Source organism: Neoarius graeffei, chromosome 17 (assembly GCF_027579695.1).
Source record: "Neoarius graeffei isolate fNeoGra1 chromosome 17, fNeoGra1.pri, whole genome shotgun sequence".
Lineage (NCBI taxonomy): Eukaryota > Metazoa > Chordata > Actinopteri > Siluriformes > Ariidae > Neoarius > Neoarius graeffei.
Window position 1 is genome coordinate 11,199,789 of NC_083585.1, and position 144,179 is coordinate 11,343,967.

Here is a 144,179-nt window from a genome sequence, read left to right on the forward strand (position 1 = left end):
ATAATGTGGCAATGCACCACTTTAAAAGCGCCTGTGGAGAACACTGCAAGGGAAAGGTGGCGGGCCAGAATTATAATGTGGCGGTGCACCACTTTAAAAGTGCCCATGGACAACACTGTTTCATCTCAGAAATACTGCTAAGATAAGAAATTTAATGTCCCTACATGCCGCAGAAAAACTAGTTCATGCTTTTGTTACCTCCAGGTTGGATTATTGTAATGCCTTACTGTCTGGATGTTCCAATAAGTGCATAAGCAAGCTCCAGTTAGTTCAAAATGCAGCAGCAAGAGTCCTTACTAGAACTAGAAAATATGACCACATCACCCCTGTCATATTCACACTGCATTGGCTCCCAATCAAATTTCGTATTGTTTATAAAATACAACTTTTGATCTTTAAAGCACTGAATGGTCTCGTGCCACAGTACCTGAGCGAACTTCTGGTCCTTTATGACCCACCACGTCTATTTGGATCAAAAGGTGCAGGCTGTCTGCTGGTACATCGTATAGTGACGGTTACATCAGGGGGCAGAGCCTTTTCTTACAAAGCCCCACAGTTATGAAACAGCCTTCCAAGTAGTGTTCGGGAATCAGAGACAGTCTCAGTGTTTAAGTCTAGGATAAAAACATATCTGTTTAGTCAAGCCTTTTGTTAATAGTGTTTATGAGGTAAAGGAGTAGATCTGGAGGGTCCTCAGACATAGTGTTTGGTAAACTGGGATGTATGGATGCTGTCAGTCCCCCACTCACTTGCTCACTTGAGTTTGTTGATGGTGTAGTGGCTGGCTGCTTTATGTCCTGGGGCGCCCTCATGCCTGTGCTACCTTCTGGCTCTCCCCTTTTAGTTATGCTGTCATAGTTAGTTGCTGGAGTCCCTGCTTGTGCTCAGCATAAAATGTATACTGTTCCTACTCATCAGGTGACATTGGGCATACCTAACAACCTGTGTTTTCTCTCTCTTTTTCTCCCACCCCTCTCTCTGTCTGTCCCTCTGAGTTACATGTCAATCCTGAGATCGAGATGCTGACCTCTTCTGCTCTTCAGACCTGCCTGATCCATCCTGGTGCCCTATGTCTGGCTGGAGTCTCATCACATCACTCCTGTGGAGGATGGCCCCATATAGATGGTTGAAAGTCACACCTGGAAGATGCTCTGGACACTTACAGTAATGCTTTTATGGCTGACTGCAGTTGTCATGAACAGTTTTGCACTCAAGTTTCTATCAATGAAGACTTATAACATCAACGAAACAGACTTCATGTTAAAACTGTTAAAAATGTTATAATCATTGTCTGTTATCACCCAAATGAGGATGGGTTCCCTTTTGAGTCTGGTTCCTCTTGAGGTTTTTCCCTTGCCACAGTTCATTGGGGATAGATTAGGGATAAAATTAGCTCATGTTTAAAGTCATTAAAATTCTGTAAAGCTGCTTTGCGACAATGTCTATTGTTAAAAGCGCTATAAAAATAAATTTAGCACATATAAGCCATTAAGCCTTATGTTTCCCTGCCACTGAGGTGCTTCAAATGCCAGAAATATGGACATGTACTGTAGCAGCCATATGCAAAGGAAAACAGAGATGTGGAAGATGTGCAGGAGAACGTGAATATGGAAAGTGTGAAAGTGGAGCCAAGTTAAAGTGCTGTAACTGTGGAGGGGAGCGTAGCTCAGTCTATTGCAGATGTGAGGCCAGTAAGAGAGCATCAGTGGCGAAAAAATTGAAAATCTCACAAGGGATAATGTCTGCAGAAGCAGTAAGGAGAGTGTCTGGTCAGACAGAGAAGCCAAAACAAAGTAACACAGAAAGCTACAAAACCATATGAAGGCTGTGATAAAATAAAGGATACACTGATTGTAAGGAGAAATGATTGTGTTATTCATGGTGGAGGTGATAAACTGTTCGGCACAGACAAGAAAACTGAGAAAATCAAAATAATAGTGAAGTCAGCAGAAAAATATCTTGGGGTTTAGGGTTTGTGTTGGGAAGCAGTTGAGGAAATGCTAAGTGGAGAAGGCCCCCCTAGTTCACAGGCACTTAGGCTTGGTGATTCATGGCACTGATCATTCTGCAGTGGAATGCAAGAAGTCTCATTGCTAATGGTCAGGAGTTTAAACATTTCTTAATAAATTTACAAGATAAACCACACATAATCTGCATACAGGAAACATGGCTGAAACCAAAATGGGATTTTATTCTACATGGATAAACTGCTATTAGAAATGACAGAAATATGGTAAAGGTGGAGGGGTGGTAACATTTGTGCAGAATGGGATGAGGTACAATGTAGTCAATAAAGGGAAAGAAGATAAATTAATAACGGTTAAAGTGCCATTCCACCATTGGATGTATTCTTTGGCATAAAATACGACAACATATATAAACGGTATCACTAGATAGAGAAATCTTTTAGCTTCAAAATGATATATCAAACATAATTTTTTGACAACGACAAGTATATTAATTTTGCGACCAAAGTCACCTACCCTTTTAATTTCCGCGCGGTAGTGAAACGTGATGTCATTGGCAGGTTCCCCTTCTTGTGTACCACGTGTCGGTGTTCTGTAAAGTTATCCCACCTCTTGGATTTGTCCTACCAAGCCTACTGCGCATGCGTGAAGCCTACTGCGCATGCGCAGAACACATGACGCCATTACAATTAGCAAGTTCTCATGCAGACCGTTTTATTATTCACAACAAGTCATTACAAATTATTTGACTCGGCCAAAGGCTCGACCAATACACACAAAACATAAAAATCGGCAAATGCGTGAAATACTCACCGATTTTCTATCAGCCCAGCTGATCGGTAGGACAAAACTACTGTTTAGTGATGTGTCGGTTGCGAATGATCCGGTTCAAAGAGCCGGCTCTTTGAAGTGAACGACGGGAGCCGACTCTTCGGTGGGAGCCGAATTAGTTTTTTGTCCTTAGGTGCCTCAGAGAGAGAGAGAGAGAGAGAGAGAGAAAGAGACTTTCACAAAAAAAGTTGCTGTCCGATTGCGTCTTTGTGTTGTCTATTACCATTCAAAGGAGCCCCTGTTACAGCGAAACGCAGACCCACTAAGCTGGTGGGAGACCAAGGCTGCACTCTATCCACGGCTTACACACGTGATGGCACGGAGGATGTGTATAGTGGCAACATCTGTCCCCTCAGAGAGGATCTTTTCAAAAGCAGGACAGATTATAACTGAGAGGAGAAATAGAATCAGCCCTTCCAAGCTGAGACACTTGGTTTTCCTCAATGCCAATCTCCACTAAAGACTTATTCTGGGAGTTTGTGCAGCCTTAATGTAAATAGTTTTTTGTTATTGACACTTCTTTGTAATTTTTACTTCTTTGTTCATTGTACTTTATACTTTTTATACTTATTTTATATACTTATTTAATATTTTATTTAATAAAATATTTTGTTGCACATTGTTCTGTGTTTGTTAAAATAATTTCCAACTTTGCTTCATAGTTTCTTAGGCCTGATTTATACTTCATAATTTATTTTGTGGCATTTTGTTCAAGGTCGAGTGTGAAATAAAGCCATAAAGGATAAACAGTTGATGTCTTCTGTGTATTTTATATTGGTAATATAACACAGTTTTGCATTATGTTTGTGAGAAAATAATTTATTAATTGGTAATTAAGTTTTATTTCTATAGCTAGAACATTGTTACACTGCTATACTTTACAAAGCTTTACAATGGCTACAAAAACTAAAAAATAAAATGGAAAACATCCTATTGATAAAATATAAATAATAATGTAATTAATTAACTAGTTAATTGCAGCAATTAAATCAAAAATAAAATCTCAGGAGCCGTTTGGGAGCCGAAAGAGCCAGCTCCTTATAGTAAGAAGAGCCAAAACAGCCGGCTCCCGAAAAAGAGCCGAAATTCCCATCACTACTACTGTTGAATTTTCCTACCCTCCTGGATTTCGCGCATGCGCAGTAGGTGATTTCGCGCATGCGCAGTAGGCTTGGTAGGACAAATCCAAGAGGTAGGATACGTCACGTGGTACACAAGAAAGGGAACCTGCCGATGACATCACGTTTCACTACCGCGCGGAAATTAAAAGGGTAGGTGACTTTGGTCGCAAAATTAATATACTTGTCGTTGTCAAAAAATTATGTTTGATATATCATTTTGAAGCTAAAAGATTTCTCTATCTAGTGATACTGTTTATATATGTTGTCGTATTTTATGCCAAAGAATACATCCAATGGTGGAATGGCACTTTAAGATCTGGACAGGACGAGGAGATTTCAATAATTAATTATTATAACCCTTGTAAAAGTTTGACTAAAGACATGTTAAGTATTATTGGTGGAAGGCTGCAGGGTAAAGTAATATGGTGTGGGGACCTTAATGCTCACAGTACACTGTGGGGTAGTAGGGATACAGAGGCTAATGGTTAAAATATAGAAGATTTTATTGATGAGAAATAATTAGTGTATGTTAATGATAAAGGCACAAGATATAACTGTATACAAAACACAAAGTTCAATCGACCTCACACTAACACTGCAGGAAATAGCAGGTATCACAACATGGGAAGTGATTAATAAAACAACTGTCGGAAGTGATCATTATCCTATAGTGATCAAAGTTGGTACAGAAGTATGTCAGGAAATATCAGTGGGGATACCAAGGTGGAATTTCAAAAAAGCCAACTGGGACAAATTTCAAATATTAAATAAAATAAGATATGAAGAACTGGTTAGGGAGGATATTACTAGATGAGTTTACAGATGAGTCTACAGATGAGTTTAACAATAAGTTGTTGACAGCAATCATACAGACAGCAGAGGAAACAATTCCAAAGGCAGTAGGAAGCAGAGCGAAAAAGATGGTTCCCTGGTGGGATGAAAATTGTAGAAAAGCTGTCAAAAGAAGAAATGGAGTTTTCAGACAATTGAAGAAACATCATTCATTAGAAACATTAATTCAGTATAAAAGAGCATAAGCAATAGTTCGAAGAACTATTAGAGTAACAAAACGTACACATTGGAGACACTACTGCAATAGCATAAGCAGGGAAACGCAGTTGTCAGATGTCTGGGGAATGGTCAGACAAATGAGTCGTATAAGAAGGCGGTATGAAATACCAGTGTTAAACCAAAATAATAAAATAGCAGTTACAAATATAGACAAAGCAGAGCTATTGGCACAAATGTTTGTTAAAATTCATAGCCTCGAGAATCTATCAAATACAGCTAGTCAATCTAGGGATAATACACTGGCATTAAATCCAGGTGTTGAGGTGAGGAAAACTATATTAGGTGATAGTCTAGACTTCAGTCTATTTGAGTTAAATAGAGCTATCATGAAGGTAAAGCAAACTTCCCCAGGGAAAGATGGTATTAGCATGCTGGAACATATCGATAATAGTTCACTTCATGTAGTTTTGAGACTATTTAACATGGTTTGGGAAGCAGGAATAATTCCAACAACTTGGAAGCAGTCTATCATTGTGCCAATTTTAAAGCCTGGAAAAGACACTTCTGACCCTTCAAACTACAGACCAATAGCATTAACACTGCAGTTAGGTAAAACAATGGAGTGGATGATAACTGAGAGGCCTAATTATTTCATAGAAAGTAAACACCTGTTTGCACCTTATCAAAGCAGATTCCGTAAAGGAAGAAGCACATTGGACTCTGTCTTATGCTTGGAATCAGAAATCAGGAAAGCCCAGACAAATAAAGAAATACAGTGGTACTTGAAAGTTTGTGAACCCTTTAGAATTTTCTATATTTCTACATAAATATGACCTAAAACATAATCAGATTTTCACACAAGTCCTAAAAGTAGATAAAGAGAACCCAGTTAAATAAATACATGACCAAGTATAATATTTTTGTCTCATTTGTTTAACTGGGTTCTCTTTATCTACTTTTAGGACTTGTGTGAAAATCTAATGTTGTTTTAGGTCATAGTTATGCAGAAATATAGAAAATTCAAAAGGGTTCACAAACTTTCAAGCACCACTGTCATTGTAGCTGTCCTGTTTGATGTAGAAAAAGCATATGGTACATTGTGGAAAGAAGGACTTTTTATTAAATTGAATAAATTAGGTATAGGTGGTAGGTTATATAACTAGGTGTTAGACTTTCTATTTGGCAGAACAATAGAAGTAGTAGGCACAGAGTATTCTAACTTGTAGAAAATAGAAATCCACGAGGCAGTGTGTGTAGTCCGATGTTATTTAACATAATGATCAATGACATTTTCGAGCAGGTGGAATATGGTATTAGGAAAGCACTGTATGCAGACAACAGGGCCCTCTGGATTAGGGGTAGAACTTTAGGATACATTCAGAAGAAAATGCAGACAGCAATAAAAACAGTCAAGGAATGGTCAAAGAAATGGGGGTTTAAGCTATCAATATCAAAGTCCCAGGTAATACGTTTTGCTAAGCAGCAAAAATCACTTTCGCTGAAACTATATGGTCAAACACTTAAGCAAGTCAGAGTGATTAGGTTTCTTGGGGTTATTTTTGATGAGAAACTCACGTGGAGACAGCATATCGAACAAACGAAAGGAAAATGTAAGAAAATCAACAATTTTCTGTGTTGCTTGTCAGGACGGGAGTGGGGGGCAGCAAGGTCATCATTACTAAACATTTACAGAGCACTCATGAGAGCAACATTAGATTATGGTTGTGTAGCCTTTATGCCAGTGGCAAAAAGCAACCTTAAAAAAATAGATGTAGAGTAAGTACGGGCCCCAAGAATATGCTGCAGGGCATTCAAAACCACTCCAGTAGCTGCCATGCAGGTAGAAATGGGAGAAATGCCATTGCATATTAGGAGAGTTAAGCTTATGTTGGCATACTGGGTTAACTTACAGGGGCACAGTGAATTGCACCCAACAAAGGCCATCCTGCAGGAGTGCTGGGAACACAACAAATTAAACTCTTACAGTTTTGGATGGATTGGTAATGTCAAGGCAGGTGAAGCAGGTCTACACAGTCACCAGTACAGCAAAATAGTTCCAATTTCAGCTATCCGTCCCTGGTTGTTTGTGATGCCATTTGTTGATCTGAACTTACAAAAAGAAAAGAAAGAAAAGTCCAAGCTAGTGCCTGCTTATTACATTGTCCAAAGCTACATACAACAACACTTTGCAGATAAGACAGTGTTATTTACAGATGGTTCAAAGAACCCTGAATCTGGACACATTGGTGCTGCAGTATATACAGTGGGGCAAAAAAGTATTTAGTCAGTCACCAATTGTGCAAGTTCTCCCACTTAAAAAGACGAGAGAGGCCTGTAATTTTCATCATAGGTATACCTCAACTATGAGAGACAAAATGAGAAAAAAAAATCCAGAAAATCACATTGTCTGATTTTTAAAGAATTTATTTGCAAATTATGGTGGAAAATAAGTATTTGGTCAATAACAAAAGTTCATCTCAATACTTTGTTATATACCCTTTGTTGGCAATGACAGAGGTCAAACGTTTCCTGTAAGTCTTCACAAGGTTTTCACACACTGTTGCTGGTATTTTGGCCCATTCCTCCATGCAGATCTCCTCTAGAGCAGTGATGTTTTGGGGCTGTCGCTGGGCAACACGGACTTTCAACTCCCTCCAAAGATTTTCTATGGGGTTGAGATCTGGAGACTGGCTAGGCCACTCCAGGACCTTGAAATGCTTCTTACGAAGCCACTCCTTCGTTGCCCGGGCGGTGTGTTTGGGATCATTGTCATGCTGAAAGACCCAGCCACGTTTCATCTTCAATGCCCTTGCTGATGGAAGGAGGTTTTCACTCAAAATCTCACGATACATGGCCCCATTCATTCTTTCCTTTACATGGATCAGTTGTCCTGGTCCCTTTGCAGAAAAACAGCCCTGAAGCATGATGTTTCCACCCCCATGCTTCACAGTAGGTATGGTGTTCTTTGGATGCAACTCAGCATTCTTTCTCCTCCAAACACGACAAGTTGAGTTTTTACCAAAAAGTTCTATTTTGGTTTCATATGACATTCTCCCAATCCTCTTCTGGATCATCCAAATGCTCTCTAGCAAACTTCAGACGGGCCTGGACATGTACTAGCTTAAGCAGGGGGACACGTCTGGCACTGCAGGATTTGAGTCCCTGGCAGCGTAGTGTGTTACTGATGGTAGCCTTTGTTACTTTGGTCCCAGCTCTCTGCAGGTCATTCACTAGGTCCCCCCGTGTGGTTCTGGGATTTTTGCTCACCATTCTTGTGATCATTTTGACCCCACGGGGTGAGATCTTGCGTGGAGCCCCAGATCGAGGGAGATTATCAGTGGTCTTGTATGTCTTCCATTTTCTAATAATTGCTCCCACAGTTGATTTCTTCACACCAAGCTGCTTACCTATTGCAGATTCAGTCTTCACAGCCTGGTGCAGGTCTACAATTTTGTTTCTGGTGTCCTTTGACAGCTCTTTGGTCTTGGCCATAGTGGAGTTTGGAGTGTGACTGTTTGAGGTTGTGGACAGGTGTCTTTTATACTGATAACGAGTTAAAACAGGTGCCATTAATACAGGTAACGAGTGGAGGACAGAGGAGCCTCTTAAAGAAGTTACAGGTCTGTGAGAGCCAGAAATCTTGCTTATTTGTAGGTGACCAAATACTTATTTTACCGAGGAATTTACCAATTAATTAATTAAAAATCCTACAATGTGATTTCCTGGATTCTTCCCCCCCATTCTGTCTCTTATAGTTGAGGTGTACCTATGATGAAAATTACAGGCCTCTCTCATCTTTTTAAGTGGGAGAACTTGCACAATTGGTGGCTGACTAAATACTTTTTTGCCCCACTGTGTCCCACAATATGGCACAGCTATAAAAAGGAGAACAGCAGACCATCTTTCGGTATACACAGTAGAGCTTGTGGCCATAATACTTTGGGTAGAGGAAAACAACCAAAACAATAGCAACAGATAGTTTATCAGCAGTCATGAGCATCAGATTAGGGAAATCATGCAGGCAAGATATCATAAATGAAATATGATGGTGGTCCGTTGGATCCAACAATGATGTCTATGTGCGGGTGTGGACTCGCAGATGGCTTTGGAGTCCAATACAGGATCTGTATGTCTGCAATAAGGGCAGGAAAACTGTTCTGAGTCACTGAGTGCCTTGTCTGCCACCTTTCTCCTAGCACGTGCCACAGTGGTGTTGTCTCACCAGTTGTCTTCAAAGTTTTCCTGGGCAAGGTGTGTCAGGGCACACCGGTTGGATCGATCTTGCGCACACTCCTCCAGCTGCTTTGGGGCTTTCCCACAGGGACAAAAATAAGTTTTGGGCATTTCAAACCGTAAACTTTCAGAGCAAAATTTATCCTAACACCCATATCTGAAATACAACAAAGTGCTACTAGCAGAACAGTACCAGCTTATCACCTTCGTTAGACACAAACAGGAGGAGTTAGGTAAACACTAACTTTTCCATGCTAGTGCAGTAATATTTAACGAGTGCAGTTCCAGAATTGCTTAGCAGTCATTTGTATTTTTCATTTTTAAATTTAAAACCTAAAGAAAAGATCCATGGGAGACTGAGCCTTTAGGCAGCTCATCAGCTTCTAAAGGAAAAGCTTGCTCATCATAAGGATGAATCTGAGGTACATGCGTTTTATATATGCCTAAATGTATGTAAAAAGAAAGAGGCAAACACGTGTTTCTACCATTTTAAAGTCTTGGACAGAAGGTAAAATATTGCTGGCAAAATTTGTGGAACCTTTTCAAAGCATTCAGAAGTTCTACCATGCTGACCTGGTTCAGTTGGAGAAAATGCAGGATGTCCACATGCAAACAAACAGAAACTGGAAAAAGAAAGAACTTATTCCAAGTGACCAAAATCATCCAATGTAATGAATACAGTGGTGCTTGAAAGTTTGTGAACCCTTTAGAATTTTCTATATTTCTGCATAAATATGACCTAAAATATCATCAGATTTTCACACAAGTCCTAAAAGTAGATAAAGAGAACCCAGTTAAACAAATGAGACAAAAATATTATACTTGGTCATTTATTTATTGGGGAAAATTATCCAATATTACATATCTGTGAGTGGCAAAAGTATGTGAAACTTTGCTTTCAGTATCTGGTGTGACCCCCTTGTGCAGCAATAACTGCAACTAAACATTTCTGGTAACTGTTGATCAGTCCTGCACACCGGCTTGGAGGAATTTGAGCCCATTCCTCCGTACAGAACAGCTTCAACTCTGGGATGTTGGTGGGTTTCTTCACATGAACTGCTCGCTTCAGGTCCTTCCACAACATTTCGATTGGATTAAGGTCAGGACTTTGATTTGGCCATTCCAAAACATTAACTTTATTCTTCTTTAACCATTATTTGGTAGAATGACTTGTGTACTTAGGGTCATTGTCTTGCTGCATGACCCACCTTCGCTTGAGATTCAGTTCATGGACAAATGTCCTGACATTTTCCTTTAGAATTCGCTGGTATAATTCAAAATTCATTGTTCCATCAATGATGGCAAGCTATCCTGGCCCAGATGCAGCAAAACAGGCCCAAACCATGATACTACTACCACCATGTTTCACAGATGGGATAAGGTTCTTATGCTGGAATGCAGTGTTTTCCTTTCTCCAAACATAACGCTTCTCATTTAAATCAAAAAGTTCTATTTTGGTCTCATCCATCCACAAAACATTTTCCCGATAGCCTTCTGGGCTTGTCCACGTGATCTTTAGCAAACTACAGACAAGCAGCAATGTTCTTTTTGGAGAGCAGTGGCTTTCTCCTTGCAACCCTGCCATGCACACCATTGTTGTTCAGTGTTTTCCTGATGGTGGACTTATGAACAGTAGCCAATGTGAGAGAGGCCTTCAGTTGCTTAGAAGTTACCCTGGGGTCCTTTGTGACCTCGACGACTATTACATGCCTTTTTCTTGGAGTGATCTTTGTTGGCCGACCACTCCTGGCGAGGGTAACAATGGTCTTGAATTTCCTCAATTTGTACACAATCTGTCTGACTGTGGATTGGTGGAGTCCAAACTCTTCAGAAATGGTTTTGTAACCTTTTCCAGCCTGATGAGCATCAACAACACTTTTTCTGAGGTCCTCAGAAATCTCCTTTGTTCGTGCCATGATACACTTCCCATGGATTAAAGTTTTCCGTCGCTACGACGGATTTCTGTCAACTGGGAGTGCTAAAGGTCAATAATGAGATTGATGCAGATCCGAAGAAAAAAAAGGGGGGGGTAGGCCCATAGGTCTGACACCGATGTGATTTAGAACTTCACCAAGCTGCTGTGATTGCCTGTTGTTGAACCCTTTCTTGTGCTATGTTTGAGTATATGTAAAGGAATAAGTTGTTGCGCTAGATAGGCCTAAATAAATAAATACAGCCTACGCTACTGTCTAGTCCCGGGGAGGCTCGGCGTAGGCAGCGAACCGCGGTGCTCGGCTTGAGTTTCGTTTCTATCAGCGGCTCCAGCCCGACTTTGCACGCTCGTAACTCGGCCAGGGGAGGTCCCAGGCTCTCCAAACTTGGGAGCCAGCGACCTCTGCCCTCTCCCTGGCGGACCAGCCCCATGCCTCGGGACGTGATTCACCCCGAGGCGAGCTGCGGCGCACCGCATCAGTTTCCTTTTAACGGCGGCTCCACTGATGAAACAATCTGGCTGTCCTACTACTAGGCAACTACTTGCCTACTACTAATACTAGGCCTATTGTAGTAGTAGTAATAATAATAATAATAATAATATTTGCCTATTGAAAGGCGATCAGGTGAAAAATCTAAACAGCCCTGTTGAAGCCGCAGCAAGATCTATGCTATTAAGCCTTTTGTAGGTTAATGGTGACTGACCCCTTGAAAATGGTTCCTCCAGGAACCATTAAACGTTTTTAAACATTTCAGTTGTCAAGACAACGGAAAAACTAAAATACAAGAGCATTTTGTTTTGTGCACAAGAGCATTGTGACGTATCTTTCTGTTTTTGTATTTTAGTTTTTCCGTTGTCTTGACAACTGAAACGTCATCGTTCCTGGAGGAACCATTTTCAAGGGGTCAGTCACCAAAGGGTTAAACAGGCTTCGGCACACAATGTTCTGGAAAGGCTGTGTTTTTCTTTGGTTTGATTAGCCTACGATTTAATCTTTAAACATTATGGTTTCAGCAGTTCGCTTAAACATTGGAGGCTGTAGAGTCGGGTTGCAAGATTTCCCAACACTTGTTTAAGATGCCAAACTTCATAGTAAGGAGAAAATAATTCCACAGTATTTAGTGCCTCATCAGTCTCAAAAATTAATAGTGAAGGACCAACGCGAATTAAGTGCCAAAAAAACATCTCGTAGGCCTATATTTTACATTTTCAAAAAAGTCCGGAATTGGAAGTCGGTCAGTGGAGTGTAATGAAGTCTCATTCACTCAGCACAAAAGGTCGGAAAACAGTGGAGAAAACAGATATTGCTTAAATAGGCTACTAATGTTTTACATTAGTAATTTAATGTATGTGACAAATTCATTGATTAAATAGATAAAGAAGCGAATACTCCAAAGCTCAAAATTCAGGAAAGTGGCTCCGGTGTCGCAAGTGCACAAGAACAGTTATTTGAAAGTTAACCTCATGAATTTGTGCGTGCGCGTGCGATTTCATGAAGAACCGGGACAATTGGCATTCGGTGAAAGATTCACACCTATGACTCATTATATTCGCGCGCGCCCTCTCGTCCATTGTTGCTTCGTTTTCCCGATTTACATGAGTGTCTGAAGATGGAGTTTTCAGAAATCTCCACTCTGCCCAGAGTTTGCAAAAGTAGCTGTTTTCAGTGACTGAAACCTCCGTATAGGTGTGAATGAGAGGTGCAACCGAATAAATAAATATGCGTCTTTTTTATCCAGTTACATGTAGGCTATCACTGCGCAAAGCCTCTAATGTTGAAATGGCAGTACTATTTGTTAAAATAATAGTAGGCTAATTTCCACACTAATTGGTAAAATGGCACAAGGGATGTGATGGGGGGATGGCCGTTTTATAAGGGGGATGATTTGAGATTTTTATTTCAGAAGGGGGATGCCATCCCCCCACATCCCCCCTCAACTGAAGTACTGTGTATAAGGCCATATTTCACCTGACATAGGCCCTTCGATTTCCATCACTAGAGCGCGTCAAATTACTTTCGGTTTTGGCAGCATGGACACGCTTCTTTTAAATGAAGGCACAGATGTGTCAGACATCGACAAAACGGTAAAGAATAAGTGGAGATGGGCTTGGCGAAATGAAATGGGCGATAATGGCAAGCTCCCGCTGCTGTGCCAAGGAAAAAGAAACAAAAACAGGCATCAGGTGTTGCCAAACTAGATGCCTTTGGCTTCACTGCGAAGAAGCAGAAAAAGTGAACTTTCACTTTACTTTTCTTGTTTCCTGGCTTTATTTCAACAGATTTTCTTATTTTTCTTTCTGTTCCACCCTTTTGAAAGCATGGTTCAAGTTTGACTGCACTTGCACTTTTCTCTTAACCACTGCTGTGCATTACTAAAGTATTGTTGAAATAAATTTGCACTTTGTGCTGAAAACTTGATGTTTCATCATGAATAGCCAGTAATGACAATGCTCAAGTCTTGCCTTAGCTTTAGTCATTGTTAAAATTATGTAAATGTACTATAAGTAGGGGCTGAGGGGATAATGGACAACACGGCGTTTAAAATTTGACGCATCGCTGACGTGGTAGGGGCCAACGACATGGAGCTTTTTTTTTTCAGATGATTTTTTTTGCTTTAATCCATGACTTCCACAAACGTGTTATGAAGATCAGACTTTGATAGATCCATGTTCTTTAAATAAAACAGGGTGCTCACTCACACCTGATTGTCATCCCATTGATTGAAAACACCTGACTCTAATTTCACCTTCAAATTAACTGCTAATCCTAGAGGTTCACATACTTTTGCCACTCACTGATATGTAATATTGGATCATTTTCCTCAATAAATAAATGACCGAGTATAATATTTTTGTCTCATTTGTTAACTGGGTTTTCCTTATCCACTTTTAGGACTTGTGTGAAAATCTGATGTTGTTTTAGGTCATTTATGCATAAATATAGAAAATTCTAAAAGGTTCACAAACTTTCAAGTACCACTGTATGTTCTATTAGCATCTCTCCAGCTATCATATTCCCTAGTTCCATACTTCCCTTAATGCGCCATTTCATTAAACCACCGTAATACCTTGTCTTAACCCCTATGAAGGTGCAAAGTTATAGATGCCTTTAATGCACAAAATAATGCAGGGCATTTCGAAAAATTTAAGAGTGCATGGCCACAAGCCCGTTTACAACATTACAAGAAAACTAGAGGCAATGCACCACAAAGTTTTATTTCTGCATAATTATATTAATATTTAAAATGTGGATATTAAGATAGTATATAACCTCAGAAAAGGATGGGTTCTCTTTTGTTGCTGGTACCAAGTCATATCTGTGGTTGGTGGCTGTTACATTAATCAAGTCCATTTTCATTTAGCAGATCGGCTTTCTAAATGAAACTTAAAAGGTCATAGGCAAAGGTTTTCAATTTATGCACATTTGAAACTTTATATGTTTAAAAAACCCTCTGTAATTTTCTTCTGGTCCCAAGAAGTATTGTTAATAAGTAATAATTAAAATAAGTTAGAATAAGTTAGCGCAGATCACGACGAATTTCTGCTCGGCGATTTTCATGACCACTCGGCACGTGATATTCATGGCAAACAAATCGCTTGAGTTGAGTCCACTTCAGTTTATTTGCATTGCCCGTCGGCTTGACTGCAGACGTGCGTTCGGGAATTTCCAAAGGAAAAACATGCATTATTGTTGTGCAGTGAACTGTAACAACGCGACCGATTCAGGAAGAAGTTTTTACCTTTTTCCGAGAGAGGAGAAGAGGCAGAGAGTGTGGATTGTGCGCGTGAAGTGAGAAGGTTGGCAGCCGGGTAAATATGCCACTCCGTGCTCCGATCACTTTTTGAAGAAGCCCCATCTGTTGGAGAGTTTAGGTGTCAGTGTTGGACAAAGAAGGCTCAAACCTGACGCTGTTCCGACAAAATTCGAACACAAAATCAAGCAGTCAAAGAAGAAACGGACCAGCAACGCTCAAGCAAAAAGGAGAAGATTGGAAGTAAACATTTTTACCTTTGCTTGCAATTGACAAGTCAAGAATCCTGAGAGATCCTGTACAATCATTGTGGAAATGAGACAAAGGGATATTTCCTCGCTTAGAGTAGGCTATAAATAGTATAATGCTTGTATTACTATTAGCAATATAAACAAATCCACATTATATGTGCCAGCCCTGTGATGACCTGGCGAATTGTCCAGGGTGTACCCCGCCTTTCGCCCATAGTCAGCTGGGATAGGCTCCAGCTTGCCTGCGACCCTGTAGAACAGGATAAAGCAGCTAGAGATAATGAGATGAGATTATAGGGATTGTGTGTGTGCCCGTGTGGTTTAATTATTCTTCAAAAGGGCTCTTATTTAGTATTACGACGAAAGTAAGAATTTATCATAACTACCAGGATAAATCGTTTGGGTGCGAGTCTTGTTGAGGTCCAGGGTCACCGCGATAAGAGTCGGCAGAGTCGCTGTTTGATTCCGAGGCTGCACGGTCAAACCAGTGAGCCACATTCACCGATTGCTTCGCAACGGCCGTAGGTTCGATATTCAATTTGGAGAGTTCCTAATTCAAAATCGCCATCACTTTCAGACATTTTACACAACCTCTCACGACCAAAGTCCGTATACGTGTGCTCGGTTTGCAAGTAAACACAGAACTGCTCCCAGTCTGTTTGCCTTGAATGACGTCATGACGACTGCCCCCTGGCGGTAAAAGTGTGCATAAGTGAGATGTAAACAAACCTTCGAAACTTGTGCAAACCAGTATATTTTAACCGTTTTATTCAATTATAGGGTGCAAATCAGACACCAGGAAGATTGAATTCGCTTTTTGGGTCGTTCTTCTAGAAAATAAAGTTGATATTCTACGTTCCACCTCTGACCCTTGCCTATGACCTTTAATGTCATACAGACACAGAAGAGGGGACAGTGGAAGCATTGTTTGCCCTTTTGATAAGGTTTCAGTTATATCGCTGTCCGTGACAGTCACTGTTCCCTGAACTAAAATTGGTAAATTTTCTCATCTGTCATCCAAATGATTAGTGGCATTTGGCTCTTTGCTACACTCTGTCTATCCGTTTGCTGCAGTGTCAGGAAAGCATTCATTATGTATACACCTGGAATATGGCCAACATTAATTATCTTAATTATGTATGTAATTGTTCAAACAAACATACTTGAAAAAACAATTGCCTTTATTTAGAAAAAAAATTAATACTTCCACAGCAAAATGTATTTTATTCCTCACATTATTCAATCTCTCATTCTCATGAAGATCATATAAATAAAGCCATTCAGTTATTATACACAGGGCTGCACCACACAATAGTATAAAAAGTCAACAAAAATCTACAAAACCAAAAATTTCACTGTGTAAAATGTGAAGCGAAGATTTTTGCAATTCGTTTTGTTTCTTCGGTCTTCGCTGATGGTGGAGGAACACTGGGCCTTGGGTGAGTCACTCTACGAAGTGTAAACTCAGATTTTCCAGGAGCCTAAAACAGATCAATTTTTTTTTGGAAAAACTTGAGAACTTTGGCACCAAAACAAAATAAACCCATAACACTTACAAGAACTGCAAAAATTAAAAACACAAATAATTAAAAAAAAAAAGTTTTTGAATTGATCTGTGATTGCCTGTTTGCCCTTGGCTTATCACAGATATACAAGTTTGTATGTCAGTATTCCTCACATACTGCAGTGAAAATTTGTAATTTACTATTGAACATCACACTTTAACAGTTCAAAGCACAGAGGTGTTTGTCATTTCTGGTTTCTCTCCAGGACAAGCAGCAGTTTTTTGTCTCATTAACTTTGAGAGGGAAAATGATAGGCTGATGAGGGAACGAGCTGCTTATAATGTAAATGTTAGGAAATGTACTGACTTTTACAAAACTATGGTATAATTATTGCAAACACCACAGAATCTCTGTTAAAAGAAAAATTATTTGACTATCATTCGGGTGTGACATCGTAGCTCATGCCACTATGCTGCTTAAAATTCCAGCACTCTCAGTGTAAAGGGCCTTCCTGCATCCCTGCGGTCATCCTTGAAATCTATATAATTTGAAGATACGCATCACATTTGCTATAGTGTCCAAAAGAAAAGAAATATTAATACTTACAGGATCAGGGGAGGCTGACGGAAAAACAGGAGCTAAACGCAGCATTCTCATAGATGCCTCCAAGTGGTGAGATGGAAGAAAGAAGTTTGGAATCTTTATAGCATCACAGCTAGAGGAAAGTGGGTTAAGGTATAAGCAGAAGCCAAATGACGGCTCTATGATGTTACAGGGTTCTGGTTTAGGAATCAGAAATTAAGACAGTCATTATAGTGATTTCATACGCTAAACCTTAGCAGCATATCTTTACCAGTCATGTTGGAGATCTGTATTAATCAAACCTGCAGACATCAGGTTTATTTATTTATTTGTTTATATATTTATTATGTAAAACAGTATGCACAGATTTACATTTGGCCATTAAGGTCCCCATTACAGATGATGTGACCTATAAAAAAATACATAAGTATATCTACAGTATGCTGGAATTTTCATTTTGTATCACATCTTAATGAATATAAAACATTCCCAGTCAACCTGATCCGTACTGCACTGTCCTGGATAACCAAAAAAATTCACAGATAATATTGCAGGTAAAAAGGATACAGTTTTGCTTTACTTTCATCCTTTTCACTTTCACTGTTTGCTTTTGTGGTAAATCCAGAGCAAGAAGATAATAGTGAGTCGTCATCTGTATCTGTTGTGCTGTTACGATGTGTCATCTGTCTGGTGTCTTGTGTCGAATCCTTGCTAAAAAACACCTCATCTCCCCCCTGTTCCACACAAACAATATGCACATCTCCTGCATCTCCTTCTGAATTTTCACATGATTCGGTCCCAGGTGAAAGATCTAAATCAGTAGACGTTCTCTGTGGTTTAGATGTAGTAACTGGTGGAGACATTGTAGTTTCTCTCCCCTTTTGGTGTATGAGATCAACAGCCTGCTCTGTTACCTCAAGACTCTCTAAAGAGCCAAGTTCAGGATCAGACATCACTGTAGTCCAGGGGCTTGTCCTGTCCGTGGGTGAAGTTACATCATTGAGTGGTCGCGGTTCTATCAATGTCTCCTCAACCTCCTCCTCATCATCATCCACCTCATCCTCTTCTCTAGTCTCATCCTCATTGGAGAAACTGTCCTGGTGGAGTTCCTCATTCCCAGGATCAGGTTCCTCTGAAGTAAGAGACATGAGGGATGAGATGTCCTCCATCTTTGCTTCTGGGCCTTTTTTAATAAAGTTATCTATCTTGCAGTTCTTGAATTCTGTTAGTGTTGAATGTTCCACACTTGAAAAAACACACACTTCAGATTCAGTTGGAATGGAATTATTCCTGTGTGTGTTTGAGGACGATTCTTTGGTTTGATGTTCACTTAGATCTGTAAAAGCATGAATTTATATTTTCATAATGTATAATTTTAACAAAAATATTTGGGAAAACAGCAGCTTCGAGGCTTACTTTTAATGATGTCAGTGACCTCTCCCACCAGCTGGCTGGACTTGAGCAGTAGCTGTTGTGTATCTATATCTGAATCCCCATGCACTTCCTTGTTCGCAGAGTTTTGACTCTGCTCTCCAAGTACAGAGAACACGGGTGTAGACAACTTGCGGCTGAAGTACTTTTGGATATCATCTAGCTCACTGAGGTTTTTCCTGAAAGACCATAAAACCTGACTCACAAACTATTTTTCATCACAATGCATCGCTCCAATCTTCTTAAGCAAAAAGTTAACCACAGAAAAATGTTTATCACAATTCACAACTTAATTCATAACGGAACAGAAAGCTAATTGATACCTGAGGGCTGAGAACAGTGCTGAGGTAGAGGGATGCATGTTTCCAGCACAGTTACTCAGCATGACACTTTCCTTCTCTCGCAGAGTCTTATGGAACTGGCAAACTTTGTCCATGTGCTCATCATGATCAACCAGACTAGACCTGAAAAAAAGCAATGATAATAAGATTATCTAAATGTATGGGATTGCTAATGTATCCCATCATTGCAAATAAGCTTCTCATCTAATCTTAAGGCTATTTAGATTGGTTTAGTTTAATCCTCTTTAAAATCTCTCTCTTTTTTTTTTTTAATATTAAAAAGTGGTGATGCACCTAACAGTAAACAAAATCCGGTGCTACCATTTGTCAACTAGCAACATTCATCTCATCTTTGGCAGCACGGTGATGTAGTGGTTAGCAATGTCGCCTCACAGCAAGAAGGTTCTGGGTTTGAGCCCAGCAACCGATGGGGGCCTTTCTGTGTGGAGTTTGCATGCGTCTGCGTGGGTTTCCCCCACAATTCAAAGACATGCGGGTAAGTTAACATGGGGTATAGTGACTTTATATCCTAAATGTAACCATGCACACATGCCTTGATGTCATCATATTAACAAAAATTTGGTTTATGATGATTTTATTTTGATTCATATGTAACCACACATACTTTGATATAGTCACACAAGCAATAATGTGGTTTATCTCATTATCTGTAGCCATTATATATTAATTCAAAGCCAAGTATGCTGATCTTCAGTAAAGAGTAAATGAAGTTGAATCGATTAAAAATAATAAATTGATTTATAAATGATCATAATTACAGTGAAATACAGTAAAGACACAGATTGCTTACACTGAAAGGTTGTTTTCTGCTAAATCACAGGCCTATTCAAAAAGTGTATTATTCTAATTCCAGTGCCTGCAGCGTTATCATATGTTGTAATGAGTGAGCCAAGGCCATGTTGAATTAAGCAATTGTTCATTCTGGAGTGTTTTGCATGTTAGTCTAATACGTTTTATCAAGTTATTCTGAATTGGTTATTGTTACAATACAAGCTTTACAGCTCCAATGTGCATCATTTTTTTAAATCCTATGTTGTGGTAGACTGGCCAAGGCCACAACTGTACCCTGTTGAGTATTGTGTTCGTTTGCACCTGCAGCCTGTATCAATCTTTAAGCTCAGTTGACTCCAGTCATTTTGAATCATGTATTGTACATGCTCTGAATGCTGCGTTGTTCACGACATATCACTTCTTATCATATGTTTTGATTCTTCCTGAATTGACCATTCATACTGGAAAATTTGGCTCGGTTGATACAAAATATGAGAAGCGTGAGATGTACTGCCCAACAGAAAATGTTGAAGTGGTATGACGTGACATGTTAACCAATGAAATTATTTGTATATACTGTTTTGAGACAGTGTAAAATGAGAACTTTGTGATTTTGATTCGGTTCACTCTGCAGACCGCACACGGCTTTTATTAAGTAATTTAATAGAAGTCTAAACTTTTCTGCAACCTCTTTCACTTTGAATCATTTTTGCTTGGGAGAGTTTCCATCACAGGGGTGGCCTTGGGCTGAAGTGCTCTTGAGCAAGGAACCTAACCCAAAACAGCTCCCCGGACGCTGTAGCAATGGCTGCCCACTGCACTGGGTGTGTGTGTGCTCATTGCTCACATTTGTGTGTACATGTGTGTGTTCACTGCTTCAGATGGGTTAAATGCAGAGATGAATTTCACTGTGCTGAAGTGTATGTGTGATAAAATAAACTTGTTGTCGTTATCATTAGTCATTTTAGAATATTTCTCATAGAACTATCCCCTTAAAGTAACAGTTTGTAATTTTCAGATATCTGAGGCCAAGTGAAATTGCAATAAAAAAATGCAATAAAACACCACCACCCATTGGAAACCACATATGCCTTATGAGTTGCCTTTTAAGGAAACATAGCAGAGATGAGAAGCGAGATATTTTATGCCAGAAAAACCTTAACAGATGCCTTAAGATGCCCTTTGAAATGAAATGATGTGCATTCTCTAAGCCAGAAGACCCTTAAGAAGCAAATGAAAAAATTTAAATTAAAGCCAGTTAGGCCCGTTAAAATCAAGACTTGAAAATAATTCTTTATGGCAACACGAGCAAGATCCACTGCAAAAAATTCAAAAAAAAAAAAAAAAAAATTAGCAGCAGCAGCTTTATTAATGACTCCCACGGCAATTTTCATTTTATTCATATGGTGGTAACTATTTATAGTGACTATGAATACACTATTTGTATAATCTTATATAAGCCATTTTAGAAAATACACCATTTTTAAGGTTCATACCTTGTAGTAAGGATTCGGTCCCCCTGTTCAGGAGTGCTGATCCTTTGCTCAGAGAAGCGGCTAATGTGACAGGGGAAGCTGCTGTACACAGCTGCGGTTTGATAACACAGCGGCAGGGCAGTAAACAGAAGCTGAAATAGGGACAGGAATATTTATCTATATAAACTGGTTGCACCAAATATAAAACATGCCTTTTAATTTTACATTATGTATGGTACACTTATTTATTATGACCTGAAGAAAAAAAATGCTTTCGTTGATTTCATTTTCACTCAACTTGTTGAAATCTATGTTATGCTAGTAATCAGAAGGTTTTGAGTTTAAATCCCAGAACACCCTGACTCCTCTGAACTGTTTGAGAGACACTTTACAATAAGGCACTCCTTCCAAAAGTTTCTTCCAGTTTGGGGCACTGAGGATATATGAGAGCACTGAGGATAAGTACATAAAAATAAATGAAGGCTGTAACATACGTTAGAAGATTCTGCAGCAATCTTCTCGCACATGGCCTGTCTCTGGGCACGGAACTCCTGCACACCCTTTAGAGGAGACACAGACACTTTGATCTGGCCCTGACACTGCCCACTTAAGTCTGTAATGTTGTACCAGCCACACACAGACTGAAAGCCAGACAGAAGTGGGGACAGATCCACTGAAGCAAAGCCTATCACACGCTCTATTTCTGTTCAACAGAAAAACAGAGGAAAAGGAACCATAACTGTAAAGGGTGAAATTCATATTGATGATCACCAATTACTCAATTTGATAACACAAAAGAAAAGCAAATAAGAACAGAATTTAAATGAGACTACAGGTGCACAGACCTCCTTTGTGCCAGACTTTGAATACCAGAGACTGCTGGGGATCTAAAAGCAGCTCCTTTGAAAGACTGAGAAAAAGGTAAGTTGATTAACCATACACCATGTAGTTAGTTGACTCCTTGTGGGCACGTGTGTGTGTGTGCATGAGAGAGAATATAGTTTACCTGCATTCCTGCTGATGGTTCCACACTGGGCACTCACTGTCCTGCATTACAGCTGTGCTCACGGTAGCAGGTTCATCAGCTGTTACATAAGACACCCAGCAGCTGGGGAGGCTGTTATTCCACTCAGCTAAAGGGAAACCTGTGAATAAAGAGACACCATATGTACAGTCAGGTCCATAAGTATTTGGACAGTGATGGAATTTTCATAATGTTGCCTCTGTATACCACCGCAAGCTGGCCTAGTGGTTAGCGTGTCCACCACTCGACTGGGAGATCACGAGTTCTATTTGCGGTTGGGTCATACCAAAGACCATCATAATAAAAATGTTACCTACTGCCATCTGGCAAGGTACACTGCAATACAAATGCGAGTAGGGAAGTCAAACTCTCGCGGTTACCAGAGGACATTGCATTTCTTTTCCTTATGAAGCTCTTGGGTTGCTTTCGTGGTATGTTTTCTGTCAATATCCATCAGTACTGTAAAGCACCATCCTATTAGTTTTACAGCATTTGACTGAATCTGAGCAAAAAGTATAGTTCTAGACACTTCAGAATTCATCCCACTATTTCTATTAGCAGTCATGTCATCAATAGACATCAGTGACCTAGGTCCACTAGCAGCCATACATGCTCATGTCCACCATGTTTGACAGATGTCGTCGTATGCTTTGGATCATGCACCCTTCCTTTTCTTCTCCATACCCTCCTCTTCCCATAAGTCTGATACAACTTAGCCACGGTTTCATCTGTCCAAAGAATCTTGGTCCAGAACTGGGCAGGCTTTCTAGAAAAGTCTAATCTGGGCTTTGTGTTCCTGTTACCAGTGGTTTGCATCTTGAGGCAAATTCACATTTACCTCATTAAGGTATTTAAACTAATTAAGGCATCTCTTGATTGTCAACTTTGACAATGATACGCCTACCTCCTTAAGAGTGTTCTTGATTTGGCTGGATGTTGTGAATGGGTTTTTCTTCAAGGAATGAATTTTATGATCATCCACTTTAATGGTCTTCCAGGCCTTTTGGTGTGGCTGAGCTCACCAGTTTATTCCTTCTTTTTAAGAATATACCAAAATTGTTAATTTGGCCATTCCTAAAGTTTCTACTACTGTATCTCTCTGATTGGTCCGTTTTGTTTTTTCAGCCTCATAATGGCCTCTTTCACTTGCGTCACTTTGGCCTGCATATTGAGAGTTCCTATTAAAAGCTGCCAAATGCAAATTCAACACTTGGAATCAACTCCATACCTTTTATCTCCTTAATTCTAGGTAATTTTGAGACGCGAGACAGAATTAATTGCCTTTACAAAGGATGTTTACAAATGTCAAGCACAATGAAACGGACACACAATTTTTCTAATAACAGAAGAAATTTTAATATCCTCATATTCCTATTTCCTCCATGTAAGAAGTACACTGTGTAAGACATTTGTATTTCACTAGTATAGCTTACCTTTCAAACTAAGGTGCATAGCTCGCTCTACGCTGACAGTTGCAGTGAAGGTGTTGTCATTAGTGATGACACTTGAGCTTAGCAGTGATTTAGTGTGTTGTCTATTAGACACACAACACTGTCTGGACTGACTGACTGGAGTGGGTGATTGTATAGACGAGGGTCCTCTATCCTCCTCTTTCACTCCTGAACTGCTCAGCTGCATCTCTTCCTCCATGAGTGGTGGGGCTTGGGGTGTCTGTGGAATGGATCCCGCTGTCACAGTGATGTGGGCTCTCAGAGCAGCTCCACCCAGATCAGCAGTAGAAGGCTTAAATAGAGGATACACACCTACAGAGGCATCAGAAACATCACACATATCCTTTGTTGATGTCCACAGAATTTTCCCTTTGTCACCCATCTGTACATAAAAATACAGTAAAAGTACCATTTGGATTTTTTTCTAGATACAGAAGTACTAAAATTTAATTCAAATTTTAATTAGCCAAAATATTTATTATTTTAATGAATTTGAATATTAATAAGCCTGTAACTATGTATTCCCACAGACAAGTCTAACTTCAGCAGTAGTTATTGTAACCACAGAATGTGACGTGTGTGGCACATTTATAAAATTATAGTGTACTGGATTTATTAAAAAACAAAAACAAACAAGATTACTGAGTCAGGGATGAGGGAAAAAAACAAAAAAACACTATTATGTGTAAAGTCCACAAGCGGAGGCCATCTGATCTGCTTTAATATCAACAGATCTTCATTTAAGGTATGTGAATCTTTTCATCATGGCACACCTTCAGCCTGTTCAGTGTGCTGAGTGCAGGATGTTAAGTCATTCTTCCTCCGTCACTAGCGATAGCTTTATTAGCTTTACGTGTGATAAGTGCAGATTAGTTAGCTCTCTGACAGAGAAGATTACAGTGCTAGAAGCGCGTGTCCAGGCTTTAGAGCAGGTTAGTGAGCGTGAGAACAGTGTAGTTTCTGTTAGGGAAAGTCTGGACGCCCTAGGTGGAGTTAGCAATCCCCCAACTCCGGCATTAGAGCCCTTACAGCGGGGCGAATGGGTGACGGCTCGGCGGCATAAGCGTAGAGCCAAAGCTACTGCTGAGGCTCGCCCACGGGAGCACCACTCCTCTCCGCGTCACGTGTCGAACAGGTTTGCTCTCCTTAGTGATGCACCCACTGAGAAACCTGAAAGAGCTCTGGTTATAGGGGACTCTATCATACGGCACGTGAAATTAGCTCAGCCTTTAGGGGCACCAGCAGCTTTAGTCAGGTGTATACCGGGAGCCAGGGCGCCGGACATAGCAGGTAATCTTAGGGTCCTAGGCAAGCACAGGTTCTCAAAGATAGTTATCCATGCAGGAGCTGATATATGCCTTCGTCAGTCTGAGGTTACTAAGAGTAACTTTGTAGAGGTGTTTAAATTAGTGAAGGCGATGTCCGATGCTGTAGTATGCTCTGGCCCCATCCCAATGCGGCGTGGCGATGTAGCTTACAGCAGGTTATGGTCGCTGAACTGCTGGCTGTCCAGGTGGTGCTCTGAAAACAGTGTGGGCTTTATAGATAATTGGGCTAATTTTGAGGGCACTGCTGGCCTGTTAGGGCGGGACGGTATCCATCCCACTCGGGAAGGTGCTGCTCTCATTTCCTGCAGCATAGGTCATAGTCTCAGAACAGGCCTAGTTAATTTCTGACAATCCAGAGCCAAGGCCAGGGAGCAGACGAACAGGCTAAACCGACTGTCTGCTAGCTGCACAGAGTCGTCACTCAGGGCCCACTACATCGAGACTGTGTCTGTTCCCCGAGCTCAACAAAAAGGTAGAAATTTTCAGAGAGTTTGTTCCAGTAACCTAATCAATATAAAATTAGATCATACTGACTGTACAGCTGCTGCCAGCACCTTTGATCTAAAGGTGGGGCTATTAAATATTAGATCTCTTACATCTAAAGCGCTAATGGTTAATGAACTCATTACTGATCAGGAGTTTAATGTACTGTGTTTAACAGAAACATGGATTAAGCCAAATGAATATATAGCATTAAATGAAGCGAGTCCTCCTGGATACAGTTATATACACCAGCCTCGTCTAACTGGCAGAGGAGGCGTCGCGGTTATTTATAACGATTATCTAGGTGTAACACACAAACCTGGTTATAAATTTAATACATTTGAAGTTCTTCATACTCATATAATGTATGTAGCCTCGAAAAATAAGTCTACCCAGTTAATTCCATTGCTTATTATTTACAGGCCCCCGGGGACATATTCTGAGTTTCTTTCTGAATTTGCAGATTTTATCTCAGATCTGGTTATTTCCTTAGACAAAGCTTTAGTTGTCGGAGAGTTTAATATTCACTTCGATAACCCAGAAGACCCTTTAAAAACAGCATTTGTGTCCATCTTAGATTCAGTCGGGATTAAGCAGAATGTCATAGGACCGACCCATAATGGTGGTCACACCCTTGATCTAATACTAACATTCAGATTAAACGTAGACAATATAGTCATACTTCCACAGTCTGAAGTTATCTCAGATCATTGTCTCATCTCATTCAAAATATGTCTGAGTAATAATATATGCACCTCACCACACTACTGTATTAAACGTACTTTCACATCAACTACTGCACAGAGCTTTATAAATGATCTCCCAGAGCTGTCAACTTTGATTGGGTCACTGTCAGCCCCTGCAGAACTTGATCAGGCAACTGAATGCTTAGACTCAACATTCCGCCATACTTTAGATCATGTAGCTCCTCTAAAAAGGAAAATGGTCAGAGACAAAAAATTAGCACCCTGGTATAATGATGACACTCGCACATTAAAACAGACCACTCGAAAATTGGAACGTAAATGGCGTCAAACAAAATTGGTAGTGTTCAAATTAGCTTGGAAGGAGAGCTTCCTGAAGTATAGAAAAGCTCTTAGTGCTGCGAGATCAACATATTTCTCCTCCCTAATAGAAGATAACAAAAATAATCCTAGATTCCTATTTAATACTGTAGCAAAATTAACCAGGAATAAGTCCACTATCAACACATGCACACCTGCAGTATGTAGTAGCAACGACTTCATGAATACAAAATTGAGAATATCCGACAAAAAATTCAAACTACTAATTTAAGGTTAGACAATGAAAGTGACCTTGTAGTTAACAATATAACTGTATCAGATCATCAGTTAGAATGTTTTACTCCCCTAAAAGAAACTGAATTACTTTCATTAACCTCTACATCAAAAGCCTCAACTTGCGTACTAGATCCCTTACCGACACATCTATTCAAACAGATAATGCCTGGAGTAACTGAACCGCTTCTAAAAATAACAAATTCTTCTCTTATGATTGGCTATGTACCCAAATCCTTTAAACTAGCAGTTATCAAACCCCTGATTAAAAAACCTGACCTTGATCCCTGTCAGCTGTCCAATTATCGGCCAATATCAAACCTCCCCTTTATCTCCAAGATCCTTGAAAAAGCTGTGGCACAGCAGTTATGCTCATATTTACATAGGAATAACATCCATGAAATGTATCAGTCAGGATTTAGACCTCATCATAGCACAGAGACAGCACTGGTTAAAGTAGTAAACGACCTACTGTTGGCGTCTGATCAGGGCTGTGTCTCGCTACTTGTGTTGCTTGACCTTAGTGCAGCATTTGATACCATTGATCATTCCATTCTTCTGGATAGACGAGAAAATGTTGTGGGAGTTAAGGGAATGGCCCTCTCCTGGCTCAGGTCTTATCTAACTGATCGTTATCAGTATGCTGATATAAATGGTGATATTTCTAGACGTACCGAGGTAAAGTTTGATGTTCCACAAGGTTCTGTCTTGGGTCCACTGCTTTTTTCTCTATATATGTTACCTCTGGGCGATATTATTCGTAAACATTGTATTAGCTTCCACTGTTATGCTGATGACACACAGTTGTATGTCTCTGCAAAACCTGATGAGAGACACCAGGTTAATAGAATTGAGGAATGTGTTAAGGACATTAGACACTGGATGCTTATTAATTTCCTTCTGCTCAACTCTGACAAGACTGAAGTACTTGTGCTAGGACCACATACAGCTAGAAGTAAGTTTTCTGATTACACAGTAACTCTGGATGGCCTTTCTGTTTCTTCACGTGCAGCAGTAAAAGACCTCGGAGTGATTATTGACCCCAGTCTTTCATTCGAAACTCACATTGATAACATCACCCGGATAGCTTTCTTTCATCTCAGAAATATTGCAAAGATAAGAAATTTAATGTCATTGCATGATGCAGAAAAACTAGTCCATGCTTTCGTTACCTCCAGGTTGGATTATTGTAATGCCTTACTGTCTGGATGTTCCAATAAGTGCATAAACAAGCTCCAGTTAGTTCAAAATGCAGCAGCAAGAGTCCTTACTAGAACTAGAAAACATGACCACATCACGCCCGTCTTATCCACACTGCATTGGCTCCCAATCAAATTTCGTATTGATTATAAAATACTACTATTGACCTTTAAAGCACTAAATGGTCTCGCACCACAGTACCTGAGTGAACTTCTGCTCCTCTATAACCCGCCACGCCTACTTAGATCAAAAGGTGCAGGCTATCTGCTGGTACCTCGTATAGTGAAGGCTACATCAGGGGGCAGAGCCTTTTCTTACAAAGCCCCACTGTTATGGAACAGCCTTCCAAGTAATGTTCGGGAATCAGACACAGTCTCAGCATTTAAGTCTAGGCTGAAAACATATCTGTTTAATCAAGCTTTTTGTTAATGGTGTTTATGAGGTAAAGGAGTAGATCTGGAGGGTCCTCAGACATAGAGTGTTTTGGTAAACTGGGATGTATGGATGCTGTCAGTCCCCACTCGCTTGCTCACTCGAGTTTGTTGACGGTGTAGTGGCTGGCTGCTTTATGTCCCGGGGCTCCCTCATGCCTGTGTTACCTTCTGGCTCTCTCCTTTTAGTTATGCTGTCATAGTTAGTTGCCGGAGTCCCTGCTTGTATTCGGTGCAATATGTATACTGTTCCTACTTATTCAGGTGACATTGGGCATACCTAACCACCTGTGTTTTCTTTCCCTCCCCCCCACCCCAAATCTGTCCCTCTGAGTTACATGGAGTCAACAGGAAATCTTTTGGTGGAGACGGTGGGGACCTCGACTGGCTATCGTAGCCTGCAGGGAATCGGCCGTCAGACATTCTGTCGCATGTCCCAGACCCGGTGAAATGTAGCTGAATTGTCTTGGCCAGGCCTAATGGTCCCATCTGCATCTCATCATTGCTGAGGAGTGTGCTCCCATCACCCAATCAAGCATCCAGCCAGAGCAGGTCATGATATATTTTTTACCATATTAACATGCCATTGTGCGTCATGCCTGATGTAAAGACTCTCGTCTCTGCGAGCCTACCACACAGATTTAATACTTGTCATTTTTAGGGCATACCTAACAACGTGTTTTCTTTCTCCCCCCCCCCCCCCCCCCCATCTGTCCCTCTGAGTTACATGTTGATCCTGGGATTGAGATGCTGGCCTCTTCTGCCCCTCGGACCTGCTTGATCCATCCTGGTGCCCTGTGTCTGGTCGGAGTTTTATCGCCCCACTCCTGTGAAGGACGGCCCCATGAGGACAGTTGAGGGTTATACCTGTTAAAACTGTTAATATTATAGTCAGGCTGTCTGTTGTTGCCCAAATGAGGATGGGTTCCCTTTTGAGTCTGGTTCCTCTCGAGGTTTCTTCCTCATGTCGTCTGAGGGAGTTTTTCCTTGCCACCGTCGCCACAGGCTTGCTCATTGGGGATAGATTAGGGATAAAATTAGCTCATGTTTTAAGTCGTTCAAATTCTGTAAAGCTGCTTTGCGACAATGTTTATTGTTAAAAGCGCTGTACAAATAAACTTGATTTGATTTGATCCATCCTGGTGCCCTGTGTCTGGTTGGAGTTTTATCGCACCGCTCCTGTGAAGGACGGCCCCATGAGGACAGTTGAGGGTTATACCTGTTAAAACTGTTAATATTATAGTCAGGCTGTCTGTTGTTGCCCAAATGAGGATGGGTTCCCTTTTGAGTCTGGTTCCTCTCGAGGTTTCTTCCTCATGTCGTCTGAGGGAGTTTTTCCTTGCCACCGTCGCCACAGGCTTGCTCATTGGGGATAGATTAGGGATAAAATTAGCTCATGTTTTAAGTCGCTCAAATTCTGTAAAGCTGCTTTGCGACAATGTTTATTGTTAAAAGCGCTATACAAATAAACTTGATTTGATTTGATATTATGTTCTTGAGCTGCTATGAGTCACCCTGACAATCCTGTAACAGAAATGCATAGTCTTTGCTGTATCAGGTGCATTGGGGCAAAATTGGGAAGTAATTTATACATACAGTTGCAGTCAGAAGTTTACATACACAGACATTAATGCCATCATGGACATAATGTCATGGCAATATTGCACTTTCAATAATTTCTTTGAACTGTTCTTTTTCTGTGGGACAATTATTGTACAACAGACATCTTTAACAGAAAACAAAAATGTGGTGCACAAGATTCAATTTATTTTGGGTTTTCTGAAATCAACACAGGGCCAAAATATACATACAGCACACCTAATATGTGGTTAAATGTCCCTTAGCAGGTTTCACGTTAATCAGGCACTTAAGGTAGTCATCAACAAGCTTCTGGCAGAATCTGGTTGGATATTTGACCAGTCTTCTTGGCAGAATTGGTCAAGTTCAATTAAATGGTGTTTTTCCTGGCATAGACCCAACTTTTAAGCACAGTACACATTTTTGAAAGGGTTGAGGTCAGGACTTGTTTGAAGCTTAATGTAAGCCTGATCTATTCATTCTACAACCAGCTCTGATGTGTATTTGGGGTCACTGTCCTGTTGGAACACTCAGTTGTGTTGAAGTTTCTGATGGTTTGAGGTCCTCCTTCATTATTCCATCCACTTTGTTCAATGTACCAGTTCCACTGGCAGCAAAACAGCCCCAGAACACGATGCTACCACCAACATGCTTAACAGCTGGTATAATGTTCCTCTGTAACTCTGGTCTTTGTAGCCAAACAACTCAATCTTTCATCTGTCCATAAACCTTTTCTATGGAGCACTTGCATGTGACGTCACAGCCGATCCAGATTGTGACAGACGCCATCTTGTCAGTCAAACGCCATATTTCCGCCTTCTACTTCTGGTTCTACTTCTACCTTTTCTTCTGGAAAAGCCTACTATATACAATTCTACTACAACGGCTGCGGCTACAAGCTCTCCCTACCTGTGCACGTTTATGTTTTTTGTGTGTATTTTTGCGTGTTGTTCGTCTGTACCGGACTTCAATATCCACTACAACCGTATGGACTTACTGGACATTGGTTTCCAGCAGAAAATGACGGTTTGTAGCGATTTCCATCGCATGCACAACATTCCGGACGAGATAGCGAGACCAGCGGGGTCTCCCTGGATTGTTATTGGAAGCAAAGCGAAGGAGGCGGCGTCTGGAGCGAAAGCAAAGGAGGCGGCGTCTGGAGCGGAAGCAAAAGTGAGGCTGCAGGCAGAGCCGGCCTGATGACTAAGCAGAAAATAGCTACTCAAATCTCCACTGCTAAGCCTCTACCTCTCCAATGCCAGATCCATGGTAAACAAGACGGACGATTTGGAATTACAGCTGGAATTACCTTATTCTATTCTATAATCGGCTGGTCAGTGCTATACTCAATACTTAAGTGACTTACCCGTCCAATGAGGATTATTTTCTTGTTTACAAGATGCCACATCTGAGTCGCTGACAAATCCTGAATTTCTGTAAAGATAACTGTCCAGAGATTTATAAGCACGCAGTGCTTCACCACTGAACAGCGAGGGAAAGTTGATGAGGTAATTATACACGTCTGGGTATTCCGCTGGCAGTTCAATATCCACTGACACGGTCGTGAAAACTACGTCCGGTAAGCCATAAGGGTCACTAATCTGTAGATCGTTTATTTTAGACATATATCTAGTTATCTGTTCATTAGAAAAATGAGCCGTGTAGTCCGTCGGTTGAAATTGATCCATTCTGTACACGAGTGCAGCAGTATTCAGCGGTGTTTTTTACCGACAAGATGGCGGCTGTGTACTTTCCGGTCACGTGGCTGCAAGATCTCTATAGAAGGTTTTTTTCTATGTGGTCAGCTGAAAACTTTTCTTCTTCTTCTTCTTCTTCAGGATGAGCTAGCTCGGTTTGTCATGACACAGCCGCCTTCTCCAGGACTCCCGGTCGCTCATGGCAAAAGGCAGGTCGTCCGGCCGACAGCACAGGTCCTCGGTTAGCTGGTCGATGTAGGTTTTAGGTGGCCGACCACGCGGTCGTTTGCCATGGGTTGGGTCCCATAGCACCAGATCGGCCGCCAGCTCTCTCTTGTTACGCCAGCAGTGGCCAGCAAAGCATAGTCTTTGTTGGCGGATCGTGCTTGTGACAGGAGGAATGCTTCCATATAGCTCTTTGTTAGTTTTATGGTCTTTCCAGGATACATTTAAAGCAGCTCGGAGCATTCGTGTAAATGAGCCATCAATCCTTTTCTGGAGTTTAGATGTAAGAGTCCATGATATTGAACCATATAAAAGGACAGACTCGACAGTGGCTCTGAAGAAATTCCTTTTGAGCTTGTCAGGAAGGTTGGATTTCCATATTTGACTCATTCCGTTGAGAGCACCCCATGCCTTGCCAATTCTGGTGTTAACAGCATCCTTTTCGGTAGAAGCTATATGGCTGCCCAGGTAAACAAAATCATCCACTTGTTCCACTGAATCACCGCTTAGGCTTTTCACACCAGTCGATCCGCCTTGATTTAAACACATGAACTTTGTCTTATCGGCGTTGACATAAAGGCCGATTTCTTGGGCTAGATTCTCGATGTGATGTAGAAGAGAAACAGCGTTTTCCAGGTAGTCAGACAATACTGCTAAATCATCAGCGTAGTCTGCGTCTGTAATCTTCTGTGCAGGGTAACGTCTGCTTCTCTGTTCTTTTAGAGTAAAACCGAGCTCTAGGTTTATATTGAGGGCCTTTCTCAGAACATAGTCAAGGCAGATGATGAATAAGAAAGGAGCCAGGGTATCTCCTTGCAGGACTCCAGCCGTGATATCAAAGAAAGCTGTGTCTCCATCGGGAGAGCAAACCATCGACTGAGTATTCCTATACAGCATCATAATGGCATCGACTGTTTCACTTGGTATCCCATATGCGATCAAAATTTCCCTCATTTTTCCACGATGAATTGAATCAAAGGCTTTAGAAAAGTCAACAAATATGAGAGTTAGTGGTAGGTTTTTTGCATTTACGCCTTCCAAGATACGTCTGATGGTAAGGATCTGGCCTGATGTCGATCTGATCGACATCAGGACAGAAAACTTTAGTCAAGCGTAAAGGTGTCAATTTTGGTGCAAAGGCCTCTTTCTTGGATGGTAGCCTCTCAGTCCATGGCAACGTAAAACTCACTTGACTGTCAACAATGACACTGTTGTTCCAGCAGCTTCCAGTTCATGGCACGCCTGTGCTTTGATGGTTTCTGGGTTGTTCCTGACCATCTGAACCAATTTCCTCTCAGCAGAGGGTGACAGTTTGGGTTTTATTCCAGCAAAGTGGCTTCACCTCCCAATAACTTGTGCTTACATACAATTGTTTGAACCGATGACATTGGAATTCTTCAGTTGTTTAGAAGTAGATCCAAGAGACATGCCCGAGTTACGTAAATCTATGATCCTCTTTCTCAGTTCTGAACTCCTTGGACTTTCTCCATTGTTGGTCAATCCAGAAACCGGAAGTTAGGAGGTCTTGGTCTTGGCAAGTTTAAAGGCATTTTGGAACTTTCAGCACCACTGAATTAATAATCTAAGTGGTCATGTGTAAATTTTGACCCTGTCTTGATTTCAGTAAATCCAAAATAAATTCAAAACCTTGTGTACCAAATTCTAGTTTCTTTTTTTTTTATTAAAGATGTATGTTGCACAATAATTCTGCCACAGAAAAAGAACTGTTCAAAGAAATCACTGAAAGCCTAATATTGCCATGACATTCCTGTCCATGTATGTAAACTTCTGACCACAACTGTATATCATCATATGCTTATTCAGATACATCGAACATCACCATGCCCTAACTTAGGCAAGAAAAGGACTTCCTACACTATTACAGATGGGAACCATCTGCTGAACAAGCAAGACATTTATTTTGTTCTCTACTTGGGTAGCACACTAGGCACCATTGGCATAGCTTTTGAGAACCTATGTAGTCAGGGTGTGATGATTTAAAAAAAAAAAGGAAAAAAATTACACAGGCGGCACGGTGGTGTAGTGGTTAGCGCTGTTGCCTCACAGCAAGAAGGTCCGGGTTCGAGCCCCGTGGCCGGCGAGCGCCTTTCTGTGTGGAGTTTGCATGTTCTCCCCATGTCCGCGTGGGTTTCCTCCGGGTGCTCCGGTTTCCCCCGCAGTCCAAAGACATGCCGGTTAGGTTAACTGGTGACTCTAAATTGACCGTAGGTGTGAATGTGAGTGTGAATGGTTGTCTGTGTCTATGTGTCAGCCCTGTGATGACCTGGCGACTTGTCCAGGGTGTACCCCGCCTTTCACCCGTAGTCAGCTGGGATAGGCTCCAGCTTGCCTGCGACCCTGTAGAACAGGATAAAGTGGCTAGAGATAATGAGATGAGATGAATTACACACACACACACACACAGGGATTGTTCTTCATTAAGCCATACACAACATTATGAAATGTTACGAGTTGACTATTGTTTAAAAAAAAAAGGCAGCACTGGAATGCACAGATCCACCATGAGCTGTATTTCATGGTTTTGACCACCAGATACCACTAGCATGTACAGTGTTTTTAAAAAAACAAACAATCAAAAAAAACTTCAAAGTAATGAAGTCTTTTTGATACATTTGGGAGGAAAGTGTAATTGATTCAGTTTAATTTGCTGTCATTATCCAATGCCTAATGACTGGAGAAGACCGTAAAGGGCCATTCCCATTACAACTAGACAAGGCTGCCATCTTTCATTGCTGTTTTTTGCTCGAGCAATGGCACTGATTGCACAAGCAGTGAAAACATTAAAGTTAAACTATCCTATTAGCACTATCCGATTAGCACAAGCACTGTAGGTCTCTCTATGCTGACAATATTTTTGTTATATGTCTCTAAAGTGGAAGTTTTCTTTAAAAACATACTCAACCTTTTACAAAAGTAGAATGGCCTCACTGGATATAAAATTAATTGGCTAAAATCAACATGAATGCCTCATAAAATGGCTGCTAAAAATATTCAATACTTATCCAAACTAACAGTCTATAATTCACTTGCTTATCTTGGTATTAGAATCCACCCCCCACCGTACCTAAAATTAAAGTCATATATATCACACGCGCACACACACACACACATATATATATATATATATATATATATATATATATATATATATTAGGGGTGGCGAAAACTAAAAAAAATCATGACCGACCACCGAGCCTCATTAGCCGGTTAAAGTCGGTTAACCTACGAGTTTAAACAGGGATTCAAACGGCGCGCCTTTTGGCGGATGCCGCCTTTTTCACAGCTGAATCGTGCAGATCCGATTTTTTTTTTTTTAGGGGGGCATTGGAGTGTCTGAATAATTTCATCAGAGTAAATTCTGTATTAAAATTACTAAATAAGCAAATGCCGTTACAGTCCATGAAACACAGGAAGTATGAGAAGAAAACAGTTAATCAGAAAGCTGCGCACGTTTTCGCGGAAGCTGCGCAAATGTGCGCAGCTTTCTGATTTACTGTTTTCTTCTCATACGTCCTGTGTTTCATGGACTGTAACGGCATTTGCTTATTTAGTAATTTTAATACAGAATTTACTCTGATGAAATTATTCAGACACTCCAACGCCCCCCTAAAAAAAAAAAAAAATCGGATCTGCACGATTCAGCCGTGAAAAAGGCGGCATCCGCCAAAAGGCACGCCGTTTGCATCCCTGTTTAAAATTCTAGAATTGGAATTATTAGAATCTATTCTAAATCTAACCGCGAGCATCCGCACATTCAGTCCCAGTCGCTGCCCTCCACTCACATTACCTTTTCTACAGCGCGAAACATTTAGTCAAATGCGGCACTGATGTCGAGGGGTTTGTATTGGAGCGGAGGACAAATGGCTCCAGCTTAGAGACAGTTTCAGTTGGCCATGATGGCGTTGAAAATAAAGTCAAGTGCTAGAAGAAGTACATAACATTCAGTGATGGGAATAACGGTGTTAAAATAAAGGCTGTTATAACGCCGGGTAATCTAATTAATTAGCTACAATCGTTATAATGCCGTTACCAATATCAACACGCCATTACTGCATGGTATTGAAGCTGCTCTGAAGCCGTCACCGACTTGGCTCACAGACATAAAAGCTGCGTTTGTCACTCCCCCTCCAGAGTGACACCACTGTCATTTCATTCTCTCCCCTTCCCTCCAAAAGTTGGCATCTGCGCCTTTAGTTTGTGTGGAGAGATATGATCTGCAATAACATGCATTGTTGGCTACAGACCGAAACATACTTTCAGAATGCACTGGCCAATGCAGGACTAAACTCGATGTGCCTTCTAACAATAATAATTAAAAAAAAAAACAGAATAGTAATTTGTAAGCTAAAAAGCCTGTGTCTACACTTTTCTTTCGCCGAGCGTCAGCTGTCTTCAACTGGGGTGGGAGGGCGGGACATGACTGAATGGGTGTTTCTGATTTGTCAGCTGTCTTCAACTGGGGCGGGAGGGCGGGACATGACTGAATGGGGGTTGTTTCTGATTTGTCAGCTGTCGTCTTTACACCACATGGCATGCCCCAAGCGTTTACAACACAGAATTCCAGGTTCTCCGCTCCAAAATGATTGATTTTTTTTTTAACCGACAACCAAAAAAAAATTAACCGGTTGACGTTGATTCGGTCAACCATCGGTCAAACGTTCATTGGTTTGACTGATGGTCACACACACACAGATATATATATATATATATATATATATATATATATATATATCATCTCATTATCTCTAGCCGCTTTATCCTGTTCTACAGGGTCGCAGGCAAGCTGGAGCCTATCCCAGCTGACTACGGGCGAAAGGTGGGGTACACTCTGGACAAGTCGCCAGGTCATCACAGGGCTGACACATAGACACAGACAACCATTCGCACTCACATTCACACCTACAGTCAATTTAGAGTCACCAGTTAACCTAACCTGCATGTCTTTGGACTGTGGGGGAAACCGCACCCGGAGAAAACCCACGCGGACATGGGGAGAACATGCAAAGTCCGCACAGAAAGGCCCTTGCCAGCCACGGGACTCGAACCCGGACCTTCTTGCTGTGAGGCGACAGTGCTAACCACTACACCACTGTGCTGCCCCTGGGTGTACCTAATAAACATAAATATTACTATACCATTTATTGTCTTCTTGTGCTTTGAAGTTGTTGCAAGGGCTGAAAGAGCCACAAAGGCAGACCCAACCAAGCAATCCAACTTGTGAGGTCGCATCCTCTTCTCCTTAGTGAAAGATACCCACAGCTGCACTTCTAGCTTCTCCTCCCTCAGGTACCAGAGCAGTGGCTGGGCCACGCTCAGTTCTATAGCCTGGGTACCTGTGAATGCCACTGTAGCCATGCCCTCACCCTCTTCCAGAGCTGGATGTCTCAGCTCAGAGCAGAAGGCCTCCTGATCATAGAGTTTGTATCTATAGTAACAATAGGTCGATCTCTGGAGCTCTGTGTGACCTGGGAGCAGCAGGAACTGGATGGGTAGCCAGGCTCTGGGGATAATGATAGAAAATGTTATTGTGCACATTCTTTCTGAAGGAATGTCCCCTTTCTCTTCATCCTCCTGATCTTCCTCACTGTGCCTCTCGATTTCCCATCCCAGGATCTGTGCTGAATTGAGGACATGCTCCCGGTCTGTGTGATGGCTGAATTTTATGGAGAGCTCGAGTCCTCCGACTGAGATTAGGTTGTGATGTAAAGATGCACTTGGAGGGAGGGATAGACTATACCAGCCAGATATACCTAAAAAACAAAACAAAACAGGTTTTACTACTGTTATGGTTAAAGTTTAAAGTTCAGTACTCGGTACACTTCTCACCTGTTCTTTTATAAAGTAGGTCAGCAAGCCGAATTTTCACTGAGCCTAGAATGCTATCTTCAGATCTTGATGTGTTCATCACTGAATGAGAAGATTTGTTTAAAAATCAACGATGGGCATGAAAAATGTTTACTCAGTTTCTCGGTCATGAGCTGAAAGAAATAGTTTCAACAGGAGAGAAAGACTGGATTGGGATAAGGGGGAGTCTTTTCAAATGTTTTTATGGCAGGTTACAGAAGGCTCTAAAATTTACCAGCTCCTCCTTTAATCCATCAAAACATTCTGCATTCACCAAAATCTTTTTTTTATGGTCAGGATTATTAAGATGCTTAATTAAGCACTGTGGCTTTCAATATTATGAATACTGCAGGGTGATATAATACTGTAATATTACAATTATTATTCACAAATGACAGCTAGATCAATTTATATGATTAACCAATAGTTCTTGCTGTCATCAGATTGCTCACCTTTGAGTCTATCTCTGTTATAAACTGTGAAAATGGCCATAGCATCCTGTAGCACCTCAGCTAGACTCACACACTCTCCGCTTTCCCTCTGCACCAACAGCTGACAGCAAAACTCAGTGTGGTACTCAAACTCTGGGCAAAAGCTCCTGGCTGCTACACGTGTCCTCCTGCTCTCCTTCTCAGGCAGGAATGAGAGCTGCAAAGTGACGAATGCATTAACTCCCACCTCTGCGTAGTTCTGCAATCCTATGGCCCTGTGTGTAGACACAAGTCTGTTGGACTGTGGAGAATGCAGGCTCGAATTTTATCAAGGTCAATATGAACAGGTAATTATTAAAAAATGAACAAACAAATAAATAAACCCACAGGACAGTTAGTATATCGTAAAACAATGATAACATCCTTTCTACTTGTCATTAACTTTTAACCACATTCATAATTCTGACCAACATATAGTCTTTTCATTTTGAGTTCTAATACATTGGTTAAGGTGCTAGGTGGAAAGAGAAAACTCATAGGAAATGGGCAAATAACTCACCGTGTTGTGGCCTGCAGGCCAGTGGCTCTGTGCACCTGCACGACCAGATTCACCACGTGGGAGGGCAAAATACCACCCTGTAAATCAGTTCTCCTCACCAGCCGGGTCTTGTACTGAACACTCACTTCAAGTAGACCTAGGTGCAAGTGCAACTGATGAGATAAGCTGATACATTTAGCAACCCCAGTCATTAGAATGGTGCTTGACAGAAGTATGCATACATTTATGCATCTCATAAAGGCTTTTAATAAATGGAATAAATAATTATGAACAAATTGAATAAAAAAATTAAATTGCTTTCATTTGTATATTAAAATGCTATTAGGTTCAAACTTATACATCACAACTGAAGTCACGTCTACACATCAGACACATTAGAGTGCCTGAATTTTCTCCATTTACTAAAACAATCCTGCAGAACTTTAAGACCCATGGGAGGGGAAAAGATTTAATTAGGGTAGAAGTCTGGCCAGTTTTGCTATTATGGCTGAGGACTACAATAGCCATAACAACTTTAGGACTGCAGTGATCATGTACAGTCTTACACTCAAGTCTCCATCAATGAACAGTCGATAACGTCAACAAAATATATTTCATGCTGAAACTATAATGAATTTCCTGGTTACACAGTTGTACTTCGTGACGATATAGGACACAGTGATGGAAGCAAATTATTTATAATCACACTATCTGTTATCACCCAGATGAGGATGGGTTCCCTTTTGAGTCTGGTTCCTCTCAAGGTTTCTTCCTCATGTTGTCTGAGGGTGTTTTTCCTTGCCACCATGGCCACAGTCTTGCTCATCAGGCATAAAATTAAATTAACTCATGTTTAAAGTCTTTATTTTTCTGTAAAGCTGCTTTGCGACAATGTCTGTTGTTAAAAGCGCTATACAAATAAACTTGAATTGACTAGAAGTCCTCACTGGCAGCCCTCTACCTACATATCAGATAGTTCATGAACAGAGAACATATGCCCTACGTAAAGTGCGTGTAGACATAAAAGACCCAAGAGACGTACTGCGTGCACACCACCTAAGCCGCCTGCCATCTAAGTGAAATATTTCAAGTAAGTCAGATGATAACGTTAACTGTCCTAAACAAAGAACATGGCCTGCACAAAAAAGTGCAAAGTGGATCAGGAAAACCATCAGTTAAAATCTGACTGGACTGATCAGTTTTGTTTTATTTTACCGGACCTGCACTCATGTTATTGATATGCAATGATATGCAAAATATATGTAGATATGTAGGAACATTGACACAGTTATCTTTGCCTTTTCCTGCTGTGTGCCACTTGTGGTAGTGTGGTTAATAAATGTTTTTTGCTATTGGCCATATCAGAATATAGTGGGGCAAAAAAGTATTTAGTCAGTCACCAATTGTGCAAGTTCTCCCACTTAAAAAGATGAGAGAGGCCTGTAATTTTCATCATAGGTATACCTCAACTATGAGAGACAAAATGAGAAAAAAAATCCAGAAAATCACATTGTCTGAGTTTTAAAGAATTTATTTGCAAATTTTGGTGGAAAATAAGTATTTGGTCAATAACAAAAGTTCATCTCAATACTTTGTTATATACCCTTTGTTGGCAATGACAGAGGTCAAACGTTTTCTGTAAGTCTTCACAAGGTTTTCACACACTGTTGCTGGTATTTTGGCCCATTCCTCCATGCAGATCTCCTCTAGAGCAGTGATGTTTTGGGGCTGTCGCTGGGCAACACGGACTTTCAACTCCCTCCAAAGATTCTCTATGGGGTTGAGATCTGGAGGCTGGCTAGGCCACTCCAGGACCTTGAAATGCTTCTTACGAAGCCACTCCTTCGTTGCCCGGGCGGTGTGTTTGGGATCATTGTCATGCTGAAAGACCCAGCCACGTTTCATCTTCAATGCCCTTGCTGATGGAAGGAGGTTTTCACTCAAAATCTCACGATACATGACCCCATTCATTCTTTCCTTTACACGGATCAGTCGTCCTGGTCCCTTTGCAGAAAAACAGCCCCAAAGCATGATGTTTCCACCCCCATGCTTCACAGTAGGTATGGTGTTCTCTGGATGCAACTCAGCATTCTTTCTCCTCCAAACATGACAAGTTGAGTTTTTACCAAAAAGTTCTATTTTGGTTTCATCTGACCATATGACATTCTCCCAATCCTCTTCTGGATCATCCAAATGCTCTCTAGCAAACTTCAGACGGGCCTGGACATGTACTGGCTCAAGCAGGGGGGCACGTCTGGCACTGCAGGATTTGAGTCCCTGGCGGTGTAGTGTGTTACTGATGGTAGCCTTTGTTACTTTGGTCCCAGCTCTCTGCAGGTCATTCACTAGGTCCCCCCGTGTGGTTCTGGGATTTTTGCTCACCGTTCTTGTGATCATTTTGACCCCACGGGATGAGATCTTGCGTGGAGCCCCAGATCGAGGGAGATTATCAGTGGTCTTGTATGTCTTCCATTTTCTAATAATTGCTCCCACAGTTGATTTCTTCACACCAAGCTGCTTACCTATTGCAGATTCAGTCTTCCCAGCCTAGTGCAGGTCTACAATTTTGTTTCTGGTGTCCTTTGACAGCTCTTTGGTCTTGGCCATAGTGGAGTTTGGAGTGTGACTGTTTGAGGTTGTGGACAGGTGTCTTTTATACTGATAACGAGTTCAAACAGGTGCCATTAATACAGGTAACGAGTGGAGGACAGAAGAGCCTCTTAAAGAAGTTACAGGTCTGTGAGAGCCAGAAATCTTGCTTGTTTGTAGGTGACCAAATACTTATTTTATTGAGGAATTTACCAATTAATTCATTAAAAATCCTACAATGTGATTTCCTGGATTCTTTCCCCCCATTCTGTCTCTCATAGTTGAAGTGTACCTATGATGAAAATTACAGGCCTCTCTCATCTTTTTAAGTGGGAGAACTTGCACAATTGGTGGCTGACTAAATACTTTTTTGCCCCACTGTAGGTAACTATTGGGTCTGTGGTGCTATTGCATAACCTAATGTCCCAACCAATTACTCCTGGTCTGGATATTGCTAACCTGGCATAGCTTTACACCTTTACGACCCTGGATTCATCAGTGTCTTTATTAAAAAAATAAAACAAATAAAAAACATGTCCCTGTTCATTTTAATGGTTATGTTCTCCTCAACCCATGAACAACCCCAGGCACTAATGTGGATTGGTCCTAACATTTTTAGGAGGAGGAACCACAGTCACAGTTAACAAAATTAATGCCTCGGCCTATGTGCTGCTAAAATTGGCTAATGATACTGTGGCAGCGGGGGCGTGGTCAAGCGCCGGTCTGTGACAGGAGGGCGGAGTTGGGGAAGGTAAGTGGCAGAATCGCTTCACCTGAGTGTGATTAATCTATGTTTTGTGTGTGTTCTCCCCAGTAAACCGGGCTATTTAAGGAGGGAGAGCGAGAGCAGAGGAGCTCTCTCCATAACCCGAGGACCGGAATGTTTGTGCGTGCGTGTGTGGCTGAGAGAGAAACGTTTCCACTGAAAAGTGTAAATTAAAGAGTTTTTGCGAACTCAGTCTCTGTCCTGCCGTCCTCTGTGCTCCACCCACATCTAGTGAACCTTACAGTGGTGCCGAAACCCAGGAATCATGGAGCACCTGTCCTGCAGCCCCATGGAATCCTCCCCGTTCGCGGACTTGATCTACGCCCTCGCCACGGCTCAGCAGAGCCAGCACCAGGCACTCGTCACGCTCCAGAAGGAGCAGGAGCAGCGCTTCGAAGCCCTGGTGCTGGCTCAATAGGAAGACCGAGAGGCGTTCCGGCACCTCCTCGCGTCGGCGGGGTCCACCAGCGCCCCAGCCGCGGGCCCATCTCCCATCACCTTGACTAAGATGGGCCCGCAGGACGACCCCGAGGCATTCATCGCGTTGTTCAAACAGGTCGCCGAAGCCTCGGGGTGGCCGATGGAGCAGCGCGTGGCGCGCCTCCTCCCCCTCCTGACGGGAGAGGCGCAGTTAGCCGCACTACAGCTCCCCGCCGACCACCGGCTGGCCTACGCCGACCTTCGCCGGGCTGTCCTCCAGCGCGTGGGGCGCACGCCGGAGCAGCAGCGCCAGCGCTTTCGCGCGCTGCGAATGGAGGAAGTCGGCAGCCCCTTCGCGTTCGGGCAGCAGCTCCGGGACACCTGCTGGCGGTGGCTGAGGGCCGAAGATCGCGACGCCGAGGGGATCATCGACCAGGTGGCGCTGGAACAGTTCATCGCCCGCCTACCCGCCGGAACCGCGGAGTGGGTCCAGTGCCACCGCCCGGCGTCGCTGGATCAGGCCGTAGGACTGGCGGAGGATCATCTGGCGGCTGTCCCGGCGGCAGGACAAAGGCTGTCATCATCTTCTCTCTCCTCTCTCTCTTCCCCCTCCTCCCGTGTCCCGTCCTCGCCCCATTCCCCCACCACGGAGGCGGGGGCCGGCGCCACCCCAGCCGGCCCGCCGCACCCGTGGTGCCCTCCCGTTTCTCCCTTCTGTGTCTGTCTCTCCCCCCCCTCAGGTGAGTGACCCTCAAACCACAGCTGCAGAGGGGAGGCCCGGGCCGGTTTGCTGGCGCTGCGGGGAACCGGGCCACCTGCAGCAACAGTGTGTCGCGATGGAGGTGGGGGCGGTGGTGCGGATCCCCGATGCGCCAGAGGCTGCCCTCGATCAGGCCGGAGCGTATCGCATACCGGTAAGTGTACAAGGGGCGACATATCAGGCGTTGGTGGATTCGGGTTGCAACCAGACCTCGATCCGCCAAAGCCTGGTGCAAGACGAGGCATTGGGGGGAGCACAAGGGGTGAAGGTGTTGTGTGTGCACGGGGATGTTCACTGCTACCCATTGGTGTCGGTCCACATACATTTCAGAGGGGACAAATCCATAGTAAAGGCGGCGGTTAATCCTCGCCTTACCCACTCTTTGATCTTGGGGACTGATTGGCCGGGATTCCGGGGGTTGATGGCACACCTAGTAAAGAGTGGGTCCTGCCGGTTAGCGGGGGGGGGGGGGGTCCCGGTGTCGTTTTGGCTGGAGCTGCGGTCGCAGAGCCGTCCACGTCATCTCCGCGACAGAGTGAGGAGCCCCCGGCCCCTCCTCTTTCTATTGGGGAATCCCTCGCGGATTTCCCACTGGAACAATCGCGAGACGAAACTCTGCGACACGCGTAAGTGAGAGTAATCGATGGTCAAACGCTCCAGCCGAACGCCACCCCGACCTTCCCCTATTTTTCCATTTTAAAGGATAGGTTGTACCGAGTGACGCAAGACACTCAGACGAAGGAGCGTGTCACCAAGTTGTTAATTCCAAAGAGCCGCCGGGAATTGGTATTCCAGGCGGCTCACTTTAATCCCATGGCGGGACACCTCGGGCAGGATAAAACACTCGCCCAGATAATGGCCCGCATCTATTGGCCGGGGATTTGCGGCGACGTCCGTAAGTGGTGTACGGCGTGCCGCGAATGCCAGTTAGTAAATCCAGCGGCCATTCCAAAAGCGCCTCTGCGCCCCCTACCATTAATCGAGACCCTGTTTGAAAGAATTGGGATGGATCTCGTCGGGCCATTAGATCGGTCAACACGAGGGTACCGCTTTATATTGGTTCTGGTGGACTATGCAACGCGATACCCGGAGGCGGTGCCTCTTTGCAATATCTCCGCAGAGTATTGCAGAGGCCCTCTTCCACGTCATCTCCCGGGTCGGAATCCCGAAAGAGATTCTGACTGACCAAGGCACCTCGTTTATGTCACGAACACTGGCCGAACTGTATGGGCTACTGGGTATTAAGCCGATCCGCACCAGCGTGTATCACCTACAGACGGACGGTTTAGTCGAACGGTTCAACCGCACCCTCAAGAATATTATCAAAAAATTCGTAAGTGAGGACGCACGTAACTGGGATAAGTGGCTCGAACCCTTGTTGTTTGCAGTGCGAGAGGTCCCCCAAGCCTCCACGGGGTTCTCCCCGTTTGAATTATTGTATGGGCGTAAGCCGCGCGGCATCTTAGATGTACTGCGGGAAAATTGGGAGGAGGGACCTTCGCAGAGCAAAAATGAAATTCAATACGTAATGGATCTGCACACAAAACTCCACACGCTCACCCACTTAACTCAGGAGAATTTGCGGCAGGCCCAGGAACGGCAAACCCGCCTGTACAACAAGGGCACGCGCCTTAGAGAGTTCACTCCGGGAGATAAGGTACTCGTCCTGCTGCCCACGTCGAGCTCCAAATTAATCGCCAAGTGGCAAGGGCCCTTCGAGGTCACACGGTGAGTCGGGGACGTCGACTATGAGGTTAGGCAAACGGACAGGGAGGGGGCGCTACAGATCTACCACCTCAATCTGCTGAAGCTCTGGAACGAGGAGGTCCCCGTGGCGTTGGTGTCGGTAGTTCCAGAGAAGGCGGAGCTGGGGCCGGAGGTCCAAAAAGGGTCATTGGCATCTCGCACCTCTCCGGTCCCCTGTGGAGACCACCTCTCCCTGACCCAACGCACGGAGGTCGCCCAGTTGCAGGCCGAGTTTTCGGATGTGTTCTCGCCCCTGCCCGGTCGCACTAACCTCATAGAACACCACATAGAGACGCCCCCGGGGGTGGTAGTGCGTAGCCGTCCTTATAGATTACCCGAACACAAAAAAAAGGTGGCTCGGGAAGAACTTCAGGCCATGCTCGAAATGGGCATCGTCGAGGGGTCCCACAGTGACTGGAGCAGCCCGGTGGTCTTGGTTCCCAAGGCCGACGGCTCGGTCCGGTTCTGTGTGGACTATAGAAAAGTCAACGCGGTGTCTAAATTCGACGCGTACCCAATGCCTCGTATTGATGAGCTGCTCGATCGACTAGGCACGGCTCGCTTTTACTCGACACTGGATTTGACGAAGGGATATTGGCAGATCCCCTTGACTCCATTATCCCGGGAAAAAACGGCCTTTTCCACACCGTTCGGCTTACACCAGTTCGTCACACTTCCGTTTGGGTTGTTTGGGGCGCCCGCTACGTTTCAGCGGCTGATGGACCGGATCCTCCGGCCCCACGCCACCTATGCGGCCGCTTACTTGGATGACATCATCATTTATAGTAATGACTGGCAGCGGCACCTGCAACACCTGAGGGCCGTCCTTAGGTCGCTGAGGCGGGCGGGGCTCACTGCCAACCCGAAGAAGTGTGCGATTGGGCGGGTGGAAGTACGGTATCTGGGCTTCCACTTGGGTAACGGGCAGGTGCGTCCCCAAATTAATAAGACAGCAGTGATTGCGGCCTCCCCGAGGCCCAAGACCAAAAAGGGGGTGAGACAGTTCCTGGGGCTGGCTGGCTAATATCGTAGGTTTATACCTAACTATTCGGACGTCACCAGCCCGCTGACTGACCTCACTAAAAAGGGGGCGCCAGATCTGGTCCAGTGGACGGAGCAGTGCCAGCGGGCTTTCTCTGAGGTAAAGGCTGCACTGTGTGGGGGGCCACTTTTACACTCCCCTGACTTCTCTCTCCCTTTTTTGTTACAGACGGATGCGTCGGACAGAGGGCTGGGGGCCATTTTGTCCCAGCAGGTGGGGGGAGAGGATCGCCCAGTATTATACATCAGCTGGAAGCTGTTGGTGCGTGAGGGGCGCTACAGCACTATCGAGAAAGAGTGTCTGGCGATCAAGTGGGCGGTCCTCGCCCTCCGTTACTACCTGCTGGGGCGCTCTTTCACCCTCTGTTCGGACCACGCGCCCCTCCAGTGGCTCCACCGCATGAAGGATGCCAACGCGTGGATCACCCGTTGGTATCTAGCGCTCCAACCTTTCAACTTCAAGGTGGTCCACAGGCCGGGGGCGCAGATGGTCATTGCGGACTTCCTCTCCCGTCAAGGGGGGGGGGGGAGTCGGCTGCGGGCCGGACGGGCGCCTGGCCTGAGTCGGGCGGTGGGGGTATGTGGCAGCGGGGGCGTGGTCAAGCGCCGGTCTGTGACAGGAGGGCGGAGTTGGGGAAGGTAAGTGGCAGAATCGCTTCACCTGAGTGTGATTAATCTATGTTTTGTGTGTGTTCTCCACAGTAAACCGGGCTATTTAAGGAGGGAGAGCGAGAGCAGAGGAGCTCTCTCCACAACCCGAGGACCAGAATGTGTGTGCGTGCGTGTGTGGCTGAGAGAGAAACGTTTCCACTGAAAAGTGTAAATTAAAGAGTTTTTGCGAACTCAGTCTCTGTCCTGCCGTCCTCTGTGCTCCACCCACATCTAGTGAACCTTACAGATACTTCCAAGACATTAGCCCTGCTAAATGATGAAGTGAAAGAAATACATGAGGTGGTAAGTCCAAATAGCTTGGCCTTAGATATTTTAATGGCAGAGAAGGGGGAACAGCTCTTGTTGTTTCTATATTCCCAATAACTATCAATTTTACTGATCTCACAACAGAGAAGAAAAAAAAAGCTCTCTGTACACCACCCCATGGAGAACTTATGGTTCGCCTGATTTTTGAGCATATGAGGGGTTGGGGTCACTGATTCTTCGCTGCTGTTTTGCCCACTGTTGTCCTTATTTTTGACAGCACTGATTCTTCTGTCTTGCTTGACCTGCAGAACGCTGCCTGAAGAGCATAGAAGACCTGCCTACTGGTCATGATTATGCTGGCTTTCAGTTCCATCATTAATCCAAGTTACTTGGCTTTGGGTACTGATCTAAAGTGACAGGTGTGACGGCAGCCCGAGGAAACCACCTCCCAAGCAGTGCATCGCTCCTCACTCCACTGCTCCTGTGGTGCTGAAAAGACAGTGACATTTCAGCACCAATGTTTTACACGGCCAAAAGCAGCATGGCCACAGGGCAGGGTCCACTGCTGGAACGGCTTAAACTGTACCTCATGAATGAGGATGAAGAGTTGGCAGTGGGAGGGGTATTCACTCTTCTCATTGAATGGAATGGAAATTTTTTACCCTCCTCATTGAATACCCCTCCCACTGCCAACCCTTTCTCCCAAAACAATAGGACATACATTTTTTGATGGCCAGTTAATTGTCCAAATCATTGGAGCAAAATTAAGTTGTGATTGATACATTCCTAAGACTGAACAGAATCACCTAAAGTGATCAAAACAGTTAATCACAATGGGTAAGGTAATGCTTTTTCACACGTTCCAACACAGTTCTAAAACTGCTTTTTACAACATCTACGTGTTTTTTTTAGTACAATCATGACATATATACTACATAGATATTATTGTAGCTGAACTTGTGCTGAATACAAAAAGTCATATGACTTTGAAAATACTGCTTAGATTTGTTGAAATTGACAAACTCAGAGCATGCCAAAATCATTAGAGTGCCAGAAAATACCCTCAGACCCCAGAGGGTTAATTATCTTGGGTTTGAGAGACCCTTGAATATAATGGTCGGGGAACACTATATGAAGTATCAAGAAATGCAAACATTCACACTGGCTGTTAAAATATTAACAAAAAAAGTGTTTTGTAGGTTTGTTTGGGGTTTGTTTAGTTGACTCATTATTTTATAGCAATTGAGGTATTAACTAGTTAATTTATTTTTAGATTTGGTTTGTCTGGTGGGTGGAGTGAGCCTCTCACAAGAGCATGTAGAGATGCTGACTTTCCTCTATTTCAATACGGAACTGTGACTAGCGTAATTTATTTGCAACAGAGTGTAGACATCAGAAAGCACAGCACAGAATACATGATCCTCACTGTTTAAATTTAGACGGGTTGTTTGATTTGCTTGATTAAGGGAAAACTGATGTAGTTTTGTTATACTTTATTGCTGCTATTTTGCTTAACCTTGGTTTTATATTTTGACAGGAAAAATGGACATTGGAATTTTTATTCATCTTTTGTATCAGCAGGAAAGTTCATTAAAAGATTGAATTTAGTTTTATTCATCTTTATCATCTTCATTGTTAGTTAGCACATGCATAAAACAACCTTAAGCTAAATTTAAAAGCTGATAGCTAAATAGGAGTTATTTGGTAATTGGGTGATACATAATAGATTATTTGACTATCAAATTAGTCAATTGTTGCAGCCCTATTGTAGTGCTTTGCAAAGGTTTGCTGAAGTGATCTTATGTGGTTATATCAGTTATAGATGAATGACAGTTCTTCATGCAGTACAGTCTAAGGGATTGGAGATTGCGGGTGTTCAGCTTAGGCTTGTGCCCTTGCCCTTTATGCACCGATATTCCTCAAAATTCCTTGAATCGTTTAATGACATGCAGCACAGAAGACAAAATATCCACATCCCTCCCTGTCTTTCTTTGAGGAACATTGTTTTTAAACATTTAAATAATTTTCTCATGCATTTGTTGACAAACTGGAGAATCTTTGGCCTATCTTTGCTCCTCAAAGCAAAGATACTTTCCTGGATACTGATTTTGTACCAAATCATAATTACAATCACCTGCTGACATCGCCTGTTTCAAATCACATCATTATTTCATTGTTTTACCTCATTCTTTATATGCCACAATGTCATACAACTTTTAGTTAGCTATAGACAAATGAAAAAGCAGTTGTATCACTAAGTTAATAATGCATCATCAGAGGTTAGCAAATAAATAAATAAATAAATAAATATACTCAAATGATTCAATAATATCCTCTATATAATAGCAGCTAATGCACAAGACATAACAACCAAAAAAAAAAATCCAGAATTTATTTCCCATGAAAGAATGTGGCAAAATCACCACCATGTCAATTTTAACACTTTAACAAGTTGACTCATTTAAGGTCATTTTAACAAAGACATTATCCTGAAGCTCACAATTTGAACAAGCTGCTTAAATGTCTTCACAGGACTGTATATTAATGAATGTGTTGATGAGTACCTGAGGGTTGTGTCTGGACATCAGTTGGCTTGTCAGACCTTAGCACAAGTGGGAGACAGAAGAGCTGTGCTTCCATTTGGCCATGCCTCTGCATTGTCACCATGGCACAGAGCTTGGTCATGGGCAGCAATCCTCTGGCTACAAGTTGCTCACGCACATTTGGGTAATAATACCTGCAAATGTTTCACAAGGATAGCACCACCATGTTTTTGTTCAGTAAATAGACTTATCAAAAGAATCTGGTGTGTGTAACTGTACAAAAGCCTTCCAACATCAGAAGCAATGGTTTGTGCAGCACACCACAACTGTATGCGGTGCAGGACTTAAGGAGAGTTTATGTCCATTCTTGCACTGGCTTAGTACACATAGTGTGCAAATACCTTGACTGTCAGATCATTATACACATGCATTACCATGAAAAAAATGTTCTCACCCTTTATGAAAATGAACAAAATACAATATATAACAAGAATAAAACATCAGGTTTTATTGAGTGGGTGATCAGTGCCTGGAACAGAACCCAAAAAACAAAAAAACAAAACAAACAACAACAACAAAAAAAACCCTCATATTTTTTGTGGGGTTTTCTTATGATTGCAGCAGTGATTATTGAAATTCTGGATTTTCATACATTTTTCCATATACTTTAGAATAACTCAAAGCTAATCAAGCAGACACCATTGGATACAAACAAAATGACCAATCATACACAATTTTTTTTCTTAGTCAGCAAATCACCATTACTATCACAAATCCCAGAAGTAAACAGAGCATTGTGTTAGCATGCATAATTTCCACTGCTTCTGCACAGGCAACATAATTTAAACAGCATGCTTTCCAAATTGATTCATTATAAGTTTATTACCTCCGGCAACTTTGTTGGAGGTGGTTATGTTTTCACCTCTGTTTCTTTGCCTTTTCCCAACATAACTCAAAAAGCAGTGGATGGATTTTGATGAAATTTTGAGGAAATGCCAAGGAACAATTGATTAGATTTGGATGCAAATTTGGATATGTATGTAGATCCAGATCCAGGATTTTTTATTTTTGCCTGTTCCCAATGTAACTCAAAAAGGAGTGAATGGATTTTGATGAATTTTGGTGAACAGCTTTAGGATTATCCTAGGTTCAAGTGATTTCAGTTTGATGTTGAGAACTTGTGGCTCAGTGGAGGTATGTACTCTACTGTGTGCCTTTTTAGTTCTTCGTATACCCTCACTGTCCACTTTATTAGAAACACCTGTACATTCATGCAGTTATCTAGTGTCATTATGTGGAAGTAGCGCGATGCTAAAATCAAGCAGCTACAGGTCATGAGATTCAGTTAAATCTTCACATCAAACATCAGCATAAAGAAAAAGTGTGATCTCTGCGATTCTGATTGTGGCATGGTTATTGGTTTGAGTATTTCATAAACTGCTGATGATCTGGGATTTTTTTCTCCCCTATCTCTCTCTCTCTCTCTCACACACAAACACCTGTTGAGTCGACGCAGAACAGTGCAAAAAAACAAACAAACGTTGAATGAGCGATAGTTCTGCAGGTGGAAGTGCCTTGTTGATAAGAGAGATCAGAAGAAGAAGAAGAAAAGAAGAAACCTTTATTTGTCACATGCACAGTGAAATTCATCCTCTGCATTTAACCCATCTGAAGCAGTGAACACACGCGCGCACACACTCAGAGCAGTGGGCAGCCACACCAGAGCACCCAGGGAGCAGTCAGGGGTCAGGTACCTTGCTCAAGGGCACCTTAGCCCAAGGCCGCCCCACATCAACCTAACTGCATGTCTTTGGATTGTGGGGGAAACCGGAGCACCTGGAGAAAACCCATGCAGACACGGGGAGAACATGCAAACTCCACACAGAAAGGCCCTCGCCGGCCGCTGGGTTCGAACCCGGAACCTTCTTGCTGTGAGGCACCACTTACACCACCGTGCCGCTATAGTAACCAAAATAATCACTTTACATCTCAGCATGCACAAAACATAGAACCTTGAGGTGAATGGGCTCCAACAGCAGAAGACCACACTGGGTTCCATTCCTGTCAGCCAAGAGCAGGAATCTGAGGCTATCATGGGTACAGGCTCACTGAAACTGAAGCAAGACGGTGGCAGCATCACACTGTGGGGATATTTTTCATCTGCAGGGACAGGAAAGCTGGTCAGAACTGAAAGAAAGATGGATGGCACTAAATACAGGACAATCCTGGAGGAAAACCTGTTTGAGTCGGCCAGAAGTTTGAGACTGGGATGAAGGTTCACATTCCAGCAGGACAATGACCATAAACATACTGCTAAAGCTATACTGGAATGGTTTAAAGGGAAACATTTCAATGTCTTGGAATGGCCCAATCAAAGCCCAGACTTCAATCCAAGTGCGAACCTGTGGCATAACTTGAAGACTGCTGTACACCAACGCAAACCATCTAACTTGAAGTTGGAGCAGTTTTGCCTTGAGGAATGGGCAGAAATCCCAGTGGCTAGATATGCTAAGCTAATAGAGACATACTCCAGGAGACCTGCAGCTGTAATTGCAGCAAAAAAGTGGCTCTACAAAAGTATTGACTTTGGGGGGTGAATACCTATGGACACATCAGAGTTCTTTTTTTTTTTAAATCTTAATGATTTTTTTTTATTGTGATAAACAATTTGCACCTTTAAAGTGGTGGGCATGTTGTGTAAATCAAATGGTGCTAACCCCCCCCCCCCCAAAAAAAAAAAAAAAAAATCAATTTTAATTCCAGCTTATAATGCAACAAAACAGGACAAACACCAAGGAGGATGAATACTTTTGCAAGACACTGTACACAGATGTGTTTGCAGCAGAACCAGGTCAGACCCACCTGATCCACGACCTCAAACACCCCCACGGTTGTGATTTGCCAACACCCCATCACATTCCAGAGGCCTGCTGTCATGTGATTGAGCCTCCTGTGTTGTGAATATTGCAGAAAGGGATCATCAAGACCCATGGTCCAGCCCCATAGTAGTGGTGCCCAAGCCTGATGGAAGTCTGAGACTCTGCAACAACTTCAGGAAGCTCAACACAGTCTCAGACTTCATTAGCTGCCCTCTGCCCAGAGTGGACAATCTGATTGACAGGCTTGGGAGGGCCTGATTTATCTCCACCTTGGACTTCAATAAAGGCTACTGGCAAGTGGCACTGACGCCCCGTCTCATCCAAAAACTGCCTTCACCACCGTGTTAGGCCACTGGCAGTATAGATTCCTCCCCTTTGGCCTCCATGGGGCGCAAGCAACCATCTAAAGGCTCATGGACATCGTGCTGTGCCCTGTCACATGTTCACTGCTGCATACTTGAATGATTTCATCATCCATTCATCAACTTGGGTCAATCACGAGCTACACCTAAAATCCGTTGTAGGGGAGCCAAGAGAGCCCGGGCTCACCGCTGACCCTCAGAAATGCCATCTTGGGCTGACCAAAGCAAAGTACCTAGAGGCTACCACATTGACCGGGGCTGCTAAAATCACAGAAGAAAACTGAGGCTGTGCAGAAGTACCCTTAGCCCACCACCAAGTGCCAGGTACATGCTTTCTTAGGGTTGGCTGGGTGTTTCCACAGATTCATGCCTAACTTCTCTCTAGCCTCTCCCCTCTCAGATCTCACCAGGAAGAGTGAGCCTGACAAAGTATGATGGACCAACGAGGCAAAGTAAGTATTCAAGGCCCTGAAGAAGGCCCTCACCACTGCCCCGGTCCTCTGAAACCCAGACTTTGACCTCTCCTCATCCTCTAAATGGATGCTTTAAAGACAGGCCTGGGTGCTTTGCTCTCACAGGTCATAGAGGGTGAAGAGCATCTTGTGCTGTAGATCAGCCGCAAATCGCTACCAGCAGAGAAGAAATTGAAAGAGAAGCGGCTATGGAAAGAGAAGCCCTGGCCATCAAATGGGCACTAACTGAGCTCAGATATGACCTAACTGGTCGTGATTTCACCCTAGTCACTGACCATGTCCAGCTCTGGTGGATGGCAGCAGCCAAAGATACCAATGCTCATGCTACTCGCTGATTCTGGGTGGGGGGTGGGTGGGTGGGGGAGTGTGATGGCAGCCAGACAAAAACTGCCGCAAAAGCAGCGCCTCACTCCTCACACTACCACTCCCTTTATGCTGAAAAGATGACAGTGCTTCAGCACCACTGTAGTAGTCACTGCCAAAAGTAGCGTGACTACGAGGCAGGGCTTGGTGATCATACATGGCTGGAATGGTATAATCAGCACCTCAATCCTCCTCAAGCAGCTAAGGGAATATAAAAGAGGTACTGCTCATTTCAGAGGTTAGTGAAGCTCACTCTGTACACATGAACTCAGTCTCACTCTCTCTTTGCTCAGGGCTCCTCACCGACACCGAGGACGACGTGGAAGAAAGCCGAGAGCCACCTCACTCTCCACCAGCAGACAGTGGCCAGCAATTGAGTCGACTGTGAAACGGCCACGGGACAGGTGCAACCATGATCCGGACTCCCTGCCGTGGGTCGAACGACGACAGTGAGGAGGAGGACCTGGAGAACCAAGCTTGACGAGGCGGCTGAGTGGGTACCACTAGGTCAGCAAGTGGGTCTCCCCTGAGGCACCTCAACCAGCCAACAACCCTCGCGGTACGCAAAGTCCAGTACCGCAAGCGTTGTTGGCTGGTCGAGCGTAGCCGGTATACAACCCAATTCCAAAAAAGTTGGGCCACTGTGTAAACTGTAAATAAGAACAGAATGTGATGATTTGCAAATTATGGAAACCCTATATTTCATTGAAAATAGTACAAAGACAACATATCAGATGTTGAAACTGAGAAATTTTACTGTTTTTTGAAAAATATATACTCATTTTGAATTTGATGTCACCAACATTTTTCAAAAAAGTTGGGACAGGGGCATGTTTGCCACTGTGTTGCATCACCTCTACTTTTTTTTTTTTTTAAGATTTTTTTTGGGCTTTTTTCACCTTTATTGGATAGGACAGTGTAGAGACAGAAAATGAACGGGAGAGAGAGACGGGGAGGGATCGGGAAATGACCTCGGGTCGGAATCGAACCCAGGTCCCCAGATTTATAGTATGGCACCTTATCCACCTGAGCCACGACGCCCCCGCATCACCTCTACTTTTACCAACACTAAACGTTTGGGAACTGAGGAGACCAACTGCTGTTGCTTTTTTTTTTATCAAGGTCTTTTTTTATTTTTCAAATATAACAAACAAACAAACAAACAAAAATACAATTCACACATGAGACAATCAAATCTACAGTGGTGCTTGAAAGTTTGTGAACCCTTTAGAATTTTCTATATTTCTGCATAAATATGACCTAAAACATCATCGGATTTTCACACAAGTCCTAAAGGTAGATAAAGAGAACCCAGTTAAACAAATGAGACAAAAATATTATACTTGGTCATTTATTTATTGAGGAAAATGATCCAATATTACATATCTGTGAGTGGCAAAAGTATGTGAACCTCTAGGATTAGCAGTTAATTTGAAGGTGAAATTAGAGTCAGGTGTTTTCAATCAATGGGATGACAATCAGGTGTGAGTGGGCACCCTGTTTTATTGAAAGAACAAGGATCTATCAAAGTCTGATCTTCACAACACATGTTTGTGGAAGTGTATCATGGCACGAACAAAGGAGATTTCTGAGGACCTCAGAAAAAGTGTTGCTGATGCTCATCAGGCTGGAAAACATTACAAAACCATCTCTAAAGAGTTTGGACTCCACCAATCCACAGACAGACAGACTGTGTACAAATGGAGGAAACTCAAGACCATTGTTACCCTCCCCAGGAGTGGGCGACCAACAAAGATCACTCCAAGAGCAAGGCGTGTAATAGTCGGCGAGGTCACAAAGGACCCCAGGGTAACTTCTAAGCAACTGAAGGCCTCTCTCACATTGGCTAATGCTAATGTTCATGAGTCCACCATCAGGAGAACACTGAACAACAATGGTGTGCATGGCAGGGCTGCAAGGAGAAAGCCACTGCTCTCCAAAAAGAACATTGCTGCTTGTCTACAGTCTGCTAAAGATCATGTGGACAAGCCAGAAGGCTATTGGACAAATGTTTTGTGGATGGATGAGACCAAAATAGAACTTTTGGTTTAAATGAGAAGCGTTATGTTTGGAGAAAGGAAAACACTGCATTCCAGCATAAGAACCTTATCCCATCTGTGAAACATGGTGGTGGTAGTATCATGGTTTGGGCCTGTTTTGCTGCATCTGGGCCAGGATGGCTTGCCATCATTGATGGAACAATGAATTGTGAATTATACCAGCGAATTCTAAAGGAAAATGTCAGGACATCTGTCCATGAACTGAATCTCAAGAGAAGGTGGGCCATGCAGCAAGACAACGGCCCTAAGCACACAAGTCGTTCTACCAAAGAATGGTTAAAGAAGAATAAAGTTAATGTTTTGGAATGGCCAAGTCAAAGTCCTGACTTTAATCCAATCAAAATGTTGTGGAAGGACCTGAAGTGAGCAGTTCATTTGAGGAAACCCACCAACATCCCAGAGTTGAAGCTGTTCTGTATGGAGGAATGGGCTAAAATTCGTCCAAGCCGGTGTGCAGGACTGATCAACAGTTACCACAAACATTTAGTTGCAGTTATCGCTGCACAAGGGGGTCACACCAGATACTGAAAGCAAAGGTTCACATACTTTTGCCACTCACAGATACGTAATATTGGATCATTTTCTTCAATAAATAAATGAGCAAGTATAATATTTCTGTCTCATTTGTTTAAGTGGGTTCTCTTTCTCTACTTTTAGGACTTGTGTGAAAATCCGATGATGTTTTCGGTCATATTTATGCAGAAATATAGAAAATTCTAAAGGGTTCACAAACTTTCAAGCACCACTGTAGTTCCTGTCCATACAAACAAAACCTCCCAATGCCCCCCACCCACATGTACTGGACCCCAAGCAAATTTCAATACATCCAGACATCGACACATACACAAAATAGATAAATTAAAAAAAAAAAAAAAAAGACGACCATAACGGAGAGAGTGGAGTAAAAAACAAAACAAAACAAAAAAACGGGTACAAATATACATTTGGGTTACATAGATATGTTAACAGCTGCCATGCCTTCAACAAAGGAAATAAATGGCTGCCAAATGACATAGAATTTCCTGGTGGTCCCTCTTACAGTATAGAGGGCTTTCGCATGACGTCACCGCACCGCGAGATTTTGTTAGGGCGCCATATTGGAAGACCAAGTACACATCTATGCAAGTACATACATACACAAAACAAACTACACCTGAAATGTAGCAGCATTTTTCTTTTATTAACATGTTAACAGTGTTTTCTTTACTACATTAACAGTTGTTCCATTCTATGAAAGACCTGTTCAGAATTTGTTCATTTATATTTCATATAATAATCAACGCAGATTAAATGAAATTCTCCACTATCATGTTAAAAAAATTATAGCACTTGACCACTATTGCAATCTGTATTCATGCTGTTATGGATTTTTTTATTTCATAATTTATTTTTAATTTACGACTTATCTCTTTTTATTTATATATATTTGAATTATTTGGACATGGGGAAAAACTATATTTAAAATCCAAAGAGGGATGGAGGGAGGAAAATTAAAACAAAAGAAAGAAATGAAATACATAACATAAATGTGATAAAATTAAGGATGTTTTTATTCAGTAAACATTTAAAAAAATGTTCTACAACACTCTAGCCTAGTGACTTACCAGTAACAAAATGGTCTGAACATATTCTGTACTGTTGTAGACGAGAAGTATTCAGATCCGCTCTGCATAAAGCAGCTAAATACTCTCGCTGTCTCCTGGCAGAAAGCTCCTTGGTTTGCTTGTGTCTCAATCACAGCTGGTATTCTGTAGAAAGACTTCTTTTCACCTTTCCCATCAGCTTTGTTAGAACACCCTAACACAGCACAAAAGTTTACCATTGTAGGTTTTTGATGAAACAAGTGCCTCGTGGGTTCAAATACCGCGCGCTGCCGTTATTTCCCCCTAATCACGAGTTTGTTGGTCTTCCAATATGGCGCAGGGTTTGTTTACTTCCGGTTTCGGGTGACGTCAGTGAAAGGGGTCTATAGATAGTTTTCACATGACGTCACAGAGTCGGGGATTCCCTAGTGGCAGCCATCTTGGGGGTCCAGCTTACTGTACAGGTGACTGAGCACACATTGTAATGCGCGAATACAAAGTCTTCAAAAGAACCCAAGCAGGCTATTTAAAGCTAGCAATGGTGCATACCTGTTGTATTCACAGCTGTCGTAATAGGTCAGATGATGAAGTCAAGCGGAGCTTTTATGGAATTCCCACTGTACGGGAGCACGAAGGCGAGCAAACAAACTCAGCATACAAAGGAGAAATCTATGGCTTGCGAGAATCAACCGCAAGGATTATCAGCCTTCCAAACACAGCAAAGTCTGCTCCGATCATTTTATAAGTGGTAAGTTGTTTAAATAAACAATCAATTGTGTTTAAGTTTGTTTTTGGAAACCAAAACATCATGTGAACAATCTCTGGAGAATGCCTAACTGGAACTGCTGAGTGTACGTTTACATTGTAATCAGTGTTGCCAGATTGGGCGGTTTTAAGTGCATTTTGGCGGATTTGAACATGTTTTGGGCTGGAAAATGTCAGCAGTATCTGGCAACACTGATTGTAACGTACACTTAATATCGCTCGTTTGTCACGTTTCTACAGTATTTGAAACTTGTCACTTCACTCACGCAAGGGTCATTTTTGAAAAACATTTTAGGTCTATTCTGTATGATTTGATTTGTGTTTGGGATGCAAACAGCGCGCCTTTTGGCGGATGCCGCCTGAATCGCGCAGATCCAATTTTTTTTTTAGTGGGGGGCGTTGGAGTGTCTGATTATAATTTCAAAGTAAATTCTGTATTAAAATTACTAAATAAGCAAATCCGTTACAGTCCATGAAACAGGAAGTATAAGGATGAGAAAAAAAACCCAGTTTAAATCGGAAAGCTGCGCACATTTGCGCAGCCCGAGCGGTGTGCAGGACTGCGCAAATGTGCGCAGCTTTCCGATTTAAACTTTTTTTCTCATCCTTATACTTCCTGTTTCATGGACTGTAATGGATTTGCTTATTTAGTAATTTTAATACAGAATTTACCGTACTTTGAAATTATAATCAGACACTCCAACGCCCCCCCCCCCCCAAAAAAATTGGATCTGCGTGATTCAGGCGGCATCCGCCAAAAGGCGCACTGTGAATATATAAAGTTGTATATATCAGACAGCCTTTAAAGTTTGATGAAGTCAGTTTCAGGCTTTGGAGCAGGCTTTGGCAGTTTCAGGCTTTGGCAGCCCTGCATAGTCACTTGAAAATGCATCTTTGTCCACTTCATAGGGGTCAATTCCCCCAATCAAGGCCAGTTTGGCTGCATACTGTTGTCGTGAGATGTCGTCTAATGTATCTATATACTTCTGTTTGCTTGATTTTGCTGACATTGATCTTTATTTTAGAAAACTGACTATATAACTTCATAAATTCGTCCGAGATAATGTAGCCGGTAGCAGCGATGGTCCGTTTTATTTGCCCCCCAAGATGGCGGCTGGGGGGCGTTCCCCGGAATGCCGTGACGTCAGTGAAAACTATCTATATCTAATTTTTTCTAAATGAACATGACTCATGACCTCCCTAATCCACTGGCCATATGTTGGGGGGAAAGCATCTTTCCATTTAAACAGGATAAGTCTCCTGGCCAACAAAGAGCAGAAGGCCATCATGGCTAGGTGGTTCCCAGAAAAAGAGGCACCCACTGGGGCCACACCAAATAGTGAAATCAGAGGGGATAGATACACAGTTTTCCCACATATTCTGGAGAATGCCTCAAAGATAGAATGCCAAAAACTGTATAGCATAGGGCACGACCAAAACATGTGCAGTAATGTGGCAGGAGCCTGTCTGGATCGATCACATGTAGGGTCGATATCCGTCTTAATCCTAGACAATCTCTCTTTGGTCCAATGAAGACGGTGGACTATCTTGAATTGAACCACAGTGTGTCTGAGGCATATAGAGGAAGAATAAATTCACTGAATAATTTTTTGCCATGCTTCCTCTGAAATCGTTTCATCTAGGTCAGATTCCCACTTTATCCTAAGGCTATCCAGATTGTTCATGTTATGTGTATTGAGTAATGTATAAATTCTGCTTATTATTTTTTTCATGTCAACTTTACATTTTAAAATTGTTTCAAGCAGAGATTCAGGAGGGCTCAGTGGGAAACAGTCGGAGTTGGAAGCCACAAAACCTCTAAGCTGCAAATACCTGTAGAAGTGAGATTTGTGAAGACCATATTTCTGTTGTAACTGTACAAAAGAGGCAAACTTATTTTCAATGTAGAGGTCAGATAGTGTACCCATTCCACTTCCCGTCCAGACATTAAAAACTTCATCCATCATTGATGGAACAAACATATGATTCTTTATCAATGGTGTAACAAGTGAAAGATCAGTAAGATTAAAGGTCCTTCTAAACTGGTTCCAGGTTTTAATTGAATGGATAACAACTGGATTAGTAGTGAAGGCTGAGATAGGCTGTTCCAAAGGTAATTTGGAACATAATAGAGCTGCCGGGGAGGAAGATCCGATGGATGCTCTCTCCAACCCTGTCCATTCAGTACTATTAACATCTGAGCCATCATCTCTCAACCAATACAGCAAAGCTCTTATATTGGCAGCCCAGTGGTAATACATAAAATTTGGACGTGCCATACCACCCATCATGCAAGGCCTCTGTAATATAGTCTTATTAATTCTGGGCTGCTTTTTATGCCAAATAAATGATGAAATCTGACTATTTAAATTGGTGAAAAAAGATTTTGTTAGAAAAATCGGGAGGCATTGAAATAAATATAAAAACTTAGGGAGAATGTTCATCTTAATCGTATTAATCCTCCCCCCTAAGGAGAGAGGGAGAGGGTCCCAACGCTCCAGGTCTTGTTTAAGATTAATTAAGGGGGATGATAATTAGCCTTATAGAGATCTTTGTGATTACGTGTGACCCAAATACCTAAATATTTTATTTTGTTAGGACTAAATTTAAAAGGGGTCATCCCAAAGTATGATCTATCTACAGAAGAGATAGGCATAAGTTCGCTTTTCTCAAAGTTGACTTTATAGCCAGATAATCTTCCGAACTTTGTGAGTAAAGTCGATAATTCAGGAAGGCTTGAGAGGGGGTCCGATATAAATAATAACATGTCATCAGCATAGAGTGAAACTTTATGCTCCAAACCTGCCCGGTGTATCCCCTTGATGGTGGAGCACTGCCTCAGGGCTAATGCAAATAGCTCAAGTGCAACAGCAAACAAAAGTGGTGACAGGACACAACTGCTGTCGTTTTGAAAGAGAAATGCTGTCCCATTCTTGCTGGACATAAAATTTCAGTTGCTCAACAGTTCGGGGTCTCTTTTATCATATTTTGCACTTCATAATGCACCAAATGTTTTAAATGGGAGATAGGTCTGGACTGCAGGCAGGCCAGTTTAGACTCTTTTACTGTGGAACCATGCAGTTTTAATATGTGCAGAAAGTGAAAGAAGGAAGGCCTTCCTTGAAAAAGATTTTGTCTGGATGGTAGCATATTGCTCTAAAACGTGTATACATCATTCAGCATTAATGATGCCTTCCCAGATGTACAAAGTACCCATGTCATGTACACTAATGTACCGTCATAACATCACAGATGTTGGCTTTTGAACTGTGCACTGATGATAAACCGGATGGTCCCTCTCCTCTTTAACCGGGAGGACATGGTATCAATGATTTCTAAAAATAATTTCTCCTTTTGATTCATCAGACCTTGGGACACTTTTCCACTTCGCCTCAATCTATTGTAAAAGAGCTTGGGCCCAGAGAAGATGGCAGTGTTTATGGATATTGTTTTAACTTGCATTTATGGATGCAGTAATTAATTGTTTTCACAGACAATGGTTTTCTGAAGTGTTCCTGAGCTCATACAGTGATTTCCACTACAGACATGTATCTGCTTTGAATGTGGCATCACCTGAGGGCCTGAAGATGACAGGCATCCAGTGCCAGTTTTCAGCCTGGTCTCTTGCATACAGAGATTTCTCCAGATTCTCTGAATCTTTTAATGGTATTATATGTACCACAGATGATGTGATCCCCAAATTGTTTGCAATTTTACATTGAGGAACATTAAACTGTTGCACTGTTTGCCCACGTAGCCTTTCACAGAGCGGTAAACTACTCCCTATCTTTAATTCAGAGAGGCTCAGCCCCTCTGGGATGCTCTATTAAAACCCAATCGTGTTACTGACCTGTTGCCAATTAAAAAAATTCGTTTTTTTAAGCATTACACAAGTTTTTCAGTCTTTTGCTGAAAAGACCGTCCCAACTTTGTTGAAACCTACTGCTGACATCAAATTCAAAATGAGCATATATTTTTCAAAAAACTAAATTTCTGTTTCAACATTTGATACGTTGTCTTTGTACTATTTTCAATGCAATATAGGGTTTCCATGATTTGCAAAATATTCATATTGTTTTTATGTTTTACAGTGTCCCAACTTTTTTGGAAATCGCATTGTAATTACTTTCAACAAAACCACATGTGCCACTATGATTTGGCACACACTTTTTGTAGATCATGTAAAAAAAGATTTTGCACTGCGAAGTCTCATGTCTGTTCCAGTTTCTGTTAGTGACCCTCTGCCACAGCTGAGCAAGCACACTTTGCATTTTCTCTGCAGAAATGCAGTCTAGTTCTAGCTTCTGCTTTTTTTTTAGCATCATTGTGGCATGTATATGCTATATAATGAGGCATACTTGTTTAAAAACTGGTAAATTTGGTAAAATACTTGTAAAACTATGATGTGAATACAGAATATAAACAGCTCAGTTGTGCCAAGCAACCACTACCTGACATCATCGCATATGTCACTACCACAGGAAGCCCATCTGGCATTTTAAAGAAAATTCATTTTTCTCGAATGCTATTTGGTCCGAAAATGAAAGTTTGCTTTTTGAAATCTGCAACGACTTTTATTTAAAATAAGTTTGAGAATAAATCTGTTGGAGGATCCCTGAGAACCCGCTGGATGATCCCTAAGAATAAATCCGCTGCAGGATCCCTTTAAAGAGGAATGGTCTCGGATGCCCCGATCTGTATTCTACAACCTTATGAAAGGCTTTAGGAAAAGACTCAGTGCTGTTTTACAAAGGCCAGGTTGTACAAAGTATTAAATTGAGGGGTATACCAGCATTTATAAGAATTACCAGTTATCACTCCCCATAGTGTCTAATGTCTTGCTGCACCCTACAGTGCCCACCACGATTATTGGCACCCCTTGCAAAGATTAGTAAAAAGGATTAGAAAAAAAATCCACTTTTTGGTGAAGTAGCTTCATCTCATACTGAAAAAAATGAGAAAAATCTAACCTTTAACTGAAATAAATATATTCAGAGAAAAACAAATCCCTCATCAAGAAATAATTATTTCTTAGGCTAGCTCATATGGTCCAATTCCACATATGGAATAGAAGGATGAAGGAAGGACAACCAGTGATCCAGGGACAGGGTCATGGGTGTTGAAGGCCCATTGAATCACATGGGGCACAAAGGCTAACCCATATGGTCCAATCCCACAGAAGAGCTACTGTAGCACAAACTGCTGAAAAAGTTCATGCTGGCTAAAACAGAAAAGTGTTAGCATTTACTTTTTCAGCAGTTTGTGCTACAGTAATTCTTCTGTGGGATTGGACCATATGGGCTAGCCTTCATGCCCCATGTAAATCACCCATGACCCTGTAACCAGTTCACTAGTTGTCCATCCTTGGACCACTTTTGGTAGGTAAAAACCACTGCATACCAGGAACACCCCATAAGATGTGTCATTTTGGAGATGCTCAGACCGAGTCATCTAATCATCACAATTTGGCCCTTGTCAAAGTTGCTCAGATCCTTACACTTGCCCATTTTTCCTGCTTCCAACACACTGACTTCAAGAACTGACTATTCTCTTGCTGCCTAATATATCCCACCCCTTGACAAGTGCAGTGTAATGAGATAATCCATGTTATTCACTTCACTTGCCAGTGTTCATAATGCTATGGGTGTGTGTGTGTGTGTATATATATATATATATATATATATATATATATATATATATATATATATACACATACATACACAAGTGTGTGTATGTAATTTCTTTTTTTTGTGGCAGCGGGGGTGTGGACAAGCACCAGTTTGTGAATGGAGGGCGGGGCCAGGGAAGGTGAGTGGCAAAGTCAGTACACCTGTTGTTGATTGATGTGTTTGTATATGTTTTGCAGTGAGGATGGAAGGTCGAAGTGGAGGGAGGGAGCGATGAGAGACAATCTCTCCTGACCAGAACACATGTGCCACATGAGATTAGTAAAACTGAAAAGCAAGGCATGAAAACAAAAATAAAGGCTGTGTAACATCATTTCCCGCCTGCCACACCTTCAGTATTCGACCCACATCAGGGATTTGCTACAATATTCTCTCTTTATTCATATGAGAGAGAGAGAGAGAATGAGAGAGAGACACACACACGTGTGTGCTTTATTTTTGCAGAGGGCTTGCTCCCTGTTATGTGAGATTCAAATACATGAAATGAAGTCAAATGAAATAATACCAAAAGCAATAACAAATTGGTTTAAAACATTTCAATGTGGAATTATTCCATTTAAAACTTGTTTTAAATGTGTTCTTTTCCCACAGCCATTCTATGAACAGAGGGAAAATGCTCAGCTCCTTACCTGCACCACACTTCAAACTGGATTCCTCCTCCATTGCTGAAACCCTGACTTGCCAGAGAGCTGAGCAACAGTCTCTGCACTGGAACACCAGGAGGTGCCACTAGCACGTGTGTCTCACAGTGGCTAAAAACGGGATTGGGCATGCACAATGTTGTAGCAGTACGATACGACTTCAGATGTACATCTGAGTAAGAAGAAATAAAATTATTTTGCAAAAAACAAAGCTGTAAAAATAAATGAACTTTCCCCTTTTATCTCTGGGTACAGTGCTAATACATTTTTTTTCATTAAGAAATGCTCACATGATAAAGCCAGTGGGTCTTGCTTACTAAGATGCTAAGAAAATGCTACAAGCTGGCACTGATAATTAGACCACATTAGAACGTTTGGTTAAAGCACTCTTTGCAACTGAAAATCTACAGATGCTTACAGCTTTCCACAATATGTGGGTCGATGTCTTGCCAGGCCTCCTCCTGAGTGGGAAATGAGTACTGGATATAACAATCTGCTTCTCCCCAGATAGTAGACTGCAGTGGAGTTAATCCCTTTACGCTCTGAATCCGCACCAAAAACACATGCTCATTCTTAGCCTGTGCAGAGGAAGGAGCATTCACATGCATAAAGAAAAACTGGAAAATGCATTAGTATCATGGTTCACAAAGTAAAGTCTATGGACCCCATTGGTCCCTGATGTATGCTAGGAGGTCTGTGATTTTGTTTCAATTAGGCTACCTGTCAAATATTTGGAAACAATCATAGAAGGGTTTTCTTCCTTTTACTATTTTAAACAGACCTTTGTGTGTTCCACGTCTCTGTGGTCTAACAAGTGGACTGGTCTGGACAGCTGAGAGACAGAGCTCAGTTCCTCATCTCTCATGCGCTGTAGAGCGGTTATCTGCTGGGATGTGCCCATAGCCAAAAAAACCCTCAGACTCCCACGTTTTCCACCACTGAAAAGGTCCACTACAGGCATGTAGCTGTCCACTGCCACCACCGGATACTGCGACTGCAGGAGCAGCTGGCAAATTTTGGGGTCCCTGTTAGGAAAGAAAAAACTAACATCAGGATGCATTATTAACCACTACAGACTGTGTATTTAAAAACTGTATTTCAAAAACAATACTCAAGAAAAACGTAATACTATAAAAGTATTACTATGTATAAAGTATGTACTATAAAGTACCAACAGTAAACAGGAAGAGATAAGTAAGGACCAAAAACGAAGGCCATTAAAGAAAATTAGTTTTTTTTTCCAACATAAATACTATTCAATCAAAGTCCTTCCCATGCCACAAGGCACATCTGGCAGCGCTGATCTCTGTTTCAGTAGCCCTCGGCCTCTGGCCTATTACATAACTAGGGTTACAGTGGGGGGATAAGTCCTCTGGCAACCACAAGAGCTTGACTCCCTACTCGCATCTGTATGTGCATGCCTCACCAGATGGCAGTAGTTACCATTTTTATGATGGTCTTTGGTATGACCCGACCGAAAGTAGAACTCACCGTCTCCCCGTTGAGAGGCGGACATGCTAACCACTGGACCAACTTGCAGTCAATACTATTAGGAGTGGACAAATCACTTTCCTGGTCACCAAGAGCAAGCAGATTGTGTGTCTGGGATTTTTTTTTTTAATTAATAGTTGTCAAAGAGAAAAGTCAGTTCAATAACCAGAAAATGATTTTGAAAAAAGGATTGACTTTTGCTAAAATTTTTCATTTGGTCTGGAATTATGAATTATGGTTGATTACTTTCACAAGAAGTTCAACATGTCCTGTACTCAAACCTCACCCATCACTTATTATGCATTTATATTGGATGCCTAAGTGCAGTTTTTAGGGTAATCAATAAATGTTTATGTGAAACAAAAAACATTTTTATAGAACATTCATGAATTCTTTAATCAATAAATTGTAAATTAAGCTTCAAATTTGTATAATTTGTCTTTTTAGAAATGGAACAATTTTTTCAGAATTTACAATCGTGATCCGCATACAGTAGTTCATATTTTAAAAACAGGACTACAGAAAGAAAAACTTTGATATGACTTCATCTTATTCTATAGTGGCCATACCAGGTTTTCATCTTATGAATTTCAAGGTGAACAGGGTGGAGCAAAATCAAACAATTATGAGTTGTCCTGGTGTGATGTCCTTCTAGAGGAAAAGTACTGGTTCATTAAACAGCTAAGCAGCTAGTTTGTTGCTTAAGTGAAATTATGTTGAGGAACAGAAAACTGTTTTTGCCAGAACAAAACAGTAATGCGAGTTTTCAATAAAGCTGTAAACCCAGGTCTGCACTCATTTTCTGTTAGCCTACGCATCTCAGATTGTTGGATACATCTAGATAAATACAAATAGAAAGGCCTCCCATTTTTTGTGTCCTGTGTTCACTGGCTTTTTCACAAAGCAGATTTTACTCACATCTGATATGACTGCTGCTAAAGAGCTTGAGTGTTGGGATGTAATGGTATGTATCAATTTGTGAAACCTGGATTGACACATAGTGGCAAAAGTTCAGCAAAGAGAATCTTAGAAGAATGGGCCAATGAAAATGAGATCAAGGCCTGAGGTCATATCTTTATGGAAGACCAGCTTATTATTACAGTTTCACTATGACAAGACGGTTTTCTTGCTCATCAATCAACAGAATTGCTCTTATAATGTTCAGTGTAGCTGAATAATAAGGGTTTGACAAATGGGATGATTTTTAATTTGCCAAGCCAAAGCAAATCCATCCTCATAGGAGGAAAAAAAAAGTTATTGTTGCATATCTGAATTTGTCAGAATTCAAATACCCTAAGAGTTCCACAATAAAGTAGTTTACAGTAAATAGGTTTTCTAGTCATTCAAGGGATGCAGTAATTGCCCATATGCTACAGAGACACAATGCATATTCTGGAGAAACCTTTTGAGTTAACTGCCTTAATAAATTTGAGGCCAACCTGAATGACATATAAAATTGGTGAAGAGGTAGTTTGACCAGTCCGAGGAGTTTATCATTATGCACAGAGCTTGCTCTGAGCCAAACCTCTATGACCATCACATTATTCCTCATCCTCTCCAATAGCTTGGAAGTGAGAGGAACTGGTGCCACCTGCAGAACACACACACACACATACATGCAGACATGCACATTAGCAAACTGGTGCACCATCTACATTTGAAAATTATTTTCCAAATTTATGTCCAAAATAAAGACTCTACCTCAGTGTACTTACTTGAACCAAGTTGAATGTTGGGTGTATCTGACCCCAGCTGACCACAGAATGAGTCATCTCTTCAGATCCAAAGAGCTTACAGTTTAAGTAGACATTGGGCTGCAAAGGTGTGCAACTGAAATCTTTTCCATCTGGCACCATGAGCAGGGTGTGGAACAAAATATCTCTATCTTCTTCCTCTGCGAGTTGAGCAGGTTTATGGGGAAAGTTTTTGGCTCTCTGTGGTGAAACAGACCTGGCCTCAGGCATCAGGATGTTTGGGGATGAGTAAACTACCATGGGTGAGGCGTCTCTCGTGTGAGCACTGTTATTAACTTGTGGAAAATCAGTAGCATCCCCATCATCTGGCTGTCCAATAGAGAGGTCTGCTTTCAGTGGAGATGTTCCTGCACTTGCTGCAATCTTCCCTAAACTGTTTTTGGAAGTGAAGTCTTTCTTGTTTGCAGCTAGTTCAAACAAGACCTTCGGGGCATAAAAATGACTTCACTGTTATATTATTCATGCATGCACATGTACAGTGGTGCTTGAAAGTTTGTGAACCCTTTAGAATGTTCTATATTTCTGCATAAATATGACTTAGAACATCATCAGATTTTCACACAAGTCCTAAAAGTAGATAAAGAGAACCAAGTTAAACAAATGAGAAAAAAAATATTATACTTGGTCATTTATTTATTGAGGAAAATGATCCAATATTACATATCTGTGAGTAGCAAAAGTATGTGAACCTCTAGAATTAGCAGTTTATTTGAAGGTGAAATTAGAGTCAGATGTTTTCAATCAATGGGATGACAATCAGGTGTGAGTGGGCACCCTGTTTTATTTAAAGAATGGGGATCTTTCAAAGTCTGATCTTCACAACACATGTTTGTAGAAGTGTATCATGGCATGAACAAAGGAAATTTCTGAGGACCTCAGAAAAAGCATGGTTGATGCTCATCAGGCTGGAAAAGGTTACAAAACCATCTCTAGAGTTTGGACTCCACCAATCCACAGTCAGACAGATTGTGTACAAATGGAGGAAGTTCAAGGCCATTGTTACCCTCGTCAGGAGTGGTCGACCAACAAAGAACAAGGCGTGTAATAGTTGGCGAGGTCACAAAGGAACCCATAGTAACTTCTAAGCAACTGAAGGCCTCTCTCACATTGGCTAATGTTAATGTTCATGAGTCTACCATCAGGAGAACACTGAACAACAATGGTGTGCATGGCAGGGTTGCAAGGAGAAAGCCACTGCTCTCCAAAAAGAACATTGCTGCTCGTCTGCAGTTTGCTAAAGATCATGTGGACAAGCCAGAAGACTACTGGAAAAATATTTTGTGGACGGATGAGACCAAAATAGAAATTTTTGGTTTAAATGAGAAGCATTATTTTTGGACAAAGGAAAACACTGCATTCCAGCAGAAGAACCTTATCCCATCTGTGAAACATGGTGGTGGTAGTATCATGGTTTGGGCCTGTTTTGCTGCATCTGAGCCAGGACAGCTTGCCATCATTAATGGAACAATGAATTCTGAATTATACCAGCGAATTCTAAAGGAAAATGTCAGGACATCTGTCCATGAACTGAATCTCAAGAGAAGGTGGGCCATGCAGCAAGACAACGACCCTAAGCACACAAGTCGTTCTACCAAAGAATGGTTAAAGAAGAATAAAGTTAATGTTTTGGAATGGCCAAGTTAAAGTCCTGACCTTAATCCAATCAAAATGTTGTGGAATTAGCTGAAGTGAGCAGTTCATGTGAGGAAACCCACCAACATCCCAGAGTTGAAGCTGTTCTGTATGGAGGAATGGGCTAAAATTCCTCCAAGCCGGTGTGCAGGACTGAGCAGCAGTTAGCGGAAACGTTTAGTTGCAGTTATTGCTGCACAAGGGGGTCCCACCAGATACTGAAAGCAAAGGTTCACATACTTTTGCCACTCACAGATATGTAATATTGGATCATTTTCCTCAATAAATAAATGAACAAGTATAATATTTTTGTCTTATTTGTTTAACTGGGTTCTCTTTATCTACTTTTAGGACTTGTGTGAAAATCTGATGTTTTAGATTATATTTATGCAGAAATATAGAAAATTCTAAAGGCTTCACAAACTTTCAAGCACCACTGTATACAGTATGAAATAATACATTCAGGACAGCAGTTCTGCATAGTAGGACCACAAAGTGAAAACAGTTTAATAAGTATATATATATACTTATATAATAAGTATATATATGCTCACTGACTACGACGCGGGGCAAAACATCATCCAGTAAGGGTCCTTAGGCAAGACCCCTCATGATATATCAGCCTACCTCAGGAATGAGTGAAGACATAACTGATAGAGTCATACCGGCTCAGACGTCGCCCGGGTCAACAAGGTCTGCGTCAGTTGTTAGGGAACCAGGGCAAACTGATGAGGAAATGGGCTACTGGAACAAGACATCGATGGACAAGGACAGAAAATACGGATTTGCTGGAATGCTACTATACAAGCAATCCCAGAGAGAGGGGATACATGCAGCGAATGTGGGACCATTGGATACTTCGAAACCCACAATCAAGGCTAACAAAGAAGCAGCTATTAGCCCAGTGTTCCAACATCCGTAATCGAAATCTACTATCACAACTAGAGATTAATAAAATACAACAACGATGCTACGGCAAGGGGGAGCCAGGAAGACAGGTCAGCGAGGAGATGTCATCATCATCCCCACAACCAGAGACTGGGTACCAAGCCCCAACAGCTAACAGCCTCAACACAAGAGCTGCTGACCTGAGAAGGAAGATCGTGACCCAACTGGAAACCTGGAGCCCCCGACGAATACCGAAGCTGAGTTGCCAAGTACCTTCAGAAGATCTACTAGTAGATGTGAATGCTGCTCTGAAGACAATCTCCACAAGAACCATCACTGAGACCAACAAGCTGATACACAGTACAGCAACAGTAATCATGGAGATGCTTGGACACAAGGTGGGCTCGGGACATAAACAGTATCCACCATGGAAGAGACGATTAGAGGCCAAGATAAAGGCAGCACGGACAGAAGTTAGCCAGCTAGCTGAACTACAGAAAGGGAACATGGTGAATAAAGGGGCACCCAGGAAGTACAACTCACTCTCCATACCAGAGGCACTCGAAACTGCCAAACAGCGACTAACAGCTCTGGCCACCCGGTTGAAGAGATACACCAAGGAGGGAGAGGCCAGGAGAATAAACAAACTGTTCTCCACTGAACCAGCCAAGGTGTACTCTCAGTGGCAGGGGAACAACAACCGGTCAGACCCACCAAGAGCTGAGGTGGAAAAATACTGGAAAGATATATGGGAAAGAAAGGCATCACACAACACTGATGCCCAATGGTTAGTGGACCTAAGAGCTGACCACAGCAACCTCCCAGAACAAGAACCAGTAACCATCTCAATGGCAGACATCCAAGAAAGAGTGTCAAAGATGAAGAGCTGGACAGCACCAGGCCCCGATATGATCCATACGTACTGGCTGAAGAAGCTAACTGCACTCCATGAACGCCTAGCAGCACAGATGAACCAGCTGCTGAGGGATGGGACCCACCCAGAATGGCTAACCCAAGGCAGGACAGTCCTAATCATGAAGGACCCCCAGAAGGGACCCATCCCATCCAACTACCGGCCAATTACCTGTCTCTGCACAACATGGAAGGCCCTGTCAGGCATCATTGCGGCAAAAATGAGTAAGCATGTGGCTCAATACATGAGCGAGGCACAGAAAGGAATTGGCAGTAACACCAGAGGAGCCAAACACCAGCTACTGGTCGATAGAACAGTCGCCCGAGACTGTAAGAAGAGACAGACCAACCTGTGCACTGCCTGGATTGACTACAAGAAAGCCTACGACTCAATGCCACACACATGGATACTGGAATGTCTGGAACTGTATAAGATCAACAGGAACCTAAGGACCTTCATCCAGAACTCAATGGAAATGTGGAAGACAACCCTAGAGGCCAACTCAAAACCCATTGCCCAAGTCAACATCAAGTGCGGCATATACCAAGGAGATGCGCTCTCACCACTGCTGTTCTGCATAGGCCTGAACCCCCTCAGTCAGATCATCACGAAGAGCGGCTACCGATTCCGTAGTGGGGCAACAATCAGCCACCTGCTCTACATGGATGACATCAAGCTGTATGCCAGGAACGAACGAGAAATAGACTCGCTGATCCACACCACCCGGATCTACAGCGATGACATAGGGATGTCATTCGGATTGGACAAGTGTGGCCGGATGGTCTCAAAGACAGGCAAGATGATCCGGACTGAGGGGATTGACCTACCAGAGGGCAACATAGGTGATATCCAAGACAGCTACAAGTACCTTGGCATCCCACAGGCTAATGGAAACTATGAAGAGGCCACAAGGAAGTCAACCACAGCCAAATACCTCCAGAGAGTAAGGCAGGTCCTGAAAAGTCAGCTGAATGGTAAGAACAAGGTCCGAGCCATCAACATGTACGCACTACCAGTCATCAGATACCCCGCTGGTATCATAAACTGGCCAAAGGAGGAGATAGAAGCCACAGATATCAAGACTAGAAAGCTCCTCACCATGCATGGAGGGTTCCACCCCAAGTCCAGCACCCTGAGACTATACAGTAAGCGGAAAGAGGGAGGCCGAGGGCTAGTGAGCGTCAAGACCACGGTCCAGGATGAAACATTGAAAATCCGAAAATACATCAGAAAGATGGCCCCAAAGGATGAACTGCTAAGTGAATGTCTCAGGCAGCAGAACCCTGATGAGAGTGCAGAGGAGGAGGAGGAACAGACAACCTGGAGGGACAAACCCCTACATGGCATGTACCACCGTCAGATAGAGGAAGTGGCTGATATCAAGAAATCCTACCAGTGGCTGGATAATGCAGGACTGACAGACAGTACAGAGGCACTAATCATGGCAGCACAAGAACAGGCCATAAGCACAAGAGCCATAGAGGCCAGGATCTACCAGAGTAGATCAGACCCAAGATGCAGACTGTGCAAAGAAGCCCCTGAAACAATCCAGCACATAGTAGCAGGGTATAAGATGCTAACTGGATCAGCGTACATGGAGAGGCACAACCAAGTGGCTGGGATAGTATACAGGAACACCTGCAACCAGTATGGAATAGAAGTACCCAAGTCCCAATGGGCCATACCACAGAAGGTGGCTGAGAACAACAGGGCCAAGGTTCTGTGGGACTTCAGCTTCCAGACTGACAAACAGATCCTGGCTAACCAACCGGACATAGTGGTGGTGAACAAAGAACAGAAGAGGGTGGTGGTGATAGATGTGGCGATCCCAGCTGATGCCAACATCAGGAAGAAGGAACATGAGAAACTTGAGAAGTATCAAGGGTTGAAAGAGCAGCTGGAACGGATGTGGAAGGTCAAGGGTTGCGTGGTCCCCGTGGTAGTGGGGGCACTTGGGGCAGTAACCCCCAAACTGGGAGAGTGGCTCCAGCAAATCCCAGGAACAACATCTGAAGCCTCAGTCCAGAAGAGCGCAGTCCTAGGAACATCGAAGATACTGCACAGAACCCTCAAACTCCCAGGCCTCTGGTAGAGGACCCGAGCTTGAGGATGACATGGATACCACCCCCCCGCCGGGGGTGAGAAGGAGATTTTTTTTTTTATATATATATATATATATATATATTTTCAGGGTTCTCCACGAGGGGTTTTAGAGGTGCGGGCCGCCCCCCTTTCTGTGATTCCCGCCCCCATTTAATTTCTGCCGCCCCTTTACAAAAGGAAGAGACGTCTCTTTGTTTTCTTTGTGACAGATAGCCTTTCTCTGTTGGAGTACCGACAACGCGACAACACCCGAGTGTGAAACTAATTGTGTGTGTGTGTGTGTGTGTGTGTGTGTGTGTGTGTGAGAGAGAGCGAGCAGCCCCTCCCCCACCCGCGCGCTGCGCTTAGAGACACAGAAAAGCACACAGAAAGGGCAGTATTTGCTCAGAGTGCACCCTCCAAACAACGGGGAATTACACGAAATCGGCAGGAGATATTCACAAAATTCTTTCACAGTGAGTGCCACAAGGCTCTCCTGAACAAGTTGATGTAATTTTTTGTCTGTAGTGTAAAAAATGAGGACGCTAGAGCGAGTTAAAAACGAGTGACTTTTCTGATTTTGCAGTACAAGCGCTGCCACGTTTATAATGGGAGTCTATGGGGTAGCGCGCCTGTCCTCTACTTACTTTCAGTCTTCTCATTCAAAAACTGTAGGGGTAATCGATAAGGGTCACTATCTGTAGGTCATTTATTTTAGACATATATCTAGTTATCTGTTCATTAGAAGAATGAGCCGTGTAGTCCGTTGGTTGAAATTGATCCATTTTGTATACGAGTGCAACAATATTCAGCTGTGTTGTTGACTGACAAGATGGCGGCTGTTTACATTCCAGCCGGGATTCGGTCACGACTGCAAGAGGTCTATAAAACCGTATTAACTATATGCTGATTGGAAAAATAATTTTTTTTAGAGAGTAAATTACATTGAAAAGATGTTGTTTTAACTATATTATATAGTTAAAACAACATCTTTTCAATGTACTTTACTCTCTAAAAAAAATTATTTTTTCCAGTGGTGCCTGCAATTACATTTCCATTTCAAACAATGTCAGCTTTTGTGGAGCAGTGTGAATATAGTTAATACAAAAACTTTTCTGTACTTTTCTGTTCTTTTTTTGTAGTTTGCTAAATAAAAAATTATTTTTTCCAGTTCCATTTCAAACAATGTGTCTGAATATGATGTGTACGTGTGTAATGTTTGATGTATGATGTGTTTTGTACCAGTCCAATTGATTCCTCTATTCTAAATTATTACTATTTGAGAGTATTTTATGCAAATGTCATATGTAAATTTATGCAAATTTGTTTCAAGGTCATCCAATCGACCCCCACCCCCTATATTTTCAATCCGTGGAGAACCCTGATTTTATATATATATATATATATATATATATATATATATATTAGTGCTGTCAAAAATGTCGCGTTATTAACGCGTTAACTTGACTCAATTTTAACGGCGATAATTTTTTTATCGCAAGATTAACGCTCTGTGACATGATGCCACGCCCCGCACAGCCAGAGTCCTCTGCCCTCCCCCGAAGAGCCACGGTGCTCGGCTTTTTCCCATCGGCGGCTCCAGCCCCACTTTGCAGTGGCTGTGACAAGACGTGTTATGCTCTGCAATAAAAAAAAAAAACATGGGTACAACCAGTGTTCGAACTATGCCGATATTTTCGGGGGGGTCCCTTATTTTCCCTGGGGGGGGGGGGCGCTTGCGCTTGTCTCAGAGCGCGGATCTCCATCGCGCGCTCACTTCGGATATGCAAATGCTTCCCGTTACACACGATTGCTATGTCAATAAACATCATTTTGCCAATATTTTAGAGACCCCCCAACATTTCCCAAATCATGTTTTCAAGGGATCTCATGTCTGTTTCAGGGGATCTCGGATCCCCCGTGTACCCCCGTAGTTCGAACGGTGAGCAAGCCCATTCACTTTTTTATGCTGATAAGAGGATTACAATGGTTTTTCATGTGACAAAAATGTGCGATTAAATTGCGATTAATCGCGAGTTAACTATGACAGTCGCGACATTAATCGCGATTAAATATTTTAATCGCTTGACAGCACTAATATATATATATATATATATATATATATATATAAAAACAACTAAACTGTTATGAAGCTACAGAGGCAGCTTCAAAATATGCTTGATTAATTGTGCAAAGCTGAGCAGATTGTGTAAACTGTGTAAACAAATGAAAATACCAATGAAAATGTTTTTAAAAAAATTTACAACTCTGGGAACAGATCCTTCAAATGTCCTCCAAAAGTCATAACAGTTGAATGGTTTTCTGACCTTGAGAGGTCCAACGTCCTGACTGGTGAAAGCTCCGTCATGTCTTTGGACAGGAAGTGAAGCGGTGATACACAGCCGATCACTCTGAAGCAAAGTGCGCAAGGGGAATATAGCTGTCCCTAATGGAACAGGCTAAAGCAGAAAGAAGGTTTAAAGGAGACTCTTTATATTTCACCAATTTATACAATTTATTTTATAAATACTGAAAGATTACAGATATCCATACTTACTTTCTTTTGATGACTCTTCAAGTAGACTGTAAAGCTAAGGTTTGTGTCCCACCAGTGTTTAAGAGTGGGACCACTGAAGCCCACTGAAAAGACACTTCGATGCTGAAATTTCACCACTAAACCCCCCCCCCCCCCCCCCCCAAAAAAAAAAAAAAAAAAAAAAAACAATAAAAATAATACATTATTTGTACCATTTTATTATTGACACTACACTGTGGTAATACCTCATTAATACAAAACACACTCACCGCCACCCACAACTTTATTGGAGACAACTCGTGTGACCTCTACAGGAACTTCTTTCCCAGTATCATTATTAGCAGATGGTAATGGAAAGAGGTATTCAACAAAATATGAGCTGGAAAAGAGATAAAATAAACCACCGGTGAATGTATACAAAGGTAATAATTTCTATCACTACACAGGATATGCAATATTAAAAAAATAAATCAATAAATTTGGGCCATACCATTTCTTAGTCGTGAGAGGTAGAGGTGGTCTTCCTTTCCCTGAGTGCTTTCTTGGTATACTAGAGATATTGTTTGTGGGGACTGATAACTGTATGACTATAACTCTAGCAAAACTGATGCTTCTAAGAAGTGAAATCCTATCCACACTTAGCCCATGGAATGAATTGTGTCCTGCATGTTGCATGACATCCAAATCTAGCCTTTAAAGATGAACAGGAAAAAGGAACAAGCTGCAATTAATAATGACTGGAGCAGAATTCCTCTGACTGTCACTATGTAAAGTTAACAAAAAAAGTCTTTGTTAACCACACAGAATTTGTCAATTGTCTAACTGATGCTGTTAATGAATGCTAATCTAAATGTTTACCTAGCATTTTTGTCCAAGCTCTTTTGCTGCTCAGGCTCATCATCTCCTGCACCCAAACAGCCATCAGTCATCTGAAATCAGAAAACCCACATAAAACAAAGTAGTCCTGAATAAAAACAGAGCTTGTAATATGCAGATAGTGTATAACTGCACAAGCATATCTATAAAACTGCAACAAAACAAAATACTTATATTTATCTCCTTTCCATTTACAACCCGTTTCCAAAAAAGTTAGGACGCTGTGTAAAACGTAAGTAAAAACAATGCTACAATTTGCAAGTCATGGAAACTCTATTTCACTGAAAATAGTACAAACACAACATATCTAATGTTGGAACTAAGAATTTTTTTTTTAAATATACAACCCCGATTCCAAAAAACTTGGGACAAAAGTACAAATTGTAAATAAAAATGGAATGCCATAATTTACAAATCTCAAAAACTGATATTCACAATAGAACATAGACAACATATTTTGATATTTCGAAAGTGAGACATTTTGAAATTTCATGCCAAATATTGGCTCATTTGAAATTTCATGACAGCAACATATCTCAAAAAAGTTGGGACAGGGACAATAAGAGGCTGGAAAAGTTAAAGGTACAAAAAAGGAACAGCTGGAGGACCAAATTGCAACTCATTAGGTCAATTGGCAATAGGTCATTAACATGACTGGGTATAAAAAGAGCATCGTGGAGTGGCAGTGGCTCTCAGAAGTAAAGATGGGAAGAGGATCACCAATCCCCCTAATTCTGCGCCGACAAATAGTGGAGTAATATCAGAAAGGAGTTTGACAGTGTAAAATTGCAAAGAGTTTGAACATATCATCTACAGTGCATAATATCATCAAAAGATTCAGAGAATCTGGAAGAATCTCTGTGCGTAAGGGTCAAGGCCGGAAAACCATACTGGGTGCCTGTGATCTTCGGGCCCTTAGACGGCACTGCATCACATACAGGCATGCTTCTGTATTGGAAATCACAAAATGGGCTCAGGAATATTTCCAGAGAACATTATCTGTGAACACAATTCACCGTCCCATCCACCGTTGCCAGCTAAAACTCTATAGTTCAAAGAAGAAGCCGTATCTAAACATGATCCAGAAGCGCAGACGACATCTCTGGGCCAAGGCTCATTTAAAATGGACTGTGGCAAAGTGGAAAACTGTTCTGTGGTCAGACGAATCAAAATTTGAAGTTCTTTATGGAAATCAGGGACGCCATGTCATTCGGACTAAAGAGGAGAAGAACGACCCAAGTTGTTATCAGCGCTCAGTTCAGAAGCCTGCATCTCTGATGGTATGGGGTTGCATTAGTGCGTGTGGCATGGGCAGCTTACACATCTGGAAAGACACCATCAATGCTGAAAAGTATATTCAGGTTCTAGAGCAACATATGCTCCCATCCAGACGACATCTCTTTAAGGGAAGACCTTGCATTTTCCAACATGACAATGCCAAACCACATACTGCATCAATTACAGCATCACGGCTGCGTAGAAGAAGGGTCCGGATACTGAACTGGCCAGCCTGCAGTCCAGATCTTTCACCCATAGAAAACATTTGTCGCATCATAAAATGGAAGATACGACAAAAAAGACCTAAGACAGTTGAGCAACTAGAATCCTACATTAGACAAGAATGGGTTAACATACATACTGTATACACCCCCCCCCCCCAAGGATTGGTGCGCTCACAGAATAATCATAACCGTAATAAATCATGATGCAAAATATTTGATCATCGCTGTAACTCCATTTTCCGCATACCCAAAACCAATACGATCGTGTGTTTTGATCTAAACGGAAAGCCTCAGGGTCAAGGTCACTACCTCACCAAAAGTAGTAACTTAAAATCACTACACCATATAAAAATTGAGTTATAAATCTGTGATTTTGTTTTTTAAAACGAAAGCTGAAAGTTAGGTATAGAATATGTTTCTTACAGAATATGTTACAATGGTAGCTGGTCTTGTATGAATTTCTGAGCTATAAAATAAAGTTGTGGTCTATTTTTTACCGTTACGTGTTATTTGTGTGCGGGGAGGGACACACATTAACAATTTGCATGTGTAGAATGGAATTTTCAACTCCAAGAGTTAGAAGTTGATCATGCTTCCATTTGTGGTCTTTCTGTTACGCGGGTGATCTGTTCGGACGTTATCACTGAAAAGGTGAGTTTTGACAGTTTTATTTTGTTTTAGTCTTGCAGTATAAGGCAATAGAATGTTTCTTTTTCATCTTACTTTCATATTTTGTAGTGTTTGTGTATTTTTGGCCAATATTTTGCAAGCATGCTCAATTTAGATCAAACTTTTGATAGAATCCACGGCCAGTCATTTTGCCCCGCCCTCGCCTCGCACTCCATCCGTAGTGATGTCCCGTTGCTCGCGCGCTGCAGCAGAGACCTGCGCAACCTTCAGCCGGTACAGTTGCTGTTCTTTTACCACTGTCGTTATTCTCATCTTTCCGGTGTGTTCTTGATTTTTCCCTTGTGTCCTATTTCGCTGTATCAAATACCCAAAATGTATCATATTATTCATATTTAAGTGAATAATCAATTCAGTCATCATAACTTGGCATTTTTAACGCAAGCAATAAAAAAAGAGGAAATGTATTCAATATTTTCACTCATCTGTGAAGGAGGGGCTTTAATTCTTCATGATGCAGTTATTTTATATGTAAATCAATTTTACAAAAGCATTTGAATTGTAACCAAAAAAAATTTTCACAGAGGAGGCCAGATAAAGCAAGATGCTATCTTTATTCTTATTAAACATGACAAAATTAACATTGAGTGTTAGGTAAATGCAAAAAAAAAATAGTCAAATTAGAAAATTTATTTTTTGACCATAATGTCCCAAATAAGAGACCAGTTTCTGAGACGGACACACACAGTATTAGTTTTTGTTTGTTTTACACACCATCCCAACTTTTTTTGGAATTGGGGTTGTAGGGTTGTATTTGGCTGATGCGTTTATCCTAAGCAACTAACAATTCAGATAAGATATAACTGAGTAGTTAAAGGTTAAGGGCCTCGTTTAAAGCAGCTTGATGGTGCTGGGATTTGAACTTGTACCCTTTTGGTCACTAGCCCCAGTGTCTTAACCACTGAGCTATCACTGCCCACACAGAACTTACCGAAGCCTTATAGAACACGTTCTCCAATAGGCTCTGGTCACATAGGGGATCACTGAGCTCACTGTCCATAAGTACGCTGCTGCAGCCAGAGAGAGAGCCAAGAAGAGAACCTTCTCCTTCCCATACGGCAAGCTCAGATCCATTAACACTGAAAACAAAGAATGTACAACGTACCTAACGTTTGTACAGTGTAAACAGCATACGATTTATACATATCAAATTACATGACTTGAACATGTCTTACCACAAACCCATCTCCAAAATTGTGAAAAAGTAGGCATCTTCATGCAAGTATGACAAATTATACCTTAAGTTTAACTCAAGTATTTTTCAATCCTATCACCTTTCTGTGATTATATAGTCACTCAACCAAGTTTCCCTGTAGTGATCAAAGAAGGGTAAGAACACTGACTCATAACACCATTAAAACAAGTCGATGGGCACTTGTTAGAGAAGTCAAAATGTTTATGTAATAGGCATCTTTGAAAAGTATTTCATTAATTGTTCTAACAAACAAAACATATAAACTATTAGTCTGTAAATTTTGGTGGGGCTGGGACCTTTGCTGGCTGAGTTATAAATTTTTAAATCCCTTCGCACGCGAGCGGCTGGAGCCAGGGCTCATGCTAAAGCTTTTTGCGAGCTGCACTCACTCCTGACGTCAGATCGGGCCATACCTGGGCTCATTCCAAAGGTCTCAGGGAGAGGTATATGCCTGTAAAGTTTGGCAGGGTGGAGTTTGTGTGGCCAAGTTGTGAATTTTTAAATGCTGGCTTGAGCCAGGACTCATATTAAAGTTTTCGGCAAGTAGCGCTTGCACAGGGGATTTGGGGGCGAATAATGGGCTGAGGAAGGGTTGTACCAGGCCATGCCTGGGGAGATTTGAAAAGGCTCGGGGAATGAGAGGGGCCTGTAAATGTTGATGGGGCTTGGACCTTTGGTGGCCGATTTATGTGAATTTTTAAATCCACGAGCACGCGAACGGCTGGAGCCAGGGCTCATGCTAAAGCTTTCCACGATCCATGCTTGCTGCTGATGTCGGTTCGGGCTGAGCCTGGGCTCATTCGAAAGGTCTCGGAGCGAGGGATGTGCCTGTACAGTTTGGCAGGGCTAAGACTTTGGGTAGCTGAGTTATGAATTATTAAATTCAGGCCCACATTTCATAGGCTGTGTTACAACAATGCATTCACCCAGTATAACATTTGGAAGAAAATTAGAAGTAGATTAGACCAATATCTTTACAATTTTTCATGGGCCATCCAGTTTGATGCTTTTGAAATACAGACAAACAAATGCAAAATCACTGGCATAGGTGTTATTTAGAGACCCATCGACCCATCTTTTCAACGGCCAATACTAGACGTCGACTGGTAATTTTCTGCAGCAACGGGCTTTAAAATTCCCATTTGGGAATCCTTCGGAGTGTGTTGTACGTGTGCTTGGAACCCAGCCATTACAGGAAACACCTGATGCTGATTTGAGCACAATCAGCACGCTGTTTTCACAGAGACTTTGTGAATTATTCCGTCAGGTATGCAACAGTAAACGGGTCTTTTACTTTTAAGTGCAGGAAGAGTGTATTAGCAGGCATGATATTTACAAAAATGAAACTGAAAGCATTGTCATAAACATGGCTACACATAAACGTGACAGTAATGATACTTCACAAAGCCTCGGTCTCTTTATATGCGTGCGCTGATTGCGCTCAAATCAGTATGAGGTGTTTCCCATAATGACTGGGTCCCAAGCACGCACACAAAGTGCTCCAAAGGATCCCCGAATGTAAATGCACTTTTTAAGTCTCAGTGAAGGACCCCAAACAACACAATAAATCTGCACCACACGTGCATGTTTCTCTGGTACTATGTTTGCTCTCCCTTATTTTTGAAGCACGATGTGATTTGCTGCTCAGAACCAATAGCGTACTCCCATTGGCCAGCATGCGGCACAGCAACCATCCATCATCCTTGTTTCATGCTACAGCCATGTTCAGCTGCCAGCCCAGGCTGCCTGCCATGTTGTTGCTGAGGACGTGATGGCGATGTACATGTAAAGGTTAGCTTCTGTGGTTGGGACGGCCCTTACCAATTTACCACACCAAACTGGTAAGGGCCGTCCGACATTATCAGGACTCAGCATTGCAAAATTAGGCACAAAGGCTACATGTGCTGTCAAATGGCATAAAATAAAGAATTTTCATGAAATTATTTGAGCTGACTGATTCCTTTTTCAGAAATTTACTACATAAAAACACCTTATTTTAAGAGCTTCTCATTCCACGATTGCACCAGAGGGCCCCAAATTTGCTTCAATATTTCAAATTTTCCCAGGGCAGCATGCCCCTGAACTACCCTAGCAGGTGCCCCTGCTGACATCATCCATTACCTGATCCATCCATCCATCCATCCATCCATTATCCTGTTCTACAGGGTCGCAGACAAGCTGGAGCCTATCCCAGCTGACTATGGGCGAGAGGCGGGGTACACCCTGGACAAGTCGCCAGGTCATCGCAGGGCTCCCTGCCAACACCCGTTTCTCAATTTCTAGATAATACCCTGATTACCAGTGAATGTCCGCAGGTCCAGCTTCATTTCCCCACTATGAGATATTTTATATATATATATATATATATATATATATATATATATATATATATATATATATCTCACAGGTGGCTTCTCCAGTGAGGAGAGGGAGGAAGATCCTCCTTAAAAATTCTAAGAATAAAAAGTTGAAATTGTCTTGACCAATTTAATGAATTGCTGTCCTTGAATATTACTATTTTACTGCCAAATACGACATATACATTATATTCGTTTCTCTGGGTGAAATTACATTAGCACCCCCTATCGCTCGCTATTAGAAATTACTGCACGGAGGATCTTCCTCCCTTCGGCTCCCATTCACTCCGATTCAAACAGTCTCCGGCACTGGCGGCTCGTGGTTAACATAGACTTCAATGAGAGAGAGGAGGAAAATCCTCCTCTAAGAGGGTGGGACTAGCTAAGAGATCTGACAAGTGCTACAAAATATCAACCAATAGGCTGCAGCCCTAGTTGCGCAATGAACCAATAAGTAGAGGCCTTAGCTGCCTGGGGGGAGGGGTTATCTTATCAAACTTAACTTCTAGATCCGGTGACTCGGGCACTTCGGCAGTCAGAGCGAGAACGGCGAGGTGGAAGTGGATTGACTATGTTATAGATATTCTACGAATAAAGTAATGGAAACAGAGGACGTGGTGAATGTTTTGCTTGCAAAACCCTTCCATGGGCTGAGCTACAGTGAAAAATTAGCCATCAAAGCAGCAGGTAGACCAACCCCTAAAATCGAAATCACAAAACCCAATGGCAAAGGCAGTACAGTGAATGCTACATGGTTTGCTAGGTACACATGGCTCACTGGTAGCGTTACCACCCATCGATTATATTGCTGGCCCTGTTTGCTAATGAACAATGCCAAATCACAAGCGTGGAGTGTTCATGGTTTCAATGATTTAAAAAATCTAGATAGGGCAACCAAACGCCATGAGAAGTGTCAAGACCACGTTGGTGCTGCTATCCGACTGTCCTTACTAGGCACCATGCCAATAGATAGGGTGGTAGACGAGGGTGTGCGGCTGCAAATCCAGCAGCACAATGCTAAAGTGAGTCGCAATAGAGAGGTATTAAAACGTCTGATAGATGCAACAGCCTACCTAGGCATGCAAGAGTGGTCACTGAGGGGACATGAAGAAGGGGGGAATTCGGACAATAAGGGCAATTACAGGGAGCTAGCGGAGGTTATTGCTCGCTATGATCGTGTTCTGGCAGAGCATCTGGAAAGTTCGACTGTCTTCACAGGCATGTCAAAAACAATCCAGAATGATCTAATATCCGCTATAGCTGGTTCAATTAATTCAGAAATCCAAAAGCAACTTAACACGGCACCCTTCTTCTCGTGGCAAATCGACGAGACCACAGACATAAGCTGTCATTCACAGCTGTCTGTCATCTTGCGCTATGTCGATAATCAAGGTACAATTCAGGAACGCTTTCTAGGATTTTTTGATGTGTCCAGTGGTCGCAGTGCACAATCCTTGTTCGATTTCGTGCAGACTGAGTTGTCAGGTTTCAATTTCAAGGATAAACTTGTCGCTCAGACTTACGATGGTGCTGCGGTCATGGCCTCGGACTTGAATGGCCTTCAGGCTAAAGTGAGAGAATTGGCTCCCTGTGCAACATTTGTCCACTGCTATGCACATCGCTTAAACCTAGTTTTAAGTCAGGGTGTTAAGACCATTCCCCAAGCAAAATACTTCTTTGCTCACTTGGGTGGCTTCACGTCTTTTTTCTCCAAGTCCAGCAAGAGGGTTTCTTTACTCGAGGAGTTCAGTTGCGCCCACATTCCCCGGAGCGCTCCCACTCGCTGGAACTTTTCCTCTAGGGTCGTGAACACGGTTGCTTCAAATTATGACGAACTACTTCAGATTTTCGAGAACATTACTGAGCGCCCAATGATGGATGATGAGACAATATGTTTAGCTGATGGTTTGAGGTCGAAAATGCAAGAGTTTGAATTTGCGTTTTTACTCTTCACTTCTGAGCAGTTGTTTTCGCACACTGACGTGGTGTTTGACATCTTGCAGCACAAATCCATGGATGTCGCCTTTTGCAAACGGCGAATAGAGAATCTCCTGCAAATATTGGATGAGCTAAAAGTACAGAGCGCCTTTGACAAAATCTACTCCAGGGCTGCCTCTCTAACAGAAGACCCTGACTTGTCTCACAGGGTCAAAAGAAGGCTGCTTAATCCCCGTCAGTCCTACAGAGCACTTTATGATTCCATCCACGACAACTTGCGCACTCAAATAACTCAGCGCTTTCAACACCTCGACCGCTTGCGCTTCATGGAGCTTTTGGATGCGGCGAAATTCGACTCGTTCAAAATATCATTTCCTACGCAGCTACTGTCAAATTTGATGGAGACATATGGCCACCTTTTTGATCAAGAAAAGCTGAGAATCGAACTGCAGCATTTTTATCACAATGCAGAAATAAATTCATCAAGAAAACTTTGCGATGCCCTTGGCTTCATGAAGTCCAGCGGTCTTGATGGGGCGATGCCACAGTTGTACAGGCTCATGTCCCTGATTGGAACAATTGGCGCAACCTCTGCAGGGGTTGAAAGGAGTTTTTCGTGCCTCAAGAGAATTAAAACGTACACACGCAACGCAATGGGGCAGGAGAGATTAAAACATCTGGCCATTATTTCAATTGAAAAAAAGATTCTCAAGACACTCCAAAAAGATCCAGCGTGGTACGATCAGGTCACAGATAGATTTGCAAATCAGACAGCACGGAGAATTGACTTGATATATAAATAGGGAGCCTCAATCAGTTGGCCTGAATCATTCCTTAACATCAATGTTTGTCTTAAACACGGCTATATCCCATGTAAATAGTTGTGAAATAATGTTATTGTTGTTCTTTTACTTGTTGACTGTTGCCAGTTGTTTGACACCGTGGAAAGGATGTTAATGAATTATTCAGGAAAAACTATTATCAACTCGACCCGTGCGTGTAACTATAGCCGGTCCAGCAGGTGCGGTCGCATTGGGGCCCGTGACCTTCAACCAAGCATTCCTTCCTCCCTCACTTTTACAAAAGCCAGCCGCCACTGATATATATACACAGTGGTGCTTGAAAGTTTGTGAACCCTTTAGAATTTTCTATATTTCTGTATAAATAAGACCTAAAACATCATCAGATTTTCACACAAGTCCTAAAAGTAGATAAAGAGAACCCAGTTAAACAAATGAGACAAAAATATTATACTTGGTCATTTATTTATTGAGGAAAATGATCCAATATTACATATCTGTGAGTGGCAAAAGTATGTGAACCTTTGCTTTCAGTATCTGGTGTGACCCCCTTGTGCAGCAATAACTGCAACTAAACGTTTGCGGTAACTGTTGATCAGTCCTGCACACCGGCTTGGAGGAATTTTAGCCCATTCCTCTGTACAGAACAGCTTCAACTCGGGGATGTTGGTGGGTTTCCTCACATGAACTGCTCGCTTCAGGTCCTTCCACAACATTACGATTGGATTAAGGTCAGGACTTTGACTTGGCCATTCCAAAACATTAACTTTATTCTTCTTTAACCATTCTTTGGTAGAACGACTTGTGTGCTTAGGGTCGTTGTCTTGCTGCATGACCCACCTTCTCTTCAGATTCAGTTCATGGACAGATGTCCTGACATTTTCCTTTAGAATTTGCTGATATAATTCAGAATTCATTGTTCCATCAATGATGGCAAGCCATCCTGGACCAGATGCAGCAAAACAGGCCCAAACCATGATACTACCACCACCATATTTCACAGATGGGATAAGGTTCTTATGCTGGAATGCAGCATTTTCCTTTCTCCAAACATAATGCTTCTCATTTAAACCAAAAAGTTCTATTTTGGTCTCATCCGTCCACAAAACATTTTTCCAATAGCCTTCTGGCTTGTCCACGTGATCTTTAGCAAACTGCATATGAGCAGCAATGTTCTTTTTGGAGAGCAGTGGCTTTCTCCTTGCAACCCTGCCATGCACACCATCATTGTTCAGTGTTCTCCTGATGGTGGACTCATGAACATTAACATTAGCCAATGTGAGAGAGGCCTTCAGTTGCTTAGAAGTTAGCCTGGCGTCCTTTGTGACCTCGCTGACTATTACACGCCTTGCTCTTGGAGTGATCTTTGTTGGTCGACCACTCCTGGGGAGGGTAACAATGGTCTTGAATTTCCTCCATTTGTACACAATCTGTCTGACTGTGGATTGGTGGAGTCCAAACTCTTTAGAGATGGTTTTGTAACCTTTTCCAGCCTGATGAGCATCAACAACGCTTTTTCTGAGGTCCTCAGAAATCTCCTTTGTTCGTGCCATGATACACTTCCACAAACATGTGTTGTGAAGATCAGACTTTGATAGATCCCTGTTCTTTAAATAAAACAGGGTGCCCACTCACACCTGATTGTCATCCCATTGATTGAAAACACCTGACTCTAATTTCACCTTCAAATTAACTGCTAATCCTAGAGGTTCACATACTTTTGCCACTCACAGATATGTAATATTGGATCATTTTCCTCAATAAATAAATGACCAAGTATAATATTTTTGTCTCATTTGTTTAACTGGGTTCTCTTTATCTACTTTTAGGACTTGTGTGAAAATCTGATGATGTTTTAGGTCATATTTATGCAGAAATATAGAAAATTCTAAAGGGTTCACAAACTTTCAAGCACCACTGTATATATAGATATATATACACACACACACACACACACACACACACACACACACACACACACACACACAGTGGGGCAAAAAAGTATTTAGTCAGTCACCAATTGTGCAAGTTCTCCCACTTAAAAAGATGAGAGAGGCCTGTAATTTTCATCATGGGTATACTGCAACTATGAGAGACAAAATGAGAAAAAAAAATCCAGAAAAATCACATTGTCTGATTTTTTAAGAATTTATTTGCAAATTTTGGTGGAAAATAAGTATTTGGTCAATAACAAAAGTTCATCTCAATACTTTGTTATATACCCTTTGTTGGCAATGACAGAGGTCAAACGTTTTCTCTAAGTCTTCACAAGGCTTTCACACATTGTTGCTGGTATTTTGGCCCATTCCTCCATGCAGATCTCCTCTAGAGCAGTGATGTTTTGGGGCTGTCACTGGGCAACACGGACTTTCAACTCCCTCCAAAGATTTTCTATGGGGTTGAGATCTGGAGACTGGATAGGCCACTCCAGGACCTTGAAATGCTTCTTACGAAGCCACTCCTTTGTTGCCCGGGCAGTGTGTTTGGGATCATTGTCATGCTGAAAGACCCAGCCATGTTTCATCTTCAATGCCCTTGCTGATGGAGGGAGGTTTTCACTCAAAATCTCACGATACATGGCCCCATTCATTCTTTCCTTGACATGGATCAGTCGTCCTGGTCCCTTTGCATAAAAACAGCCCAAAAGCATGATGTTTCCACCCCCATGCTTCACAGTAGGTATGGTGTTCTTTGGATGCAACTCAGCATTCTTTCTCCTCCAAACACGACAAGTTGAGTTTTTACCAAAAAGTTATATTTTGGTTTCATCTGACCATAAGACATTCTCCCAATCCTCTTCTGGATCATCCAAATGCTCTCTAGCAAACTTCAGACAGGCCTGGACATGTACTGTCTTAACCAGGGGAACACGTCTGGCACTGCAGGATTTGAGTCCCTGGCGGCGTAGTGTGTTACTGATGGTAGCCTTTGTTACTTTGGTCCCAGCTCTCTGCAGGTCATTCACTAGGTCCCCCCGTGTGGTTCTGGGATTTTTGCTCACCGTTCTTGTGATCATTTTGACCCCATGGGGTGAGATCTTGCATGGAGCCCCAGATTGAGGGAGATCATCAGTGGTCTTGTATGTCTTCCATTTTCTAATAATTGCTCCCACAGTTGATTTCTTCACACCAAGCTGCTTATCTATTGCAGATTCAGTCTTCCCAGCCTGGTGCAGGTCTACAATTTTGTTTCTGGTGTCCTTTGACAGCTCTTTGGTCTTGGCCATAATGGAGTTTGGAGTGTGATTGTTTGAGGTTGTGGACAGGTGTCTTTTTATACTGATAATGAGTTCAAACAGGTGCCATTAAAACAGGTAATGAGTGGAGGACAGAGGAGCCTCTTAAAGAAGTTGTTACAGGTCTGTGAGAGCCAGAAATCTTGCTTGTTTGTAGGTGACCAAACACTTATTTTACCGAGGAATTTACCAATTAATTCATTAAAAATCCTACAATGTGATTTCCTGGATTCTTTCCCCCCATTTTGTCTCTCATAGTTGAGGTATACCTATCATGAAAATTACAGGCCTCTCTCATCTTTTTAAGTGGGAGAACTTGCACAATTGGTGGCTGACTAAATACTTTTTTGCCCCACTGTATATATACACACACACACACACAGTTAGGTCCATATATATTTGGACACTGACAATTTTTTTTTTTACCTGTTTACTGAAACATATTCAAGTTATAGTTATATAATGGACATGCACATAAAGTCCAGACTTTCAGCTTTCATTTGAGGGTATCCACATTAAAGATGCATAAGTGGGGTCCAAACGGACCCCAGTGGTAGTTTTGTTGCAAAATCTTTGTCATTTTACATTTATATTGTCTAACCTTCCATGTATTCCTCAAATAGGGTGTTTTTGATATGGTCTCATTTGGATTTGTATGTATAGTTTTTTTTCTTTTAAGTTATTTTATATTTTGTATCAATACCCAACTTTTCCATAAGTGGGGTCAAAACGGACCCCAAGCATTTTATATGGAGTTTCGGTTGATATCCCTAGGAACTTTTTATTTTTGTCACCTCTGGTTGTCAGGAATACATTTGTTGCCGCTCAACACATCTACTGCTTACATTCTCACCACCCTGAAGAGCATTTTTACTCAGCAACACACATGTAAGTATTATCATCAGTTTTATTCGCCATACAATAGTCCTAAAATGTTAACTTATTTTCAACATCAATGAATCTTGTGTGATTGTGTTGTTACTGCATACTTATGTTGTTCTATACTTATTTTTATTACACTAGCTTACTGTGCTAACAGTAAAGTACGGCTTCCAAACTGCAACCTCAATGATGAGAAAACCTTGAAGAAAAAGGGAAGAGGGACATTTGACGTCAGAGTGGAGAAGAACCACAACATTTGTGCTGTGACATGGTACGACACCCGTCAGGTGACACTTGTGTCATCCTTTACTGGCCCAGAACCAGTGGAAAAGGTTAAACGTTGGGACAAAACTGCCAAAACATTTGTGGAAGTTCAGAGGCCTAACATCGTGGCGACCTACAACAAAAACATGGGGGGAGTGGATTTGCTGGACTCATTTGCGGCCAAGTACAAGTTTCCTCTCAAGTCCCATCGTTGGTACATCTACATCTTCTGGCACACAATTATTCTAGCTGTGATCAACGCTTGGCTCCTGTACAAACGGGACTGCAAGGCCTGGGCTATTCCAAAGAAAGAGATCCTGATCAGGAGACGGTTTCAGGCCCAGTTGGCATCCTCCCTTATCCTGACTGGCACATCTGTCCCAGTGCCAAAGCGAGGGCGGCCATCCTCAAGCCCTATGAGTTCTCCAGCTGCTAGGCCCTCTAAGAGGAGAAATGCACACCCACCAAGTGATGTCTGCAAAGACATGACTGGGCATTTCCCCCATCAAAGCTGACGGGGGAAGGAGCAGACAGTGTGCTAAAGGCTACACTAACACTGTTTGTATGAAGTGTGATGTCCGCCTTTGTTTTTCAGAACAAAGAAACTGCTTTTTGGACTACCATAGGTAAAGAAGGGAGATGTAAAAATGCATCTTAAGTTTGTTTTCAGATTTGTACATACAGCATTCATCCAGTGTTTTTAAAGAGTGGAAATTACTTTTTTTGAATAAATTACTTGTCATAAAACAATATAACATGTCTGACTATTATTGTTGTTGTTTGTTGTGAAGATACAATCACTTCTGTGACCCTTTATCAGCAGGAAAGTGAAGACAAACACACCCAGATCATTTACAGTGTGTGAATGATGCCATTGAAATTCTGCTACCTACCCTTGAGAGCCAACGTTGTAATTTTACAACATTTCCCCAAAAAGTTGCTAAAATGTCAAAATTAAAAAAGAAACAATTTTTGCATCAGAGCCTTCCTAGAACAACATATATTAGGTTGAAAAATTTTTTTTACACTTTTTTTCTATATTTGGGTGTTAAGGGAATAAGTAAGCATGTAAATAAAGTGCATGAGAACATCATACAACATCATACTGTTGTCACTGCGTCATTACTGTTTCTCTCATCATTCTCTCCACTGGAGAATATGTTATCCTCTGAGATACCGCTGTACGGATGAGCACACACACACACACACACAAAAATTCAACTGTACATGTACAGACATACAAAAATAAACAAACAACAAACAAATTCACACAAAACAAACACAAACAAACATACAAAGTGGTGAATGAACATGCAAATATCAAAATATGGCATTAACAATCAACTCTGAACAACATAAAATCAGTTTCCACTCAAAAATGCCCTAATTCCAATTGGGGTCATTTTTGACCCCACTCATGGAAGAGTGTAGGTCTGGTTGTCCATGCATCTAAGGGTTAAAATTGGATGAAGGGTTTAGGAGTTTCAGCTCCTTAACATGTGCCACCCTGTTTTTAAAGGGACGAAAAGTAATTGGACAATTGACTCAAAGGCTATTTCATGGGCAGGTGTGGGCAATTCCTTCGTTATGTCATTCTCAATTAAGCAGATAAAAGGCCTGGAGTTGATTTGAGGTGTGGTGCTTGCATTTGGAAGATTTTGCTGTGAAGAAAACATGCGGTCAAAGGAGCTCTCCATGCAGGTGAAACAAGCCATCCTTAAGCTGCAAAAACAGAAAAATCCCATCCGAGAAATTGCTACAATATTAGGAGTGGCAAAATCTACAGTTTGGTATATCCTGAGAAAGAAAGCAAGCACTGGTGAACTCATCACTGCAAAAAGACCTGGACACTCACAGAAGACAACAGTAGTGGATGATTGCAGAATAATTTCCATGGTGAAGAGAAACCCCTTCACAACAGCCAACCAAGTGAACAACACTCTCCAGGAGGTAGGCGCATCAATATCCAAATCTACCATAAAGAGAAGACTGCATGAAAGTAAATACAGAGGGTTCACTGCACAGTGCAAGCCACTCATAAGCCTCAAGAATAAAAAGGCTAGACTGGACTTTGCTAAAAAACATCTAAAAAAGCCAGCACAGTTCTGGAAGAACATTCTTTGGACAGTTGAAACCAAGATCAACCTCTACCAGAATGATGGAAAGAAAAAAGTATGGCGAAGGCATGGTACAGCTCATGATCCAAAGCATACCACATCATCTGTAAAACATGGCCGAGGCAGTGTGATGGCTTGGGCATGCATGGCTGCCAGTGGCACTGGGTCACTAGTGTTTATTGATGATATGACACAGGACAGAAGCAGCCGGGTGAATTCTGAGGTATTCAGAGACATACTGTGTGCTCAAATGCAGCCAAACTGATTGGTCGGCATTTCATAATACATCTGTATTATGACCCAAAACATAAAGCCAAAGCAACCCAGGAGTTTATTAAAACAAAGAAGTGGAATATTCTTGAATGGCCAAGTCAGTCACCTGATCTCAACCCAATTGAGCATGCATTTCACTTGTTAAAGGCTAAACTTCAGACAGAAAGGCCCACAAACAAACAGCAACTGAAAACTGCTGCAGTAAAGGCCTGGCAGAGCATTAAAAAGGAGGAAACACAGCGTCTGGTGATGTCCATGAGTTCAAGACTTCAGGCAGTCATTGCCAACAAAGGGTTTTCAACCAAGTATTACAAATGAACATTTTATTTACAATTATTTAATTTGTCCAATTACTTTTGAGCCCCTGAAATGAAGGGATTGTGTTTTAAAAAATGCTTTAGTTCCTCACATTTTTATGCAATTATTTTGTTCAACCCACTGAATTAAAGCTGAAAGTCTGAACTTCAGCTGCATCTGAATTGTTTTGTTCACAATTCATTGTGGTAATGTACAGAACCAAAATTAGAAAAATGTTGCCTCTGTCCAAATATTTATGGACCTAACTCTGTGTGTGTGTGTGTGTGTGTGTGTGTGTGTGTGTGTGTGTGTATATATATATATATATATATATATATATATATATATATATATATATATATATAAAAATAAACCCCGGGCGGCACAGTGGTGTAGTGGTTAGCGCTGTCGCCTCACAGCAGGAAGGTCCTGGGTTCGAGCCTGTGTGGAGTTTGCATGTTCTCCCCGTGTCCGCGTGGGTTTCCTCCGGGTGCTCCGGTTTCCCCCACAGTCCAAAGACATGCAGGTTAGGTTGACTGGTGACTCTAAATTGACCGTAGGTGTGAATGCGAGTGTGAATGGTTGTCTGTGTCTATGTGTCAGCCCTGTGATGACCTGGCGACTTGTCCAGGGTGTACCCCGCCTTTCACCCGTAGTCAGCTGGGATAGGCTCCAGCTTGCCTGCGACCCTGTAGAAGGATAAAGCGGCTAGAGATAATGAGATGAGATGAGATGAAAATAAACCCCGATTCTAAAAAAGTTGGGACAAAGTACAAATTGTAAATAAAAACGAAATGCAATGATGTGGACGTATCAAAATTCCATATTTTATTCAGAATAGAACATAGATGACATATCAGATGTTTCAACTGAGAAAATTTATCATTTAAAGAGAAAAATTAGGTGATTTTAAATTTCATGACAACACCACATCTCAAAAAAGTTGGGACAAGGCCATGTTTACCACTGTGAGACATCCCCTTTTCTCTTTACAACAGTCTGTAAATGTCTGGGGACTGAGGAGACAAGTTGCTCAAGTTTAGGGATAGGAATGTTAACCCATTCTTGTCTAATGTAGGATTCTAGTTGCTCAACTGTCTTAGGTCTTTTTTGTCGTATCTTTTGTTTTATGATGCACCAAATGTTTTCTATGGGTGAAAGATCTGGACTGCAGGCTGGCCAGTTCAGTGCCTGGACCTATCTTCTGCACAGCCATGATGCTGTAATTCTTGCAGTATGTGGTTTGGCATTGTCATGTTGGAAAATGCAAGGTCTTCCCTGAAAGAGACGTCGTCTGGATGGGAGCATATGTTGCTCTAGAACCTGGATATACCTTTCAGCACTGATGGTGTCTTTCCAGATATGTAAGCTGCCCATGCCACACGCACTAATGCAACCCCATACCATCAGAGATGCAGGCTTCTGAACTGAGCACTGATAACTTGCGTTGTCCTTCTCCTCTTTAGTCAGAATGACATGGCGTCCCTGATTTCCATAAAGAACTTCAAATTTTGATTAATCTGACCACAGAACAGTTTTCCACTTTGCCACAGTCCATTTTAAATGAGCCTTGGCCCAGAGAAGACATCTGCACTTCTGGATCATGTTTAGTATGGCTTCTTCTTTGAACTATAGAGTTTTAGCTGGCAACGGTGGATGGCACGGTGAATTGTGTTCACAGATAATGTTCTCTGGAAATATTCCTGAGCCCATTTTGTGATTTCCAATCCAGAAGCATGCCTGTATGTGATGCAGTGCCGTCTAAGGGCCTGAAGATCACGGGCACCCAATATGGTTTTCTGGCCTGGACCCTTATGCACAGAGATTCTTCCAGATTCTCTGAATCTTTTGATATTATGCACTGTAGATGATATGTTCAAACTCTTTGCAATTTTACACTGTCGAACTCCTTTCTGATACTGCTCCACTATTTGTCGGCGCAGAATTAGGGGGATTGGTGATCCTCTTCCTATCTTTACTTCTGAGAGCCGCTGCCACTCCAAGATGCTCTTTTTATACCCAGTCATGTTAATGACCTATTGCCAATTGACCTAATGAGTTGCAATTTGGTCCTCTAGCTGTTCCTTTTTTGTACCTTTAACTTTTCCAGCTTTTTATTACCCCTGTCCTAACTTTTTTGAGATGTGTTGCTGTCATGAAATTTCAAATGAGCCAAAATTTGGCATGAAATTTCAAATGTCTCACTTTCGACATTTGATATGTTGTCTATGTTCTATTGTGAATACAATATCAGTTTTTGAGATTTGTAAATTATTGCATTCCATTTTTTTATTTACAATTTGTACTTTGTCCCAACTTTTTTTGGAATCGGGGTTCTATATATGTGTGTGTATATATAAATAAACAAGTCACTCACACACACGCACAGTCAATTGGGTAAAATATTGAATTGCGATCAATAATCACATTACTGTTAATAGTTAACTTGCAAATAATCACAAATTAATCACGTTTATCTGTTCTAAACGTACCTTAAACGGATACTTTTCAAGTTTTTGGGGAGTAGGAGCAGACAAATATGCTTGCTTTATGCAAATGTGGCCATGTCAGGTCAGGAAGGATAAAGCAAGACGCAGCAAAAATTGTGTTAAAATTGGGTTAATTCCTCCACTGCATTAAAAAAAAAAACAAAGCAGCATTAACTTTATAACTGAGGGTTTAGCACAATTCAGTGTGTGTGTGTGGGGGGGGGGGAGTAGTATTTTCCTCTAGTTCTATACTTAACTTGACAAAAAAAAAAAGTGTGTGTGCCAACAGTCAGAATGCAAGAATTTAAAGTTGATTCTGTACATAAATGCACTTTATCACAACCTTATGCTGACCAGCTACTCGCCACATTGCTCGCTCACACTAAATCACTTCCTGATTTCCCAAACTATGGGGGGCGGCACAGAATATGCATGCATCAAATCGGACGACAAAAAAAAAAAAAATTAGTGGTGTTAAAAGGAATTAATGTTAAGGCGTTATTATTGTGTTTTCTTTGACAGCCCATGTGTTTTTCTCTATATATGTTACCTCTGGGCGATATTATTCGTAAACATTGTATTAGTTTCCACTGTTATGCTGATGACACACAGTTGTATGTCTCTGCAAAACCTGATGAGAAACACCAGCTTAATAGAATTGAGGAATGTGTTAAGGACATTAGACACTGGATGCTTATTAATTTCCTTCTGCTTAACTCTGACAAGACTGAAGTACTTGTACTAGGACCACATACAGCTAGAAGTAAGTTTTCTGATTACACAGTAACTCTGGATGGCCTTTCTGTTTCTTCACGTGCAGCAGTAAAAGACCTTGGAGTGATTACCCCAGTCTTTCATTTGAAACTCACATTGATAACATCACCCAGATAGCTTTTTTTCATCTCAGAAATACTGCAAAGATAAGAAATTTAATGTCATTGCATGATGCAGAAAAAACTAGTCCATGCTTTTGTTACCTCCAGGTTGGATTATTGTAATGCCTTACTGTCTGGATGTTCCAATAAGTGCATAAACAAGCTCCAGTTAGTTCAAAATGCAGCAGCAAGAGTCCTTACTAGAACTAGAAAATATGACCACATCACGCCTGTCTTATCCACACTGCATTGGCTCCCAATCAAATTTCGTATTGATTATAAAATACTACTATTGACCTTTAAAGCACTAAATGGTCTCGCACCACAGTACCTGAGTGAACTTCTGCTCCTCTATGACCCGCCACGCCTACTTAGATCAAAAGGTGCAGGCTATCTGCTGGTACCTCGTATAGTGAAGGCTACATCAGGGGGCAGAGCCTTTTCTTACAAAACCCCACTGTTATAGAACAGCCTTCCAAGTAATGTTCGGGAATCAGACACAGTCTCAGCATTTAAGTCTAGGCTGAAAACATATCTGTTTAGTCAAGCCTTTTGTTAATGGTGTTTATGAGGTAAAGGAGTAGATCTGGAGGGTCCTCAGACATAGAGTGTTTTGGTAAACTGGGATGTATGGATGCTGTCAGTCCCCACTCGCTTGCTCACTCGAATTTGTTGACGGTGTAGTGGCTGGCTGCTTTATGTCCCGGGGCTCCCTCATGCCTGTGTTACCTTCTGGCTCTCTCCTTTTAGTTATGCTGTCATAGTTCGTTGCCGGAGTCCCTGCTTGTACTCGGTGCAATATGTATACTGTTCCTACTTATTCAGGTGACATTGGGCATACCTAACCACCTGTGTTTTCTTTCCCTCCCCCCCCCCAAATCTGTCCCTCTGAGTTACATGGAGTCAACAGGAAATCTTTAGGTGGAGAGGGTGGAGACCTCGACTGGCTATCGTAGCCTGCAGGGAATCGGCTGTCAGACATTCTGTCGCATGTCCCAGACCTGGTGAAATGTAACTGAATTGTCTTGGCCAGCCCTAAGGGTCCCATCTGCATCTCATCATTGCTGAGGAGTGTGCTCCCATCACCCAATCAAGCATCCAGCCAGAGCAGGTCATGATATATTTTACCATATTAACATGCCATTGTTGTGTGTTATGCCTGATGTAAAGACTCTTGTCTCTGCGAGCCTACCACACAGATTTAATACTTGTCATTTTTAGGGCATACCTAACAACGTGTTTTCTTTCTCTCTCTCTTCCCCCCCCCAATCTGTCCCTCTGAGTTACATGTTGATCCTGGGATTGAGATGCTGGCCTCTTCTGCCCCTCGGACCTGCTTGATCCATCCTGGTGCCCTGTGTCTGGTCGGAGTTTTATCGCACCGCTCCTGTGAAGGACGGCCCCATGAGGACAGTTGAGGGTTATACCTGTTAAAACTGTTAATATTATAGTCAGGCTGTCTGTTGTTGCCCAAATGAGGATGGGTTCCCTTTTGAGTCTGGTTCCTCTCGAGGTTTCTTCCTCATGTCGTCTGAGGGAGTTTTTCCTTGCCACTGTCGCCACAGGCTTGCTCATTGGGGATAGATTAGGGATAAAATTAGCTCATGTTTTAAGTCGTTCAAATTCTGTAAAGCTGCTTTGCGACAATGTTTATTGTTAAAAGCGCTATACAAATAAACTTGATTTGATGTGTATGTATGTATGTATGTATGTATGTATGTATCTATATCATGGTTTTCCCCAAAGCATTTTAGTGTATTGGGCCCGATACGCTTAGTCGCTTTAGTTAAAATCCGATACGCTTATGCTAGCTGCATACTATGCCGATCCATGGGGTACCGAACCGACCCATTTCAGAGCCGACTCCCGACAGGGCACGCACATATCCCCGACTAACTCACGACTGTTGACGAGTGCAGTCGCGATTGAAGCGACACCAAACGAGATTATGCAAACTAAGCATCATAAACATTCCGCTAAATATCACATGACAACTTAATAGCTTTGTGAGTGGCTTTATAATATGCACGCAGCGCGGCTCCTGCCGCTGATCTTTCAGGATCTCGAGGTCCTCGGGCCGAACTTTCTCTGTTCCTTCAGTGCGAGCCGTCAGAGCTGACAGTTCTCATGTTTATTTCATTGTGTGTATGTGTGTGTGTGTGTTTGTGTCTAGGCCATCTCGTTTTCCCTCCAGCCCGCAATGTCATTAATGGCAGGAGAGAGGAGCCTGCAGTGGCGTGCCTAATGAATTCCACTGCGGCTTTCTCTCTCCCCACCTCGTTACCCTGGCTCAGGGTGTCAAATTAAAACGGCTGGAGAAAAGAAGGAGGGATGGAGGTTGAGGAGAGCGCGCGCACTTGGTAGGGGGTAGTGGTGAGAGAGGATGTTATAATGGTTATGAGCTTTCAGTCTTGTGGTCAAAAATGAAATCTGATAGTCAATAATTAATGCTCAGCCGTTATTTATTATTTACGCCTATTCATGTAGGTTGTAATTGGGCATGTGATGAAAGTGTTTATATTGTTTTATACAACACAACACGTTATTGTTAAAAACGTGTCTCTGTGTTAGTTTGGACTTATCATTCACAGACAGCTGAACCAAAAAAAAGAGCAGACTGTAACTCAGTACGACAATATTTTGAAATGTGTACAATCACATGATCACGAAATATCACGTGTTATATGCGAAAGATATGATTGGCTATTGCTAGCGACTCTCGCCGATCAGTCTGGCTCCCGATTAGTTTTTCGAATTGGCTGTGAGATGAGTCGGTCCCATCGAAAACTAGTCTTTACGCCTGACTTGCGACTTCAGTTGGCTCGGTACGCTGAAAATCGGCGTAGTGTGCGGCTAGCTTTAGATTTATACTGATACGTTAAATTTCCTACCCACAAGTAACTAGATACATAGGAGAGCAAATAACAGATCCATTTACATACTGATTGATATTTGTGTTAAACAAGCGGTCTTTTTTTTTTCCAATGTTTGTGTTGATTCTGTCAAAGTAATATGTCCGCGTGATATGATGTAAGCAAACTAATCTGTTGGCTATGTCAAGATCACGTGCTCAAACCGTCCAATAAAAACATCGAAAGAAAACGTCAGACATCCCGGAAGTTTCCAATTCATTATAAGCGATCTCATTGGCTGCCGATGTTGTCCCGCACCAGACGGACAAAGCCGACTGACTTTAATAAGCTAGGAGAAGACTCACTGGACAATTTGATCCACATCAGCATGGATGACAGCGAGATGGACTATGAGAGGGCTGCCCAACATTGGGCCAAAAGCCAAGGAGAATTAATCTGCTTTAAAGGAGTAGAAAACTTCATTCATTAGTTTGGGTTTGCAGAAAGATTATGTACTTATAAACACTCTCACGAAGTGAAGTTGTCCAAATGTGTCAAATACAGCATTATTTGAAATTATCATCATAAGCATTTTTGGCAGTGTGATGTCACTGGGATCCATTTAACAAAAGAAGGCTCCGGATTATTCTTTTGTTAAAGGATCACAGCAACATCACACTGCCAAATATGCTTATCATTATTATTCGCAATTATGCTACATTTGACACTTAACAAATTCCCTTCATGAAATGTGTTTAAAAGTACATAATCTTTCTGCAAACTTAATTTCTACAGTTTTTCTTTTCCTTTAAATATATGTTTTAATCTTAATCTAGTCCATTTAATAAAGTGCCAAAATTTAAACTTTATAATATGCAGTTGCCTTACTTTTCTTTTCAGTGTATCTTAGTTATACATATATTATGGTAATTGCATCCGAAACATTCTAAATCATTACAGTTATAGTAATACAGCAACTTATTTTAAGTTGGCAGGTCTTAGGTTCAGATCCCTTTGTGATCAACAGGAGGTCACGAAGATCAATTCTCTTCATTGGATTGCATAAGATGGAGCAAACCACTGTTCGTATTTTCATGCACATTTTTGTTACAACACTACTTGATCATAGATAATTAAGGGATCCCCGTAGATTTTCAATCTATCATATACCTCAGTAATCTATAACAAAATAGTTTAACTTGCATGTTGAACTTTAAGGTGAAATTTCAAATGTGTATACATTAATACTATTTAGGTCAGAAATCATTGAAACACTGGTAAAATCTATCCTATAATCATGTATCTAAAACCTCTCAGAGACCCTGAAAATGCACCTGAGAGCATCTATTTTCAAAGAATTTTCTGGGGGAGCATGCCCCCGGACCCCCCAAGTTTTGCTTCGCACCTTTGGCGCTTGCTTTCACACCATTAGCACTCAATTGTCTGTGTATTATCATGCCAGAATTTAGGGCTTTAATTTTTTTCTGGGGAAAACATTGAATATATATATATTTATTTTGTGTCTAAGTTTATATATTTCACTTTCTCTCAGGGTTTCTCTTAAAGCGTCATAGCGTAGCAGCCCCCCATGCTTAATTTACTGACAGATACATTTAGTGACATACCGCTACGCATTAAACCGCTGCTGCAACACTTACAATTTAGGTCTACCAGGGATCGCATTCACGCAGAAATCATGCATTTTTACGCACAAAAATGCCAAAAAAGATGCAGGTTCAGAATTTTAATGTGTCCCAGGACGCATGGCTCCTAATTCAATTTTGCCAATTGCCTTGGCAAATCTGTTAGATTATGTTGTTTAAACAAACGAAGCAAAAGTGAACAGAACGAAAAGGTCACAGAATCGTGGTCACGTTTACGTGACATCACCGCAACTGAGGAGATCTGGATGTGGGCTTTGAACACAATACATTTTATTAGACCTGATGCTTGAAGAAGAAGAAGCCTTTATTTGGTGAGATGAGCAGCATGTTTGTTATGTACTGATAATGTGGATAAGGCTAAACACCATAAAATATGCGAGTTCTAGGCTCTGGCTTGTTTATTGCTGTTAAAAGTCCACGTCTGAGTTTACCTTTGTCATAATAAGGTATGTTTCCTTTCTTGGGAATTTCTCATAATATTCCAGCACAAAACCTGCCTTGGGATATCAGTAGGCATCTGTACTTTTTTAAGCCTTTAGCATCTCTGGTGTATTCAGAAGTGTGAGTGTTAAGTATTTAGTTATCCACACCACTGCCAAAATTTTATGATCAGTATTTTGAACATCTTGTGCCATGTTGCATCACCATTCACTTGGATTTGAAATCAACTGCAGTCTCCTTTGGAACAGTACACTGCTTGTGAGATGCAAGTGGGTATTATATTGACTTTCGGGGTTTTTTTCTGTTTTTAGGATGGGAATTCAGTAAAATTACAAGAAAAATATAGCCTTTTCTCCCCCAATATGTTGAACTGGTAAAAATCAGCTCTGGATGTCACTAGAAGCCACAAAATGAACCCTTATATTTCAAAATTTTCCAGGGGCGCATGTCCCTGAAGCCCCCAGCTTACACATCGCTCTTTGCAACTTGCTGCACTCGGGGGGACACTACTCTCTCCAGTTTTTCGAGGGGGAACCCTGAGATTATATATCACGGCCCAAATCCTGCGCTCTGATTGGCTGGCGAGCGTGTCCGTATCCTATGGTACGGACCCCGGTTATGGACCTCTGGCAACTCGCTCATTCACAATAACAAACATAGTAGCATTTTTTGTCAACATTTATCTTTTTTTTTAAATAAGATTTATTTATAAGATTATCAAAAATCTTATAAATTTTTGCCAGCATTTCTCAGGAGAACAGCATTAATTTTACAGCATGGATAGTGATAACGACAGTGTTCACAGCGAAAGCAAGTTTTACTACCCTGAGGAAGAAGAAATAAAAGAAAACATTTCAGGACAAAGCTAAAACCTGTAATTTGCTAACACCGAGCAAAAACATGGCTGAATCCTGAATGACTCCTATTTTGTCATATTTGACGCCTATAGGGGACTACATAGGCGGCAAAATGTAGTTTTTTTTTTCCTGCTAGGGAAGTGCACTTGTGCACCAAGGAGGAAGCAATTTGCATTACAGCCGTGAATGAGGATTCAAAATGGCGGCTCGGCTCAGTTTTCCCTTTCATGCGCTCTCGTTTTCTGTTAGAATTTGGTAAAGAAAAAAACAAATATATTATTTACCAGCTTAAGGTCGGTCCGTATGGTGAAATACTGTGACCTTGGCCTTGAATACTGACCTCGGCCCAGAGGGCCTCGGTCAGTACTTTCAAGACCTCGGTCATGGTATTTCACGATGCAGACCTCCCAGCTGGTAAATAACATTTATTTATCTATCCATCCATCCATACATACACACAGATCAACCATAACATTATGACCACTAACAGATGAAGTGAATAACATTGATTATCTCATTACAATGGTACCTATCAAGGGGTGGGATGTATTTGGCAGCAAGAGATCAGTTATGGGTGTCAAAGGCTAATTGATTCGCATGGGGCACAAAGGCTAGCCCATATGGTCCAATCCCAAAGAACAGCTATTGTAGCAAACTGTCAATTAGCACACAAGATTTTTTTGCACAAATCTAACGTCATGATGGCGAAAAACAATGGGATATATGGCGATGATTTTCACTTTTGCAATCCTATTGTTCCTTTTAATTGAGCATGTGCAAGAAACAAGTGGTGTTGTGACATAAAACATCAAAGTTTCATGTGCCAAATTTAAAAGATTTAATGACAATTTATGTCCACCCCTTGACAGGTACCATTGTAATGAGATAATCAAATGTTGTTCACTTCACTCGTCAGTGGTCATAACGCTATGGCTGGTGTGTGTACACACAATAATATATATATTATTGTGTGTGTGTGTATATATATATATATATATATATAAAAAAATAATGTGTGTGTGTACACATACACTAATATATATATATATATATATATATATATATATATATATATATATTAGTGTGTGTGTACACACACATTATTTATATATATATATATATATATATATATATATATATATATATAAAAATAACAAATAACAATAAAACGTTATCGAATAACAAAATAAAACATCATTAAACACAAGTGTCGTTGACTGCAATAGGACATAAACTACTGTAAAATATGAAATTATTTATTTATATATATATATATATATAAATAATTTCATATTTTACAGTAGTTTATGAACTACTGTAAAATATGAAATTATATATATATATATATATATATATATATATATATAAATAATTTCATATTTTACAGTAGTTTATGTCCTATTGCAGTCAACGACACTTGTGTTTAATGATGTTTTATTTTGTTATTTGAGACTGACAAATACTGCTGGAACACAATGCAGTTCAGAGAAAAAATTATGTCTCCTTACCCCATTCCTCTGTCCTGACCGATATACCATCCTATTTACTCCCAAAACCGAGATGAGCTATTCCTACCCAATTACTTCACAAACAGTGACAAAGTTTTGAAATGTCACTGTACATTTCTTGTATATTTTACACATTTTTAAATGTTTACAAAGGAGATTCAAGTGCTCTTAGGCTTCCATTTAAGCAAGTTTTCCATTATTTGTTCAGCACAACAGTAAAATGTTGATATTGTCTGTGCTACAGATGCAGTACATGAGAACTAGGCCAAAAAATTATATTCCTTAAATAGAATAAAAATGTTATCTTCAGTACCTCCCCAGAAGCTGCTCCACAGCTATGTCATGTATGTCTGGCCAGAAAAGTTCCCAGCCCTGAGTCGAATCCTGAATATCTGAGTGGAGGATGTCCGGCATCAACTGTACCGATGATGGAATTGGAGGCCTTGAAAACAAACAAAAAAATCAATTAAAAAAAAAAAGCCATTCATCTGGCAGACAATAGTTTGTTTGCACTCCAGCTTTATTGGCACCCATAAAAAAGGCAAAAATTATTGTGCAAAATAAACATTAAATCCAGTAATTTAAATTCTCTGTTCAAACATCTTAAGAACAGTAAAATGTTATTAATAAATCAATCATTGTTTAAAATATCAATATTTTCCACAAATGGAAATGAACTATAATCCTCAGAAAACCTGTTTTTAAATTTGCTCTCAGTCACAAATGTTATAAATATGAGGTTCCACATATGTAAAATCCATTTGTCATCAAAGCAGGTAACGGATATTAAAAAACATTACCAGTTACAAATATCATTAAGCACAATTAGATTCATAATAAAAAGTTTCACATGAAACAATTAGAAAATTCCCAGAAATTAAATGCATGAGCACACTGTCCAAGGGGAGTGATGAAGAGGAAATTACAGTAAGAGCCCAAAGATTACAGTTTTATAATTGTACAGTTTAACTAATTGTGGCTGTGAAGCATCAAAATTAACTATTAAATTCTATTTTCGTAGCAACAAGCTATTTGAAAGCCCTACAAGAAAGTATCTCTCAAAATGCAAAGCCTGAATTTTACCAAGTAGCATTGGCATCATGTGTTGTGCTCAGATGAGACCAAATTCAAATTTCTTGGTCATGCACACCATTGTGGTTGAGCTCCAGTTTGTGAATGGAGGGTCAGGCCGGGGAAGGTGAGTGGCAAAACAATCACATCTGTATCAAATTAATGGTGTGTGTGTCTCTTGCAGTGACAGCCAAGGGAGGGAGGGAGGAAGCAGAGAGGGAGGGAGAGCTTCCCTACGTGCCATATTTGCATGTGTGCACGTGTATGTATGACAAAAGTGAGTCACTGAAAGCTGAAAAGCATACAGTGGTGCTTGAAAAGTTTGTGAATCCTTTAGAATTTTCTACATTTCTGCATAAATATGACCTACGACTCCTAAAAGTAGATAAAGAGAACCCAGTTAAACAAATGAGAGAAATATTATACTTGGTCATTTATTTATTGGGAAAAATGATCTAATATTACATATCTGTGAGTGGCAAAAGTATGTGAACCTCTAGGATTAGCAGTTAATGTGAAGGTGAAATTAGAGTCAGGTGTTTTCAATCAATGGGATGACAATCAGGTGTGAGTGGGCACCCTGTTTTATTTAAAGAACAGGGATCTATCAAAGTCTGATTTTCCACAAACATGTGTTGTGAAGTGTATCATGGCAAGCACAAAGGAGATTTCTGAGAACCTCAGAAAAAGCGTTGTTGATGCTCATCAGGCTGGAAAAGGTTACAAAACCATCTCTAACAGCCCAGGAGTAATAGGGTTATACCCGGAACAAATTAGTAACAAGCTGAAAATTTCAGAATATGTTCAGAATACCTTTAGGAATAACATACTAAAAGTCCCCGGAAATCCCCCTTGTGCCCTCTGAGAAATTCAAGATGGCGTCCAAAATGGCCGCCAACTGGAGATCTGCCCATATCTCAGGCCCAAAACAAAATATTAATGCAATTAAAAGGTCAGAATATATGTTTTGTAGGGTAGGAGAGTAAATTCCAACATGTGTGTATTAATTACATTGTGTATTAACATTATATAATAACAATGTACACATTATTATAACAGTATATTTGTGTATAGTGTGGATCCATTGGTTACTCGTTCACTCCGTATCATCCTATTCTGTTCACAAAACAACAAACACAATTACTAGGGGTTGGAGCACTTATTTTCATTAATATTAATTAAAGTAAATTGTTGGTGTAAAATGAAAAATGGCATGTTAAAAGGTCATGCTGAGTTCAGTCATTTTTAAAAGGTCATGCTGAGTTCAGTCATTTTTAAAAGGTCATGCTGAGTTTAGTCATTTTTTTGTCCGAGCACACTGGCATTGCTAGTAGTAAAGACTGGTGCTAGAAACTCAAAGATTAACTTTTTTCCACCCTTAAACAAGCTTGAATAAATTCCCTACTTCATTGATGGTACAACAAAGGTCCAAGCATTACAACTGAGGCACTGAGAAGTGTTTAAGTCTACTCATTGTTTATAAGCAAGAGCTTTTATTGAGACAGACCTTTTTGTCATGAAAGTCGCCGGAATGTTGAAGTGTACTGAAACAGCTTGCCATTGTAGTTTTAGAAGATAGAGTTCTCAAATTTAATTTCCCTTTAATATTTTATCAAAGCTTAAAGATGCACTAAATATTAAGGAAATTGATGTCTGATTGTTGTCTTACATTATGTTCATGTATGTAGGTAGCCTACTAAGCTAATCTGTCAATCATGTCAACCATCAAATTCCATGTAATTTCCACATTAATGACCTTGTAATCTTGGTTAATTTAATTTTAACAGTGTGACAATGGTGAATTTGCATTGCTTGTATGAGAGAACATATAATTTAACATTTTAATTGCATTTATATTATGTTTAATCCCTGAGATATTGAAAAATCTCCAATCGGTGGCCATTTTGGACGCCATCTTGAATTTCTCAGAAAGCACAAGGTGGATTCCTGGGGACTTTTAGTATGTTATTCCTAAGGGTATTCTGAACATATTCTGAAAAATTCAGCTTGTTACTAATTTGTTCCGGGTTGGACTCAATTTTGAGCTCTTGGGCTATAGAGAGTTTGGACTCCACCAATCCACAGTCAGACAGATTGTGTACAAATGGAGGAAATTCAAGACCACTGTTACCCTCCCCAGGAGTGGTCGACCAACAAAGATTGCTCCAAGAGCAAGGCGTGTAATAGTCGGCAAGGTCACAAAGGACCCCAGGGTAACTTCTAAGCAACTGAAGGCCTCTCTCACATTGGCTAATGTTCATGTTCATGAGTCCAATCAGGAGAACACTGAACAAAAATGGTGTGCATAGCAGGGTTGCAAGGAGAAAGCCACTGCTCTCCAAAAAGAACATTGCTGCTCATCTGCAGTTTGCTAAAGATCACGTGGACAAGTCAGAAGGCTGTTGGAAAAATGTTTTGTGGAGGGATGAGACCAAAATAGAACTTTTTGGCTTAAATAAGAAGCATTATGTTTGGAGAAAGGAAAACACTGCATTCCATCATAAGAACCTTATTCCATCTGTGAAACATGGTGGTGGTAGTATCATGGTTTGGGCCTGTTTTACTGCATCTGGGCCAGGATGGCTTGCCCAATTCTGAATTATACTAGCAAATTCTAAGGGAAAATATCAGGACATCTGTCCATGAACTGAATTCTCAAGAGAAGGCGGGTCACACAGCAAGACAACGACCCTAAGCACACAAGTCATTATACTAAAGAATGGCTAAATAAAAATAAAAGTTAAATGTTTTGGAATGGCCAAGTCAAAGTCCTGACCTTAATCCAATTGAAATGTTGTCGAAGGACCTGAAGCGAGCAATTCATGTAAGGAAGCCCACAAATGTTTAGTTGCAGTTATTGCTGCACAAGAGGGTCACACACCAGATACTGAAAGCAAAAGGTTCACATATTCTTGCCACTCACAGATATGTAATATTGGATCATTTTCCTCAATAAATAAATGACCAAGTATAATATTTTTGTCTCATTTGTTTAACTGGGTTCTCTTTATTTACTTTTAGGACTTGTGTGAAAATCTGATGTTTTAGGTTACATTTATGCAGAAATATAGACAATTCTAAAGGGTTCATAAACTTTCAAGCACCACTGGAGAAGTTGCCATGGTAACAAACCCACCTGTCCCAGTGTTTCAGTGTCCCACCACTCCCAATGAAAGCGTTACAAAATCACAAAACTACATTCAGGACCCCTTATTAGACATTGCAAAATAAGACTTGATACTAATTCTCTCCAAAGTAGGCATCACAAAATATTTAATTGTATGGATACCAATGACTTTTGAAACATATTAAACCTTTTGTGGTTTGCATTTTATGAGCATAAGATATCAGTTACTGCTTTATTTACTTAATTCTTGCATTTTCCTGAAGAGTGCCAATAATTCTAGAGGACACAACTTAAAACTTGTAAACAAGACATGCAGGCATACACCAAAGGACAGACTCCAGTGTTCTCTATTGGTAGGTGCAGGGGCGTGTCCTTTAGACCCATGTCAGAATCAGTATTGGACTGCAATGCAGAAACCACCATGGCATTTCTAAGTTTGCTACCACGCTCAAGAAGAACTAGGAGAGAACAAGACAGAAGTCATTAATTTAATTTAATTAGAAAAGCACTTTTTGTGATTTTATCCAGATGAAAAAGATCATAATGAAAGAAATATCTTGCTTTTGAACGCTACCAGAAAGTAGGTCCACCGATGCCGAGGGAATGTGGACATCTGGTTTATCATTCTTCTCATGCAAATTTCTATTTACTGAAGCTCCTACTTCAGCATTAGATCTAATAGAATGTGATTTCCCCCTCTCTTGAAAGTACATGTGGTCTTTTCCGCTAATAAAAAATATAACAAGTATAACAATTTAATTTAAGGAAGGCAAGGTTATTTATTTAATTTCAATGAGAAAACAAGAGAGATTGATGGAGATTTAAGTGCAAACGATTATTCAAAAAGAATGTAAACATACATTGGCATGCTCTTCGAACTGCCTCCAGGATCCGACTCATTTCCACTGATTTTTGAACCAAACTGGGATGAAGATGGCATGTTTTGGTCAGACGTGTGTCCCAGAGCAGAAACTGCTGTATCAATGCTCATGTTGACAGTTGGTATTGAGCTGCTGCTGTCATAAGTTTCTGTCAGTGGCTCTAAAGCCAATGTGGTCTATTGTGGTGGGGGGAGTACAAAAATTAAAAGTTTATAATGCAAGCATTATAATCTGCAGATTTAGGACAAAAACTCTCAAGTCTTATGACTTGCATTGCAAATTAAAGGATTATAATAATACATTATATATGGCCAAAAGTATGTGGATAACTGACCATCTCAAGGTGAAGCACTGGGTACGGCATGTTTGGTAAAGGTTGTGTGTATACATGGGGATGTTCAATAATGCCCACTGGTGCCGGTTCGCATCCACTTTTGGGGGATAACCCATAGTGGAGAGGCAGTGGTGAACCCACACCTCACCCACCCACTAATTCTGGGAACCTATTAGCCAGGGTTTGAGAATTTAATGGAGCACATAGCAGTGGGTGGGTCCTGCAGTAGCGCATCACGGGGGAATCCCAGTGTAGCAGTGGCTGGGGAAGCCATCTCGGAGCCGTTCATGTCAGTCCCATGCCACAGTGACATGGAGAGGTGGGCACTCTCTGGCCCATCTCATGGCTCAATTCTACTGGCCAGGGATTCGTGGAGATGTCCGTAGGTGGTCTACAACATGCTGTGAATGCCAGTTGGTGAATCTGGCTGCCACACCAAAGGCACCCTTGCACCCTCTTCCCCTAATTGAGACCCCCTTTGAAAGAATTGGGATGGATCTCATCAGGCCATTAGACCAGTCTGAATGAGGGTATCATTTTATTTCAGTCCTGGTGGACTATGCAACGTGATATCTGAAAGCAGTGCCACTGCGTAACATTTCTGTATGCAGGGCCATAGAGGCACTGTTTAAAATTACCTCCCAAGTCAGGATTCCGAAAGAAATCCTGACTAATCAGGGCACTATGTTTATGTCACGCACCCTTTGTGCAAACTACAAGTTATTGGGGATTAAATCCATCTGCACAAGTGTTTATCACCCACAGACAGATGGTTTGGTTGAACGGTTTAACAAAACCCTTAAGAAATTAATTCATACGTTTGTGAGCAGTCATACATAACCAGGATAAATGACTCAAGCCCCTGCTGTTTGCAGTATGACAGGTTCCACAAGCCTCCACAGGGTTTTCCCCATTCAAATTATTATATGGGCATAAGCCTCACGGCATCCTAGACGTGATGCACGAAAATTGGGAAGAGGGAACTTCTAACAGTAGAAGTGAAATTCAATACATTCTCAGCCTGTGTGCAAAACTCCACACACTCAGTCACCTAACCTAGGAGAATTTAGAGCAGGCACAAGAACGACAGGCCCAGCTGCACACCTCTGATAATTCACTCTGGGAGATAAAGTGCTTGTATTATTACCCACGTCGAGCTCAAAATTACTTGTTAAAGTGGCAAGGGCCCTTTGAGGTCACATGGCAAGTTGGGGACGTAGACTATGAGGTAAAGCAAATGGGCAGATGGCGGGACGTGGCAGGTATACCACCTCAACCTGCTTCTATTATAGGAAGAGGCGTAGCTTTGGTGTCAGTAGTTCCGGAGAGGGTGGAGCTGGGGTCAGAAGTAAATACAGAAGTATTCACTTGACCTTACCCTGATCCCCTGTGAAGACCACCTCTTGGCAACCTCTCAGCTGGGCCAGCAAGTTGCAAACGGAGTTTCCCAACATGTTCTCGGCCCTTCCTGCCTGCACTCATCTCATAGAACATCACATCGAGATGCCCCCAGGGGTGGTGGTATGAAGCCAACCCTACCGTTTACCCAAGCACAATTGTGGTTCGGGACAAACTCAATGCTATGCTCGTAATGAGAATAATCAAGGAGTCGCACAGCGACTGGAGCAGCCCAGTGGTCTTGGTCCCCAAGACTGATGGGCTGGGCCAGTTGTGTGTGGACTACCGAAAGGTCAACGCAGTGTCTAAATTTGATATGTACCCAATGCCTAGCATTGATGAGTTGCTCAATCAGGTAGGCGCCGCTCATTTTTACTTGACACTGGATTTGACAAAGGGATACTGGCAGATCCCCTTGACTCCTTTATCCCAAGAGGAAATAGCTTTTTCAACCCCGTTCAGCTCACACCAGTTCATCACCCTTCCATTCAGATTATTTGGGGCTCCTGCAATGGTCCAGCAGCTCATGGACAAAATCCTCTGTCTGCATACCGCCTATCCCACACCAAGAACACCTCAGGGCTGTCCTGGAGTCACTGAGACATGCGGGGCTCATGGCTAACCTGAAAAAGTGTGCAATTGGACATGTGGAAGTACAGTATCTGGGCTTCCACTTGGGTCATGGGCAGATGAGTCCCCAAATTGACAAGACAACAGCCATTGCGACCTGCCCATGGCCCAAGACTAAAAAAAGGGATGAGAGAGTTCCTGGGGCTGGCTGGCTACTATCGAAGGTTTGCGCCTATTTATTTGGATGTCACCAGCCCGCTGATTGAGCTCACTAAAAAAAGGGGCGCCAGTAGACAAAGCAGTGCCAACAGACGTTCACTAAGGTAAAGGCTGCACTGTGCGGGGGCCACTTTTACACTCCCCTGACTTCTCTTTCCCTTTCATTTTGCAGATGGACATGTCAGACAAAGGGTTGGAGGCTGTTCTGTCCCAGATGTGGGAGGGGGAGGAGCACCCGGTGCTGTACATAAGTCACAAGCTCTCTGTGCGGGAGATGAAGTTCAGCACCATTAAGAAGGAGTGTCTGACAATCAAGTGGTGGTCCTCACCCTCCGATACTACCTGCCTTCGCCCTTTGCTCAGATTACGTTCTGCTCCAGTGACTAAATTGCATGAAGGATGCGGATCATCCATTGGTATCTGGTCCTCCAGCCTTTCAAGTTTGAAGTGGTCCACAGGCCGGGGGCAGAGATGATGGTGGCAGACTTCCACAGGCAGACTTCCTCTCCTGTGGGGGGGGCACGTGCATGCGTGTCAGATTGCACACCAGACAGCTCCCTGGCCTGAATTGGGCAGCATGGTCAAGCGCCGGTTTGTGAATGGAGAGTGAGGCCAGGGAAGGGGAGTAGCAAAACGATCACACCTGTGCAATCAATGGTGCATGTGTGTCTTGCAGTGACAGCAGAGGGCTTATATGGAGGGAGGAAGCAGAGAGGAGGAGATAGCTTCCCTGTGCACCGTGTTTGTGTGCATGTGTGAAAAAGCAAGTGTTGAAAGTTGAAAAGCGTAAATAAAATTTGCCCTGCAATTAACCCGCCTGCCACCGTGCTTCAGTGCTCTGCCCCACCCCACAGACCGTTACATGGACAATAACAAAACAAACAAACAAAAACCCACACCTCCAGGCTATTTAACCAAAAAGGAACATGAGGGACTGCTGCATCAGATGACCTAGGTTCCACAATCACCCGACCTAAACCCAACGGAGATCGTTTAGGATTAATTGGACTGCAGAGAGAAAGAAAAGCAGCCAACTAGTGCTCAATATATGGGAACTCCTTCAAGACCTTGCTGGAAAACCATTCCAGGTGACAAAGCAGTCACCAAAAACAAAAGGTGGCTGCTTTGAAGAATTGAAAATATAAAACATTTTGTTTACACCTTTTTTGCTGATACATAATTCCATACATATTTCACAGTTTTGATGCCTTCAGCATCGTTCTACAACGTAGAAAAAAATAAAGACAAACCATTGAAATATAAGGTGTGTCTAAATGTTTGACTGGTACTGTACTTTTGGCCATTTGTGTATGTGGTAGGGATCACCAGAAATTGGATCTTATATATTACCCACCTGTACCTCGCCAAGCTTTTCAGACACTGGTGACACAAGTGTAAAAGATCCATTAATAGAATGAGAAAGGGACAACTTAGCAATCCCAGGTATTTGAACTCGTGCTATGGGTAAGTGATCAGGCTTTGCAAGAACATCCAACACCAGTGAGCCCATATCTGTGAAGAACATAAAGCATAAAAAGGATGCACAACAAAATGGTGAACTAAATCATAAAAATCAGAAAGGCACTATCGGCTAAGGTTGCTCCAGTTAACGGTAAATTAGACATTTTAAATGGTATGGTATCATTTTGCAAATTTCAGTAGTTAGCTTTCCTGCATTTTGCTGGGGGTTTTTTCCACTATACTTTGAAATGTGCCTTTAAGAGTTTGCTCTTTTACCCGCCCTTAAAGCCAGCAGCTCATTGGCATGATGCAAATCTAACACTAATAGTGGAAGACCTCTCCCTCTGACTAGTGACTTTCCAAACCATTTCAAGTCATCTAGCTCAGTTTAGGGAGACACTAAGGATTCAGCAACTGCTGAACAAACTAGTAACATTAGATTGCTGAAACTTGTTGAAAAACAAGGCTCTCTGAGCAAGATATGGCAATATTTTGCTTTTAGGACAAGTGACTGTGGAGAGGTGGAGTCCCTTTCTACACCTACAATGGTGCCTCAAGTTATGTGTGGCAGGAAGAGACAATACATTCAAACTGATGAAACATACACATACATCCAAATTTATGCAAAGAATTCCAGTAATGGAAGGGGCACATGACGATCACATAAATAAAATGAAAATAAGATTGTATGAAAATGATAGGTACTGAACTTTGTCCATGTTCGGTATTCACAATATTACCATAACCAAAATTTTGGTCCATGCTTATTCACAATATTTCCTGTCCTGAGTCTCGCTAACAGACCACCCCGCTTGTAATGCAAGCTTAGTCAACCAAACATTACATGGGACTGCCATTTGTCTTAAGCTACATCCACATTAATACATTTTAGTTTTAAAACTCATCACTTTTGCTACGTTTATGCCCAGCATCCATACTACTCTGGAGTTTCTGAGACCCTTAAACAGAGACTTTTGGAAACGCTGCAGGCCCTGTTTTCATTTGAATTACCCCCGGAGGCAGAACCACAGGGAACAGCCATTGCCGGCCAGAAGTGGCGTACAGTCGTTGATTCCGGGTTATTGGGTGCGAGTAAACAATCAGTGTTCTGTGGGTCGAGATTCCTAGTTCCCAGTCAAGTAACTTCAGAAGACGTTAAATAAATATAGATCTAATACTTGTAATAGATCCTTATGGCACAATAATTTTCATGGCATTATGTGCAAGCAGATTTGGTTGTACTTTGGGGTCAAGAGCTTCGCCAGCGAAACTCGACAGGTTTAGAATGAGTAGCTAATGTATTGAAATAAATATCTTTGCGAGTTTTTAATCACACAAGCATGATAAACATATTGACAGAAACTTAATACTTTCCTATGTGCCCACTGCCAAATAATATTATAGTTTTTAAATTACCTAAATTAGAAGAAACATAAAACTTGGCACCTTACTCAGTCACACTGGAGCGCGCACTTCCGCATTCATAAAAGACTATGCCCTATGTCCGAAATTGCTCTCTACTCACTACAGTATATAGAGCACTGTATAGCGAGGAGACTATTTTGTAGTGCTGTCCGAAACAATAGTGAGGATTATTACACCCTATATAGTGCACTCAAAGTATCCTACAATGCATCACAAAAAGTACAGTGGTGCTTGAAAGTTTGTGAATCCTTTAGAATTTTCTATATTTCTGCATAAATGTGGCCTAAAACATCATCAGATTTTCACACAAGCCCGAAAAGCAGATAAAGAGAACCCAGTTAAACAAATGAGACAAAAATATTACGTTTGGTCATTTATTTATTGAGGGAAATGATCCAATATTTCGTATCTGTGAGTGACAAAAGTATGTGAACCTCAAGGATTAGCAGTTAATTTGAAGGTGAAATTAGAGTCAGGTGTTTTCAATCAATGGGATGATAATCAGGTACAAGTGAGCACCCTGTTTTATTTAAAGAACAGGGATCTATCAAAGTCTGATCTTCACAACACGTTTGTGGAAGTGTATCATGGCCCGAACAAAGGAGATTTCTGAGAACCTCAGAAAAAGTGTTGTTGATGCTCATCAGGCTGGAAAAGGTTACAAAACCATCTCTAAAGAGTTTGGACTCCACCAATCCACAGTCAGACAGACTGTGTACAAATGGAGAAAATTCAAGACCATTGTTTCCCTCCCCAGGAGTGGTCGACCAGCAAAAATCACTCCAACAGCAAGGCATGTAATAGTCTGCGAGGTCACAAAGGACCCCAGGGGAACTTCTAAGCAACTGAAGGCCTCTCTCACATTGGCTAATGTTACTGTTCATGAGTCCACCATCAGAAGAACACTGAACAATGGTATGCATGGCAGGGTTGCAAGGAGAAAGCCACTGTTCTCCAAAAAGAACATTGCTGCTCATCTGCAGTTTGCTAAAGATCACATGGACAAGCCCAGAAAGCTATTGGAAAAATGTTTTGTGGACGGATGAGACCAAAATAGAAATTTTTGGTTTAAATGAGAAGTGTTATGTTTGGAGAAAGGAAAATACTGCATTCCAGCATAAGAACCTTATCCCATCTGTGAAACATGGTGCTGGTAGCATCATGGTTTGGGCCTGTTTTGCTGCATCCTGGGCCAGGACGGCTTGCCATCATTGATGGAACAATGAATTCTGAATTATCCCAGCAAATTCTAAAGGAAAATGTCAGGACATCTGTCCATGAACTGAATCTCAAGAGAAGGCAGGTCACGCAGCAAGACAACGACCCTAAGCACACAAGTCGTTCTACAAAAGAATGGTTAAAGAAGAATAAAGTTAATGTTTTGGAATGGCCAAGTCAAAGTCCTGACCGTAATCTAATTGAAATGTTGTGGAAGGACCTGAAGCAAGCAGTTCACGTGAGGAAATCCACCAACATTCCAGAGTTGAAGCTCTTTTATCTATTTATCTATTGTGGTAAATGGCTGAAACACCCAATGAGGTTGTGGTGCACAACTGAAGATGCGTCGCATTGGAAAAACATCACTAAGTGGTCACTCCTAAGCTCAACCCAACTAAGAGGACATGTCGACCTGATCCACTCAAGGCAAGTGCCGAGCTGATTCATTAGGGATTGTAACAGCTAGTCCTTGTAAGAAACCTACAGAGAAGAATGGGCTGAAATTCCTCCAAGCCGGTGTGCAGGGCTGATCAACAGTTACTGGAAACGTTTAGTTGCAGTTATTGCTGCACAAGAGGGTCACACCAGATACCAAAAGTTCACATACTTTTGCCATTCACAGATATGTAATATTGGATCATGCTTCACAATAAATAAATGACCAAGTATAATATTTTTGTCTCATTTGTTTAACTGGGTTCTCTTTATCTACTTTTATGACTTTAAAAATCTGACAATGTTTTAGGTCATGTTTATGCAGAAATATAGAAAATTCTAAAGGGTTCACAAACTTTCAATCACCACTGTAATGTATACCCGATGTCACTAACCAAGCAATATATCCCATCATGCATTGCGGTCGCGCTGAAAGAAATCAAATTAAAAGTCTCAAATTTGATTTAATAAAAGGCAGCGGCAAAGAAGAAAGTATTCAACCTTGATTAAAAAAAAACTGAAAGATGCGGGTACTTTGTATTGATTAATGTGAGAAATATGCTCAGTATAATATGTATTTATCACAAAAATACATCCATGTATTTATTTTGAAAACCCACCGCGCTGGCTGATATGGCACTTTTTAATTGTGCGACACTAATGACAAATACCAGCGCGACGGACTAGTGTCCAAAAGCGGTTTTGTTTGTTTTTTCCATTTTATCACTGAGCTCACTTAGTCCTGTATATAGTAATTCCCTATATAGGGAGTAGTGAACGATTTTGGACACAGGGATGGTAACGGCATGATAATCACTTTCACTCTTTTGGTTTCGATTGGTTTCTCTTTCGCGGTGGGAACGCCCACCATAAACAGGATAAAATCTGTCTGACATCCCATTAGGGATTAGGGAATATTGGGATATATTTGAGCTATTTGGAGGTAAAACTTGTGAGATGGCATGCGGATTTTATGCGCTTCGGATGATTCAAGACAGCGATTCAGTTCAATCTTGAGAACTGCGACACTGATGATGAATGCTGCTTTTTAAAAAATTTTTTAACTTCAACTCAATCCAGCCAAAGATCAGCTTGAGTAAGTGTAAATATTTCTTCCATTTCTTATGAGTAGAATGGTTGATAATGTGTTATCTTAGACTGGTGTTTGCAACACGGGGTCAGTGACCAGTCCACTGCAGCCCAGACAATCGGACAAACCAATGACTGTGCATCAATACCAGTGCTGGAACAGCTGATGAAGAAGGCAACATGTCGCTGACCATGCCTAACTGTTAGAGCAGTGACTTAAAACTCGCGTTTACTTGACAAGAGCGTATGACGAATGTTACATGATGGAACCACTGGTATCATCAGAATCACTTTTATTGCCAGGTATGTGGACACACACGAGGAATTTGACTCCGGTTTCACTTAGCTCTCATAGTACAAAACAAATAAAAAGCATATACACAAAACAAACAAACAACAGAAAGAAAAAAATGGTGCAATAGGTGCATAATAATCCAAGTAAGTCAAGTATGGAATAGATAAATATAAAGTATACAGTGTGCACAGAATTACAGTACGAGTGTGCAGATATTTTACAAGTGATATTATTGATGTATGAATCTGGATTTTAGCTGTTCATCACAGAAAAGATTTTCCCTTTTGGTGCAATATAGTGCAAAGATGAAATAGTAAATATATATAAGTATACATATAAAAATGAGTAACAGCGAGCACAATATACGTGATCTTTTGAAATAGCTAGTAATTAAAATTCACTACAGGTACACCTTAATTCAGTGTGTAAACAATACAACTTTTAATGTTTATTAATTTCATCAGTTTGTATGAATATTTATTTATTGCATTGGTACTGAACTAGTATCATTACCATGCCAAGTGCCAAACCAACCCTACTATAGGCAAACTAAAAGTAGAAAGTAAGAAGGAGGGGTAGGTAATATAGCACCAACAGCATATCACAAAAATAAAAAAAAATTTAAAAAAAGTGTACCAACAAAAATATAGTAGTGATAACATTCAGTTTAAATAAATAAATACTTTTCTTGTGTCTAATCAGCTAACTGCGACTGTATTAGTGAAGTAGCATTATGAAGGTACTGAAATTACCCACAATACTGTCAGAAAAGTATAGTATGATGAACTTTGTAATTACATCAATATTATCTTGTCATAATATAATATTTAACATCTTACATTGACAGTGTTGCAAAAATCTTAAGTCTGATGATGTTACCTGTTAAATATGAAGTAAACTGCTTTGGGCCACATCGAACTGGAAATCTGGTTGTGGATTTAACATCTTTCTCTCTATCTAGGGATCCATCTCTGGGACAAAACACAGTACCACTGGTCGTCTCACCCCACCATCGTAATCGGATCAGGGTGAGTGGTGGCGGCTTCTCTATTGTCCACAGCACTTTGCTTACTGTGACTCTAAGGAAACATCGCACATGGCCCTCCACAAGAGGAGGAATGCTTGTCGAAGGGGACACATCACTGACAACTGACAAAGGAAAAAAAAAGTCTTCAGTTTCTGGAGACAAAAAAAGGCAACAGTACTGACAGATGTGTGCTATATACAGAGTATAGATTGCAGTCTGTTTGATCATATATTTACTCATGTATTTTCTGAATAACTGAATAATAATGTCAATGAGATATAAACATGAAACTAATACAATTTTGAAGCATTTGTTTGTTGCTTTGTACATGTTTGCACTGTAAACACCATTCCATTGGGATATCTGATTACTTTAAAAATATTTTATTATGGTGTTCATGGAAAAAAAATCCACAGTTCTCTCATCCCTACAGTACATATTTAACTTACATTTTATATGAAACAATAGCATACCTTATATTGCTCACATACTAGTGCAGTTTTATTTGCACCTACAACGAATAGTAACCAAAGTCAATAAATTTGCGATTTTGAGCACCAAGTCCAACTCCACCCACCTCCATTCAGAGACTTTTCAAGGATGCATGTGTGTATTCTCTGCATTTTTAAAGCACTATGCACATGTACAAGGTGGGGCCTTTCCCATGACACACCTGCCTAGCTTCTGAAGGACCCATCCAAGGAAAAATCCTTGACTTTGAGAAACATCCTACGTCAGCATCGGGCTTGTAAAGCTCAGGATAATTTAAAACCAGTAGATAGCGTTTTGAGCCATTTTCAACTCATAAAATGACGATTTTTATAAAAATTTTAATTTTGTCAATATTAACACTAATGTTGATGGTTCATCACAATACAGTCATATTTAGTTTAGAGCTCATAAAACACATTTAAGTGTGCAGGACTTGTGATTTTGTTATTCATAATAAAGAATTTTATAAGCTTGGCAAGATACATCAATATAACTATTTATTCCATTTCTATGCTGAAAAGACCAGTTTGGTCTGACCCAATATCAGCTGTCAAAACACAGGCCGAGTTGCTCAGACTGGTAGATCATTTTACCAGCGAGTCAGTCATTTTCAAGCTTTTTTTATTAGGTAACTAAACTGACTGTATAAACATTGGAGAGTTGCTATTTGCCTTGCCCGTGCTAGTTTCTAAAAACAATTTATCTGCGATGTCGCATTATTAGTGCTAATTCAAAACACTTCATTTCTGTCGGCATAGACATCTCGCAAACATAATCTACCAGTTCAGCTTGCTGGATTTTTCATCAGGGCCGTTAGCTAGCCAGCTGATAACTAGCTAAAGTCGAATCTCAAACGGTTTATTAGCCAGATAACACATTACAATGTTACAAAAGCCCGTATTTCATATGAAATGCAGTTAGATCTGGAGTCGGGTCCATTTGGGATTCGGTTTAAGTATCTGAATGGCGAACGGATTATTAACGATCAACTGTCAACAATACTCAACGGCTCTTTTCTCCCTGCGCCGCTCTGTCTACAGAATATTCAGAGCTATCATACTTTTCTTTATTTTACCTCTAAACTTGGTAGATTTTACCCTTTTGTTCTTCATCCCTGAAACTTGTAAACTTTATGTCTCAGAATATCAGTCTTTGACAACTTCTGTTTACATAATTGAACTCGATAACGAAATTACCAATCACAACTACCGCCTTCTACTTCTTCTACTGACGGTAGGGAAATAATATCGACTCGTTCCTTATTGCCACCTAGAGGGAGACGCGCTAATACGATGCCAAAATGCAAAACGAACTGAGTCGTTTTCATTTCAAAATTGTGTTAGACTTTAGAAATACCTGGCTTTTCAATGTTTTGTCTGTATTTCTATGGTACATGACTCATGATTTAGTAAAAACGTGGAAAGTTATCTCTGTTTGCACCTCAGAACCTTTCTACAGTTTAATCTATTTGCTCCTTTACCATATCCCACAATCCACTGTGCGGTTGGGAACTTCCGGTGGCCAGGCACAGGCTGCTGATAACGGTACAAAAAAACAATATCGGGCTATTCGCCACTTTCCCAAATCCTAGCATGCATTGCGGAATGAGGTAGGTCGGGGTAGGAGATTCGTTGACGCTTGTCTCCAGAGCACTGAGCTCTATATAAAATGCGGAGAGCTCATAGCTTATCCCCCCGCTGTAGAGACTAGTGAAGCCATCTGGCCGCCATCTTACCCATCACATCGCGTGTATTCGGCTGATGTGTTAAGCCATCATATCCGATCAAACTTGCCCCAGGAAAAGTATCTCCTGACTTTTTCCCCCTTTTATTACCTCCTCAACTTTACCCCCTTACATATCTTTATAGCATTCCCCTTCACTGCTATTGTTTTTTTTTCCTTTTCCAGTCTCTGATCATGTTTCTTTGAACGGCTCTTTTACTATTATAATTATTTCTATTATAATTATAATATATGGAGATTATTTCAGTTTTTCTCTTATATGGTGTATATGGTCTATCTCTTTGTGCAGTTCTATCTATCTATCTATCTATCTATCTATCTATCTATCTATCTATCTATCTATCTATCTATTATTATTATAACATCACAAAGGCTGTACAATACTTTATGTTTAGGACAGTTGTTGAAATAGGATTATTTTCTCATGTTATTTGCCATTTTCACTTCATTCTCACAGTCATGTCTTAACAGTATTTATTGGTCACAATAAATTCACTATCACAATATTCATGCAGCTTGAGACCAATATGACCAATAAATACTGTTAAGACATGACTGTGAGAATGAAGTGAAAATGGCAAATAACATGAGAAAATAATCCTATTTCAACAACTGTCCTAAAAAGAAAGTAAGTATTGTACAGCCTTTGTGTTGGTATAATAGATAGATATATAGATAGAAAGGAAGGAAGGGAATGACACACTGTATAAGAGAAAAACTGAAATAATCTCCCTAAAAATAATTATAGTAGACTAGTAAAAAAAAAAGTTGTTCAAAAACTGATCAGAGACTGGACTGGAAAAGGGGAAAAACAATAACAGTGAAGATATGTTAAGAATGTGGGTAAAGTTGAGAAAATAAGAGAAGATAATGAAAGGAAAAAAGTCAGGAGATACTTTTATTGGCTCAACTGAGTGAAGCTATTGTCGTATTAACTGGAGTAGCAGCGCCCGCTGTCAATAGCCACGACCGTCCAAAATAATGCTCCATGAAAATTACTTAATCTCGTGAATTTACCATTGGTCACGGGTCCGGACAGAACCATCACTGGGTCCGGATCCGGACCGAGGTCCACCATTTGGTGATGCCTGGTTTAATACAAGCCAAATACACGCGGTGCGAGTGGTAAGATGGCAGCCAGATGGCTTCACTCGACGAGCCTATGAACTCTCCACATTTTATATAGAGCTCAGCGCTCCAGAGCCCGTGCTTCGAGCGGTTGGCAACAGCTGTACTGGGAATGGACAGGAGAAGGAAGTGACGGTTCAGGAAGTGAGATAGAAGAATTGAAGTATAGTGGGAGGAGTGGGGCTTTCATTTATCTGTTGAAAAGATCACAAGTTATATGTTTCTCAAAAAAAAAAAAAGGGTTAACCCTACAGTGGACCTCAGGTTGTATGGGCAGCCACTCAAGCAAATGGATAATTTAAGATACCTTGGTGTATGGTTCAATAAACTTTCTTTTAAAAATCATATTCAAAAGGTTATAGACAAATGTAAAAAGGGAATTAATATTTTGAAATGCTTAGCAGGGAATGACTGGGGGGCATCAAGCACATCCTTGAAAATAATTTATAGTGCCTTAATCCGACCAGTGTTGGATTATGGATGTATAGCATATAGTTCAGCAGCCAAGACTTCCTTGTTAGAGCTAAACAAGATACAAGCCAAAGCCCTCCGTATATGCTGTGGTGCCTTCAGGACCTCTCCAGTCCCAGCACTTCAGGTGGAAGTAGGGGAGATGCCACTGGACCTCAGGCGACTGAAATTATCAGTATCATATTGGCTAAACCTACAGGGTCATGAAGACAATCACCCAACCAAACAGGTACTAAGGGAATGCTGGGAGTATGGTCAACCCGTACACAGTTTTGGGTGGGATGGTAATCAGCAGGCAGATCAATTGGGGATCAGTGACATTCCTCTTTACAAAACAATTACAAGGTCAATCATTGCCCCTTGGTTATTTTATTTCCCTATTGTAAATTTGAAAACTAATGAGATTGCAAACCAGAATGTACAGCAGTATTTAGAAGTAATGTATGATGACACGACACAGATATATACAGATGCTTCTAAAAACGAAACTGGTAAGACAGGAGCAGCAGTATTCATCCCCAGCTACAATATAAGTATTGGGAAAAGGACGTCAGATCACTTGTCAATTTTTTCAGCAGAAATGATGGCTATTATACTGGCCCTGCAGTGGGTGGAGGAGGTGAAGCCTAGTAAAGCAGTTATTTGCTCAGATTCTATGTCTTCCTTAAATAGTATCCAGAGTGGAAAATCTACATGCCAACAAGATCTCTTAGATGAAATTAACCATCTCGTATTTAAGATAAATCAACATAAAACTTTTATTCAGTTCACATGGGTTCCAGTTCATAAGGGGGTTGAGGGTAATGAGAAAGTGGATAAAATGGCCAAAGAGGCCATCAAGGCAAATGAGGTTGAGTTAGAAGTCCCATTAAGCAAGGCAGAAATTAAAGTAATAATTAAAGACATCAACAAAATGTGGCAGGAGAGATGGAATACAGAGGAGAAAGGAAGGCATCTATATAATTTACAAAAGGAGGTGGTGTTTAGAAGGGGTGGTGAACTGAAACGACAGGAGGAGGTTTGGTTGACAAGGCTGAGGATAGGACACACAAGTCTAAATAGTGGGTTGTATACAATAGGGAAACATTCTGGGGCCTGTGCACACTGTGGAGAAGTAGAAAAAGTTGAGCATGTTCTTATACACTGTACACAGTATTCCAGTGAAAGAGAGAAGATGGGGAGAACATTAAGAAAATCTGTAACTATAGACAACTTATTAAGTCAGCCATTCACACAATCAGCAGTAACAGCTCTAACACAGTATTTAAAGGACACTCAACTAGCAAATAGAATTTAGGGGTTTTTTTTTTGTTTTTTTTATAATCAGTCTGAAATGACTTGTTTATTTGTTTATCCTTGTGAAGGGTTTCACGGGAAGATCCTCGTATCCTCGTAATTGGTTTACGGGAAGATTTTTTGTTTGGTTATCCTCGTAATTGGTTTACGGGAAGATTTTTGTTTGGTTATCCTCGTAATTGGTTTACGGGAAGATTTTGTTTGGTTATCCTCGTAATTGGTTTATGGGAAGATTTTGTTTGGTTATCCTCGTAATTGGTTTACGGGAAGATTTTTGTTTGGTTATCCTCGTAATTTGTTTACGGGAAGATTTTTGTTTGGTTATCCTCGTAATTGGTTTACGGGAAGATTTTGTTTGGTTATCCTCGTAATTGGTTTACGGGAAGATTTTTTGTTTGGTTATCCTCATAATTGGTTTACGGGAAGATTTTGTTTGGTTATCCTCGTAATTGGTTTACGGGAAGATTTTGTTTGGTTATCCTCGTAATTGGTTTACGGGAAGATTTTGTTTGGTTACACAAATTCTAGACAATTTGGCCGGAGTTTCTCTAAGCTCCGGTGAGGTGGGACGAGGGCTGATAGGGCATGGCCGCCCTCTGAGCACCAATACACGTCAAGAAGAGCAAGGATTGACTCAAGCATACATCTCTTAATATTGTTAATATTCTACTCCATTCTATTTTACTGTTTCAGCTAGAAGGCTAGAATTCTTCTGTGACCTTGTGCCCATGGGCGCCACCGGGGGGGAAAGGTTAGAACAATTCTAGGGGCCCAGCACTGCCATGGGGCCCTTTAAGGGGCTGATAATATGCTTTTAATGATTTTAATAAGACTTTTGAAATAACAACAATGCAATATTCCATCTGGTAAAATGAGCTAATTGAACAAGGTTGTCTATTTCTTGAGTTCTTCAACATAGTCATTTAACCCTCCCCCTTTTGCGAAATGGTACGGTCCAGTTCTGGTAGAAGCGCGATGCGTTAAATCTGTGTGCTGATCAGTGCAACGCTACTTGCTGCTGTGTCGCGGTGCAGCAGCCAGCCAGCCAGCAGTGGAGTGCGTACAGTCTATGATCGCTAAATATGAAGAGTGGCTGTCAAAAACGTAAAGAAAGGCAGCTGAAAGCTGAGAGGGACCGGAGAGGCAGGCAACTGGTCACTCAGTTTTCCCAAAGAAAGGTAGCTGTTGCTCACGTGTGTTCAAAATATTAGCGAATGGTAAATGAACAGTATGAATGTGGTTAGATTAGCCTATCAAGAGAACACTTTTACAGTTTGTACAGTGACATTTTTTCCATTTTAATAACTGAATTGACTTGTGTGATAAACAAGATGAAATATTACGTTATGCTGGTGCTAATAACTAGTGCTAATAACCAGTTTCATAACTAATGGGGTGCCCTAAATGTGCACAGATTCAGCCTCAGGGGGACCTCCACCCTACCAAACCACTGAACCCCCCTTTGGAGAAGGAGGTAAGCAGCAAATTGCACCAGAATTAGTCACGGACCAGTTTTCATCTAGTCCCTGGTAGGTTAATACATAAAATGTAATAACAAAGTCACAAACTCAAGGTCCATGGGCTATCAAAAGTCAAATAATGACAATAGTGCAATTGTGACGAGGGTGGGCAAAGTTGGGGGGCCCAAAATTCTAATCTTTCATGGGGCCCAAAATTTCTGGCGGTGCCCCTGCTTGTGCCTCACTGTGTACTGTACTGTTGTGATGACACATTGCTCAAGACATAATATTGATATCTTTTTGAACATTCTATCAGGACATGACCTGCTCAAGGTCTGACTACAGGCTCAGTTTTGATTTATTCTCATGCAGGCATTTGCAACGATTAATATCCCTTGAGATCACGCCTCAGCCCGGTAGATGGCGGTAATACACATTGATTGTTAACCGCCAATAAATCGACAGAAGAAGAAGAAGAGGAGTGGGGACTCTTGAAAGTTTTGAAATCACTTTCACTACTTTCCCCCTTTGATTTTGTTTACTGTTTGTTCGTTTGGTTGTTTGTTTAGGTTAGGGCTAGGTTGTGTTTGGAGAATTCTGTAAGGGTGTCGGCCGACGGCCTGTATAGGTATATACAACATTCTTAAGAGTTCTCTGCCATGGCGGAGAGTCAGGGAGATGAGTGTTTTAGTATGGATGGCATTGATGATGATGATGGTAGCTGGCAGTCGAGGAAAAGGTTTAGATTGGCTATGACTAGAGACAAGGGGGGAGAGAGGGAGAAATGCTATTTTGTTGTTGTGAGGTTTGAAGGAGGTGGTGTTAAAAATATGGACCCAATAAAACTGATGAATATACTTAAAAACCAGGTTGGGACAATAAATAATGCCAGAATATTGGATGATGGTAATTTATTAATTGGATGTGTGTCTGAGGAACAGATAGCGAAGGCTGAAAGGTTGCAAGTTGTTGGGAAGGCAAAAGTTGTGCGAGTGGTGAGAGTTGGTAGTGAGGGAAGTAAAGGTGTGATATATGGCATTCCTCTGTCAGTGCAGATGAGCGATTTGGTAAAGAATCTAAAAGAAAAGTGTGAAGCGGTTCAGAGTGCAACTCGATTGACCAGGGGAGTTGAGAAAAAGGAGACTGAATCGATTCTGATTCAGTTTAGCACTAGAGAAGTACCAACTGAGCTTTATCTTGGGTACATGAGGTATAAGGTGAGGGAGTTCATTCATAAGCCTATGAGATGCTTTAAATGTCAAAAATTCAGTCATATTGCCAAAGTTTGTAAAGGGGTGCAAACATGCGCAAAATGTGGGGGAGCTCACGAATACGGAAAGTGTGATGTGGGAACGAGTCCTAAGTGTTGTAATTGTGGAGGAGCGCACAGTGCAGCATATTGGGGATGCAAAGTCATGAGAAGGGAGACTGAAATTCATAATGTAAAGTTGAAAAACAAAATAACGTATGCGGAAGCAGTTAAAAAGGTGGATCAGGCTAGAAAGGACGGAAGAAATGTCAGAGGGGACTTGGCTGCAGCTAAAGATAGGGGGTAGGGCTAGCATCTGTTAAAACAAAGGAATATGAATGGAAGGAGAAAAGAGACCTGGTTATATTTATTGCAGGTGTGATAAATGCAACAGCGGAGGTCAAATCGAAGACTGAAAGAATTCAGATTATTACAAAGGCAGCAATCCAGCATCTGGGTATGGTGGGCTTGAAATGGGAGGAGGTGAGGGATGGTCTTAGTATAGTACCAGCAAATCCGGAGGGAGGCGCAGGATGATCTTTTACATTATGTTAATTCTTCAATGGAATGCAAGGAGTTTGCTTGCAAATGGGCAAGAGTTTAAAAAGTATATAGATGGCATGATCATAAAACCAGATGTTATTTGTGTCCAAGAAACATGGCTTCAACCCAGGTTTGACTTTGTTTTGGTTAATTATATAACTGTAAGGAGGGACAGAATGAGAGGAAATGGAGGGGGATGTGCTACCTTTGTGAGGCAGGGGATGCCATATAGGGTATTGGGTGTAGGGCAAGAGCAGGAATATGTGGTGGAGGAAATTTGGGCAGGTAATAGAAATATAGTAATTATAAATTATTATAATCCTTGCAAACAGTTGGGACTAACTGATCTAGAGGGAATAGAAGGACAGGATAGAGGAAATGTGATGTGGGTTGGGGATTTTAATGCCCACAGCACATTATGGGGTGGAGACAGAACTGACAGCAATGGTCAGGTAATTGAAGATTTGGTAAATGATAGGCACCTAGTTTGTTTAAATGATGGTAGGGGAACTAGATGGTAGGTTTGATTTGAGGACGGGCCGTGAGTCAGTGTTAGATCTCACACTCTTATCAAATAGATTAGCCCCAAGGTGTGAATGGGAAGTGTGTGAACATACTTTAGGGAGCGATCATTATCCTATTGTTTGTACTTTGGATGTTGAGATAAGATTAAGACCAGGAGTGAGGTCAGGGAGGTGCATATTCAAAAAGGCAGATTGGGTAAGGTTCGTGGAAATTAGTGATTTATATCTTAGGTCAGTTCCAGACACAGATGATATTGAGGGACATGAAATGGAGGTGCGCCAGAGGATTTGTATGGCTGCGATGGAAACAATTCCCAAAAGTTCAGGGAAATTGGTTAGGAGTGCAGTACCATGGTGGAATGATGAGTGTGAGAAGGCTGTGAAAGGTAGAAACAGGGCTTTTAGAAGGCTGAAAAGAACACATAATTTTAAACATTTAATTGAATATAAACAGGCGCAAGCAATAGTCAGGAGGGTTATCAGACAAAGAAAAAAGACCTACTGGAGAGATTACTGCAGCTCAATAGGTAACAGTGTTGATATAAATGAAGTATGGGGCATGATTAAAAAAATGGAGGGTAACAGAAGAGAATGGAACTATCCAATTCTTTCAGATGGAGACCAGTTGGCCGTATCTAACATGGAAAAAGCAGAAATGTTTGTGAAGACTTTGAGCAAGGTTCATAGCTCTGATAATCTGTCAGAAGAGGAAAGACAGGGTAGGGAAGAGACAATGAGGGTTTATGGTGAGGTTGTTCAAAGAAAAGAAAACTCTGAGGACAAGTATAATGTTCCTCTCACACTGTTGGAACTTAAAAATGCTTTAGAAAGGTGTAGAAATTCAGCCCCCGGCCGTGATGAAGTCTGCTATAAAATGCTGTGTCATCTGAGTGATGAGAGTTTGAAGACAGTCCTAAAATTGTATAATAGGGTGTGGGAGGAGGGACGGATTCCTGGAGGCTGGAAAGAGGCTGTCATTATTCCGATTAGAAAACCAGGAAAAGATGCAAGTAACCCTGCCAATTACCGGCCGATAGCTTTGACATCCCAGTTGGGTAAATTGATGGAAAGATTAGTTAATGGGAGATTAATGCACTTAATTGAGGAGAAGGGGTTGATGACAAAGTATCAGAGTGGTTTCAGGAAGGGGCGGAATACAACTGACTCTATTCTATGTCTTGAAGATGCAATTAGAAAAGCACAGGTAAAGAAAGAAACTGTTGTGGCAGTGTTTTTAGATGTTGAAAAAGCGTATGATATGCTTTGGGTGGAGGGACTTTTAATTAAGATGCATTTGTTGGGCATTGGGGGAAATATCTTTAACTGGGTAATGAATTTTTTGAGTGGCAGAAGCATTCAGGTCAAAATAGGGACAGACATATCAAGACAATGTCTAGTTGAAAATGGAACTCCACAAGGGAGCGTGATCTGTCCACTGTTATTTAATATTATGATCAATGATGTTTTTTGTAATGTTCAACCAGACATTGGCCAGTCTCTGTTTGCAGACGATGGTAGTTTGTGGAAAAGGGGAAAAAATGTAAGACACACTTTGAAGAGGATTCAGGAAGCCCTAACCATTGTGGGGAATTGGGGTAGGAAGTGGGGTTTTAGATTTTCAGTTGAGAAAACCAAAGTAATGTTTTTTACCAGGAAGAAGATATGTGACAGTCTGGAACTACAACTTTACAACCGTCCCTTGGAGAGAGTTCCTTGTTTTAAATTCCTAGGTGTGTTTTATGACACAAGACTTACATGGAGAGCACATATCTCCAGAGTGGTAGATAAATGTAAAACTGTACTGAACTTAATGAGGTGTCTTACTGGAAAGGAATGGGGGGCAGATTTGACGTCTTTAAAACAGATTTATATTTACCGAATTAGAGCAAAAATTGACTATGGGTGTTTGGCTTATGCATCTGCAGCGGCGACTGTACTGGCCAGGCTGGATGTAGTCCAAGCTGTTGCTTTGAGATTGTGTACCGGAGCCATACGTTCTTCCCCAGTGTGTTCCTTGCAAGTTGTGGTAGGAGAAATGCCTCTTGGTTTGAGGAGAAAACAGCTGCAGGCCAATTATTGGGTAAATCTGATGGGACAAGGACCTGATCACCCTGTTAGGGGAATAATTGAGCCAAGCTGGGAGAAAGAGGTGGCAGATCTGTCAAGCTTTGGATGGACGGTAGAATCTGTGGCCCAGGACATGAAAATTCTCCATAGAACCTTTTGCCCAGGAGTATTGTTGATTCCTGTGTGGCAGCTGGGGGTCCCAGACACTGACTTAATGTTGCTAAAAATTAAGGAAAGGGATCCTGAAGCAGAGCTGGTATATGACTTTTATTGCCATGTAGAAAATAGGTATCAAGACTATGTCTTAATATTTACTGATGGGTCAAAGGATCAGGGCACAGGTGCTACTGGGGCAGCTTTTATTGTTCAGGGAATGAATGTGCAGGCCTTGAAGAGAACTTCTGATTTTTTAAGTGTGTTTTCAGTAGAGTTATATGCCATCCTGATGGCTGTGAGGTGAACTGAACAACTACAGAATAAGAAGGTATTAATATGCAGTGATTCAGTGTCAGCTATTAGAAGTCTTGGGAAGGGAATTCCAGACAAGATTTGATACATGACATTTTACTGGCGATTAGAGATGTTGGAAGACATGGAGTGAAGGTATCATTTTTATGGGTACCTGCCAATGTAGGAGTCAGACTGAATGAAAAGGTGGATAAGTTAACTAAGGAGGCAACTCAAAGGGAATCCATCGATGTCAGTGTGAGCCTATCAAAATCAGAAGGCAAGAGTATTGTGTGGCAGGAGTCTCTTTTGAGATGGCAACAACTGTGGGAGAATGACACAAAGGGAAGACATCTGTTCTCAATCACTAGTAGTGTTACTGACTCAGTTAAAGTTTGCAGTAGTGGTAGACGTAAGGAAGATGTAATCATTGCTAGTTTGAGAATAGGTCATACTGGCCTAAACAGTACTTTATTTATTTTAGGAAAACATCAAGACGGCTTATGCTCTTGCCAGGAGATGGAGACAGTTCAGCATGTTTTGCTGTCTTGTAGGAATTATGACAGCTATAGACAAGAATTGTTCAGTCACTTGAGACAGAATGGCATGACAGAGGTGTCTTTGAAAAGCGTGTTGGATATGGGGACAAGTGTGAAGTGCAAACGTCACTTCTTCAAGTTTTTACTGGACACTGGACTGTACGGAAGGATCTAGGCCAATGGCGTTTTAGTTCTATAGGTGGCAGCAATGAAACTTTTTGGATGCCGGCTGCCTTAAAACCACAAAGAAGAAGAAGAAGAGGAGTGGGGCTTTTTTTTTTGGCGGTACGTAATACAGACTGAGTCAATAGGCATTGCAAATATAATAATATGTGACTGAGAGCTTTTTAAGGAACGTTTGTGCAGTGCTAAGCTTCTTTTTTCTCCACATCAGAGTGGGCTCCGTAAGGGCCGTAATACAATGGATTCAGAATTATGTTTAGAGTCAGATATCAGAAAAGTACAGACTAATAGGGAAGTAGTAGTAGCGGTATTTTTTGATATAGAGTGCTTCGAGATCAGCGCGAACCCGGCGGTGGCCATATTGGAAGTCAAAGCGCGCTGTGTCAGTACATTGTTGTTGTCCAGCGAAGCAAAAAGGGGTGACAATGCCGAATACGTGCGTCATTGTTGGCTGTAGTAACCGAGGGGAAAAGGGTGGCAAAAGCTTCCACAGACTCCCTAAAGTCGTGACTAACCAGGGAATTGCAGCACAGGAGAAAAGCGAGCGGAGGAGACGACAGTGGCTGGCTGCCATTAACTGATCAAATTTAGGACAACTTGACTGTATCCGGATTTGTTCTGATCACTTTGTGACAGGTAGGTTAATATTGTTTTGAATTTCATAGTTACTAAAATAGTTACTAAAATAGTTATTTTAATTTCATAGTTACCGGTAGCATCCAGTATGCCGGCTGTTGTGTGACCGTCGTACTTTCCCTCAGTCTCGTTGCCGCTTCAACATAAAACAACAGGGAAGCAACATGGGAGCAACATTCCCCAAGTCCAGCAATTCAGTTGCAATGTGCACACAAAATAGCATGTCTCTTGTCAACTATTATCCAGGGGTGTAGACTAGGCTGGGATAGACTCTGCGAGTGTAACACTTTCCCTCTGATCACTTTTGTCTCTCCGTCTTCAGCAGTAAACACCGACACATCGCGGACCCAACCGGACACAAATCTATCGTATGCTTCCATACTCTTGTAGTTCTGGAAATCCTTTAGTTCACAAAATGGACTTGGGTGAACCACTAGATAGTTCACAAGATCTATGTATGTTAAATGCGGCAACAAGCTGGGGTCAGCTTTCCATTCCTTCTCACTAACAGTGTATGGATCTACATTCCCAATGAAACGTACCTTCTCAGCATAACGCTCCCGTGCCTGCTTATCCAAACTTTCACAGTAGTGCTCCATCACTTCAGATGTCTAAATTCTTAAAAAATCCAAGCTTTTAAGCCCTCTAACGCGGAAACGAATCGGTGAATGTGTACTCTATGAGCGCTCTGGAGTGAGTGACTTCCAAGATGGCTGCGCACGCGCAGTGTTACTATTTTTAGCATCATCTCGGAGCCCTCTATAGAGAAAGCCTATGATATGCTTTGGAAAGAGGGTTTATTAATTAAATTAGATTATTTAGGAATAGGTGGCAGGGCATATAATTGGATTCTGGATATATATATTTTTTTTTAATTTGATGAAGGATACAGGTAAGGGTAGGTGTGGAATATTCCAAAGTTTACACAATAGAAAATGGAACTCCACAAGGTAGTGTGTGTGGCCTGCTATTATTTAACATTATGATTTAATGATATCTTCTCTACAGTTGAACAAGGTATAGGTAAATCTCTCTATGCAGGGGATTTAGATGCCTTATGGATTTAGCTTTTCATCAAACCAAACTCCTAAGAATCTTACTACCTTGACTTGCTCAAGAGGGTGACCATATAATTTTATAGAAATAGGTGAGATTTTATGCCTTCTTGTAAAACATATTACTTGTGTTTTGGAAACTGATAATCTAAATCCCCCATTATTTGCCCATTTTTCTACTTCATTTATTGCAGTTTGCATTTTTGTTTTGACACTTTGGGATGAGATCCCTTCGATGAGGCTAAAATGTCTGCCAGTTTTCTGGAAATCCTCTCATACTCCTGCAGCAGTCGAAGGGATCTCATCCCAAAGTGTCAAAACAAAAATGCAAACCGCAATAAATGAAGTAGAAAAATGGGCAAATAACTGGGGATTTAGATTATCAGTTTCCAAAACACAAGTAATATGTTTTACAAGAAGGCATAAAATCTCACCTATTTCTATAAAATTATATGGTCACCCTCTTGAGCAAGTCAAGGTAGTAAGATTCTTAGGCGTTTGGTTTGATGAAAAGCTAACACAGAAGATTCACTTAGATAAGGTAAAAAAATAAATGCAAGATACTCAATATTCTCTGGTGTTTGACAGGACAAACTTGGGGAGCAAGTAGAGTGTCCTTAAACATATATTGGGCTCTTATGAGGTCTATGTTTGATTATGGATGTTTAGCTTACCGTATATGTCTGCAGCAGAATTAAACATTAAAGCATTAGATGTACTATGTCTGTGAAGATTCTCAGTCATCCAGGTCCTAGTAAACTGTGGGTGGTAGAAGAGAGCAACTGGACTTGTTTGAAGATTCTTGAAAACGTTTCACCTCTCATCCGAAAGGCTTCCTCAGTTCTGTCTGACTAATAGGGAGTATCAGGTGTTTATCCTCTCATGGATCATAATAGAATCAGAATCAGAATTCTGATGGCTGCAGGTGGCTGATAAATGATGTCTTAGACCCCCACCTCTGTTCAGTGATGGCCGTTCCAGGTTGACAAAAAAAAAAAAAAGAACGATCCTCTCTGGCTAAAATGTCTGCCAGTTTTCTGGAAGTCCTCTCATACTCCCGCAGCAGTCGAAGGGATCTCATCCCAAAGTGCGTAGAAACATGTCTGTGAAGATTCTCAGTCATCCAGGTCCTAGTAAACTGTGGGTGGTAGAAGAGAGCAACTGGACTTGTTTGAAGATTCTTGAAAACGTTTCACCTCTCATCCGAAAGGCTTCCTCAGTTCTGTCTGACTAATAGGGAGTATCAGGTGTTTATCCTCTCATGGATCATAATAGAATCAGAATCAGAATTCTGATGGCTGCAGGTGGCTGATAAATGATGTCTTAGACCCCCACCTCTGTTCAGTGATGGCCGTTCCAGGTTGACAAAAAAAAAAAAGAACGATCCTCTCTGGCTAAAATGTCTGCCAGTTTTCTGGAAGTCCTCTCATACTCCCGCAGCAGTCGAAGGGATCTCATCCCAAAGTGCGTAGAAACATGTCTGTGAAGATTCTCAGTCATCCAGGTCCTAGTAAACTGTGGGTGGTAGAAGAGAGCAACTGGACTTGTTTGAAGATTCTTGAAAACGTTTCACCTCTCATCCGAAAGGCTTACTCAGTTCTGTCTGACTAATAGGGAGTATCAGGTGTTTATCCTCTCATGGATCATAATAGAATCAGAATCAGAATTCTGATGGCTGCAGGTGGCTGATAAATGATGTCTTAGACCCCCACCTCTGTTCAGTGATGGCCGTTCCAGGTTGACAAAAAAAAAAGAACGATCCTCTCTGGCTAAAATGTCTGCCAGTTTTCTGGAAGTCCTCTCATACTCCCGCAGCAGTCGAAGGGATCTCATCCCAAAGTGCGTAGAAACATGTCTGTGAAGATTCTCAGTCATCCAGGTCCTAGTAAACTGTGGGTGGTAGAAGAGAGCAACTGGACTTGTTTGAAGATTCTTGAAAACGTTTCACCTCTCATCCGAAAGGCTTCCTCAGTTCTGTCTGACTAATAGGGAGTATCAGGTGTTTATCCTGTCATGGATCATAATAGAATCAGAATCAGAATTCTGATGGCTGCAGGTGGCTGATAAATTATGTCTTAGACCCCCACCTCTGTTCAGTGATGGCCGTTCCAGGTTGACAAAAAAAAAAAAAGAACGATCCTCTCTGGCTAAAATGTCTGCCAGTTTTCTGGAAGTCCTCTCATACTCCCGCAGCAGTCGAAGGGATCTCATCCCAAAGTGCGTAAAAACATGTCTGTGAAGATTCTCAGTCATCCAGGTCCTAGTAAACTGTGGGTGGTAGAAGAGAGCAACTGGACTTGTTTGAAGATTCTTGAAAACGTCCAGACAGAACTGAGGAAGCCTTTCGGATGAGAGGTGAAACGTTTTCAAGAATCTTCAAACAAGTCCAGTTGCTCTCTTCTACCACCCACAGTTTACTAGGACCTGGATGACTGTAGAATCTTCACAGACATGTTTCTACGCACTTTGGGATGAGATCCCTTCGACTGCTGTGGGAGTATGAGAGGACTTCCAGAAAACTGGCAGACATTTTAGCCAGAGAGGATCATTCTTTTTTTTTTGTCAACCTGGAACAGCCATCACTGAACAGAGATGGGGGTCTAAGACATCATTTATCAGGCACCTACTATGCAGCCATCAGAATTCTGATTCTGTTATGATCCATGAGAGGATAAATACCTGATACTCCCTATTAGTCAGACAGAACTGAGGAAGCCTTTTGGATGAGAGGTGAAACGTTTTCAAGAATCTTCAAACAAGTCCAGTTGCTCTCTTCTACCACCCACAGATTAGATGTACTACAAGCTCAGGCTTTAAGAATTTGCAGTGGGGATTAAAACATCCCCAGTGTCTTCAATGCAGGTGGAAATGGGGGGGGGAATGCCATGAAGGATCAGAAGGCTACAGCTGATGATGACATACTGGGTCAATCTTCAGGGGCATTATGACAACCATCCTGCTCAAAGTATAACAAAAGATTGTTGGGAACACTATGAATCTAATTTCCTAAGTTTTGGATGGATAAGTGATGCTAAAGCAGAGACTGTTGGTTTACATCAGCTACAGTACTGCCCAACAGTCCCATTATCACCAGTCCCACCATGGTTATTCCCATTACCAGTTATAGATTAAAATATTTATCAGGAAATAAGAAAGAAATCAAAGGATATATCAGTGAAGGAAATTCTAGAAAATTATTTGGATTTTTTTTAATTTTAAATATACGTGTATAGTTACAGATGGTTCTAAAGACCCCAAAAAAGTGTGTGTGCTGGATCAGCAGTATATATTCCAAATAAGGAGTATTAAGAAAAGAGTGACCAACAATGTGACAGTATATACTACAGAATTGGTGGCAATATTATTGGCCCTGAAATGGGTTAAAGAAAATGCAATAAACAAAAACGGTCATAGTCTCAGATAGTTACTCAGCATTGGAAAGTATTCAATCAGGTAAATAATTTAGAACAGATATAATCAATGAAATCTTTATAACTTTGCGTAAAATAGATTCAAAGGGCATTACAACTAGTTTTCTTTGGGTACCTGCGCATGTTGGTGTGGAGGGAAATGAACAGGTGGACAAGCTGGCTAAGCAATCACTAAATAATACAGAAATAGAATTGTAAAGGGGCGGCACGGTGGTGTAATGGTTAGCGCTGTCGCCTCACAGCAAGAAGGTCCGGGTTCGAGCCCTGTGGCCGGCGAGGGCCTTTCTGTGCAGAGTTTGCATGTTCTCCCCGTGTCCGCATGGGTTTCCTCCGGGTGCTCCGGTTTCCCCCACAGTCCAAAGAAATGCAGGTTATGTTAACTGGTGACTCTAAATTGACCGTAGGTGTGAATGTGAGTGTGAATGGTTGTCTGTGTCTATGTGTCAGCCCTGTGATGACCTGGCGACTTGTCCAGGGTGTACCCCGCCTTTTGCCCGTAGTCAGCTGGGATAGGCTCCAGCTTGCCTGCGACCCTGTAGAAGGATAAAGCGGCTAGAGGTAATGAAATGAGATGAGATAGAATTGTAAATCCCAATTAGTGAGGCAGAGGCTAAGATTTACATCAAGTCCTACGCAAAGTCAGTCTGGCAGGAGTATTGGGATGGCAGTGAAACAGGAGGACATCTATACTACATTGAAAATAGGTGAATACTGGAAGGATAGGGGGCAGGAGTTGGAGAGAAGACATCATGATCACCCGTTTAAGAATTGGACATACAGGACTTAACTATTCTTGTCACAAAATAGGTAAACACCCAACCGGAAATTGTGAATACTGTAGCCATCTGGAATCAGTAGAGCATGTAATGCTTCACTGTAAAAAATATGAATGCGAAAGAAATGAGCTTTATAAATCTCTCAGAATGGTTAATCATCACAATTTCACTTTACCTGGTTTATTAGGGAGAAATTCAAGTCAGATGTCTTATGTTATCAAATTTCTGAAAGATTCAGAATTAGCTAAAATAATTTTTTCCCCCCTCCCTTATATCCGGCATGTGCCTCCTTCTCCCTGTTTGCAGCGGAGATAACTAAGGTCTTTGACCTGGGCTCATCGTCAGTAGAAGCATCCGGAGGACTGATGAGTATTCGCCAAGGCAGACGAACAGTGGCTGACTACTCGATCAATTTCCGGACCTTGGCCCAGCGCAGCAAGTGGAACATGCAGGCGCTGGTGGACGCCTTTCTGCACAGCCTGGCCGACTACATGAAGGACGAACTGGTCTCGTACGAACAACCATCGACACTCGATGAGGCCATTGCCCTGGCCGTCCGCATTGACCGCCGGGTCCAAACCCGCCGACGAGAGAGGGCCCGCCAGACTCAGTCAGTCACCAGAGCACGGAGTAACCCAGCCCCTTCCACGTCTCCTGCTGTTTCTCCGCCGAGCCTTCTGGACCAGTCAGAGCTCATGGAGATCGGCCATGCTTCCCTCAGCCCGGCAGAGCGCCAGCGTCAGATCACCTCCAATCTGTGCCTGTACTGTGGGGGTGACGGTCACTGTGCTGCCTCTTGCCCAGTAAAAGCCCGAGCTCACCAGACATAGGAGGGGCCCGGCTGAGCTCAATGACCATCCATTCCTCCACCAGCCAGAAACCTATGCTCCAAGTTTGTCTTCGTCTGTTGGATTCCACCCACACCCTGGCCGCCCTGGTTGACTCTGGCACCAAGGCTAACATCATGGACACCGAGCTTGCGCGCCAGTTGGGTCTGCAAAGCCATCACTTATCCTCTCCTATTCCAGCCAGGGCGCTGGATGGCCATCTCCTTGGCACCGTCACCCGCCTCACTGCCCCTGTTCCGATGACTCTGTCAGGTAACCACCACGAAACCATCCAGTTTCACCTGCTCTGTTCCCCCAGCCAACCTCTCATCCTGGGCTATCCATGGCTCCACCAGCACAGTCCTCACCTCGACTGGGCCACTGGAGCGATAAGAGAATGGGGCAAGGACTGCCACCGGATCTGCTTACGAGCCGCCACTCTAAAACCCCGTACTCCACCTGCCAGCTCTGCCCCCGACCTCATTAATGTCCCAGTGTGTTATCACAGCCTTTGGGAGGTATTCAGCAAAGCCAAGGCCACTTCCTTGCCTCCTCACCGGCCCTATGACTGCACCATTGATCTCCTCCCAGGCACTGCACCACCCAAGAGCCGTCTCTACTCTCTGTCCGCCCCGGAAAGGAAGGCGATGAAGGACTACATCAGTGACTCTCTGGCTGCCGGCCTCATCCGTCCATCCTCCTCTGCCGCCGGCGCTGGGTTCTTTTTCGTGGGAAAGAAGGATGGATCCCTGCGTCCCTGCATCGATTACAGGGGTCTCAATGACATCACCGTCAAGAACCGATACCCTCTCCCACTGCTCACCTCCGCCTTCGAGCTGCTCCAGGGAGCCACGGTCTTCACCAAACTCGATCTCCGGAATGCCTACCACCTGGTTCAGATAAGGGAGGGAGACGAGTGGAAGACCGCGTTCAACACCCCCACCGGTCATTATGAATACCGGGTGATGCCGTTTGGCCTTACCAGCACGCCAGCAGTATTCCAGGCTCTGGTGAATGATGTCCTGCAAGATATGTTGAACAAGTTCGTGTTCATTTTCCTCGACGACATCCTGATCTTCTCCCAAACCCTGTCCGAACACACCCAGCATGTCCAGCAAGTGCTCCGTCGTCTCCTTGAAAACTCTCTCTTCGTCAAGGCAGAGAAGTGTGAGTTTCATGCCAAGTCTGTGGGGTTCCTGGGGTACATTGTGGCAGAGGGGAGCATCCAGATGGACCCTGCCAAAGTCTCAGCAGTGACTTCATGGCCAGTACCAGAGAGCAAGAAGAAGCTTCAGCAGTTCCTGGGCTTCGCAAATTTTTACAGGAAATTCATTCGTAATTACAGCACCATTGCGTCACCCCTCACTGCCTTGACCAGCACCAAACAGCCCTTCGCCTGGACCCCGGCTGCCAGTGAAGCCTTTGCCACCCTCAAGGCTCGGTTCACCACTGCTCCCGTCCTCCGGATGCCAGATGCGGAGCGGCAATTCATTGTAGAGGTGGACGCCTCGGATGTGGGAGTCGGGGCAGTGCTCTCACAGAGGTCAGCGGATGACAAACTCCACCCCTGTGCGTTCTTCTCCCACCGGCTATCACCGGCTGAACGCAATTACGACATAGGCAACCAGGAACTGCTGGCGGTCAAGCTCACCCTGGAGGAATGGCGTCACTGGCTGGAGGGGTGCGTAGTCCCATTCCTGATCTGGACAGACCATAAGAATCTGGAATACATCCGCACCACCAAACGACTCAACCCCAGACAGGCCCGCTGGGCTCTCTTTTTCACCAGATTCAATTTCACCCTTTCGTACTGGCCCGGATCTCGCAACACCAAGCCTGACGCACTCTCCCGCCAGTTCCAGAAGGATGATGCCCCCTCCAAGGATCCGGCTCCCATCCTACCTGACCCCTGTATCGTTGCTGCTCTGACCTGGGACATCGAAGAACGAGTGTGGGAAGCCCTCCGTGACCAACCCAGCCCCAGTGCATGCCACGCAAGTCGCCTCTTTGTTCCTGAAGACCTGCGATCCCAGGTTATACAATGGGGACACGACTCCCGTCTAGCCTGCCACCCTGGTTCCACTTGCACCTACCACCTGCTCGCCCAACGGTTCTGGTGGCCTACTATGAGCAGGGATGTGCGAGACTTTGTCCGAGCCTGCCCTACCTGTAATCAAAAGAAGTCCTCCAGCCGGCCTCCTGCCGGTTTGCTCCAGCCTCTGCCCGTGCCAATGCGACCCTGGTCCCACATTTCCCTGGATTTTGTTACGGGTCTGCCCCCTTCTAACGGGATGACGGTCATACTCACCATCGTGGACCGCTTTAGCAAGATGGCACACTTTGTTCCCCTCCCAAAACTACTGTCGGCCAAAGAGACTGCCCAGATCGTCCTGCAGCATGTCTTCCGCATCCATGGGCTGCCCAAGGACATCGTTTCGGACCGGGGGGCCGCAATTCGCCTCCTCTTTCTGGAAGGAGTTCTGTCACCTACTCGGGGCCACCGCCAGCCTCACCTCCGGATTCCGACCCCAGTCCAACGGCCAGTCTGAGCGGACTAACCAGGAGTTGGAGAAGGCACTTCGGTGCATGGCGTCACGCAACCCTAGGTGTCCGGCATTCATACTCAGCAGTCCCCCACAGGCGGGCGCGGCCAGTCAGATGAGTGATGACAAAGGCCACCTTCGCCGCGAAGGTTCTGGGCTGCAGGTCGAACAGCAACCGGCAGCTGGTCAGGAAAGCATGAACTTGGGAGGGGTCACCGTCAAAACGCTCCGGACTGACGACCTTGGGTTCCGGGGCATCGAGTGCAGCAGGAGCACCTCCCGGAGCTGGCACGTCAGCGGCGGGTATGACGGGGCTGATGCAGTGAGGGGCAGCGGTGGTTGACTCGGAGGAGCAGGGGGTGCTAGGGCGGTGAGCAGCTGGAGTGCTTGGTCCAGTCGTTGTTGCTGCTGCTGATGATGATCAAGCTGGATCAGGGCTGCAATGTCGGCAGACATCTCCTTCAGTGCGCTGCAGCCGGTCTAGGACAGAGGGTTCAGGCACTGACTCCATGTCATGGTCAGATCGTTCTGTCAAGGACCAGACAGGAGAGGAGATCAAATGCACTCGAACCACAGTTTATTAATAACAGGGGAAAAGGGAGTTGGGAGAATGTGTGTGTGAAGTTCAGTGGCAGGAGGTGCTGATTCCCGAACATTACTTGGAAGGCTGTTCCATAACAGTGGGGCTTTGTAAGAAAAGGCTCTGCCCCCTGATGTAGCCTTCACTATACGAGGTACCAGCAGATAGCCTGCACCTTTTGATCTAAGTAGGCGTGGCGGGTCATAGAGGAGCAGAAGTTCACTCAGGTACTGTGGTGCGAGACCATTTAGTGCTTTAAAGGTCAATAGTAGTATTTTATAATCAATACGAAATTTGATTGGGAGCCAATGCAGTGTGGATAAGACAGGCGTGATGTGGTCATATTTTCTAGTTCTAGTAAGGACTCTTGCTGCGGCATTTTGAACTAACTGGAGCTTGTTTATGCACTTATTGGAACATCCAGACAGTAAGGCATTACAATAATCCAACCTGGAGGTAACGAAAGCATGGACTAGTTTTTCTGAATCATGCAATGACATTAAATTTCTTATCTTTGCAATATTTCTGAGATGAAAGAAAGCTATCCGGGTGATGTTATCAATGTGAGTTTCGAATGAAAGACTGGGGTCAATAATCACTCCGAGGTCTTTTACTGCTGCACGTGAAGAAACAGAAAGGCCATCCAGAGTTACTGTGTAATCAGAAAACTTACTTCTAGCTTTATGTGGTCCTAGCACAAGTACTTCAGTCTTGTCAGAGTTAAGCAGAAGGAAATTTACAAGCATCCAGTGTCTAATGTCCCCAACACATTCCTCAATTTTATTAAGCTGGTGTCTCTCATCAGGTTTTGCAGAGACATACAACTGTGTGTCATCAGCATAACAGTGGAAACTAATACAATGTTTACGAATAATATCGCCCAAAGGTAACATATATAGAGAAAAAAGCAGTGGACCCAAGACAGAACCTTGTGGAACACCAAACTTTACCTCGGTACGTCTAGAAATATCACCATTTATATCGACATACTGATAACGATCAGTTAGATAAGACCTGAGCCAGGAGAGGGCCATTCCCTTAACTCCCACAACATTTTCTAGTCTATCCAGAAGAATGGAATGATCAATGGTATCAAATGCTGCACTAAGGTCAAGCAACACAAGTAGCGAGACACAGCCCTGATCAGACGCCAACAGTAGGTCGTTTACTACTTTAACCAGTGCTGTCTCTGTGCTATGATGAGGTCTAAATCCTGACTGATACATTTCATGGATGTTATTCCTATGTAAATATGAGCATAACTGCTGTGCCACAGCTTTTTCAAGGATCTTGGAGATAAAGGGGAGGTTTGATATTGGCCGATAATTGGACAGCTGACAGGGATCAAGGTCAGGTTTTTTAATCAGGGGTTTGATAACTGCTAGTTTAAAGGATTTGGGTACATAGCCAATCATAAGAGAAGAATTTATTATTTTTAGAAGCGGTTCAATTACTCCAGGCATTATCTGTTTGAATAGATGTGTCGGTAAGGGATCTAGTACGCAAGTTGAGGCTTTTGATGTAGAGATTAATGAGAGTAATTCAGTTTCTTTTAGGGGAGTAAAACATTCTAACTGATGATCTGATACAGTTATATTGTTAAGTACAAGGTCGCTTTCATTGTCTAACCTTAAATTAGTAGTTTGAATTTTTTGTCGGATATTCTCAATTTTGTCATTAAAAAAATTCATGAAGTCGTTGCTACTACATACTGCAGGTGTGCATGTGTTGATAGTGGACTTATTCCTGGTTAATTTTGCTACAGTATTAAATAGGAATCTAGGATTATTTTTGTTATCTTCTATTAGGGAGGAGAGATATGTTGATCTCGCAGCACTAAGAGCTTTTTTATACTTCAGGAAGCTCTCCTTCCACGCCAATTTGAACACTACCAATTTTGTTTGACGCCATTTACGTTCCAATTTTCGAGTGGTCTGTTTTAATGTGCGAGTGTCATCATTATACCAGGGTGCTAATTTTTTGTCTCTGACCATTTTCCTCTCTCCCAAGTTCTTGAATCAACTTTTCTTGACAATCCTCTCAAGACTGCGGCCATCCCTGTTGCTTGTGCACCTTTTCCAGCCACCCTTTTCAGCAATGACCTTTTGTGGCTTACCCTCTTTGTGGAGGGCATCAGTTGCCCCTTTTCCACCAAAGCAGTTCCAGGGCTGGTTCGGGGCCAGTGCTTAGTTTGGAACTGGGTTTTCTGTTTCCACTGACAAAGAACTGGCTCTGGGGCCAGAAAAACCAGTTCCAGGCTAGCACCAACTCTCTGCTGGGCCAGAGGAAAGAACCGCTTACATCAGTGGGGGGGGGGGGGGGGGGGGGGGAGTTGTGAAGACCAACAACAATAACAAGACTGTGAAAGATCGCCATTTTTAAGTGACGAGAAGCAGCAGCTGTACAAACGCGAAGTTATCCATTATTATTATTGTTGTTGTTATTGTTATTGCTGCTGCTTCTTCCATGTTGTTTTTGCTTCGATATTCGCGCCAAGGTTTATGCAAACATAGCGACGTAACAGACGTATACAGCAACGTAACTGACGTATACAGCGAGGTAATGACGTGGCTTCCCTTAGCACCGCGAGCTATGGAAAAGCAAACTGGTTCTCAGCTGGCTCGCAAGTTGAACGAGTTGTGAACCAGCACCAGCACTGGCCCCGAACCAGCCCTGGAACTGATTTGGTGGAAAAGGGGTAAGTGATCATCTTCTGGACAACAGTCAAGTCAGCAGTCTTCCCCATGATTGTGGTTGCGTGTACTGAACTAGACCGAGAGATACACTGTGTTCATACTGTTTTACTCAAACTCGAAATGAAATATTCTAATATTTTGAGATGGTTTTTTTATGTTTTTGTACTGTATGCCATACTGATTAAAATTATAATAGAAAAATGCTTGAAACATTTTAGTTTGTGTAATGAGTCTATATATGCAGAATACGATTGTTCATCGCACCTGGCTCAACTTTACAGGCCCGCCTCCTGTCCCACCTTTGAGCCAGTAGCTTGGTCATTGCTCCCTCTCTCTCTCACTACCCCCTCCCCCTCCAGAGACACCAGGGCCTGAGCTGAGAGGCTTCAGTAGGTTGTCAAATGGACACCCCCCTTCACCGGCGTTTCGCCGATTTAGTCCCATGACGCCTCCAGGGGGCTCGGCCGTAGAACCAGTGTCCTGGAGCTACCCCCACCTCTGCCACTCAGCTCAGTAGCCCCTTACTGACCTATACCCTACTCTATACCTCCTGACACCCTACTCTAAGTTCTTGGTGTTCCATTCGCCCATCGCTTATCCCGGTTCAACCAAATCCACCGGGATGCCACCTCCGCCTGTTTGGTCATGCTGCTTATAAGCTGTCTCCTAGCCAATCCCTCGATGCCTAGTTGTCCTAGTGTCTGCCAGAATGATTTCCCTGCGAAGCCGCGGCAACCCACTTCCACCGGCATATTCCAGGCTTTCCACCCGTTCTGCTGGCACTCGAGGATGAGGGCCTGATATTTCCAGTGCTTGAACTCATGTGCCTCTTCCATCCTCTCTTCCCAGGGCACAGTTAATTCCACCAGTGCGACCTGCTTGGTGGCTTTTGACCAGAGAACAACATCTGGCCTAAAACTTGTGGTCGTTACCTCTTCCGGGAACTTCAGCTGCCTTCGTAGGTCTGCCCGCAACTCCCAGTCATTTGCTGTGGCCAAGATCCCTCTCACCGTTGGTTGTGACATGCTGGTCTCTCCTGCCCTGAGAAACTTGATGTACTGTGGTCCTTTAAACGGCTTTCTCTGCTTCCTCCTGGACTGCTCCAAACCTTCCACCAGTTTGGTCAAGACCTGGTCATGTCTCCACTGAAATTTCCCATCTGCCAAGTTTGAACAGCATGAGGAGAGGAAGTGCTCGAGGTTAGCTGGTTTTCCACAGAGTGTGCAGCATGGACTTTCTGCTAACCCCCATGGGTGAAGGTTTGATAGTGTTGGCAGGACATCGTACACAGAGCACAGTAAGAATTTCACTCTGTAGCCCTCCATGTTCCACATGTCCTGCCACATTAATATCCTTTCTTGCATCTATAATATATAACATTTTCACTTTCTTAAATAACTGATGGAAAATATTGAACTTTTTCACAATATTCTAATTTTTTGAGATGCACTAGTGTGTGTGTGTGTGTGTGTGTGTGTGTATACATATATATACACATATATATATATATATATATATATATATATATATATATATATATATATAATATATAAAATATTTTTTTTTCAAAATTCCAAAACCTATGATGATCTTGCGGTGTCCCTTTACAGAGAGCTAATTTTAAGGTGAATTGAGCCTGTTTGAAATTTTAAGTTAAAGTCCCTACAATAATGTGGTTCCAGTTCCCAAGACTGCGCACCCCAGGGAGCTCAACCACTTTCGGCCAGTAGCTTTAACGTCTCACCTAATGAAGATCATGGAGAGGATTGTTCTCTCCCACCTCCGACACCTGGTGAACAGCGAGATGGACCCCCTGTAGTTTGCATATCGACCGAGGATTGGTGTGGATGATGCTGTCATTTACCTGCTACACCTGTCACTTTTGCATGTGGAGGGCACTGGGAGCACTGTGAGAATCATGTTCTTTGACTTCTCCAGTGCTTTCAACACAATCCAGCCATCACTGCTTAGGGGGAAGCTGGAGGGAGCTGGTGTCAACTGCCACCTGGCTGCATGGATCATCGACTACCTCATTAACAGACTGCAGTATGTGAGGCTCCACGACTGTGTGTCTGATGTGGTAGTCTGCAGCACAGGGGCTCCACAGGGTACAGTGCTCTCTCCTTTCCTCTTTACACTTTACACATCTGACTTCAGCTACAACACGG

The 144,179-nt window shown here is 42.0% G+C and overlaps 1 protein-coding gene across 5 annotated transcripts; it reads right to left on the reverse strand.

Moving 5' to 3' along the window:
• Positions 1-16,281: 16,281 nt before the first annotated feature.
• c2cd3 (C2 domain containing 3 centriole elongation regulator) lies at positions 16,282-119,444 on the reverse strand. Of its 5 annotated transcripts, none has more exons than XM_060943715.1 (34): positions 119,298-119,444; positions 117,903-118,040; positions 117,178-117,447; positions 111,730-111,887; positions 107,834-108,030; positions 107,548-107,699; positions 107,296-107,431; positions 103,089-103,217; positions 79,663-79,810; positions 76,525-76,595; positions 76,157-76,357; positions 75,936-76,045; positions 75,688-75,803; positions 75,458-75,589; positions 67,577-68,038; positions 67,301-67,452; positions 65,152-65,395; positions 64,789-64,948; positions 64,359-64,542; positions 49,579-49,751; positions 38,796-38,931; positions 38,258-38,511; positions 37,788-37,868; positions 37,097-37,711; positions 23,683-24,012; positions 22,232-22,370; positions 22,071-22,135; positions 21,720-21,928; positions 21,247-21,377; positions 18,941-19,081; positions 18,603-18,796; positions 17,754-18,522; positions 17,211-17,319; positions 16,282-16,580 (listed from the first exon to the last, which is right to left on the reverse strand). In XM_060943715.1, the coding sequence occupies exons 2-34, from the start codon at positions 117,946-117,948 to the stop codon at positions 16,452-16,454; spliced, it is 6,543 nt and encodes a 2,180-aa protein (XP_060799698.1). In that variant the 5' UTR covers positions 117,949-118,040; positions 119,298-119,444; the 3' UTR covers positions 16,282-16,451. The 5 variants fall into 5 exon arrangements, with proteins under 5 accessions (XP_060799698.1, XP_060799697.1, XP_060799700.1 ...); XM_060943714.1 differs by lacking the exon at positions 119,298-119,444 and adding an exon at positions 118,915-119,040; XM_060943717.1 differs by lacking the exon at positions 119,298-119,444 and adding an exon at positions 118,893-119,040 and having other exon boundaries at positions 64,789-64,912.
• Between the last annotated feature and the right edge of the window lie 24,735 nt (positions 119,445-144,179).

What these genes read in the sequence shown, in the direction of transcription:
- c2cd3 (XM_060943715.1), bottom strand. Translation starts at nt 117,948, where the DNA reads ATGCAGAGAATACACACATGCATCCTTGAAAAGTCTCTGAATGGAG. An exon ending in ATCGGTGGACCTACTTTCTG is followed by an intron (nt 107,432 to 107,547) that starts GTAGCGTTCAAA and finishes GTTCTCTCCTAG; the next exon opens with TTCTTCTTGAGCGTGGTAGC. An exon ending in CAAAGTCTGGCACAAAGGAG is followed by an intron (nt 21,929 to 22,070) that starts GTCTGTGCACCT and finishes TCTGTTGAACAG; the next exon opens with AAATAGAGCGTGTGATAGGC.